The sequence below is a fragment of the Ammodytes marinus genome, assembly GCF_949987685.1.
Source record: "Ammodytes marinus genome assembly, chromosome: 12".
In the NCBI taxonomy this organism is placed as follows: Eukaryota; Metazoa; Chordata; class Actinopteri; order Uranoscopiformes; family Ammodytidae; genus Ammodytes; species Ammodytes marinus.
The window spans coordinates 24,650,285-24,794,463 of NC_137216.1; the positions used below are offsets into that span (position 1 = coordinate 24,650,285).

Here is a 144,179-nt window from a genome sequence, read left to right on the forward strand (position 1 = left end):
CTTATGTTCAAGTATTATTCTACATTTTATCTGAAAGGGTTACTTTAAATATCAAAATCACTGACTATCATGATCAGGTCTGCACATCTTCACAGCCTTGTGGCCTCTTTAAGATAATCATTTCACAAAGCATTCATGCTGCGATGGGAAATTCTTCACTAGGCTACTTTAAAATATGGCAGTGATAATTATTTGTGCAGATAAGGTAATCACAGTGATTTCTGCAATACTTATGCATATAACAAGAAATCTGTGAAATATGTCTTTGAGTTTTTGTAACACAGGCACCTGATATAAACTTTCATATTTTTTTTACTTGTCATGCCCCAAAAGCAGCAGGTAAAACGAAACAAATAAAAAGGAAAGGTAAGGGTGCTGCTGACCGTTTTGAAATGGAGACACGATCAGAAGGGTCGATAGACCAATCGATAGTAATCGAGGGCTTCATCCCAACACACGGTACAAACACCAGGCACCGCATGCTGAAACTGGAGCCTAAACATGCAAAAAAAGCAAACAAAACAATTTTATCTTATTCTATAAAACTAAATATAAGGTTAAAGGTGCGCCCCCCACACCAAACGCGTTACGTGCGCACAAGTTTTTCAAAACAGCCCAACAAACAGCAGATGTATGTTATCAATGTAAAACAGCATTGTTTCTGCAAACATGTTTGTTTTTCGACACAATGTAAATATCTTTCTGAACAAAGCCTTGAATCAGTTTCAATAATACATTTCAACTGGAGCACAACATATTTCTTAGGGACTCACCTATCTCTTTCTTGATTATTTCATTTGCTGGTTCACGCACTTGTGGAGCCAAACAGTACTTCTCTGAAAAGACAGACTAAATTAAATACAGTAACAGAGGTTCAGGTTGTCTAATCATGCACATATACTGTCCATAAACAGTAGCTCTCTTTGCAGTTTCTCTGTTGTTAAGGGTCATGGGAATGATTTCCACCTCTTGTCAGCCTGCTGTAACCTTTGTTGTAGCTTTTGTGTTTCTCACTAGTTATGGCTTGTAATGTGGGTGATTTTAGAAATCATTGTGAAGTGTATTCAACTGTTGGACACACATTTGTGGACAAACAGCAGAAAGCCTCTCAAAAGCACACTCAAGTTCTTATCGTTGTTCTCACCTATGACCTGTGCATCGATGGTTTCTGAAACAGATCCTGTAATACCACCGAGAGTGAAGGTCAAAGTACAGGTGTATGAGCTGTTATCTTGAGGTTCCACCCCGTCAATATGCAGTTTGGTTTCATCCTTGTAGGTATACCTTTCTGTCCCATCCACTATGGGGTCACAGCCCTTTATGAGGAAAGAAAACATCAGTCAGCCTTTTTGAAAAAATATACCAATTGATATCTCGACTTTGCCTGGGAAAGAAATAAGACTTTCTCTACTATCAGGAACAACTCATACTATACTTGCAATGTTATATTTCACTAAGTTAGATGAACAAACAAAAAAATAAAAAGTTGTTAACAAAAGTAAATTGTATTCCTTTGTATTCAACAGAATAGCTAGGTAGTAAGAATGAGTAGGGATGACCACCATGCTGAAACGAGAAAAGAAAAGACAACCAACTGTAGAAAGTCAAACTTGAGTTAATTTTTCAACAAAAATAGAGCTCGTTGAAGCAGTGCCACTATGCCTTAGAAAAATTCACAAGTATTAATTACGTATAATAGTAAAATGGCTTTTTCATAGTTGTTTAACAATGTTGTATCTCATTTTTAATGAATAAAGTGAAACGTTTTGCTTAATTCAAGATTCTTTAAAACTGTCTTCTCTGAAATAAATGATGGTTCTGTGAATTGTCTATGGGCACTAACTAACCCAATTTCAGGCAAACCGACAGACCCCAGATTGTTTTGTCTGTATAGTTCTGGCCCAGCAGAACTACTCAACAACACCTTGAGTAAACGTAATAGGTGAATTAATGTTTGATATCATTGCTCAGCAAGACCTAAAACTCACTTTGTACCACTTAATGGAGAAGTTGATGATGTAACTATCCAGTTTTTTGATATAGTCGGTCAGAGGGCAGGACAGGATGTCAGATATTCCTTTTGAAAGTTGTTGAGAAGCCTTCCTTGGTTTCCCACACTCTCCGGCAACGGGTGAGTCCACTGTCAGTTTGGTGGACTGCATGTAGCACCGAAGGGGAGTCCTGTAAGCGAGAAAATAAGTTTGAATTTTGAATTTTCTGTTCCTGTTTGACGTACCTACCTCAAATATTCATTGTATTGTGTATACATTTTCAATTTTCTACTGAAGCCACCAAACACTGTACCTCACGATGCTCACATATTCCCCATCGTCATCCTGTGTTACGTTGAGAAACCACAGAGTCTCCGCATGAAGCAGTATTTGTCCAGTCTGGTTGCTCATCTCGTGTCCCATCTTTGAGTCGTACCAGGTGATGTTGTAAGGGACACTTGTGTAGTTGAAGACGTCTGGAGACACCAGGGTGCTATTCAGCATAGCAATATCCCCGGGAACAGAGAAAACAAACTGGACCTTGCTGTGTGTACAGTTCTCTGCAACAAATACATAAATGACAACAGATTTATAATTTATTCAGCCAATCAATGTTGATTGAGCTCCAAACAAACCTGTCAACATCAAATGTGGGATTTTGCTGCAATATAATTTATAGCATATTTAATCACAAACTCAATGTGCTTTACCTAACTTTAAAGTGATGCGGGAGAAATAACCTCTTCAAGATTATGGTCTATACTTTTAAACATACTATCTTTATTTGGTCTCAGACATATTTTTACTTTCATGGATTAGGGCAATAATATTAATCCTTAGAATACTGTAAATGTTAGTAAGCAAAAAATGTTTGCTTCTTCTTTGGACTTTCTTTTCTGGCCTGCGACCAGCAGCTCAGGCATTTGGAGCTAGCCAGAGGACATCAACTGATTTCCAGTAGATTTCCATGCTGATAGTTTTTTTTTTCAAGACAGAAGAAGCTAAAAGTATCAGTCAGTCTAGTTTTGTTCTGTCATACACCTCTTAGAAAACTTCTGATTTATTTTTTTACACCATAATAAAGTATATGATCTAAATCTTTAGACATTTTAGTAATGATGCCATAGTTAAATATATCTGAAAGTCTGAACAGTAACTTTGAAAAGTTCAGTGTCTTGCTCTGTAAGAATCGGGGCGGGTAACCTCAAATGACCACTGTGATCTTATCAAAATCTGTTTGAGATATATGGTGACTGAAATAAACGTTGATGGTTGGTCAAGTTCTAGTCACAGCGGAACAGTCTGGCAGTCTTTGATCCTCCCCCAAGAATTGTCAGACATCAGTGTGAGACTGGCCATGAGGGGGCAGCACAATGCTTTTGTACTGAAGGTAGGCTATATCTTAGACTCAGACCTAGCACAAATATATGGAATTTAAAGAGAGACCAGAGCTCTAGTAGAAGATAATTATTTGAGAAAGCAGTGCAACTCACCCTTTTCGAATCCTGTACAGATCCCATATAATCCAAGGAAAAACAGAAGGCTTCCGAGAGTTGAACACAGGCCCATTGCTGAAAAAAAACATGTAAAAACAAGAGTTAGATGACAAATCAGGTTGAAAACGCTAATGTCAAAAAGTTACAATAATAGCCAAAAATCAAACAATTTACTGAAAAACTGAAAAAAATATTATTTATCTTCGTCTCTCTGCTTGTCCCCTCCCCTCTCTCCCCCTTCCTCTATCTCTTTCCCTGACACATACTGTTTACTGCAGTTGCTGTTGTTGTTGTTGAGTAAATTATTTGGAAACCTCTGACCTTCGTGACATCCTTTGGTACTGGAATGAGGCCTAGCATTCCTTGACACAATATCAAAATATTTTTTAGAAATGTATTTATATGAAGATGGTCTCTTGGGGCAAACATTAAAAACCAGATGCTTGGGGGGAAATAGACCAGAAAACGCTTTGTAGAGTCTGTGCTGTCTGTGCAGAAAACCACCTTTACAAGAAAACGGTAGCGGCAAAATACATGGAACTGATGCGGTGAAAAGACGTGTGTGTAAACCGCAGAATCTTTATCTCTCCATCTTGCTACAGGAAAACGAACTGCTGCATTCACATAGATGGAAATAAAGATGTTTATATGGAGGTGCACTGGCGGTTTAGAAGGGTTTGTTGAATGTGATGTTCTGCAAGTGCTGTGGTTTGACTCTCACCACCAGCTTTTGCAGCTCACAACTTTTAGATCCCTGTCTTCTTTTTACTGTCAAGACAGATTTGCCCCAAAAGTTGTAATCTAAGGGCACAGGGTTTTTGGTTGGAAGTTTTTCTTCATTCAAATTGACTTGCCTTGAGAAAACGGTTGAATACAATGTTGCCTTGTGAACAGCGAAAAATTACCAGCCGATGGAATTAGTAGTTTAGCTTTTGAATTAATGCTGAAATCACAAGTAATTTTTTAGGTGTCACGATTATACTTTTGATTTGGTCAACCAATGCCCTGTGTTGTCAAGTCAGAATTATGTTAAAGAGGCTAAATGTAGCTGGAACCAGCCAATTCTTGCCTATTAAACAACTTTTCACTGTTTATGCAGGGCAACACTTCAACATTTTAAGTGCTATTTTTTTTGTTGACTGTGTATTATTATTTTATTTTTTTACCATTGTAAGTATTTATAACCTCCATTACATTACATTGTCTTTACTAATGCCTGCATTGTTAGAGGTATGTTGTTTAAGATACTGATAATAACACATTAATAGATTCAAGAGACTAAAGGCCTATCAGACTCCAAAACACTACAGCGATATTACTAAGACATTTTGGCAGCAATCATTGTAATCAATATAACAAGCTGCTGTTGGATAGTCCTATCAAAATGATGCCAGTGACATAGGCTAATAAAAAGTAATGAGTGCATGCACATTTTTTATGGGCCAATGCAGTGTGTTACTTGATGACATTGGATGTCTGCCCCTCAGTGAGGACACCCCAGATATAATGTTGGAAATATGATTTAAATAGTAGTTTGTATCATCAGTTTTCTCTTGGACTAAGTAGGTTGAAGCAAATTTGGACAACGAGTTAAACGAGTTACCCTTCCTACAGCAGAAAACGAGAAAACGACTAGTGTGATGAGTGATGACTGTTTTGTTTTGTTTTTAGTTTGAGTAGGGGGGTGTGCGATATGCATCGTCTAAGATAATATATTATTTGTTGTGTGTAGTTACAATATCGAATAGGCTACATCGCTCATTGTTGAAAAAACAAACAAAACACTGCGAGTGAAGGGACGACCGGGCAGGCAATACATTTTTAGTATAAGCTGACATTATCTGAGGGAGTTTGCAGTGAAGACAGAGGAGATGGACAGAAAGAAAAAGAGAGCGAGAGAGGTAGAGAAAGCTTTATTTTAGAGTTTTGTTTTTAACTCACCGATCTCTACATCTGTCGGCACGAGTCCGTGAGCTCACAGGCGTTCAGCGAAAGTGAAACTAGGCTACTAGCCGGACCGGATCGGGCTGTTTTTTAAGGAGGGTAAGCATTCATATACAGTAGCCTCAGCTCTGTCGATATAAAAATAATAACTGTTACTGAACACAATTAATGTGTTGCGTGACTTGATCAGTTGAGTATTGTTGTCAATATCGCACACCCCAGTTTGAAGTGAAACAATTAAACATGTCTGTCCATTGTGGTTTTGTGGTGAGATGCTACCTACTGACATTTATATATAGGCCTAGGCCCTATGCATTTACTACCATTTTTTTTCCTGTTGTTAATGGTGCTGATCCCGTATGACCAGTAGTCCTATCACTGACAGATGTAGGCTACTGTAAAGACAGTATACAATATGAAGCAATTTTTAATGATGTGAAACACTTTTGTCAACAATAAGTTTAGTTCACTGACCTGTCAAAACTAATTCAACTATTTAACAAACTGCTTAATAATAAGTAAAGTGTAGGCTACTAAGTTTAGAGTAGGCCTAGTGGTTAACAGTATGTCCTCCTTCTAATGCTTGTGATAGCTAATCCAACTTTAGCTTTGAATTAGGTCATCGATGAAACCCATTGGTATCAAAATACAGCGTGGCAAACCTTTATTTTCCGTTCACACTCTCTCAGAAAATGTGGTCACTTCTGAGAGCATGAGCCACATGAATTCGATGTAGGCTTCACTACCTGTCCTGCGGCTTAGCATGTAGGATGTGAAAAAATAAATGTAGTGTAGTGAACCATGGGCTGTGATCAGAGAGTGAGCCACAGAGTGGTTGTTAATTAGGTAATTAGGATGATGCGATGCAGCTGAAGGGAGTGGGTTTGGGAAGAAGGAGGTTAGAAAAAGGCCAGACAGATGACAATCAGTGTTGTTGGGGAGCGGACTGGATGTTACAGGGCTTGTGCCCAACCAAGACCAATTCTAAGCCGAATGCACTCGGGCCTGGGGGGTGGTGCCGTTCGCATGCCGCTAGGGTTGCCGGCGGTGAAGATAGCAATAGAGTTAGGGAGAGGTTCCAGTATTGAGGGCGAGTTACTGATAGGGTGGGGATCATTTAGGAGTGCTCAAGCCGCTCTCCAATTTGTGTAGAGGCTCTCCTCCTGCTGTTTGTGGAGCTGCCTCGCTGCGTTGGACCGGAGCCGTGCACGTCAGCCAATCCGGGCCAGCGCCAAAGCCCAGACCCCGAGGGGGGGAGGGGGAGGTCTCAACTCCTGGGAGAGTTAAGTAGCTTTTAGATATAGATATATATTTTTGTATTGTGTGTTTATAGCTTTGTTAATTAATTGTATTTTAATTAGACGCGGCAGTACAGGGGACCTAGTGGGGGAAATAGTAGGGGTAACGACTCGTCCAGTGCGCACAGGGGGGCTCTGACGCCACGGGTTGCCGTGTAGTGGGTTGCAGTGCAGGTTTGATGTGCAGTGCCCTAAGGGGTTTGGTGTGGCTGCATAGCAGCATTTGTGTGCCGTGCCCTGTTGCTGGGGGTTTGTGTGGGTGGCTGCATAGCAGCATTTGTGTGCCGTGCCCTGTTGCTGGGGGTTTGTGTGGGTGGCTAATGCCCTTAATGCCCGAGAAGTGTCACCAGAAAAGAGGGTCTAACCTAAAGGCTCTTCCACATGTGTTCCCGTCCCGTGTCTCCTACATGTTGTTCAATAAAGATAATTGATTGGTATTCTTCAGTGTCCTCCTCGTTTTGTTTCCTTTCATAACTGTTGAGGTGCTCTCTATCTCCTCTAACCCAGAGGCAAGGTTTATTACAGTAGCTTATAAAGTGCTCTTAACACTTTTGTAGAAAACATTTGCATAGCTTTAACAGTCAAAACAATTGCAGAAAGGGAATCTGCATGTTTTGTTTAACATATTTGACTTGAAGAGCGCACACAGAGCAACTGCCCAAAATGTTTTGGATTTGTGTTTTCTTCTTTTTGAAATTTCAATTCAAGGCCAACGATTTTAGGTAAATTTGTGAGAAAATGTGTCTCCTTTTGTGGTTAAAACACTTCTGTGTGTTCTTTGAAGCTTGAGTTGCCTTCATATTTCTAATAAGGTAAGTAAGGTAGCTAGCTTTATTTGGGACAGATGGTTGTATTTGCCTTCCGTAGCTCAGTTTGCAAAAATAAGAAATTGTGAAGAAGCTAAAGTGTGTCTTCAGCAAAAGTAATTACAATATATTGACTTACCTTGGAGAAGGTCAAACTAAGAAACCGAAGTGATGGAGGAAGGATGAAATTGATTAAATATTATAGCAGAGGAAACCTCACCGACCAAACAGCTCAGCAAATGACTGAACAGTTCAGTCCACCCCCTGTATGGGACGAAAGAAGAGGATGAAGAATGGGTGGGGATTGCACCTTTTTCAACCTGTGTTCACCTTCCTTTGCTATTCACCACAATGCTTAACCATCAGCAAAACCTTCCCCTATACCTTATCAAAATAATCAACAGTAACAACATGATTGAAAAAAAAGTTGATTCATTACAACAATTTCATTTAAATAAAGATCATAACCACGTTTGTAAAAACAAAAAAAGACAAGTATTTTTATAGGATATGACTGCCTGTGTGTTTTTCATTTTCTTTCTCAACCACTAAAAGAAAATATTGCTATGGAATTCAAAGTAACAAAGATTTCGATGACCTTTTGTGAAAGTTGTATGAAAATGTTGCTTTTATTTCAGAAAATTCTATAATAATGCAAATTACCTACACGTTATCTGACCGACCATTTGATATGACTGCACTCTCAACATTTCAACAACTTATGGAACCAAAACACTAAACTGGAGCATTACATTTACAGGGACCCATTTTAGGTTCCGATCATTTAAAATGTATACTGACCCAATGGTAATTCTTCCTAAAGATCAATCACACCTTGGATTTCCCCCTGGAAGGTGGAATCCCCAAGAGAAATACACATAAATTCAACTATCCAGTCAACTGATTAAATGACATTTTTAAACAGGATGCACTGAATAATATGTGAACTACATTCACAACCACAACTCGGCAGTTATACCACACATCCTGGGGAGAAGGTACTGCTTTTATTCCCCACAGCCCATGGAAACTCCTTTGTGGTTAAACAGTGGTGACAGGCTTGTAAGCATGTTGGGTGTAAGTTAGCCCATAAAATGTTCAGAAATCCCAGTTTAACCTTGGGGAGTTTCTGAAGGCTTGTGTTGTATGTTTTTCTACCACAGAGCAAAAATAAATATTGAAATCGTGTCGAACGTGTGTGCTTGTCCACAAATTTGTACATGCGACTCAATATAACTTGTGAACTAGTGTTCAAAAAGTTAAAACATTGTCGTGCTGAGACCTCTTGTGGCTGCACACAGAAGCAACTTGAGATATACAGTAAATACATGCAATTATGTATTAATTATTACTACAGTCATTTCTGTCTATCTCTATTCTGTATTTCTGAGATTGATTATTGGATTGCATTCAATTCTATTAAGTAGTACAGTGGTTGTATATTTTTTCACTCTTCCACGGAGTGTTTGAATGACAATTTCTGCCATTGTATGACCATTAACTGAATTCGACCATGTTGTAGAATTTCTGGTGTAACTTTGTTTGGCATCATTCAGTGAATCGTTTTAACATTTTAGCAGGATATTTCTGCCACATTTACTCGGATAAATGCATGAAAGAAAAGTTTTGCAACTGTATAAATAAACAAAATGCATGTCATTTACACATTAGCCTATACAATATCATCAAAAAGTGACCAAAAAGTCCTGTAATTCTCAGTTGAGGATTAAAAAATGGAGAGTGGGCAACAGCATGTAAAAAACCCTGAATCCTTGTAAAATAAGTGTATAACACCAAATTGTGTCATGGTGCAACATAACATCCATACAGGTGGATCTAAAACAAAATTGGAATATCATCAAAAAGTCCATTCAATAAGTGAAACGTTCATATATTCTATTTTCATTACACAAGTAAAAAAAAAATCCTTTTAAAAATGTTGAGAATTATAGTTTGCAGCTCATGGAATAAAAAATGGAGTATCTCAAACTATAAGAATATAACATAAAACCATTTAAAAAAAATTATAATACAGAAATGTCATTCCAGATTAATTTCACTTTATGTGTAATGAATCTAGAATATATGAAAGTGTCACTCTTTGAATTATTCCAGAAACAAAACAATTTTCATTGATTGATGCTTTTTTTTATGCACCTGTACAGTGCCTTGAAATACACATTTTTTGTAACAGCAAACACTTTGAATAATGTCTGTTTCTAGAGGGAGTATGTACACTAGCAGAGTTAGAAGGTGCTGTTCTGCCGAGCCAGAAAGTAATCCATTTTCTTTTTCCTGTACGGTTTGAGGAGGACATAGAGGAAGACCGAAACCACAGTCAAGAAGCAGGAGACGGCCACCACAGCTACCACCAGCCATGTGAACGTGGAGTCTGTGAAGAGAGAGACAGGTAAATGCATGTTTCTCCACATCTATCTCCAGGATAATTCCAGTATTTTAAAATGTGGGTTGACTATATTTGATATATCATTTCAAAAAGGCAGAATTGTCATATATAATCAGATTGGGTAAGAAACACAAGCAAGACAATCAGACGGGTTTCAAACAAACTTATTTGTTAAAGAAAAAATAAAGTTGCTTACCCTCAAGTTTAAGCTGTGTGACAACTTCCTGTCCCCCTCCTTGGTTCTGAGTGACACACTTCAGCTCCGTCATCACGTCTTCTTCTGTCATCGCTATAACAACTAGCCTCAACTCAATCTGGCAGCCTTCAGACACCCTGGTGACCCTAAAACATTGAGACGGACATATCCATTTGTTTACGTTGTGACTGAATTGTCTCACAAGTCTAGTTCAACATTTTCAGAATGCATTTTAAAATGACTAAGTTTAATGTAGTTATCAAAGTAATTTAAAGTTAAGTAGTTATCTTTTTCTGGTCAGTAAGTACAGGAGCTTGTTCCCACTTTTCCTAACCAGCACTTAAACTAGCAGATTTGTTTTGACAACCAGTTTAAATTCTGAGAAGAAATACCGATCAAAAAACAAATGAACAAGTACCTCCTTCCTCCCTGAAGAGCCCGCTCATCAAGGTATGATAACTCCACAGATTGGCCATTGACCAACCATGTGACCACAGTGGAATTTGCCATTTGACATCCAGTGAACACCTTGCAAAACATCTCCAGTCCTGAACCTAAGCAAAACCATAGATGCATTGGCATTAGACTTTTGTTGAATCTAAAGATCCCATCTATCTATTAAAGCCTTATGCACTTACGATAATATTTGATATTATAGAACTTTATAATTTTTGTTCACTCACCGTGCAGACTTTCGTATATAGTTCCATTCAGTGGCGAGACAATGACAGGTGGTTGAATTACTGGAGCTAAGACATAAGACATTAATAAACATGTTTAATCAGTAACCTCAGTTATATTTTCCCTATTAGGGTATTTGGTTTCTACACAGTAAAACAAGAAACAAAAACTCACTGTGAACAGTGCTGTAGCTGCTCTTGTTGATAAGCCCTGGGTTAGAGGTAGTGGAGGGGTCAGGCACTGTAGTAGAAGTCGGGATTGCAAGGTCTAAAAGATCACACATACAAACAAATTGAGTCTTCAAATGCCAGCAACAATGAATATTTTACACTAATATTTAATGCCAGGTAATATGGACCAGAACTGCAAAAACTCCACAGAAACACGGCTAAGCGAAGTCAGTGTGTTACACCTATTAGACCAGTAGGGGGCGGGGCATGCTAATGATTTTTAGTGGTGTTGTGAGGAAGTAAAACCAAGGACCATATTATCTCAATATTTGGTGATGTATAATAATTTTTCCTATTATTTTTTGTATTAGGTTTGTAGTTCAATTTGTGTCTTTACTTCATATAAATTAAAGTATATTTGTTTAACGATTACAAATACATGAATGACATTAACATGATTGCGCAAAAACAAGTACCTTCTCATCAGTTATGTGCTTAATCAAGCATGCATTTATACCTGACACTAATGATAGATAGTATTCAATACAGGTCAGTTTCTTTTTAGTATTAATAATTAGGTTTTAAAATAAAACTTTTGCTAAAAACTTTTTGGATAACAACTCGGATGTAGCCTACTCAGAGGTTGTTAAAAAAAATTATGTTCACCCACCTCGCACACGGAGAAGGAAGACTCTGCTGACTTTGTACTCCTGGTCATTGATAGGCACTTTGAGCTGACAGGTGTAGAGTCCTGCATGGGATTCCTTCACAGCAGGTATCACTAGGTTACCTTTGTCCTGGCTGAAGGAGCCCTCCAAACCTAGCTGTATGGTAGTGAGGCTGGAGCCCTGTAAGGAAGCAACATAATGTGTCACTCACAGGAAAGGAGCAAGGCATTAACACTGAAAGGGTTGAGGGTTCGATCCAGCCTAGGCCTCCCATGCTCCAAATGGTTACACAACTGGTGCTGTACACACTTTAAAAGTCTTTGTTAAATTGGAGTTTTTTAGTGTACCACATTAAGTCAGGTTTTCAGTGTAAGAAAAAAATAATGGTTTTACAAAAGTTATATACAATTTAAACAAAACATGTTTCAAATATCAGTAAATGAACAAACTAGTATTTAACTGTTGGTGTTGATCAACAGCCAGTATACAAATTATTTTCCTCTCACCTTATACCATTCTATCAGACTGTCTGTCTTGTTGAAGTCACTCAGGTATGGACATTTAAATGTCAGCCTCTCTCCCACTATAGCTGGGATTGGATAGGACAGTTTCTTCATGTCGACAGAACTGGACTCGTACACATGTAGCGACATTCTTCCAGTCACACAGTAGGTTTCATTTCTGGAGACAAAAATGAGTACAGACTTATTACATCTCAGGTAAGAAGACGGTGTAGTTAATAACTCATTCTTAGCTAGACAGTTCTAATCACTTGAATTGTATTTCTTTGTCTATTTATTAGGACAATGCACATGAAAAACATTTATGTAAATGGGACAGTGTTAGCCAGCTAATTTTTACTGCAGTATTTTGGTAATATGTTGAAATTTCATAATGACAATCTCTGAACACTCTGGCCTCAACCTCTCTATTGAGGCAAGAGAAAGGACGAACTTTGGAAAAAAAGAGGTTCACCAAAGAGAGATGTTCTGCATTTTCAGAATAAGTCTGAACATCAAGTAATTTACTTTTACATTTCCATATAATATTTTATAAAACACAAGCACATATAAGAAGTGGCATAGAAAAACTTTTAGTAACATACAAATTACAAATAGTTGGAAAAATCTATTTTTTATAGTTTTGATTTTAGTTACATGGTCCTTTGTCTGATTGCATTTCTTAGGGAGTGGGTTCAACTGTTCAACATTACAACTTAACTAACATAAGAATGTATCAACTGTGTGCCTTGGAAAACAAATCTAGAAAATAAATGTCTTGTCACTGATTGGTTGCAAGATTGTCAAATTTAAGTATCTGCCTTCCTCCGTTTAGTATTAAGTTAAATTTCTTTATATGTCCATGATATTAAGTAGTCTTAATTCCTACCTGTAAGTGCAGACATATTCCCCTGAGTCTGACGGCTGAGCTGGGAGAAACCACAACTGCTTGTTATGATGCTGGACACGCCCCTCTCCATCATAGGCCACATCCCCTACCCCGTCGTCCTTGGTGATAAAGTACTTTGAGTCAGGGGTTCCGATGTTGCGTACTGCCAGCACTCTGATGAACTTTGGGAAGGAGAGGATTATGGCCTCGCCCTCCACTCTGAATAACTTCAACTCTGGAGACACCATGTAGCAGCCATCTACAATGGAAACAATACTTTAAAACTTCATCTTTAGGTTAACGGCAACATATTGTACAGCTAAAAGTGTGAGGTAAGCCTGCCTGATCCCTTTCATGTTGCCTTCACCAAATCACACTGCATGCTCACCTTTCATAGGCAGAGGATGTAGTGGAGGTCTTCCATAAACGTGTTCGATGAGGATCACAGCAAGCGTCAATGCCAAGCAGCAGACCATGATGGCAGTCTGCAGTGACACAAATATCTGGATTTGAATAACCACTGACAAAACGTGCAGTAATGTCTTACTATTGTCAATTTGGATTTGTAGTTGCAGTATTTGGTTTAATACATGTAAGTTAAAGGAGTGTAAGAGAAGATCAAACCAGAGGAATGTCTTTCACAGTAAGAATAACAAATTGCCACTTTTCTCAACAAAAAAAATATTATTGAAGTTGCTAAATGTTGTTACCTAAAGGAGCTTATAGTGTTAATGACATCTAGATTTTGTTTGAGCTCTTTTATAGATTGTAAAACTTGTGACATCACAAGAATCGTCATTGAAACGCCGGCACTGCTTTTCATCCCACCCCCACGCACAACAGCCAAATTTAACCACAGCAGTTAACCAATAGCTATAGGGGTGAGTCACATAAACTGGTTTGAGGCCACTGATATCATAGGTCAGATAAATTAATACTAAGCATAATGGTAGAAAGCATTGTAGGTTTTCAACTAATTATTTAAAACAATGACAAATATAGACCTGTTTTTCTTATCAAACCTTTAGCATTTAAAAAACAAACATGAAAAACTTGTTTTATATAGAATAGTTGTCTGGAATTTATTAAGATAGTATATGCATAAAATGTTTTAAATAATGTTCATTAGGTGTAAGCGTTATCTCTAACCGTATCAGTGTAGTAAAGTATTTCGTACCATATTTTATTTACGTATATTCTACTACTAGATGTAGACTCTGAAAATTCTATAATGATTCATTATTCTGTGATGTTATTCTTTAACAGGCTTTGCCAGATAGGAGGGAGTTCGTGCAGCAAAATTATTCCGCAAAGTTAAATCATAATTTCCTTGGAAACAAGATGATTTTCACTTCTGCTTCCATTTTCTCTCCATAATCTCGTCATAATCTGAAAGCGTGCAGGAGGTTTCTAACAAAAACCTTTCCCCTATAAAAACTTAGAATCAATGTGTCATCAAAAGGCAATCCCATTCATACTATCTCTGGGTGTGTCATTGTTGTAAATTTAATGTAAACACACGTGTCACAATGCCCAAAGCGTGACATGTTTATGGGATGGAATGGAAAATTTACACATTGGATATTGTCGTAAGCAAATAATATCCTATTGGAGCTGTTTTCTTTTCTTTTTTAAAAAACTTTTGTTTTCTAATTGTGAATTCACACACAGTATACTGGTGTTTGGATGATAACAGATAATTAAAGAGACAATTTCAGCACTTTATATTTCAATACTATCTCTGCCTTTCCATTTACTGTAAATATTACATTTTAGTTGTTATGCTAAAAGTGTTTGACCTACACAAACAACTTAATATATACATATGTATTTATTCACTATTGACCGATTCCATTTAGAATAAACACAAGTACTTTAGTATGTTCTATAATGTACAAATACTGTCAAATAATTTCCGGGCAAATCTCAAACTGTTGAATATCAGATTTCAAACTACAGAAATATCAGTGGTGCAAAAATAGAGGCTATACCGCAATGTTAAAAGAATGCATTAAAATATATACACATTCAAAATGTTATGATAGATAGATAGATAGATAGATAGATAGATAGATAGATAGATAGATAGATAGATAGATAGATAGATAGATTAAATCAGCCAATACAAATACATTCAGTATGTATTCAAGAGAGGCTATAACTCAATGTTAAAAGAATGCATTCAAATATACATATTTAAAAATTGTATTATTGTAGATAGAAGGCAAGCAGGCCAATGTACTCACGGTGTGCAAGTGAGCGTGGCAGCCCCGGCAGTGTGACAGTGCTAACAGACAGATGTGGGGACCAGGTCGACTGTAGCAGCATGTGGTCAGTTAGCTGTCGGCTCAGGGGGAACCTGCGCTCTCTTTTCAAGGTTCCCACCCCTCTGTGATTGGAAAATTCTCAGGTTTCCCAATGTAACGCAGTGTACTGTACAGCTCACCACTCATGTCTGCTGACTCTTAAAATACACACATACACAGTATATACACACACTTACTCCCATTTACACATACTGTCCATCCTGGGAGAAATGGTACGGTTATTGCCTCTCTCTCTCAAAAATAAAAAAAGAGAGGGCAGAGGTCTAGTTTTACAAATGTTCATGACAGTCGTATATCTTTTCTTATGACATCATCTGCCTGTTGCGTCAGTGGCTGACTATGTCCTTTGTTTGAGTTCAAGAATAAACACATACATGTCCTCTCTGATATTTCTTCATAATTGACAGACATATATAATTGAAAGAAAAACATGATGCTTAGCTAACCTTCCCTTTGTAAATAAATGTTTAAAAGCCGCTTTTAAACAGTAGTGTGACTCACTGTTCAGTCATCTCCCAAGGTAGAAACTATAGAGTCCACCATTGTGCATTCTTGTGCACTACTCAGTTTGGCTGACATATTGATCATGACTGGGCATATTCCAATATTGGCATACGCATGCAGACATTTTGAGCTCTCTTCAATGATGCTTTGGAAACAATCCCTTGACTAGGAAAGTGGTTACTAAGGACTCACTATACTTGCAACTCTTAAAGAACATAATCATATAGACAAAAGGCTACAAAAAAAGCAATGGTAAAACCCTGCATGAAGAACTACATCCCTTGCTTTCTGCTGCTGATAATTTTACAATTGCACCTAAAACAACTTGCTTTGCAGTTATCTTAGATGATGAGACGTGTATTCAGGCCTGAAACATACTTGAGGAGAATGGCGGTCTGTTAAGCCCACGCCATTCTAAAACTAACCCTTATTTCCTAATCTGAACCACTCACGTTTTATTTAAGATGATAATGATGATGGATTCTCATCATGACATTTACTCAAAACAAAGTAGGCAACGTGAACTTTTACCTCGTCAAATTCAGCTTATGTCTAAGTCTCTGCGGTGAAGAGTTGTATCATTACCTGAAATTGAATTGTTTATTATTGTCTTTTGGCAAAACTGAATAGCACTTAATAGAACATGAGCAATAAGCAAGCAAAAACAGGCCTTTCAAAACAAGTTCATTGCCGAGAAAGCGGGAGGTGTTGCATGTTTTGGGAATTCTCCAAATCGCCCCATTATCCGTGATATCCTGATACTCCATGTCACTGGACCGATGATGACTAAACAGTTTGACAGACCTGCTTTGTTTTTCAAAATCTTAGGAATTCACCTTCCCAGCCAGTCAACGTATCAGTATATTACACTGTAAGCCCGACTGGACGCATATCTGTCCATAAACTATCGACGGTGGGTTCTCTACTGTGGGGGCATCTTTGTATGAAATACTCTTGTGATGCAATCGTTAATATGAGCATAGTTTAAAAAGATGTCTTACGAAGGAGATTTGAAGACCTGTTTCTTTCAATAAATGATACAGAAAATAAATGCCAGTTTCATCACCAATGTATGACAAACTCCACGCTGCGTTTTTAAAATAGTAAGGGAGATCCTGACCAAAAACCTCAACCAAAACTATGACTAAAGTGATGTAACTGTACTTTAACCAAATGATCCTACCCTGCTTGGAAATAGTGAAGAAAATGTCCAGAAATACTGTATGTGTAAGCCGTATCAATCTCTGTTGAGAACAATATCAACTTTTGTACAACATGAGCCACAGATGTGTGTTTTTTTGTTGGTCAAGTGCAATATAGAGATGATGGCTTGCAATAATAAGTTATCTAATACATCAAATATAATTGACAGTGGATTTTTATCAGAGCTTTCCTTCATAATGTTCTATCTAAAGAAGACCATGTTTTAAGTGTCACAGTGTTGTAATCTTGTCACATTTCCACATTGCCACACAAACTGAGATGAAATTCATCAGAATAACATCAAGATGTATTCACTTTCTGCCACTTGCACCAAATTTGGCTTTAGGGCTAAAAATGAATAAATAATCACCCCTACCAGACAAAACTGTTGATGCCATAAAGGAGACCTTACATAAGACACCATCAGAAAATAACATTTGTATTAACTTCTCCTTTCATCTCAATATAGACACCTAGTCATACCGAGTTCAGACATATTAACACCACAGGATGGACTCAACAAGAAGTCAAAATTTTCAACACATTGATATTCCCCCTTTCATGTTAATGGCTAATTCAACATTGTGAATAGCTGGCTCGTTTACATGTCATTTGAGCAGAATATCATTTGCCGCAAATTGAGGGTTCAATGTATATGTGGTTTCCATAGATTTGTGAAGTGGCAGATATTTTTTTTTTTAATCAACCAAAACGTGCAACTGACGTGTTAAGTGACTGTTTCAGTTAGCCAACCCGGTTACAACATGGTTCTTTTCAACATATTAGCATGTGCTTGGGTAACAAACCGCAGCAGACGTATTTCAGAGATAAAGACACCATTTTCTTTTAAAATTACTTTTAAAGTTTATTCAAAGAAAAAAACCTTCAGGAAAATACATGACTTCCTGTCACACACACAGAGAGGACATAAGTTAGAGTAGCATGGCAGACACAGCAGAGGAAAAAAACACGTCGCCTCTCGTCCAAGCCTGCAGGGAAAGTTACTGCAATGTTTCCATGTTGAAGCAGCGCTATTTCAATACCTGAAATGAACAACTCGCTTCTTCTTTATTGTTTTGTAAGTAGGTTATTAAGTGGGGCTGGGGGAGATGACAGACGAATGGAAATATCCAACAAAGACCGGGCTCAAAAAGAAAAAACAAAGAATTAAAGAACCAATACGCATATGCATTAAATAAATACCATGATGCGCATAAGTGTAACAAAACATTGCCTCTGTAAACATTTTATCCACCTAAGGTGAGCGTAACAATATTAAACCACTGCAGTCGAATAGTTACGTTTACAAAGACTTACAGAAACAACAGAAACTATTGTTACGTTTCTCAACTAGCTCTAAAACTTAAGAATACACAATGCTTCAAGTGATTTTTTTTAAAGGATTTCCAAGAAGTGGTTTTAATAACAATAGGTTTACACATTTTAAATGCTGCCATATTGGCACTTTTTCCAATGTGAGTCGGCAAGCGACTGCTTTTTTTCTTATCAGATATAGACTTACAGCTCTTCTATTTTAGCCCCTTAATAATATCAATATTAACCACAATTGTTTCAAGAAGTCAATACAGCCACTCGTCAAGGCATTGATGTAATAGGAGAGACACACACTGGGTTCTACTGCACACACAGACAGGTCCAAACGGCTTGTCTGTATGAGTGGGGGGGTTTGTGACAGTCGGGCAGTAACCTTTTACGAGCCAAGATACTGCTTATTTGTGTAGTTGTTATCGTCAGGGGAAAAACTAGGAAATGTTTCGACATTAAGTGAGAGCACGAATTGGTCTCCTTTGCACCTTTTTTCAAGAGTTGCTGTGGAAATGGAGGAAAATCCATCTTGGCCGATCTTAATGCTGCAGATTGCTGCTCAGTCTTTCGCATATACAGACAATTTAAATAGTAGCTATAGTAGGAAGTGTGGGGGGGGGCAGAAAATAGAGAAAGCAACTCCTTCTGGGAAAAAGTGGGTTTCCTTCTTCAGTTTCTTCACAAACAGCCGAGGGGGGAAAAGTTCTGCTCAGTGTTGCATGTTTTGTGACACTTCATCACAGTAACACTGACATTCAGAGTCTGTGTGTTGACTTGAGTAGGTTCATGTCCTCATTTGATATAAGAGTGCTTGACCTACACATGCAGTACTCCTCAGCCCTCCTCAGCTCTGACACACTGTAGGCATTTGCTCCTGACAGATTCTCACATTTGTGGAAAATGTTGCAAAACAAATACAGAATGGCCCCCCGGGAAAATATCTACACCTGACGTAGAGGCTCTGGTTCTGCAGCTTTTCATTCGGCTAAACTAAACTCCAAATTGTTGAACATCTAGTATTGATCACTTGTGACAAGATACAAAGCAAAAACATCTCATGCCTTGGACCACCACACAGTAATACGTCTTTCTACATTCTTGACACTTAGTGCATTGCATTCATACAAATGGAAAAATGGAGTGATTTGAAATGACGAAAATGGAATATAGAAAACCGCCTTCCACAAAAAAAAAAACTCCTCTGCAGAAACAAACCAACTGACCATGCTTTAACCTGTCTGCCACGAAAAATCCAATTTGTCGATGAGACTGAACTCTCCGACTGCGCGCGCATAACACATACATCCTGAACTTTCTACACAACTTTATCACTCCATTATAATCTTTTTTTTCTTCATATTATATCCGACTATTCACAGCAGTTAAAGTTTCTCGAGGTTGAGTGACACTGGCCGACCGCCCGGCCCTACCCGAGATGTGTTTAAGGACGTCATGTTTGACCTGTGAGGGGGAGAAACATGACCACTGACACTATCTGGAAGATTTGATGACATTTTATTGTACATAGACACCTTTTAACTTTTTTACTTTATGGACCGGCGCACCCACTTTTACTTTCCTCTTAGACAAACACACCTTGCACTACTGTGGGGTTCAGAGTTAAAGCAAGCAAACTGTGGACTGTGGGTGAATGTGCGTAAATCTTTAAAAAAAAAAACAAGGTAAAAGACATGTTTTTACTCCACATAGTTACACTTATCTTCAAGGAATAATAATAATAATTATAGTAATAGTAATAATTCAAAAAATACTATTCTGAAATCCACCTCCTTCAACGTCTCTTTCTCTCTCTATCATCCCCCTTTTTTAAAGCACCTGTCTGTACAACACAATACTTTCAACAACACACATACACACCCCTCCTGTCGACTCCCATCAGAACAGACTTACAGTAGAAACTCAACTACTAGACCCCTATCACCTGCTTGTAACCATGACGGCTGGCTCCAGAGTTTTTTTTTAAGTTAATCCCCAGGCTGACAGTCTCAACTTCAAACCAGCATGTCAGCAGTAATTGGACCAAACAGAAGTACATTAACACACACTACTGTAGCATTAATATAACAGACTTCCGACTCCACCAGCCTTCTGAAACGCTAATAAGAAAGGGCGGTGGGGCAGGAACATGGGGCATTCTTACAAGATGCAGACCTGCAGAAGGTAGTAGTAGTAACAACAGAAATGATAGTGGTAGCTGTACTCGACCTCAAGCTTGCTTAACCAGCCCAGGCAGGGGCACAGAAATTATGTGGAGGTACAAAGTCTATTCCATCGCAATCTGACGAGCACCAAAAAAAAAAAACGGTGAGGGAAACAAAAAAGTTGTTTGCTCCCTTTTCTTAAATTCACATTTACTTTGTTTCTACTTCCTTTCATATATTCATTAATCATTGATTCCATTTTGTAGCCGTCACTTCAGGTACTTCAGTGGGTAACCACTCCTGGACTTGACCGGTTGAAAGTGTGTTGCAGGCGGGGCCCAGAGGAAAAGTTGAAGTCATTGTTTGTCCACTGCTCCAAAAGGGGCTGGTCATTGTGGTTTTTATCGTTCTTCTTTTTGGTTGTCCGATAGCTGACAAGACATCGACGGTGGGTTTCTGAGATCCAGTGTTAGCGAAGGTGGAGGACAATGAGGAAGATGAGGAGAAGGAGGAGAGAGAGAGCAAGGTGCATGGACCTCTACCAGCTGAGCAGGTTGCTTCGGCCCAGAGTCATGAAGTAGACCTGGCTGGAGCCTCCGGACCGAACAGAGGCAAAGAAAACCTAAAAGACAGAGAGACACAGACAGATGGGAGAATTAACTACTAGGAACTATCACAGTCTCCATTTACCTGCAGGTTGAATTTGAACACAAGAAATCCTGAATGGAACACCATCATTCCTCAAAAGCACAAGTTTCAGGATGGATATAATACCTTCTGTAAGGGCTACGATCGCAACAAAGACAGCATCGGAATGGCACTGGTGTTAGCTTTCCCGAGCAAAACACTTTATGTTTTTGTTATTAAATAATCCATTCAAACTATGCAGTTGTGGTTTACGACAAGCTCTGGGTTAGAGGGTTAATACCACTGATATCCTGATCAAGCTCTGTGGTAACTGATTTTTTACCTATTCAAAATTAGTTTTTAACATGAACTTGAGTTTGATATATAAAGAATTATAATTAATTGCAACTTTCAGACCAGGACAGATTTGATCTCTCCATTTTACAGTTGTGTTTTTTTCTCACTTCATTTCCCAATAATGACTCACAGCTTATTTCCTTTTTTTTTTTTTTTTATCTCAGCTGAACAAACCAAATAAATACATATTTTTTAATGACTAAGAATGAGCATCCTAACAAATATTCTCCAAAAATGTAATTTACATATGCTAGAAAGCTCATCATTTCCCATACAAGACACACAGCCAGGGACCGCAGACAGGGGAAAAAATATCCCCTCTATTCCTTTACTTCTGGTTAGTCAAAACGTGCCAGCAAAATGGAGGGAAGAGGAACTAAATAGCCACTTGAAGTTACTTCCACAGTAGAACGGCTGAACCAGCAGAGGAACCAGAAAGCATCTTTGGAAGACCTCAGGGACTTTAGGTGATCGTTGCATCCGACATTTCTGTTGTTGTGTAATAAAAAATAAGTTTCCTCACCCCTGCATGTTGATTGTTGTCCTAACAATTCAGGAGCTGGCTGGAATATCTCTAATTTAAAAGAATCATGATCCTATTTAAAGTAATTGATGCCAGTACTGATGAGTAACTTATTCCAGCGTACACACAATGACGTATTAGTTAAGAATGTCTCAATTGAGGTTCCCACCTTGTCATTTCGTTCACAGAGGAACTTGAGTCTCTGGGCTCTCTTGTGCATGAAGACGCCGTCCAGGTGGCCCGTCTCCACCGAGCGGATCTCTATGGCCTTCTCCCCCCAACCCATGATCTGGTTGGAACGAATGTAGGCTGCAAGAGAGGTATTTAAGTTAACCCATAAACTGACATTTAAAAAAAATAAAAAAGACACATTTAAAAAGGTATTAAAATGTAATTGATGCTGATTCTAATGATAAAGAACATGCACTCCACTCCTGCAGATTGCTCCCCAACCTTTCTACTGTGTGTGTGTGTGTGCGTGCGTGTGTTTTGCAGCTAGACGATGAATGATCGACGCAAAGTGGCTTGTGTTAGCAGGTGTTCAACGATTAATCTATTATCAACAAATCATTGAGGAAATTGATTGAACATTACATAATGAAATTTTAATGCATTTCTCCTCTTCTTATGTTTGCATTTTGTCTGCTGAAATGCTGGATAAGTTTAACTTCTCAGGCCATGTAAATACATAATAAATCAAATGTAACCACTTCAATTCTTAGCTAATTGATACAGTGTATAAAAGATGTAAAGAAGGGTTGAAAGTTGGACATCACATCAATAAAGGAAAGAGTCAAGGAGCACTGATCTACAAAAAATGTATAAAGAAAAAGTGTAAGGTGTGTGTATGTGTTTTTTTTTTAGAGATTATTATTATTATTATTTATTAGAGAGTTAGGAGAGACAGAGATTAAATGGGGCAGAGAGAGGAATGAGTTGCAGAGAACGACCACGGGCCGTATTCGAACCCTTGGTCTGCTTCTTCTGAGGACTGAGCCTCTATTAGGGGGTGCTCTAACTGTGTCTTTTAGTGCTATGACTGACTCACCCACTGAGGTGGGCATCTCCCCCCACTGCAGCACCACGTCCTTGGTGATGCGCCCGTAGGTGTTGACGTAAACGCCCTCGTCCTCGTAGCACACCAGCAGCTCGATGCCGTCCGTGTTGGGCAGGATGATGATGGCATGAGACTGGATACTGCTAGTGATCTGTAGGGGGAAAAATAAAACAATATGGTGATAGTGTGATATTCTTCTTAAATGTGTTCAATGAATAAACTTCAAAACATGGTACAGACAGTATAGTTGTAGGGGGTCAAACCTATGGACAACCCTATGCCGCCACCATGCGGCCAAAACAATGCAGTACACCCTAACCTTTCAGGTGGGTGTGCCCAAACGCTAGCCTGAAGCCCCACCCCAGATGACCCCGGATGACGCCGGGACTTCAAAAGCACCCCCGCGGCATTATTCTGTCTTTCTGGTGGCGGCGTTAGCTGACCCATATAGAAACAACAAGTCTGTACAGACCCATAAGGGCCCTCTTCAGCCCACAACTAACCACCACGTGTTTTACGAAGACTATCTCCTGCGGCCGCGGTGATACCTAAAACAACAGTGTGAGTTAAAACTGTTCCGTTGGAACGACCAGAAGAACACTAGGAAACAGGCGGGTTTACCGAGAAACTGAACAGAAACCTGCCTTTGGACCAAGGACGTAAGCCGGTCGAGTTGTCCCCGACCGCAACCACTACACCCGGGAAGCAGGCGAGTTTACCTAGAAACTCAGCCTCTCGGACCGCGGATTGGACCCGACCGAGTTGTCTACGATCGGAAACCCCCCCGCACAAAATCAGCGAGCCCTTTGCCTTTTTCCTGCGATCTGAAGACCGCAGAGATCACCTCACCCGCTCCCCGAATGCCACAGGCGCGGAGCCTCCGTCTCGTGAGCCCCAGTCCGGAAAGGATTGGCTGCCCGCCATAACGACGACGAGCTACTGGAAACTAGCTGTCCCACAAGTGAGATTTTGGCATAATAATTACCTGGGCAGATGTTTAGTTTAGCATTACTTTTTAAAGTGTGAACAATACTGTTTATTTTCGATTCTGTGTTTGCTATTTTTGAACAAGCTGTGATCTATCTCTGTTTGTCCTCTCACCAACGGAGAGTCAGGACGTTCAGCTGGTCACTTCATTCAACGCTGCAGTGTGGTTTTTAAGTCTGCTGTATCTTTCTTTCTCCCCCCTTCGCGCTCAAGCGTGTTCTTTCCTCCTCTTCCTCTCCTGCACGCACGTACACACACGTTAGATAACCCTTATGGTGGTCTTTATTGGACATAATTGGTGTTAAGATCTTTGATAGAATCCCGTTTAAAGGAGCGAGTGATTTCGAAATCCCCCGCCCCAGTCTTCTTCTTGGCCCTTTGTTCTGAAATAGACGCCATGTTGAGTAACCGTGGTAGCTACTTCCCCCTACCGGGTGGAATTAGAATAGCCTAGCCGGCAGCCATTTTGTGGCATTAATAACCTGTTTTCGATCGCCATCTGGTGCCTGTCGTCCTAAGTCACGTGGGAGTTTCCCCCCCGTCCCTTTCCTTGCTTCGCGTCACACACTCACTCACACACACACACACACACACACACACACACACCCCCCTCACACACTCACTCACATACACATATACACACTCACTCACTCACACACACACACACACACACACACACACACATTGGTTCATGGCTGTATAAATAACAATGTTCTAGACGTTTTCTTTGATTAAGTGTATTTGCTTTATGCGTATAAAACGGATGTTTCCTTAAGTTTCATTGTGTTTAAAATAAATGTTCTTATATTGTAACTAGAAGTGTTTGTGATTTATTTGTGTGGATATTATTGGAGTGTCAACAATCAACAAGTAGAAGGATTCTGTAGCCTTCAGAGTTTAAGATCATATTACCAAATTTATAATAGTAATTATTTGATTACATTATTATATGGAAATGATCATTGAGACTAGGATTTATTAATGTTGATTCCTTTAACTGAACATTAAAGTAATCAATATTTAAGAATAAACCATTGATTAAACGAGACAATTTGCTATTATTTTTCCATTCTTAACTGAATGGTGGTGCCCCTTTTGAACTTTAATAAACTATTAAAGTATTATTAATCATCAGATTAATTTCTAATAGCAGAATTAATCTGAACCACCTGTACCCGCTACATAATTGGCGCCCCCGTGTGAGGCTTGTTGAATTGTTGATTCTCCTACTAGTATTCCTACAAATGATTGTGAAACTTGTGGTTACAATTTTGGAAAAAATAGAATAGAGCTTAACTCTGTTTTGTCTGAAATTGGAACTGCCAAGGCTGAAGTCTAGTTGTGTTGTTTTTGTTACACTGTGTGCTAAGTTGTGTCTAAGATAGTGTTAGTTGTTGAGTTATATGGTCTGATAAATCTGCCTCAGATTGATTGAGATTTTTCATAATGGTTTTGTTTAACCCCTATAACGCTTAAATAACAGTAGTTTTAAAACACAGTTGTCCAGTAAGCTGAATTAGCATATCGAATCAAAATAAATAAAAAGTATAATACTACAAGCTGATTGTTAGTCACAGGCGGTTAAATTCCTCTGTGCGTTTGATATATACAATTTTCCATTGAGAAAATTGGTTGTAAGTCACAGATGGTTGATTCCTCTGTGCGTCTTAATATATGTTTACAGTGTTTCTTTGAAAAGCTGTTGGTGAGTCACAGACTGGTTTGATTCCTCTGTGCGTTGGATATATACAATTTTCTTTGGGAAATTGGTAGTAAGTCACAGACGTGTGCGTTTTGATATATATTTACAGCTTGTCTTTGGAAAGCTGTTGGTGAGTCACAGGTGGTGGTAATTCCTCTGTGCGTGTTGGTATATACATTTTTCCGTTGAGAAAATTGGTTCTAAGTCACAAATGGTATAATTCCTCTGTGCGTCTTGATATACGTTACAGTTTTTCGTTGAAAAACTGTTGGTGAGTCACAGAGTGGAGTGTCCCTCTGTGCGTGTTGGTATATACATTTTTCCGTTGAGAAAATTGGTTCTAAGTCACAAATGGTATAATTCCTCTGTGCGTCTTGATATACGTTACAGTTTTCGTTGAAAAACTGTTGGTGAGTCACAGAGTGGAGTGTCCCTCTGTGCGTGTTGGTATATACATTTTTCCGTTGAGAAAATTGGTTCTAAGTCACAAATGGTATAATTCCTCTGTGCGTCTTGATATACGTTACAGTTTTTCGTTGAAAAACTGTTGGTGAGTCACAGAGTGGAGTGTCCCTCTGTGCGTGTTGGTATATACATTTTTCCGTTGAGAAAATTGGTTCTAAGTCACAAATGGTATAATTCCTCTGTGCGTCTTGATATACGGATATTTTCTTTGGAAAATAACTGGAGTCTTGGAACTCCAAAAAGGGTGTTAAAACTAACACTTTGTGAAGTGACTTCAGTCCCTAACCGGGGACGTTGTTGTTGTCTTTTCTGCAAACTCATATGTCCTAACAGGGAGATATGGGTGAGCCCATCTCCTCCAGGGAGCGTGACCCCCGTTCACCTGATCGTAAACCCAGGTCAAAGCAGCGTTCCTCTTCTTCTTCTTTGTCCTCCTCTCGTGCTTCTTCACCAGAGAGGGAGTGGTCCACCTATTCACACCGTCGTAAACGGAGGTCCAAACACCACTCTTCTTCCCGGTCACCTGATCATAGACCCAGGGCAAAGCAGCGTTCCTCTTCTTCTTCTTTGTCTTCCTCTTGTGCTTCTTCACCAGAGAGGGAGTGGTACACCTATTCACACCGTCGTAAACGGAGGTCCAAACACCACTCTTCTTCCCGGTCACCTGATCATAGACCCAGGGCAAAGCAGCGTTTTTCTTCTTCTTCTTCTTCTTCTTCTTCTTCCCGTTCACCTGATCGTGAACGAGGGTCCCAGCATCGCTCCAACCGCTCTGGTACCCGGTCCCACCGCCACCATAGACACAGGGCCCCAGGCCTGCGTTGGAAACAACTGGATGCTCTGGCGAAGGATCTAGAGCGATTTGACCCAAAGGGGAGAGATGCTGATGTTAGAGTTTATCTGCGTGAGATTGCGCAATGTGTGTCTGACTTGCCGCACGCAACCCAAAAAGAGAAGGTAAAACTCCTTTGGAAGACCACCTCTCGAAGTGTTCATGCTTTTCTGACGGCACAGCGGTCAAGGGTTAGAGAGAGCTATAGGAGGTCCTGTGAGGTGCTGTTGGAGGAGTACTCGCCATATACTGATCGATACTCAGCCCGTACGACAGCTAACAATATGCGCCAAGGCAAGTTTAAGTCCCAGGACAATAAGCAATATGCTGCTAACAAGCGTTTTAGAAAAAACCACCAGCATGATAAAGGGGGGAAAGGTGACCGCTCAAAGTCATCTGGAGAGGAGGAGGTGAAAACTGAACTCCGCCTTATTAGGAAAGTCCTTGCAGAGTTGATGGAACAGTTGAATCGTCCCCCTCCAAGAGACCCAGACAGAGGCCCTAAGCCTGCTGGAGAGGGTCCAGCTAGTGCAGGACTAGACTTCACACCTTCTCCCTCTACAGCTACAGTGTACCTCATAGAAGGAGGGAACCGAGCCCCCAGTCCATCCGAGTCGGTCACAACCGACATACCGATGGACCAACAGGCCCCCTTTTCACCATTAAAGGGGGGGTGTAAGCAGGTTCACAGTTTACTGGAGTCAGACTCAGTAATCAGGCCGGTGGCCCGGGGAGTGCCATACCCTGGGACACCAGTGCAGGCCGTGAGCTGTGATAAGAGCCTGGTCAGCCACTCACACTCAGAGGCAGCCTTCACAAAACAGGCTTTACTGAAAACCAATGTCCAGGAAAGGGCACTCTTTCAGTACTTTCCTCTCTTGGTATTGTGGCCAGATGAGTCTGGACTCACTCAGCCCTGCAGTCAGCTTGTCCAGAACTCACAGCTTTTAGCCTCTGGGCTCAAAAGCTGTTCTCTTCTTCCTGTGAAATCATCACAGAGCCCACTACAGGCCATCGGAACGGGCATTCTTCCCTGGCCAAGTGGAGAGAACCGGTTCACGCCCCTCAGAAGCGTGCTACCAGCATTTGTCCCCTCACTTCCCTTGAGGGAAGACGCTCTTACTTCAGGCCCGACTCTTCTCCAGGAAACACCTGACTCACAGGCTTTGTCTCAACCATTGCCATGTTTCGTCGGATTAGACCTGACAGTCTTTTCTTTTCCCCCGGTTGAGCTCAGCAACCGCTCAGCAATCTTGCTGGTCCAGAACCAGACTACTGCCAAGTCAGCAGGGACTGCAGGCCGACCCCTCGGTGGGCCAACCCACAGCTCCGGTCCTGTTTTCACGCCAGCAGCATGGCTCTTGGGAGAGCCGCCTCCCCTAACAGGGAGGATGAGCCTTAGCTCCATCTCTATCACCCTCCAGGGTGAATTGTTTGTTGAGGTTTTACTGGAAGTGCTATCAGACATGGTCTTATGTGCCCTCGCTTTGTCTCAGGTGTTGCAGTCTCAGGTAGTTTCTTTAAGTACTCACAGGACTGTAGAGCTACTAAAACCCTTTTAAAGTGGCGTTGGACGCCCGACCACTGTCCACCCTCATTAAAAGGGGGGTAGGACACACCTCAGCATGTCCACCACTGGTTAGGTAGCAGGGTCTCCACGTTAGAATCCATAACCCTGCCTACAGATACACTAACCTCTCCATACTGATTTCAGATGACATCATGATACCATCACTAAGTTATCAAACTATGTTCTTGAGCTGTCCCACCAAGGGCCACTGTACGCCTAGTGTCCTCCACCATCTCAATCCAGACACACTCTAAGATCGAGATGATGGATGCATTAAGAGGTTAAAACCTCCTTATTGATGACATCCTTTGCCAGAATCCCTTGGCTGAAGGAACCAAATTAGTATTATTACAAATTAATCTAAATTAGTCCCTGTCAATGTACCAAGATAGTTTTGAGACAGCCTTCGGGTTCACGTTTAGTGATTGTATTATCATGACATTATTTGCATTTTCCATGCAACCAATACAGGTACTACACAATACATTGAACGATATTACACAGATCAAACCACTTTTTAAGCAAGACACAAACACCATCACCATACTGATTCCAGCTACCCAAGCTATCAGTTCTTTTCTTTTCCTGTCCCTTTTTCTCCCTACTCAGGAGCGAACACCCCAGGAAAGAGCTGTGATGTGACTGTTGTGTTATTGGTTTTTCTTGTTTTATTTTTCTTTTATTTGTGTGGTATTATGAATTGTTTTGATAGTCAGTTAACATCTGCCCAGATGTGCCAAAATCTTTAGAACTGCCCAGGTTTATGCCAAAATCTCTAAGAACTGTGAAAGTACCTTCAGGAAATAACAGGAGGACACCACTCCAAGTTGCCTTCATCGTGGACCATGGATTATAACAGACGAGTTGTCATCAGGAACTATGAACTGTTTAACCCTTTTGTTTTGATCCCAACGCAGGTCCCCCTAACCCACATTGAGACCAAAATGGGGGGATGTAGGGGGTCAAACCTATGGACAACCCTATGCCGCCACCATGCGGCCAAAACAATGCAGTACACCCTAACCTTTCAGGTGGGTGTGCCCAAACGCTAGCCTGAAGCCCCACCCCAGATGACCCCGGATGACGCCGGGACTTCAAAAGCACCCCCGCGGCATTATTCTGTCTTTCTGGTGGCGGCGTTAGCTGACCCATATAGAAACAACAAGTCTGTACAGACCCATAAGGGCCCTCTTCAGCCCACAACTAACCACCACGTGTTTTACGAAGACTATCTCCTGCGGCCGCGGTGATACCTAAAACAACAGTGTGAGTTAAAACTGTTCCGTTGGAACGACCAGAAGAACACTAGGAAACAGGCGGGTTTACCGAGAAACTGAACAGAAACCTGCCTTTGGACCAAGGACGTAAGCCGGTCGAGTTGTCCCCGACCGCAACCACTACACCCGGGAAGCAGGCGAGTTTACCTAGAAACTCAGCCTCTCGGACCGCGGATTGGACCCGACCGAGTTGTCTACGATCGGAAACCCCCCCGCACAAAATCAGCGAGCCCTTTGCCTTTTTCCTGCGATCTGAAGACCGCAGAGATCACCTCACCCGCTCCCCGAATGCCACAGGCGCGGAGCCTCCGTCTCGTGAGCCCCAGTCCGGAAAGGATTGGCTGCCCGCCATAACGACGACGAGCTACTGGAAACTAGCTGTCCCACAAGTGAGATTTTGGCATAATAATTACCTGGGCAGATGTTTAGTTTAGCATTACTTTTTAAAGTGTGAACAATACTGTTTATTTTCGATTCTGTGTTTGCTATTTTTGAACAAGCTGTGATCTATCTCTGTTTGTCCTCTCACCAACGGAGAGTCAGGACGTTCAGCTGGTCACTTCATTCAACGCTGCAGTGTGGTTTTTAAGTCTGCTGTATCTTTCTTTCTCCCCCCTTCGCGCTCAAGCGTGTTCTTTCCTCCTCTTCCTCTCCTGCACGCACGTACACACACGTTAGATAACCCTTATGGTGGTCTTTATTGGACATAATTGGTGTTAAGATCTTTGATAGAATCCCGTTTAAAGGAGCGAGTGATTTCGAAATCCCCCGCCCCAGTCTTCTTCTTGGCCCTTTGTTCTGAAATAGACGCCATGTTGAGTAACCGTGGTAGCTACTTCCCCCTACCGGGTGGAATTAGAATAGCCTAGCCGGCAGCCATTTTGTGGCATTAATAACCTGTTTTCGATCGCCATCTGGTGCCTGTCGTCCTAAGTCACGTGGGAGTTTCCCCCCCGTCCCTTTCCTTGCTTCGCGTCACACACTCACTCACACACACACACACACACACACACACACACACCCCCCTCACACACTCACTCACATACACATATACACACTCACTCACTCACACACACACACACACACACACACACACACATTGGTTCATGGCTGTATAAATAACAATGTTCTAGACGTTTTCTTTGATTAAGTGTATTTGCTTTATGCGTATAAAACGGATGTTTCCTTAAGTTTCATTGTGTTTAAAATAAATGTTCTTATATTGTAACTAGAAGTGTTTGTGATTTATTTGTGTGGATATTATTGGAGTGTCAACAATCAACAAGTAGAAGGATTCTGTAGCCTTCAGAGTTTAAGATCATATTACCAAATTTATAATAGTAATTATTTGATTACATTATTATATGGAAATGATCATTGAGACTAGGATTTATTAATGTTGATTCCTTTAACTGAACATTAAAGTAATCAATATTTAAGAATAAACCATTGATTAAACGAGACAATTTGCTATTATTTTTCCATTCTTAACTGAATGGTGGTGCCCCTTTTGAACTTTAATAAACTATTAAAGTATTATTAATCATCAGATTAATTTCTAATAGCAGAATTAATCTGAACCACCTGTACCCGCTACATAGTAAACATTATAAAAGGAGAATTTTGATTTTTTTTTTAAATAAATAATTTAACTGAAACAAATACCGAATGGTTATGACCTGGACCAGTGAATCTCTGTTTTGTTTAGTTATTTATTGTGGATTGGTTGACGTTTTTTGGTATATCTGTTCCATTATTTTGTGATTATTTATTGTTTAAGGCCGTCAAGTAGCCGATAAAGGACACTGCTATATACTGTATGGGTAGGACCACAAAATAAGAACAATATATCTGAGTCGCTTTAAATGTTGCAGAGGATCCCATTTGTTTTACTTTTATTGCATTTAACTTTTTTATGTTTCTATTATTTTAACATGTTCCAAAAATTTAATAAAATATTTAAAAAAAAGTGTGACCAAAAAGTTTAATTCGTTATTATTGTTAACTCAAATCAAAGCGTAGTGAGTTCATTAATCAGGCCCAGAAAAGTAGCAACAGTAGTGTAAACTACATTTTCAGTCAGAGCCACATAAAGACTTGCCATAACTGCAAAACTGGTAGAGAACTTTTTGGGACACCAGCAAACATGAACGTGAGATAAAATGTGTAATGTGTCCTCACGTGTGTAGGCAGGTAGATGTCATAAACAGCCCCAGAGTCCACATCCACGGCGTGGAAGCCTGAAAATGAGCCGTAGATGACCTTTAACCTCTGTCCCTCCTCCACGGTCAGGTCCACCAGCAGGGGCTTGTGCACCAGGTCACCGAATGACTGAAACAAACACATCAGAAATCAGCTTTTAACCCTTATTGTTCAATCAGCAGCAGCCTGGGCATCAGATCAGTAAATATTTGCCATGGCAGAGATTCAGTGATAGCAATTGTACAAACAGTTTTCAATTAATCTAAAGTGAATCCGACACATTAATGATATAACTCTCTACGAAACCCTTCTGGATAATAATACAGTCACAAAATAAATAATTAATTCACATTTCAATACAGACATAAATACAACATAGGCATTGGAAATACCCAGGTCACCGAACTAACTTTAGAAATGTCATACTGTTCCTGAAACATGTGCTAAATTAAATCAATACATACTTCAGCTAACAAGCTAAGTAGCTACTGTTCTGAAACTGACTCACTTTGAAGGCCATGAACTTGTGGTAGGGCTTGGGCGCCCAGGCGTAGACCTCCACCGAGTTCTTCAGAGCCAGGACCAAGAATTTGATCCTCTCATATTTCACTGAGAAACAAATTTCAAAACCAAACATTAGTACAACAGCAATCATTTTAAACTACATAGCACCTGATTGGTAAAATCACGAGAGGGGCAGAGAAGTTATGTGATTTCTCAAGACACAGTAGCCGTTGGACAATAGATGTTTTTGGTCCAACACTATACAGATAGTATGTCATGTTATTAAGAAGGTTAGAATTGGGGGGGTTAAAGCTAGTTTATAACATTTTCCTCCAATCGATCTCATTTGTCAGATAAACTTAAGCAACATCTTTTCCCCACAAATGCTGATTTTATCTTCAAATTTGGAAAGCCCTGTAAACTCCACACGTGTTGGTTCAGCCTGAACATTTTTATCAGGCAAGGATTTAATGGACACACGTGAATAAAACTTTAACAGGAAATTGATTTAGTGACAGACAGCTCTGGTCAGTGGAGAGGGGTTTCCAACAGGAATTTCTGCTCTTTGCCTAGTAGCACTATACCAACACCAAGGACATTCTGAAGTTTAGACACGGCGTAACATGCCCACTCCGATGTCCTTATCGACTTATTACTTAATCAAGGGCTTTCCTTGCATCGTGTGTCATTGGGATGCTTGTCACGTAAACATACACCCCTGCTATGTTAAACCGAGTTAGTGACGTTCGTAAAACTTAAGAGTCGCCCGTTTGAATGCAGATAAGTCTTGGTTTATTGTTGATGGGTAAAATGCAAACATAACAAAGCAAATGTGGCCAGCTGACCAGACACCATCATTACATAACTAAAGGGTTGACATTAATGAATGAATAAGTGATGAACGTTAATGCTTTTTGTACACACGCTGTGTTTACTGTAGATCCCAAACTTAACCCTCTCAAGGCTTATAGCTTAACACAACTTAAATTGTTTTGCCTTCATTTGATATGTTACAGCAGAGGAAAAGAGAAAGAAAAAAATGGTTCAAAGTCAGAATTTAACCAGAATGTTGCAATTACATGGTATGCATCCTAGACCAAACAGGGAAGCCCAAACATGGACATCTGGTCACATTTGCTGTATGTTTGCCGAAACTATTTGGGGGAAATCCCTGATAGTGCAGTTTTTGAAAAACAAAGGCTGTGAGAATTTGACCTACCAACTTTGTAGTGGACGCAGCCCTCCAGGTCTCCTACGGTGGTCCAGCCCTGTTTCTTCTCCACCTCGGGGTCGTTGTGCAGAATCTTGTTCCTCAGCCAGGACAGGTAGTACACACGGAGCTTGTTCTTCTTACCTGGCGGTGATAGAAAAAGGTTAAATTAAAAGATATAAAGTTCTCCTAAATTTTTAATTTGCTATGGTCATTGCTAACTTTGCATTTGCGAATTTGCATATCGTCACCCTTTGCAGGCCCTGATGAAGGCTGGTCTTACAGTTAAGTTATTCTTCATGCCATACAAATGTTGCCGGAGTTTTGAACTCTTCAAACTTTGTTGATAGTCGTTTTAAAGTAACCCCAAAAGCCACTTATAATGTCCTAATTGGCTGCAGAGTGCTTGCTGAGACTTCAATCTACCCTGCAATGATTCTCATGTCTTTATTTGACATTAGTCTGAACGATTTCAGTCTCATGTTTGCTGTTGCGATGGTAAGTCCAGAATTAATACATCTATTATTTAGAAGACCCTATGGTGGGGTTTTCTCTTCCGCCATGTGTGTCTGCAGTGTTTTGCAACATTTTGGGAAGTTGGTGATTATGAATGAATGTGGGTCAAGTTTGGACAAAACAACATGTGAAAGAACACCGTGTGTCAGTGTGCAAATACATGCAGACAGAACCACAATAAATGGCCTCCAACCCGTCTTTTTTACTGTACTGTTGCAAACCATAATAATTATAAAATTTGTTTCTCTTTTGGTAGTTTTATGTTCTTATGATATAAAAAGAAAATAATGACCTCCTTGCCTAGGTGAAATCCATATCTGTTTGTGAACAACGTAAACAAAAGTGTACATTATATGGTATGAATGGTATATGGTCAGAAGCATTCCGGATGGACAAGACTCTGAATAGTGCACTCTCTTCAGGCATTCTTACGTTGGCATTTCCATGACGGGTTCCATGGAAGGAAACTGACGTGTGTATCTTTGTGTTGGTTCCTTCCATCATGGAACGCTCAATTGTGCCAACATTGCATGTCGTACACACACATGACGTGGTCTTGCCAAGCTGAGATTTACTCAACGTCCGTTTAGCTCAAAATATTTATTGTGACACTGTGTGTGTGTGTGTGTGTGTGTGTTTTAGTGCAAAATTGAAAAAGAAGAAGTAAGAACATTGATGAACTTTCAATATGAGAAATCTAGGAACTAAAGTGTGTGTGAATTAAAATAATTATGCAATACAATACAGACACAACAACTTGCATAAAGATATATATATTTTGTAGCAGCTTTTGTTGTGTATTTGCAAGAGTGTGTGTGTGTGTGTGTGTGCATGACCCAGGAAGTGAAGTAAATCAGGCAAAACACACACAACCACATGCACATGCCCGCACACACACACACACACACGGCTGATGAGCTGTTGCAGCAGGATAAACAGAAGTGAAACTGTTTGTCAGTCTTATGATCCAGACTATATTATTTAGATGTTACTTTGTGGCTGTGAATGCAAGTGTGTGTACTAGTATGCCTATGCAAATTTGCATGCATGGTTCTATTAGTATTTTTAGTAGTATTAGTATTTTCTTTGTATTTTTTGTTTTTACAACATCTTAGTGATCAATTCCTTATCCGAGTGGTACTTATTTGGCGGCACAATGTTTTCTTTAATATGAGTGTGCATGTTCTTGTGCCTGACTGTCTGTGTGATTGTACCTGATATAGTGACCAGGACGTTGAGTCCCTCCAGGACGTCCATCTGCTGGAAGCGACGTCGGCTGATCAGAGGGTAAACTTTCCCCTGGCCGCTGCGGTCCAACAGCATCAGACCACTCTCTGTTCCCACCAACAGGTTCACTCCTACACACACACACACACACACACATACACATTTAGGAGAACAACAACATCACCACCGACCACAGCTGTAAAAGCAGAATGCGGTCTGGTCAAACAGATGTAGAATACAGGTCCATTGGGGCTTTGCTGCCACCATGTGGCAATGATTTTCATCGCTATGACTTATATTAAAACAGACAGAAAAGTAAAAATATAAAATCCTTAAATAAATAAAATAGTAGTTAAGTAACTGACTAGCCAATATAATGGTTAAGTCAACAGATTACCTCATTTCAACAGTTGTGGTTTGTTAAATGTCGCTAGTGTGTTTCTTAAAATTCAAACCATCTTTCCCACTAGCCCCCTTGCTGCCTGTTGCCCCTTTTCTTCAACATACCACCAATTCTGACCCAAAGCCCCTCATAGCATCACACAGCCTTGACAGCCATCTTGTTACATTGTTTTCTCAGCAGTGTATTTACCCCAGAGGGCAGCACAGAGGATCTCAGAGTTGAACCTCTTCTTGTATTTGCGGATCTCCGGTGTGTCGCTCTGGGGGCGGGTGTTGACTGGGTTAACGTTGACCACCGAGCCTTTCCGAGACGGGTCCAGCCTCAGCGCCTCTGCCAGCCGGGCAGCGTCGTTCGCGTAGGCTAAAAGGTCAAAGGGAAGGGCTTAAGGTAGGACAGTGGAATAGGATGCAGAATTTTACCGGGCAGAGGGTTGGGGGGTCAGCAAATGGTCAGCATTAAAAAAGGATGAATGCATCTCCTTTGTTTGCTCTTGAGAACAGAGTCTGGAGGAAAACAAGCATAAGTGGGCCATTATCCAAGGAAATGAGTCCAGCAACTGATATACTCAAAACTACAAAAATCGGAAACAATTGTCTGTCAACATTTCCTTCATATTGAAACCAGTGGTTTTAGGTCACTAAGTTCAGAGCAATAGAGAGACCGATTAAGAAAAGTTTTTGATTTCTTATTATAAGATCAATTATGATACATAAGCTAAGCAACCTCAGAATTGTTCTAAAGCAGTGGCATCATATTACCATTCCTCTCAAATTGCCATCAGCAGGATACATCTTAACTCATCAAATCAGCGATTAAATGCAGACTGAACAATCTAGTGTTCTTAAGGGGTCAACGGCTGGCCGGCAGCTGCATCAGGTGAGGTAATGGCTCAGCATACCAGAGACATTAAGGGTGGAGAGATCTGGCCTTGAAGATGAACAATCCTCTGAGGGATCATGGGAACTCCAGGACTTCCTTGATAAGACAGCGTTGTTTATAAACCGTGGCAGCTAACAAGCTCTGCAGCCTTGGTGGGCAGAGCGTTGTCACACTGATTTTGGTTTGGTGTTGAACTTTTAAAAAATTTTCACATAATCTTATTCTGGTCTTGTTCCAGAAGAGACCTAAAACTACTGTGGATTTTGCAACAATGAACACTGCTGAATGGTCAGATGCAAGATTAATGAGAATCTTACACTTTTTGCATTTTATGGGATACACTAAATATTTTATTTTAGCTAAATAAAATCGAATAGCCGATAAATAAAGTTAAAGCTGTTATTATTGTCTAACCTGACTGTCCTGGTTTTATCCACTTCTGATTTCCCAAAACTTAGATTTTCCAGAATATGTGCAAGAATAAGGGGAATAAGAAGAAGAAGAAGTGCAAATGGGAAGCAGCTCACAAGAACTCAAAGAACTTCCTTCGTTTCTGAAACCATTGGCCCCCTACATTTTAAGATCGTCCAGTTTGTCGAATGTAAGTTATAAAAAAAATACTTTAAGTTCGAAATGGCGTGACAGCACTTACCAATATTGTTTAGGGCGCTGCCTTGGGACGTAGAGACTTGGAGGAGGCGTGGGTCGATGAACGGAGTGAAGGAGGAAGAAGACTTGTGTTTCTGCATGTTGTTACTAGACTGGCTCTACAGTGAGATAGAGTACGAGTTAGTGCTGGTGACAGAATAGCACAACGCTAAATGCGTTATCAAAAAAAACATATTTACAGCATTAAATGCCTATTTAAAATGGTAAGAAAAATTATGTTAAATGATAAAAATCAATGTAAACAATTCAAACAACAATGCAGTCAAACAAGCAGGCAAACTGAGGTATTTCTGTATGTGTTGCATGCAAATACAATGGGCATACATTTGGAGGGTAAAATTATAAATACTGAGGACAAGCGCAAAAACAATGGAGGAGAGTAAAACATAAGGAGTGCTGCTGACGAAAAAGACCAAAGGGGGAAGAACAAAAACGCATAATAAAAAAGTATTTCCATGGGAGACTTACTTACTCGTAACTGCCATTTTTGCTATGATCTACTGTCTGGGGAACGTGAGAATACGAATTGTTGCTAGGAAATAGGCAACATCAAGAAATAAAAATGAGATTTAGATATTTAGAAAAAACGCTTGTAAAACCACAACTACACTCAGAGGACCAACTAATCTGTTGGAATCGTAAACACAAAACTCACTGATGCGGGATAGGACTAAAGCTGTAAATCCTTCCTAAAGTACTTTTTTTAATTTTAAACCAAAGTACTTAAAAATAAATAGAAGTAATACTGGGGGAAATTATGCTGTGCGTTTACCATATGGAGTACAACTAACATCTATGCTATTCTTTCAAAAATGATCCCTAAAATGCCGTTCTCTTCCAACACGACCACCATTTCTCTGCAGAAAGCCTATGTCAATAGATAAAAACAAAACAAGGAATAGTCCGTAGGCCATGTAGAGCTAGAGAATGATCACCAATGCCAGTAGTGACCAGAAGAGGGTGCCCTACCAAATCCAAGGCAGACCTACAGTCCATACTTCCCTGCTATTTATTATGGTAGAAAAACATTTAGGATGTATCCATTCTTGTGGTCAGATTAGGTATGCCGAAACCGAACCGTTAACCAAGAACAGAGGTAGGTATTGAACCGTAGGCCATCTGTATTGCTGTAGAAAATGGCACCCCTAAGTACGTTGTCTGTTTTTAGGGCTTAGTGGACATACCTCCATGAGGATGCCAAGCTTGTCCAGGGGACTCTGGGGGGACATGGTGGGACTGGCCAGGCTGGAGGTGGAGGGGGAGTTGGATGCAGAGGAGGAGGGGGAGGATGAATGGTGGCTCTGCTGGATGAGGTCTGGGAGGTGGTGTATGCGGCCAGCAAAGCCGTTCCTGTCCGCGTGCTGCTGCTGCTGCTGCTGTGTGGGGTGATGGTGGTGGTGGTGATGATGGTGGTGGCTGGGGGGGAGGTGACCGAGGCCTAGGCCAGAAACAGAGCCTGGACTCGGGGCAAAGCCCGCGAGCAGGCCGGGGATCTGGGCTTGTCCCGGGCCAGGGCAAGGGCCAGGACGCTTTCTGTTGTCACCTGCACTCTGGAAGTAGAAAGACGGGTGGTAGACGACTTTGGGTCTAGATAAGTTCCTGATGAGTTCAGGGGAAGGGAAGGTGTTAGCTAGAGCAAAGGGCAAGCTACAGTGGCTAGTCTACAGGCGGAAAGAGAACTGTTTGTTAGTAGTCAATGATATTCGTTATGTTTGCAGAATTCAAAGCTATGATGTTTTATACCTAACCAACGCTAAGCCCCTACACTTTGTAAAACTAGGCTGATCTCCAACGGCCACAAGTTAGAGAAGAACAGAACATGATCAACACAGACACAAACAAAATGGAAAAAAACACTTGGGATATGAATAAACAAAATACACAACAGAACAACTAAAATAATGAGGTAAATGATTGGCGTGTTGGATTTTTTCTTTTGTCCCAATACCTGTCGGACGACCAGCGTGCTGGCTTTGCAGGGCGTCGAACCCGCGTCACTCTCGCCTTCATCGTGAACTATCATGGTCTTCACCGACTCGGTTTCTCCATTACTCAACCTGGAAGAACTGGAAGACAGAAAAAGGACTACTCACAAACACAAACATAATTGTATTTTGGAGTCAATCTGGAAAATAGCTTTGTCGTGTTTTTCACTGGTTAGAACATAAGGAAAAACGATCTCTATATTTCCTATTTCCGGGATTCATGTAAACCAACAGATAGTTCTGTTTGAGAGGAATTTGACCATTTCCTTCACATTCTAGTAATGACTGGTCCTTGTTGTTGCAACATCAATGAAAATAATATGAGATCAGATGTTAATGTTGTGTACTTACACAGCTCTGGAGTCCTCTGGTCCAGAGGTGGACTCTTCTCCTGCCTCCTGGTCAACCTCTTCGTCATCATCTTCATCGGTGGTGTCAGAGTCATCACTAGAGGATGAATAATCTGTCACCTTATTCGGGGGACGGACGTCATCCACCGCGCGCAGCTCCTTGGCCAGAGCCGTCAGGTCCTAGAGTTCGAGAGGTTAAAATTTAAAAACCTGGGTTTAAAAAAAAATAATTTTATCCTACTGATTCCTATTTTTTTTCCATTCTTCATCCGGGCATTTTGTTTAAAAAGAGTTAAGCTAATATTTCATTAAAGATTTGCAGGATGAAAATCCATTTGAAAAAAGGAAAGCAGGAAACAGGAAGCTGCTAGAGAAAGGAAGAGTGGCTATGACAGCCAATGAGAAGCGAGGAAAGAGATGACTGTCGAAACAGCTGATGCTCTTCAAGATGCTGCAGATAAGGTTAGTGGATTAATTCTAATAAGCAGACAGTTATTAGAGCTGCAAAGATGAAAAAATTATAAACAGTATAGAAGAAGAAAATGTAAGATCTTGATCAAGGTTAGAAAAGACATGAGTTAAGATGGCCACCGCCCAGGCCAGTGAAGAGAAAGCAAAGCGATAAAGTGCATAAAACCCTTCAGCCAGTGAGTTCAATCCCAAAATGCAACAACCATTTTCGTAGTCATGTCATTCCATTGGATGGTGAGCAGATCACATGACATAATCCAAAAGGAGTCAGTTTATTATCATTTGGCCACGCCAAATCATCAAACACACACACACACCATCTTTCAACCAAACCCAAAGCAGCATCTCATCATGTACTTTGTCTACACGCACACACACAAGTTCTAGATCTAGATCTATCCCAGCTAGCGAGCTACTGGCTAGTCGGCTAGCGTTGAGTCAACTCTCACCGCTGGTTTGCTCGGCCTGACCAAGTCCTTCCTCTCCTCTGTTTTTTTCCCAGCATTCTCTGGCCGTTGGAGGGGTGAGCCCTCCGATTTGGAGGACGCTGAAGGAGGTGGAGGTGAAAAGGTGAATGTTTGTGTAGCTCCATTACTAAACTGTATGTTTAAAAAGTGGTATTCAGTTCAGTCATGTTGTCCACCTCTAGCATGTTGTTAAAGCCTCTGGAAACCTGGTCTTAAATAGTAAAAATCAATATATGAAATCAAAGTTGGGTGTCTCACTAAGCTTTAACAAAAATCTGATTGAAAATAAATGTTCATAAATATTCTCAAAGTTGTTGTTTTTTTAAGTAAAACTAATTTTTTTTTAATGTCCAGACCGTTTGACAGGACTGTGTGGCCGTATTAAACGTTCTCCATGGCAACAGTCATTGTTTTTATAGAACTTTGGGAGCAGAGAACTGCTGCGATTGGTTCAAATGACTTACTGTGTCATAAGAACCAGAGCCCAGCCTGGTCATCTAAACCGAATTTCTGTAAAGTTTATCAAACTTAATGACAATATCTTTCATTTGGATTGATAATATGCCTAACTTTTTTCAGAGGCTTACTGTAATGCAATTACATAGTTAGAAGGATTTTGTAGATGTTGGTGTCCAGTGGCTTTAAAGTGCAGATTAAAGTTAAAGTGTGTGTGGTGGACTCACAGCGGGCCCTGAACCTCTCTCCAGAGCCACAGTGTGACCCGGGCTGAGAGCTGGAGTTACTGGAGCTGCTGGAGGAGCTGGTGCCTCCACTGCCACTGTTACTGGTCGCCCTGGGGACCAGCTTCTCCACTCGCTCCCACAGCAGCCGGGGCTCCGCTGCACTGTAGGGGCCAACAGACACCCGGTCAAGACCATCGGAGAGATTAAGTGACTTTTAACTGCTACGATAGCCGCACAACGTAGACTCAGACTGTACTATGTGATTGGATTTGAAAACATTCTAATTTTGCACATAGGCCTACATGTATTTTAGTTATTTATACTGCTGTTACTTTCATCATCAGGGATTGTGTAAAAATCAATCATTTGAATAAACAGTTTTTTTTTTCTTATAGAAAAATGTGTGCAATTGTTTTGGTCTCTTTTACAACAACAAAAAAATGCTGCAATGCCCTTCACATGCTTGTTAATACAGATGAAGTGACATAATGGGCACACATACTACTCATAAACCGTGCTGTAAGATTTTAATTTTAATTTTAATAGGTGGTCAAATAATTAATGTATAATTTAAAAAAATAATAGACAATAAAATATTCTGTTTAACGTATAAAACACTTCTTTGTCCTTCACATTACATTTAAAGTCCATAATGAGGATTACAATTATGCTAAATAAGTAATAGTAGTCAGTTGTTGTTCTAGAGAGATATAAGCCTGCAGGGTTAGAGGAAGGGAGAGATAATAAATCTCATGAGAAGACTTAGTGGTTTGGAGATAGAAAACTATGTATCACAAGGTTAGAGGACTAACACAACTCCATAGACAAACACTATAGCAGTGAGTGCAATGAGTGCAATCCTCTATGTACACAACTTTCCCCATCATCTTCTTTCCCATTGTAATTGATAGAGCTAATTTTATGTAACAGTCTGTTCTTTATTGTATCGTAAATGTATTTATTATAACTTTAATATTCTTTTTTAAATATAGGCCTAATCTTTTGCAAAAATACAGATTTTTTTTAAGCATTTGAATTTGTATCTCCTAAAGTTTTATTTTACCGCGATGACTCAATCCACAGTCATACATCATACATGTTACACCAAACAAATCCCACTGTCATTTCCATAGAAACTCATTCTCCTCCTAATCAGCGGGGTGATGACAGTTTACCTGGCAGCGTTCCGTTGCACAGCCTGGTTGCCGTGTGAGGGGTTGCCGAGGTGATGAGGCGAGTCTCGCCTTGACAACACGGGGGACCTTGATGTAGTCCTGACAGGAACCTTTTGTGATAAAGACAGTGACCGGCTCACACACACACACTCGCAGTGTGCATGAGTGTGCTTGGTAATAGTGCAGCGAAGACATGGAATTCACACAACACACCAGAACCTTCCATAAAGCTCCCTGTAAAGGCTTTGCAGTAGCATCACAACAGCAACCCTGGTAATATGTAGCTCCACTGGAGAACTTCTCAAGGAATGGCTTACTACTTACACTAATTGAGCAAACAATCTAATCAAGATTAAAGGTGGATTCAGAAATTCTGAAGATTGCTTGTTATAAAAATCAGTGAATATCTCTTCACGATCCGCTATCTGTCCGCACTATGCGTGTGCTGAAAAGAAAAATATTGTTAGTACACAGCCTATGCTCTGTAAACGGGCATGTTGCAAGCTATGGTGGCACCCCTTTATTTACACAACCTTTGTTTACAGTGTTTTCCCTTTGTTTACCAGTTTACAGAGTCTAGGCTGTGCATTAACACTGGATTTGTTGTCAGGGCACACACTGTAGGGACAGGAGGCTGATCATGAGGAGAATTTCACTGATTTTTATTATAAAATATTTTTGTCAACAAGCTTTCACCAGAATCACTGACTTCACCTTTAAATGAAAAAAACATTAAGTCAACAAGCCAGATGAAATGAAAAGCCTGATAAGACAGACTTGTATCCAAATGTTTCGAACAAACTATACCCTCTTCATGTTACCAAGCATGATTATTCAATTTGTTTAATACAAGGCACTCTGCTGTCACCTTTCACCAGCTAACAATGTCCACGCCCCAGGGCACCACTATCAAACAAAACTATCATATCCTGTAGTCACTAGTCACACACAAACTCATAGGTTTCCCCACTTCCTGAGTCACATATAAACTCAGTAAAGCCCATGCAGACCATTTGGTAGCTCAACATAACCCAGCACAGCGTTAGCACACAGCAGCCAAAATAGTTAAGAATAAAATAAACAGCCATGATTTTGCTTTGTTTAGGAGTTGAAGAAGTGAGGGACAAATGGAAAAGATGTGGACTGATGTTAATGAAAGGTCGATCTTTCCTTTAGTAAGAGTTTTCTCCTATTTCAAGACTTGAAAGATGTTTACCACTTTTCAGGTTGTCTTGGCAAGGTTGTGGTTGGGTTTAGGGTTACTTTGTTTTGGTGGGTGGGCAGCTCACTTTGGCTCTGTGGCCTGAATTAGATCTTTCTTACATTTCTGAATTCTGAAATACCCACATTTTGAGTTGTACCACACCGCCTTCCTATACTTAACATACTATGCATTTTTCTAAATGCAGCATCCTCCTCCCAACTTTTGCTTATTTTTCTCTCCTGCTGTAGTTATTTTTATGAGCATTTGTGGTTGTAGTAGAAGGCTAAATTGGACTGGTGAGGGTAGAAAAAGCAACGTGAGACATAGAGAAAGATGCCTCAACTTTAACTAGGAGTAGGCAATGTCACAGTAACCCACTGGCTGGGTTATGAAGAGGTCAGAATAATTTTTTGGTTAGTGTTAATAAAAATAGGCCTCACTTTATGTCAACACTGATTCACAGAGTAGATTAACTTCCTCTTGCTCATGATAGTCTGTGACCGTGTATCAGGGGGGAATAGATTCAGAACAATATAACAACTTAAGGCCCCTGAATCTTGTGGGGAGAAGTGATTTAACACTGCCAGCTGAAAAGGAACCTTTTTTTTTTATATAATTTAATGTGGATTTATTAAAACATCTATAATTCCCCTTAAAAGCTTTTTCCTCCCTGCACTACAAGGAAGGAAAATCCAATAAAAATAAAAGTGAGTTATTGTTAGCTTAAAGAATCAGGCAGAGGGTGGGAAGCTATTAAAGTAATTAATTGAACAGTTCAAGATAATAGTTGGATCTCTTCAGGACAATCAGATCCTGTTTGGTAAGTTAACAATTTTTTGTCAAAATCAGTGAATATCTCCTCACAATCCACTACCTGTCCGTATTGTGTTTGCTCTGACAAAAATACCTAAAAGGTAGCGGGGTTGTGAGGAGTTATTCACTGATTTTGACAAAAAAAAAAAAAAAAAAAAAAAAAAAAGCTTTCTTCAGAGTGCACTGACTCAATCAACCACTGCTGCCAAAACTACATCTAGGTCTTTTTTAATTTTCTGTCCTTACCCTGGGCGGGACCTCGTCTGAAGGGGCCCGTTCATTGGGTGAGGGCCTAGGCTTGGGCTGGGGCTGGGAGTGGGGCTGTGGGTCAGTGCGTGCAGGCGTTGATGAGGAGGAGGAGGAGGATGGTGATGAAGATGGAGGGTGATGGTTGTGTTGTTTGCGGAGGGCTTCCTGGATGTTGTTGTGAAGCTGCAGGTTTTCAAAGCTAGGGGCGAGCGGCTCGGTGAAGGACTGCGACCGCAACACAACGGGCAGAGTGGCCGTGTTGGAGTTTGACAAGGCCACGCTGCCGCTGCTCTTTAAGGCAGCCACGTGGGAACGCACCTTTTTCACAGACAAACAGAAACAAAACGGAGGGAAGGAAGGGTCAGTCTGCATGCAGTGCACTCTAACAAGGACCTCAGGATTTCTTTAGGGGTTTTGATTGGAGCCATACAGGAACCGTAAATATATTCTCACTTTTAAAGCTTCAAGAAGACTGACATGCAGCTTCTACGGTCACGTGATTCAGACATGAATATGTAATACTAATGTTAATGGTTTTACTATTGAATGCTGCCCTCTTTTTATGAATTTTCAATGTAAGTCTATTTTATTTTATTTGTCTATTATGTCTGTTCACACGTCAACTACAATAGTATCTTCATTACAGGGCCCAGGACGGGCACCCGCAAGTGGCACCAAGGGGGTAAACATTTCAGTCCCCAATGTGTTGAAGCACTGGGCCCCAAACGGCGAGGAATCTGTGCGAGTTGCCGGACAGCTTATTATGTCTGTTTTAATGTGTAACATACCACGATTTATGGAGAACGATATCTCGCTTCCATGTATGCCGAGGGTGTATTATGGTGCATCAGTGATTTTAAAATGTATTTTTAACATTGAAGCCTTAATTAATGACCACTGCATGCCCCTACTCTCAGTAGTGAATTAAGTTCCCTTAAAATATGTATGTGCACAAACATAGAATGACAAGGCTTTACGTTGGGGCTCTTAATAAATTCCTTCTTAGAGGAGTGCTGTGCATTGCCAGTGCTTTGCTGGATATTCATATCAGCCCTTCAGTTGGCATGGATTAAAAAAATGTAGAGATTATAATATTGTGATACACCCATTATGGAGCTCTTAAGAAGCTTGGTGTATGTATTTAACCTTGTGCTGCTGCAGCCTTAAATCTGACAGCATGCAATTCACACTTTTTCCCTGTTGAAAATGACAAAGGTTGGAAATGTTACAGGTCAGACTGAGCAAGGTCGCTGCCGTGACTTTTACATTACAGTGACCCTGGAGCTTATTCAGACATGATTCTGATAGAAAATTGCCTTTGCATTTATGTAACGAGGTGCATGTCTGAAAGGGGCTAGAAGGGTTCTCAAGGATTTTTCTGTGAAGCAACTCTATTCCAGAGACTTTGAATCTTGGTCATCTTTGCTCAGAGCTCCTCTGATAATCAGGAGGTAGGATGCATTTCAAACTATTATTATTACTGCTGTAGCAGCTGATCTAAATGATATTATTGTTTGTTTCAACTCGGAGGGACTTAATGGTGAAACTGGCCACTCTAGTGTTTTCTTGGAGGGAAACCCAGAGGACCGTTTTGCCTCAGTGGTATGTAGTTGAAGGTATGACTTTAAATCATCAGCAGAACCCCTAAAGAACCCATGTTTTTAGAGTGCAATAGGAGAAGATAAGGAACACTCACATAATATAAGTATGTACACGTTGTAACTGTTGTTACTCAGGCTGCAACTTAAGTGAAGAACACAATGTGGTAATAGCTATTATTCCCATATTCAAATAACTTTTTTTGGTGGGAAAAGGTGCAGCCAGTGCAACAAAAGGCATCATGTCATACTTTTAATATTTGAGTGTCACAGCACAGGGGGAATAAAAAAATAAATAACATATATACATTTAAGGCAGTTACAGCAACAAAAAGCAAAGACAGTGGAATGGTGAGATGAAGCTGAGTGGATCCCGAGACGAACATGGGTTGAACTCTTATTGTGACTAATTTTAAAATGTTTGCATATTTATGATCATCTTTGATTACATTTAGGAAATAATTTGGTTTTGTTATACAGTCTGTATAGCCTATATATATTTTTTATTTAAATTTTTAATGTGAGTCTCACCAATGTTAAGCCTCAGGAGGACTCAGCTTCATCATCAGTAAACAAGCATGACGATGAATTGTTTTAACAAGGCATGGACACGGGCTGCCATGCAAACTTTCATGTAGGCAGAAACACATATAGGTGCATGCAACCATTCATGGATGGGGCCAAAACGCTTGCGACTGCGGTCCACATCACCTTAACCTTGATCTTCCCCTAACCTAAACCAAGAAGCTCAACCAAAGAGTAATGGGTAAATATGAGAGTTTCATTAAGGAAGCCTCTAACGAACAACTGAGTTTGTCATTCAGGTGCGAATACATATTCAACATTTAATTGTAAATAAAATGTCTTTTAAAATACACAACTTATTCCAACGGCTGAAAACTGGGTCCAGCACCTTAACTCCAGCCTGTTTCATAACCGTTTTCCATGGTGAATGTACAATGACTGCAAATTCTTGCCACTCGGAAATCAAATTAGTTCAGACTTCAGTTTTCAGTGAAGTATTTAACGATGTTAAAACACAACGCCAAAATGACGAGTTAATGAGAGAAAACTGATGAATCCATTTGAAACATTATGGCGAATGATTAATAACGCATGTAAATGACATCATCAAACCCTTTTGACCAAGTTACACCACCGCTTTTTTGTGTCATTTAATCTTTGTGACATATTCAAAACAGATTGACTTCAATGAACTGTGATTATTAATACTTAGAGGGTTGAATCCTTCGCCAAGAAGATGACTAATACTGCCTGAGTCATCTGGGTGCCCATGAATTATGGATATTTTTAATCACCAGCACACAATGAGGATGTACCGCATGTAGAGCAGAGCATGTACCAAACCTCCTGACATACCACCAATTCATTCAGTCATTATCATTTTCACGCAAACACACACAAATGCACACTTGCGGGAAAAAGTGAAATAATTACACATTCGGATATGTTATCTTTTGTTTGCGTTGACGAGTGGGAGGGCAACCTGTCAATCAAAGAGTTAATCACAGGAGAGGAGTATAGAATCAGGGCTGTGATCATTTCATTTTCATTGCCGCAAAAAGATTAGAAAAAAATGGGAGAGTTCTTTCAGATTAAAAAAATATATATTTTTCAAAACATTCACAAACAACCGCTTTGTGGTGTCATAGAAAAGCTCTTCTGTCTGAACATGAGCGTTCTGGGACTTTTTATAATTGAATGCAGCAATTGAAATGACTTGACGACAACCCTGAAGTCAAAAAAGAGCTTAGAGAAGTTCAACAACAGCAGAGTCTGATCCATTATCTAGAAGAAGAAAAAACATTGAAGGGTTGAACCTCAGATGGAGTTAAAGGAGGAAGAAATCCCAGAAAAGAAGCACAACTAATGCACACATCTCACACATAAAAAAAACACTAATACAAGTTTCAAACCAAAGCGCAAGAGTTAAACACTCAAGTATTTTGAGATCACCTGAAAGAGAGAGAACCATAAACCCAAAATGGTCAAAACCCAGGCAACATCTAGAGTCAGTTGAGATGTGAGGTTCTGCCACATGATACTGAAGCTAGAAACCAGGCTGATTTTCTTGTTTACTAAATAAAGTGGCATTCTGCAGATACAAGGTTTTCAGTTAACTTGATACCAAGCAGTGACTGCTGCAAAGTGAATGACAGCCTCATAAATCCATTCACTGTTTGCGGGAAGTGGCACTCTGGCAGTGTAGATGGGTAGCATCCGCAGAACAAAATCTAATCAAGTCCGTTCACATAGGAAAATGGTCTAAGTTTACAACCTAAAAGAAAAGCTTTAAGGGTTGAAAAAGTCAATTGCCACAGAGTACGCAGCCGACGAAAAACTGCAAGTTCACCCACAATGACAAGAACCATTGCAGTTCCATATGTATGGAAGAATGTATAGTGAAATAAACAGTGAGGCCTTAATGCCTTGATCTGTCTATAAAGCTACCACACAGATAACCCCTGCAAGAGCAAAAGCAGATCGCACATCCCACCGACTCAAAATACTGCCTGTGTGAAACAGCTTTGAAATTAAATTAAAGGGGAATCATTCAGATAACTGGGGGAGAGAGTGGCGTGAAGACATCATTGTTACCTGTGGTTCCACAGGCCGGTGCATGGCGGCGGCGGCGGCGGGCACGGCCTCAGTCGCAGCGTTGCCGTTGGGGTAGGACGACTCAGAGCGCACTGGGGGCACCGGAGGCTGCTGGGGTTTGGTCTGAGCCGCCTGGGGCGAACCCTGGATGTTCTTGCGGTATCGCTCGTCAGCCTAAAGTGTACACATATACACACACACACACACTAGCATTAGCATTAGCATTGGTTAGGGAGTACAGGTTAATGTGTGTAAGGACATAGAGGGGAGAGTAAGTGGACAGGAGCCATTAGACGCTACGGTTTGTTAGTTTCCCCCCTTCAGAGCAGAGCTGTTTTGGACTAGCAGCGGTTGTAGAAGCACATCAGAGAGTCATCTGCTGATACAGGCACAACACCAGCAGGAACAACAAAAGCACTTCCTCAAAAGGCTGGCAGTGTTATTATTGTTGCCACACTATCCCCACATCCCTGCTATTAGGACAACGGCACCATGACCACAAAGACTTTGTCATGCATTTTTCATGTGGAGTAAAAAGCCATCAAGGTGAAAACATACAAGGTAAGGACACACACACACTCTGAGGTCCAGGACAGTGATCCACCAGAAGAACAGAGAGTTTGTTTGTGCCTGTGTCTGGGTTTTTTCAATTTCATTAGGCAAGATCAGATTTGTTCCCAAAGACAAAATAATCCACCAAGCTACTCTTGAAATAAAAATATATCCGCTTCTGTTTATTTTTTAAACATTTCCAAAAACGACGTCAATTGGTGCTCTTGCGTTAATGAGTATCCCACCCAGTCTGAATATAAAACAGCTGCCCCCCACCCCCCACCAAGTGCTAAATGACAAGAGCAAGGTGCCAAACTGAGAGAGGTAGGGAGTCGTCATACTTATGTTGCTTATTATTACAGCAACTTAATTAATAAGATAGCAAAGAAGATAGTGATGTGATTAAAGGAGGAGCGGAAACTGAGCATCTCAAAGAAAACTCTTTTTCCAAAGTGGTTCATTCAGGAGGAATATACTAGTGAACGATGTCAGCTAGTGCTTTCTAGGGACTTTTCTGAGCTTTGTCGAGTTGAAAGGTTTAACCAACTTTGTGTCAACTTGCATGGCAATGGCTTGAATGTAACCGTCATTCATTTATATGAAATAGTTACACACTATAGCTTTAAGGGATCAAGGGGGTCTTCTACTCACTGTCATTCATAAATTGAGAATTAATTAATTAGTCACTCAATTATCTCGTCTACAAAGCGTCCACACAACCCACACCAGCAGCTAGCCATCACCATGTAGCCTGCACACACACCCTGAGCAGAGGGACTTGCAGTGAGTAGTACACACAAGCAAAGGAAGCATTCTACAGCAAGTCAGTGTGACGGCAACTAACGAGCTGCGAGCGATCACCTCTCTGATTGGCTCAGAGTTGAGGGCGGGGGCGGGGCCTTGGAGGACAGCAGCGACAGGTAGCCTGGGCTCTGTAGTTTTCTCCAGACTGTCATTTGGACTGGACCTTGTCTTTTCAGTGTCAGTGCTGCTGTGTGGTTGCTTTGCTGCTGTGTCCGGTACAAGGCTCTGTGGGGGTTTGGTGATGGGTTGCTGGGCGGTTTTGCTACTGTCCAGCTTTGGGTTTTGCTGTAGGGCCAGCAGGTAGGCCTGCTCCTGCTGCAGCTGTCTCTGGAGCTTCTCAGCTTGGCGCTTCTCCTCAAGTTCCCGCCATTTAAACTCCTGAGTGCAGGAGGAAGGGTCAACCTCAACCAAACACCTCATCACTACCTACTCCTTCTGAAATCCCGAACATTCAGAACTACGGACAATTTAGAGTCCAAAGTGACATTTTAATGATGGCATACAAGGTCATCCCCCCCATTAAAGGTGCACTATGTAACTTTAGGTGTGTCAGAGAAGTGAACCTTTTATAAGGTATATTCTCAAGCTTTTCTCACAGGAAAATTTGATCCCTGGAACACTGTTTGAAGTTAGAAAGCTTTCTGAAAAGTTACTGTTTCAATGTTTACAACAGCAGGGCCCAGAATGGTTTACAAACTTATTCTAATGTTACGTTTGGTTCCACGTACCTCAAAATATTTTAGTTTTGATTTGTAATGATATAATTATTAAATACTAAGAATTACATGCAAAGAAAATATGTTTTGTAAACTAACTGCAGGCTCTGCAAATGTTAACAAATCACCTTCCTCTAAAATTACATAGTGCTCCTTTAAACAAACAAACTAAAGAAACTCTAGGCTTGTGAGGCAAATGTCTAAAGTGTCAGAGCAGTTCCCTTTGGTCAAGAGTTATTATTCCCCTGAGCTATTAAAACAGTAATGACTTTTTATGAGTTCTTATAGCCTACTTGTGCCCATTGGCAGAAGCAGCATCTACAATAGGGAATAGGTTGTTAAATTAAACGGAACCTGTTTTTCACACTAAAGTTTACAAATGGTGACTGTGCAGGAACTTGGGGAGTGCCACCCATGATAAGAGTGATAGTGTGTAGAGCAAGGATATGGGGATATGAGTGGTCATATCCTTTCATTATCTGAGTATCCTCTGTTTCCTCTAGAAGATTTCAAGACTTTAAAAATAAAAAATAAAAAATAAAAACATCATACATGTCATACAGACCCCTCAAAATAACCTTTATTCTCTCCTAGCATATAGTAAGCACCGGAACATCTGGAAAATAAGAAAACTAGGGAAACCCTCTCTTTCCGTTGGATGACTAGTTTCCTGGTGATGACATCACCATCGCTAAGGGCCCTTTAAACATCCCAACTTCCCCCAGCAAAAAAAATCTGAAGATACTTATTTCTTTTTGGACCTTAACTGTTAATGGCTCCCTTGGGATCTACAAAAAGCATTACTGGAGTTTAGACCAAAAAGTAAAACTGAATCGGGGAAAGTTCATGTAACGGAAAAAATAATAATTACCTGCATAATGAAACTTAACAACCTGGGAAATATATATATATATTTTTAAAAAATCACTTGGGTCAAATAAATGGAAATACCATTTGGGAAAACTGTATTGTGGTTGATTTAGACAGGCAAGGGGAATAGAGTGGTGGTAGGATGGCCTAGAGGAACAGGAGGGTGTTACCCCTAAAACTAGTGGTGGCTGGTATTACTTCTACGGTGCCCACCATCTCTACCATTGTGAGCAAGGCACTAAACCCCAAACTGTTCCAGGGGCACTGTTCTATGGCTGACCCTGCACTCTGATCCACTCCGTAAAGTGTTAACATGAGAGGGGATATGCTAAAAGACCAATTTCAAATTTGCCTCTTGTAGATTTACTAATAAAGATAACTTGGAGAGAGAGAGGGAACTATTTGAAGAGAAATGGATTTAACATGAAGCCCTGGGTTGATAGAGGGTAGCCGAACACTCACCAGTAGCATGGCCTGTTCGTGGAGCAGCTGCTGTTGAAGTAACTCAAGGTGCCTCTGCTCCTCCTCCAGCTGACGGCGGATGTACTCCTGTCAATCAAACAAACAACCCCCATTACTTCACTGTCAGAATGGAATAGGTTTGATGTGTGTGAATACAACATCCTTATTATGAGGATGATGGTCTGCAGAATGCACAACTGTGGAAACAATACACAGCGAGCCCCGTTTGGGATTTCAGGATCATGTTGTGGCAAGAATTTATGTTTCGTTTTTTCTGCTAAACATTTGAAAAAAAAATGTATTAAGCAAAATGTTCAAACAGAGAATTTTACTCATTACTGCAATGATCTCAATAGAAATGATCAGATTCAGAACGAATGTATGATCCAAATGTAAATAAAAAATAAACCTCAATCTCAACAACTACATGGTAATAAAGGTCAAACATACTTTGTTTATATATATAACTGAATTTCTAAATATTAGCACAGCAAATTGACACAAGTGACATAAAAAGGGGTAAGGAAAAAAATTAAAGTTTGCACAATTTGTAAAAAATAAAATAGCCATTGTAAAGTCATTATCGTGGGAACCAACCCTCAGTGGTTGCACAAGTACGTTATGTGTTCACAAAAAAACAGACGTTGCTGCGAGCATCCCTACCTCCTTTCCCTTAAGTGTTTTTTTCCCTCCTCGCTCCTGGGCTGATACCTGTTCTCGGTCAGCCCTCCTCTTCTCCTCCTCTGCCCTCCTTCGTTCCTCCTCCTCTTTACGGCGTCGCTCCATCTCTTCAACGCGTCTCTTCTCTTCCTGTTCGCGTCTACGCTGCTCGCGCTCCTGCTGCCTCCGCATCTCACGCTCACGCCGTTGTTGCTATGGGCGGACACACACGGGCAGTTTAGATTTAGTTCAGTTTATTAAGATCCTAATTAGCTTCTGTCTGTCTTAAACAGTAACTACACTCTTCAATTCAGTTAAAGGTGCACTATGTAACTTTTGGTGTGTCAGAAGAATGAGCATGTTCTCAGGTATATTCTTTCTTATACCTGAAAAAACAATTGCTCTCAGGGAAATTGGATCACTGGAGCACTGTTTGAAGTTAGAAAGCTGGCTGAAAAAGTTACTGTTTCTCTGTTGTTGTTTGCATCAGCAGCAGGGCCCACAGTTTTATTCTATTCTTACGTTTGGTTCCAGGTCACTAAAACTAATTGTATTTTGATCGATGAGAATTATTCAATACTTAGATTACATGTAGAGAATTTTGTTAACAAACTGCAGGCTCTGCAAATATAAACAAATCCCCTCCCCTGAAACTGCATAGTGCGCCTTTAACAGAGAAACCTGGACATGTCCCCACTGACAGTGTCCTGGTTTGAATATTTGTCCCGTCATTTGTGAACCAGAGCTAATGCTTCGTAATCAGTGTGAAACCAAAAGCAGAATGAGTTTTTAGTTGTATTATCACTATGACCAGGATGTGAGGGTTGTGTGACCTTAACAGAGCTGGGATTTGCAGATGTTGTGTAAATCTATGTCAGTAAAATCTAACATCATTCACCCAATACTTATCTTTGGTCCTGCTGCAGCTCGGTTGACAGGGATTAGTACAAACAAGGAGACAGAGCACGCAAACAAAGTCCTACAGCAAAATATGAGATGACCCATTTTTGTGCATGTGATATTGTTTAGATAGAGTAACCCTAGACCATGTCGATTATGGTTTTCCATTTAAAGGGCACACAGTCTAGTGCAAAAAGAGGAACTGAATAGACAGATAATAAGTAGCTATTATGACTTGTAGTCACCAAATTATTCAACTTCTTATGCCAATTCTAGTACCGGTACACAAAACAAGTATTACTGACAGCTGGCAAAAACAAATCAGAGCCAAAAACAAGCTTTAAAATGATAAGTTTGCAAAAGTGTAATAAAATACATCGAAATCAGAACACGGAGAAGAATAACTGATGAAAAACGGATCCCAAAAGCTCAATTTATGTTTTTTAAAGCTTAAATGATGAGTTGAAATAGTCTGTTCATCTACAGTATAATCTGATCAACAGCCAGTAGTATGAACATTTGTTAATTTTATGGTTCCAATTTGCATTTGCTTATCTATGGATTTTGAGCAAATTGCAGACGACACCTTGGCTTCATTGCAAAACTGTCTTTCCATTTTATGAAAAAAATGATCTTGAAAATACTTTGCAGATTAAGAGATGAAAAATGTTTGGCTCTAAACCCACCATTATTTAAAAAACTGCTGCTAGGTTTAAAGCATAGGGGCATATAGAGTTTGAGGTGCTAAATTCTACAGATATAACATTCAAGCCAAGGCTGCTGTCTGCTCAAGGGCGTGTGCTTTTTTTCTTCAAATCCTGGCTGTCAAGGATCCTCAGTGCTATACTAATGTGGTTTAAATTAAACGGTGCCCTCTGTAAACTCACTTTACATGCGCTATTTTTGGATGCCCCGAACAGCAGTTTAGTCTAGTGCTCGAAATGCCTGTATTTATGTGTTTTACCGGAGAAAAAATATAAATAAATACAGACTGTGGATGAACCGAAGTGACGTGGATAAAGTTAGAATGTCAACCTTTCAAGCCCTGGACTTAAGACTTAATCATTTAATCAGAGTAACATCTTAATGCTGACAGGCAGTTATCTAACACTTGGCTTACTAAGCAGACAGATGAGGGAATTACACAGAGTATGTCAGAAAAAAGGTGCAGTTAAAAAGCCGCAGGACATGGTTTTGGTTGCAGGATAGTGAGTGACACATCTTGTTTGTATAAATTAGGTGTTAAGTATTCTGGATTTCTAAAGGAGGTGATCTATTAAAACAGGAGAGCACATGTACTGTGGTATTTTTCTGACAGAGCTTGGATAAGTCTGTGGCTTCTACCGTCTGATTTATCCTCACGCATCCGAAAACACAGCCTGCAGCTGAGGCTTCTGTCGAAGTGTATGAGTAAAATTAGAGTTTTTTGTGCTCCATTGCCATAGAAGGCTTTGCTCATTCGTGTGTCAAACCATCTCAAAGTATTTAGGTCTTCCTCTCTTTCATTCCTTCTAGAGATCTTAGTGTAGTCCACTCCTGTCCCAAATTATCATCATCACCATCTCCCTTATAAATGGTCTTCCGGCCCTCAACTTCCCACTCTCTCTCTAACCACGATACATACAGGGAAGAGGAAATGTAGCCTAAGCTCATGTAGACACTGATAGAGAAGGACCAAAGCTCAGAGAGATAAAATATAATTACAAAAAGCGGTTTTCAAACTTGTCCTCTAGGGAGAGAATTAAAAGTGTTTTCACTGAAGCCATAAATTGATTTTGGAGTCAATTATATCTATCTATCTAATCATATTACACACTGAGATAATGTCAAGGCATATTCATTTCACCCGGGAAAACTTGTGAAATCCCCCAGGAATCTCACGCAGTCTGCTGCTGCACAGAAAAACGTGTGACCAAAGTCTGTCCACAAATAAAATATATTCTAGTCTTAAGGTTGCTTTCAGTGAAAAATAAATAATTCCTATGAAAAAATACAGTGGATTGCATCCGTGTCGCAAAACGGTGACCTCATTCACTCTCAAAGGAGAGGCTCTCCTGCTTTCTGAGGATCCATGTAGGAAGCTTCATAAATAACAAAAGGCCTTCTCTGAAACAAGTGTATTTTTAGTCTTATAACTCTTCTTACTTTCAGTGAAACTCCTGGGAGGGATCATGTGATGCTTGATAAATAATAGATACACTTCAGGGTGTTTTTCAATTGAAATGGTCTGACATCATGAAAAAAAAAATAAGAAATTGGGATTAGAGACGCAAACAAAGTTATACAAAGAGTTGATAAAAAAAAGATGTTCTATTAAATGTTCTCTGAAATTATGAGAAATAACTCGCACATTTTCAAGGAAAAACGTAATATTCTCTATATCTTTATGACTATATATTATAAAGTCATACTTATCATGGCCTGCCCCTTATATGCCAAGTATTAAAGAAAAGTATTATATATTACAACCTGGTTTTATTGCAGCAGTTTGGGGCATCACTGCTGTATAGATTTTGCAGATATTTCTCCGACCATTTTATTTGCCGAGCACTGACAAAGCAACCCTGACTGGACGACTTCACGACACTTGGGACATAAGAAGAAAAGTAATGAGATTTTAGATTTTGAAAACGTGTGGTTTGACTTTTATTACCTAAAACCAAATTATTTGGAAAGTCAAAGAAGACTAAAGAAGAGTAAACACATCCAAAATGTCCACTATAATTATACACCACAGCGTGCATACTCAATTATCCTGGGAAGACTTTCATAATTACAATGTTTGGGTTATTATAGTATTAATACTCAACTCTGTTTGCTTTCTCCAATCGTTTTATAAGATATTAGAGGTTTTTGTGGACAGATTCGATTCCGGTGATGTCACCACATCCCCAGATCTCAGCAGTAAAGATCTGAGGCGTGTAAAAGGTTAAGCCATGAAAATAATAACACAGGTCACCGGCAGTTTGTAGCCACAGAAGACTGTGGAAACTCAATATTTCCACTCCCATTACAATGATATTAACAGAACACATATGTGGATCCATTCAGGCTGAGTGATGTCAAGTAATGCATGAGGCCTGCACATCGCAAAATGAGAAGAGTTATAGTTTTGGAGATTTTACTTTTAAATCCAAATGTAAATGTGACACTTAAGGTATAAAAGTGTCTCTCCTCAATACCAACACTAAAACAGTGTTAAAGGTGGAGTCAGCAATTCTAGAGAACGCTTGTTGTCAAAGTAACTTTGTCAAAATCATTGAATATCTCCTCACGATGCACTACCTGTGCGTACTCTGTGTGTGTTGGAGTTATACACAGCCTAGGCTCTGTAAACTGGTATGTAGCCAAAGGTAATGTAAAAAAATTTAACTTTTTTTTAACCGTAACTAGCAAGATCGTAGGCTGTGTATTATAAACACTGGATTTCTTTTCAGCACACACACAGGATGTACAGGTAGCAGAACGTGAGGTGATATTCACTGATATTTGACAAGAAGTTACTTTGACAACAAGCATTTTCCGGAATTGCTGACTCCAACTTTAAAAGGTACCAACATTCCAGAAAGAGTTAACCCATGACCCATATAGACACATCAAAATTGTTGAAATCAAAATCTGACAGTGTTCATTCGGGTATTCTGATTTTGCTGTTTGCCTGCTCACCTCCTCCAGCCGCCTCCTCTGCTCCTTCTGTTGCTCTATGCGTTTCTGCCTCTCGGCCAGTAGTTGGCGCTTGTACTCCTCTTGCTCGCGGAGCTGCTGCTCCTGCAGGAGCTGCTGGCGACGCAGCGCCTCCGAGCGCTCCTTGTTCTCCTGCTGCAGGCGGATGAAGTCGCGGCGCAAAGTCGACTCGCCCGGAACGTTGATTATGGAGCTACGCAAGGAGGATGACAGATGTTAGCTGGTACTAGCGAGCTAATTGAAATCATTTACTGTTGGGGCTGCGCCATTTTGAGAGAAAAAAATTATCTAAATTTGATTATTGTGACTGATATTCCAATTGTGATATGATTTGGGATAATAGAGGGAATTTTTATACACTTTTATATAATTATTTTCATTTTCAGTGAAAAAAATATATTAAAACGATTATGATACTATGATATAAACCGCACATTTGCAATCAAAAAAAGAAAGAAAAATACCCATACTAGAATATAGTATTGTTTAGCTACTCCTATTGAGATAACACATCATGTATAGCTTGTTTGAAGCATAGCCTAACCATACAAATGCGCGGGAAGTTCAAATGTACACAAACAATGCACCAAAGCTCCTATATGCTGAACTTTTTCAAGTACATTTACCTTGGCTCTCCTTCCTGCTCAGATGCTTCTTCCTCTTCTTCTTCGCTGCCACTGTATTCATACTCCGTCTCATCTGAGGACAAAATGCCAAAATATTATAGCAGCAGCCAAGTAAAAGTTATTGAAATTATACATTTAAAGCCATAGTGCGACAGGAGTTACACACTACAGCTTTAAATCGTGTAAGTATCTCAGCAGCAGTGACACCATCAGATCTTCTCCTGTACTCACCCTTCTCGCCCCTCTTCTTCTTGGTGCGGTCGATGTGGTCTTTGAGCTGGATGCGGACCTGCCTCTCGTTGGGCTGGTCCCGGATGTAGGGGTGTTTGAGCAGCTGCTCGGTGGGCGGGCGCTGGGTGTAGTTCTTCACCAGGCAGCCCTCGATGAAGCTGAAGAACTTCTTAGACCTAGTGGGGTTCAAAGGTCAATTGTGATGTTTATATATTTTTTATCATTAAATATGCAGCCATTAATTTTCTTCTTTTTTTTGACACTCCGTTTTTATTTTATCTTTCTGCAAAGTTTAACTTGACTTGGGGTGTGTGTGTGTGTGTGTGTGTGTGTGTGTGTGTGTTTCCTGCTCTTGGATGTTTTACTTAAAGATTAAAGAACCTCGCCTACCATTTTTTGGACTTGAGCCGAGGTGGAGGGTTTCTAGGAATGAGGAAGAGGGCTCTCATTGGATGCATGTCACACAGAGCTGGAGGAGACAGAGACACATGTCAAAGTCACACATTTTAGATTGAAAACTTTTTCTCTGTTCATGATACTGTGAGAAAAAAGGGAGTTAACAGGTTAGATAGAAGGCTAACATCTACAGTTAGTAGGTTTTTGTTAAGTGTAGGACTGAAGCTGGAATGCTATGTTAGGGTTAATAAATAGGAAACTGTGTGTCGGTAAGAAATCAACTGCGGTACTAGCAAAGATCTTTACGACAGCAGGCGCTGGTGTCGTAAAAACACTACCGTTTTTGTCCGAAGAGGACGCTGGAATCAACCAAAACCAAATGTTCCTCGTAGCCACTTAAATTGATTGAGTGTTTTGCCAAACAAGCCAGCGTGAGGTCAATGTGATCGTGTACTTACGGGGAGCTCCCTCAGCCATCTCTATGGCCGTGATTCCAGTGGACCACAGGTCACTCTGAAGGACAGAGGATAAGATTAGTTTGTCTGCATGTCTCTCTCATATAAACATGTATTTTAAACTATCCTTGCAGGAACACAATTGGATAATGTCCAACTCTCCAAAGACCAAACTGTGATTCCTGACAATTTTCACAGCATTTTTTGATTCCAGAGATATGTTCCTTGTTACTACTGTCTTCCACATAAGTAGAATATGTCATTTTACTGAAGTATCAATTACATGGAGATCTTGAAAAACCTGATTTCCTGAAATACAGCTGACCAGATCCAGGTGCGGGTCCTTACCCTGTAGTCGTAAGTTGCGTCTGGGTTTTCATCACAAGCGATGACCTCTGGAGCCATCCAATATGGCGTCCCGATGAAAGTGTTCCTCCGACCCACCGTCCGGTCCAGCTGAGCGCTCACACCAAAGTCCACTGGGAAGTTAAAAAAGTTGACATCAGTTATTATGGCCTGATCAAAGCGTATTATTCTTTTCTCTCAAGTATTTGAGATGCTGAGGGAGTGTCATAAGTTGGAGATGGACACAGCTGTGTACAGAGATTGTTAAGATGAACATTTTCAATAATACACAGAATGCAATGTGGTTCCATAATGCCTTGAATTATAGATGATATAAAAAAAAAATAGTTTCAAAAGGATTATCATTACTGGCTGAGACTTTTAAACAGGCCTATGACTGTGCAATCATGCAAAACATTACAAAACAACACTGGTAATGAAAGAGCTCTAGTTGGCAACATAGACTGTATATAAAAGGTTGGCACACAAAACTGGTGCTGCCGCAGTATTTTTTTTTAAGAGCAGCTATCCAAAACTCCTAGTCTGCAGGGCCAGTATGGACCATGGGGAATTGAACCCACATAAAATCGACACATACCCAGTTTGACTTCAGCGTTTTCAGTCAGCAGCACGTTTTGTCCCTTGATGTCACGGTGGATGACATGGTGAGCGTGCAGGTGAGCTAATCCCTGCAGAGAAAAAAGTACAAAAATTAAATCATTAAAAGCAGCACATTCAAATCCAATGCAATCAGGTTGATTCATATAGCCCAATATCACACATAGCAATCTGTACAGCGATACAACACCCTCTGTCCTTAGAACCCTCGACTCGGCCCCAAAAAAAAATGTAATAAATGGACAAAAGCTCATTCCCCATCAAAGACTATACTAAAGTTTTAGTTTCCCGCAACAGTGTATTTGACAGTGAATAGTAAATTGTCATGAAAATTCAATGAAAGGTGAGACTGACCCTGAGGATCTCTCTGGAGATGTAGGCGATCCAGTCCTCCTTCAGTGTGTTTCCTTTAGTGTTCTTCACCAGGTCTGTGATGGAACCGGCGCCGCAGAACTCCATCACCAACTGGAGGAGAGAGAATTTTTTTTACCATCAATAAAGCAATACTACATAAAAAAAATGTGTACCTTCAACAAACAAGACACTGCCCGAGGAATCAGTCATTGCCAGTATAACATAAAACTGTTTTAACAGTCTAGCAACATTTTGCAAAGGTTTGATAACAGAATTTTTTTATTTTGTGTCATTTTAAGGCCGCCATTGTACATATAAAATTGCCAGTTGAAACAGATGTGAAATAAAACAAATATAAATTGTGTTTTGTTTAATTTCATTTTTTTCTTTTTGTGGTCAGAGCAGGCTGGAAATGTCAGAGTATGTTGTGACAGCATATCATAGGAAGAGTAAAGGCTGATCCCTGCATTGTGTCCCTGTGTGTAGGAATTACGATGGGAACTGGGAGCAATGGGCTGATGGGAAATGTGGTTTTAACAAGAAGAAACATGAGCATTAACTAGACTTATGATGTAAGATAAGACTTACATAAAGCACCTATACCAGCTGGTGCAACATGGACTATTATATAATCATCATCACAATGACTGTATATCTATTTTCATCACAGCCTGGCAAATGGCAAAGTCAATAAAAAGTAATACTAGTAAAATATTGCCCAGTGCTGTAAACCATGGCCAATGTGGGTCGTTATACAAGTACTTAAATGGGACAAAACAAATGAACAAATAATTAAGATATATCATAATCATGATACAAACAGAACAATCTGCAGTGATTTGTACAGTTGTGGGGACAATAACCTTCTCCACAGAGGCCAAACTCTTTTCTAATAGGCCTCTGGATTGTGCATTCAAATTCTCATTACCAAAAAAAAAGTGGGAAGTGTTTTAAAAGTTAACCCAAAAATACCTCCTTTACAAACACACATCCTGGCCTTTAGTGATGTTCAATTCAAAATATGATGATCATAAAAACGACACATGCTCTATCTCTCTCACACACACACACACACACACACACACACACACACACACACACACACACACACACACACACACACACACACACACACACACACACACACACACACACACACACACACACACACACACACACACACACACACACACACACACACACACACACACACACACACACACACACACACACACACACACACACACACACACACACACACACACACACACACACACACACACACACACAGCAGACACCGTGAAGCACAGCAGTGGGGGGATGTTAAAGGGTCGTGGAGACAGCTGTAAAAGCAAATACAGGGCTGTGTTGTGGCCTGAAAGTGAGATATTTTCCTCTCGAGGAAGAGCAGAGCTGCAGGGCCATAAAACCAGGTAATCCTGCCTACAACAAAACCAGCAGCTATAAATCTCTCCCCCTCCTCCTCGTCCTTTGTGTGTTTTTGTATCGCTCTCTTCTCGCCTTCCCTTATTCCCCCATTCTCTTTGAATATGAGGGCAAGTGTGGGCTGTAATGTCGGGACAAAAACATTTATGCTCTATTGACTTTTATTGTGTTGCAGGCAATATAATGTATGAAGTCATACGGGTTTGTGTAAGCATATGAACTCCCTATATTAAGACCCGAAAATACAGTAGTCTCTCAACCCTCCTATCTGTCCCCACTGCTGGAGAGTTTGTTGAGTGTGTGGATCTGTAATATCTCTTCAGTCAGCCATCTACTATTGACAGACGTAAGTGACTTACTAAAAAGAATGGCTGTTATGTCTACAATTCACACAGCAAACCTTTTTCATGCTAATAATGCAAAGATCCCGACATTTGTTTTAACATAAATCAAGAGTCGTGAAATTTCGAAGTGAATTTGAAGCTACTTAAGGCAAAAAATCAATAAAAACGGAACTGGTAAAACAGGATCTGAAGAAATGCTATTATAGAAAACCATGAAGAATTAATGATTGAAATACTTTATTCATAAAACCTTGCTGTGTGAAGACATTACATCACTAATAACGGTATAGATAGACTCACCCATAGCTGGTCGTCGTGGCCCGGAGGACTTTTCTTGATGAAGGCTCCGTAGTAGGTGGCTATGTTTCTGTGGTGGGAGTATTTCTTCAGCATGTTGATTTCAAGCTTAATTTCTTCCTCTTCATCCTATGAGAGAGAGAGGGAGGGAGGGAGAGAGAGAGAGAGAGAGACATATCAGTGTGGAGTTCTCTTTACTTGTGAGATAGCAAGGAAGAAATGATATGAACTATTGGCGTAGATCCAAACGAACAATAGTCTTATTCTTTTCCAGTCAGGTGGTCAAAGTTGGAGACACCAAGGAAATATAAAAACAATAGCACCAAATCCCTCTGACAGGCAAATAAAATTCACTATTGAGTTTATCATTATCAGGTATTTTATTTATTTTATAATTTCTTCTATTTATTTATCACATTTCTGAGAAGATATGTAGCTCCTACCTCTCTGCAAGTCTTTTGAAATCTACATCTTTATTGCTTTTATTTTACGCACTTGGCTTCCTCGAGTAAGCTTTAAATCAAAAGCACAAACTTTCCTACAATGACTTCTTTTAGTTGGAAATGGGTTTTCTGTCCGGCTTGTAAACTGCTAGCAATTTCATATTAGACCCTTGAGAATGCAGAAGCAAGCTGGCAATGTGAACCATCCTGTTATACTGTAGTGGTATATGCATTTCAAGTGACTCTTAAAATACTAAATCACAAACAGGGATACACACAAGCCAGCAAAACAACTAATTAGCTAATCTGAGATGGCACCCATACATGCATAAATATGAAATTACATTTTGCCAGTATCTTATGACATCATCCGTTTGAGAGAACTTCATAAACACACACTTCCTGTAGTTTGAATGTCTGAAAATGATTGGCTGCTGCAGCTTCAAATCTATAAACAAGTTTGAAATGTCTTCCTTCAACCCCAGGAACACACAACTTCCTCCATGTGCTGTAGGACTATGGGTGAATTTATGGGGCGGATTAAGTAAGGGATGGGGCCGATCTGATCCAGTATCGGTATCGGGTCCGATATGGCCGAAATTTGCGTATCGGATATCGGACAGCTCCGATATTACATTTTTTTTTTTTTTTTTTTACTATAAAAGAGCGAACGAGCCGTGCAAGCATGCACCGACGTTCGGTGGAGGGAGAGAGGACACCACTTTCTAATTTGACATACAGTACATATCAGTTTGTTAGCCAGTGAGCTAACCAAGTCAAGGAAGTGGAGAGGCTTCTGCACTGTGACAAATTCTACTATGTAAAATACAACCAGAGAGAGGAAGACACCACATATTCTAGTGGGGCAGAAGCGATCATTGAGAAGGATTATTTTTGTGGGACTCTATAATTGATATTTTCATTAAAATATTGCATAGTCTGCCTTTAAGATAAACCTATATGCATTTGTGTATATGTCTTGCTCTTTTAAATTAGAATTGCTTAAGCCTTCCTAGCCTTACACATAACATCACCACCAACAAAAAAATGTATAACAATTATGATATCGTATCGGACAGTATCGGTATCGGCCGATATCCAAAACCAATATATCGGAATCGGATTGGAACTAAAAATAGTGGATCAGTGCATCCCTAGATTAAGTCCAGAATACACAAAACCTAAGTTCTTCTACACACTCTCAGCTGAGCAGTAAAGATGCCAAATATCTTTCAGTTCCACTTCCAATTTCCCATGGCAGGGCATCATTGTTATATAAACTGTACATTTGAAATCCTGCGTTCCTTCAATATGTTATGATTTGGAACTTTCAGTCAGACAAAACAAGCAATTTGTCACCTCAGGTTCCATCAACATTTTGATGGGCCTTTTTATTGATTTCTGACATAACGAAGCAATGACTACATCATCATTTAAAAATCAACATATTCTGAGAAAGGAATTAACATTGGTTGCAGCCGTAAATATTTCCTTTGGTCTGTGTTAACTCTGAAGGTTGGCAGGTTTGTGCTGTTTGCGTTAACAGTATCACCTTTTCCTGCAGTGCTGCCAGCGCAGTCTTTACTGCTGGATGTAAAACAGCTCAATAACAAATTGTGAGAGTGGAATTTCCCCTGCTAGCATTAAAACAGGTAACCCTTTTAGAAAACACATTTGCACCTAAAAACCAGTCAATATTTTTAAAATGTTTAAACAGGTTATACCATTCACAGTGAAAATATAACTTAAAAGGTAGAAGCAGTAACTCTGGAGAAAGCTTGTTATCATAATCACTTTGTCAAAATCAGAAAATATTTCTTAACGATCCGCTACCTGTACGTACTGCATGTGTGCGCTGAAATAAATCAGGCTCTGTAAACCTAGCTAGCAAAAGGCCCATTTACAGACCTTAGGCTGTATATTAACACTGAATTATTTTTTCATGTGCACACAGTTCAGACAGGTAGCGGAGCGTGAGGAGATTTTGACTGATTTTGACAGCAAGCACCTTCCAGAATTTCTGACTTTACCTTTAAAGTCTCTGCAAACAAACTTTTCTCCGTTGCTGTTTTCAGCCGGTCAGCCTGTCTATGACGTGCTGAGGAGCCGAGCAAGAAATACAAACAATCTCCAAACCAGTCTAATAAACGGAAATCATTCCAAACAAACATGCAGATAGAGCCTGGACTCCAAATGAGAACAGCGCCGAACAAAGCACCATCTCGCCCTTTCACACACTCAGGATATTACAGGACGGCCTCAGACACACGAACAGACGCAGAACAAGATCTACAGATTATTTCCCCAATCACTGTGACATCCGGCAGGCCGACCGGGGCTGACATACAGAACTTGACATTTTCACTGTTATTAACGCCGGTCGATAAGCAGGAGCAAACTGAGCGCTACGGCAAGCTCCTATGTCCATAAAGGAAAAAGCTCTGAGGCACTGAGAGGGAACAGTTTGGCTTTCAATACTGAATAAATGTGGCATTTGGCATTTCGTAGTTGGACCTACAGATGTAGCAGCTGTGTCTTTTACACTTGCTTCACTGTGGCTGCACCTTGGCTCCTTTTGAGAACATTTTGATTAGCTTTTGCTTGGTTTTTATTGGAAATGACGGTGACTTTTTCCTGTGTAATGTGAGTGTGTTAGCATTTGGCTTTCAGAACCACTGTGCTTAAGTTCTTGTGGGAATGTCCAGCAGTACTTTGAACTTAATGCTAATATACACACAAAGACAATGCTTACATGCCCACACTAAGCACATGCTTTGTTTACTATGACCGCTGTCTTAGTTTAGCGGGTTAGCATGCTAATATTTGCTATTTAGCTCTAAACACAAAGTAGGCCTACATGTGTGGCTGATGGGAACAAAAAGTACTGGACAAATTATGCCAGATGAAAAGTCAGATCATCAAAGTGATTACAAGTCATCCTGAGGGGGCATGAATGTCAGTGCCAAAGCCCATGGCGATTCCTCCAACAAATGTTTTACATTTCACTCAAAGTCACAAAAGTTGGGCTCACACAGCGCCCGGGGAAAATTGAGGGGAACTCCGAAAGCAATAGGACCCATCTGGAGACCAAGAATGTTTGTACCAAATCTCATAACAGTCCATCCTATTGTTGTTGAGATATATCTGTCTTTAAGTGGTGGACAAACCAACCAACCAACCAACAGGCATCAATGTAGTTTTTCGGGCTCTAACAGAAGATAAAAGGGTGGTCAAGTAGAATGAAAATCAATATATATAAAAATAAACTTCTAAATGTGTCTGAGTTGATAATCTAAAACTTGCAGGCCTGGCCTAGCAGCAGAAACATGCAATTCAGGAGAAAACACAAAGCAGCTGAACAAAAGAAGCTCCTGCCGTGTACAAAGCAAATGTTTGAACCAATCAGAAGCAGAGCTCTGTGCTGAGGAAAATCACAACCCACTTTTTTCCACCGTTGGTTTTGTTCTGAAAAAGAAAATACTGACTCATGAAATGGGACTAAAAACAGTTACGTAAGATTGTTAACAACACACAACAACAAACTGTTGTAATGGAATGCTCTCTTGACTTTAAGGGGCACATTAACGACTTCTCTTAATGCTATAATACTATAATAAACATTTCTACACGCTTATGAGTTACTGCTATTTGACGAATGCCAAGATGTTGTCCAAGCTTTTATATTTATTACTGCAGGTAGCTACCGCTTTATGTTGACTGTCAAATCCCGCATGAATTGTTGCTTTTTACAGGAAATCATTGGTGTTAAATGTTATTGCTAGCAGAAGAAGGAGGAAAAGAAAAGGCATGAATCTTATCGAGCGCTGCAGCCGCAAATGCAACAGATGACAGGCAGCTATAGTGACTACGCTGACATTTCCCAGTCTGGTCCACAGCTTAAAGGGCAATTCTGCCACATCGCAGCATTAAAAGATGAAAGAAGAAAAGTTTATATAAAAATTTTAATAAAATGGAACTGCAGCTCAGTTTCACTATCTCTAAAATACAGAACAGCCAGTCAACCTGAAGCTTGGTCAACTAAACGTGTCTATGATGATGATCTTGAAAGCACATTTTCCTGTGAGGAAAGTTTTGTTTATTCAGTTATGAGAATATACCTTACGAAATTTTAACTCCTCTGACACACCCAAAGTTACATAGTGCACCTTTAATATGCTACAGCTGATCAAAGAGTGTTTGCCTGTTCATAAATAATGATGATGGGATGGGGTCAGCCGGTCAGCCAGCCAATCCCGTGAGTCACAGCTTTAGTCAGTGGGCCAGTTGGTTATTGCTTCAGCCAGGCAGACAGTCATTCATTTCACCAGGCAGCTAGCCAACCAGTGACTGAATAAGCCAACACACAGGATCGCTAGCCAACCAGAGCCTCCTGTTAATCCACTCATCAGCAGCAGACCATCACCCACTGAGCCATCAGGTGAGCCAGCCGACCCGCCATTCAACCGGCCCCTCGGTCAGTTAAGGTATTCTTATCATATTTTAGCAGGACCACTAAACTCTTTACAGGATATTAAAAGATATACAGACAAGACAAACAGCACCTTCTATGGTAAAACACAACATCCCCAATCGTCCACAAACTGTCAGTCATGTGAGAGTCTTTGGAACAAAGTCAGCGTAATTACAGATTGCAAAGGAGAAAACACAGCACGTCCTCTCACAAAAACATTCTCATACATCACTCACAATTTGACATGAATGAAGGTTGAAAGTAACATTAACTGATTATGTAAAATATGCCAGACTTCTGAGATATATCAGTGCTGAGGTATGGTCAAAGCACAAAGCCTTTGGCTGGATATAATACGGATAATATGCAACCATCAAAACTATCATTTAGATGTGGTGATATCTGTTCGAAGTTCAACAAAAATACTAAGAATCTGATAGGCTTGCAGGCAGCTGATGATTGGTCTGCATTTATTTATTTAAGTTGCTCATCGCAATTTTTTCAGAGCTCAAAGTGGCGTGTCTTGTTTTGTACAGCCAACAGTCTCAAAGAGATTGAAATTGATAACGTTGATAAAAAAAAAACTCATGTTTGAGAAGCTGGAACGAGCAGCGAATATAAAAAAATTACTTATTATGACAATGCTGTCAGTGGGCAAATCAAATTGTTTCAACACTATGTAGAATGTGCGTGACAGTTTACCATGCTGAGCTGAACCGAAAGACGCAGCCATCTTAAAGTTCAGTTTGTCAGAAAGTCTCATTAAAATTCAACAGAGACGAAACAGAAACATGCACTGAAAACACACAGACAACTGTGTGTGTGTGTGTGTGTGTGTGTGTGTGTGTGTGTGTGTGTGTGTGTGTGTGTGTGTGTGTGTGTGTGTGTGTGTGTGTGTGTGTGTGTGTGTGTGTGTGTGTGTGTGTGTGTGTGTGTGTGTGTGTGTGTGTGTGTGTGTGTGTGTGATGGATGGAGGACAGAAGGGCAGAAAATGACCTGGCTGTCAGGATTCAGCTGCTTCGTCAATGAGACAGTGACATCATCTCTCTCTCTCGCTCTCTGTCCTTTCTTCACTATAGTCTCTCATTCTCCATCTTGTTTGTACACTGCCCATTAATATTGGCCACTTGCTGTCATCACTGCTGCATCACTTTCCATTACTGCCTCCCATTATATGACTATAGTCCGTGTTATGCTCATGTATCCTAACACCTCCCCTCTCTCTTTCCTTCACTGTGTGCGTGTCCGTGTGTGTGTGAGTGTGTGTGTGTGTGTGTGTGTGTGTGTGTGTGTGTGTGTGTGTGTGTGTGTGTGTGTGTGTGTGTGTGTGTGTGTGTGTGTGTGTGTCCACCCGTATACCTATCATTACGACACCCGGCCTCTCTCTGTCCTTCACCTATGAATGTGTCACTTTCCCTGGACAACACATCCGCAAATATCAGCCGTTCCAAACAACAAGGCATCCTGAAGCTACTCATTATCATTCCTTGGCATGAAACGGTGGCGGCCATATTGCTTCTGAAGTATTTCAGCACACAAAGTGAGTAGAGATTACAAAGCCGTGACCCCCCTCGAGGGGAAGTGGACAGCCACAAGATGGAAGCATAATGGAAAATGGAAGCTGAGTAGGAGGATGAATTCGACAAGAAGCCAAGAGAGGTTGATGTGTCTTTAAAAAGGCATGTTTCAGTATACGTTTCACCGCAAATTCATCACAGTTAAAGTTTGTTATACTCTTGGAAAAGTTGATTGTATTGATGCAAATCTAAATCTCTTAACCAAATCTTACACCAAGAATTTTACATTTATTTTCTTGGAATGAATGAATGGCAGTAACCTTAGTATTGAGATAAAGACTGAATTAAAAAGACAATTGGGGGTCGCTGGCTGTATTCAGACTGGCGATGCATTTAACCACTTGGCTATGAAGGTGCTCAAAAGACAAACAGCTTATAAATAGAATAATTATTTCCTGTGTGGAAAACTCAGAATTCAATAGACGTGACATTATTGAGGGAAAGCTCTCAAGAAAAATAAATTGCACCAAAAGTGATTCTTTTGATCATTGACAAACTTCCTATCCACACAAGCAGATCATTAGTGGTCTATGATTGATTCAAATAAAATTAACTGGGGGGATGCAGAGGTCATGCTTGCTGTATATTCAAAAAATCTATCAGCACTTGTAGCCAAGAAATCACATGGGAATCGAGAGTCTTCATGTTCAGGAAGCTTCCAATTACTGCCAACATTAGCCTACTGCCAGCCACGCCCATCCGTACGTACATTTCATACATACATTTCCCATTACTGCAGGTGTTACTCCTATCCATACTGGCCACAAAGAAATCTATCTTTAAAGCAGAATCCACAGCCATATTGAGAATGTATTCTAAATTTAGCCAAAATAACTAAATTAAAAGAGTATCTTCCTTAAGTAACAGTCTACAGAACAGGTAAAAATACAGCCATACCGACTGGTCTAGACTGTTACATCATACATTATTTTTCGTTCCCCCAAGACAAACACACTATCGCATGCCTTCAGCACCTTCCAACTTTTAGTTTTCACACTCCCTGAACGGCCAGGGAACGGTGGGAGGTGAGAGAGAGAGTTGCCTTGACTTTATAATCTATCTGATTTGTTCCACGTGTAAGATATTCACAGAAAGACAAACAGCCAGCGAGAAAAACTTGAAAGCGTTAAAAGCGATTCATTCCCCTGTGTGAACAGAAGAGTGAGAGATAAAGACGCTTGCTGCTGCTGCCGAGTTTTTTCACTAATCCAGATCGATTTTTGTCCTATTGAATCCTCACTGGATTTACATCCAAGTCAACAAAAGCAGTCAGGGACTCTGTCTGCTGCAGCTACCTTTCTCTCTCTCTCTTTTTCTCTCCTTTCCCTGCCAGTTTTCTATCAGATGAAGGAGGATGACTTCACTCTCTCTGTCTACCCTCTTTACTCGCTCTCTCGTTTCCTGCAGAGAGAACTGCGGTGGCGACTGAAAGAAAGATGGCGCGGGGATAAAAAAAGGATAAAAAAGACGAAAAAAATCACAAATATCTGGATGATTGTAACAGACAAAAATCATAGAATGGATGGATGGATGGATGGATGGATGGATGGATGGATGGATGGATGGATGAAGGGGAAAGAGTGGTGGTGAATGGTTGTGAGCGATAGAGGTGAAGAGAGAAGCAGGCGAGCAGTGGTAGAGCGGTAGCCCCTCCCAGAATCCCACTGCACTTTAGCTGAACCTTCTCCAAGGAGGAGAGAGAGAGAGAAGAAAACCTCTCACGCTGATTACTTTTCCTTATCTAAGCTCTTTGCTTTCTGTCTCTCTGTCTAAGGTTTCCCCTCCCTTGGTTCATGCCCTTCAATTTTCGTCTCTTACCACCCTGACGGAGACTATACGCACTCAAGCAACATGCACACACACATACGCGCGCACACACGCACATGCACAAGCACACACACACACCTACCAAATGAAGTCTTTCCCAGTTAGGAACATGGGAAACTTTGACCCAGAGAACCCTGCTTGACAGCCATTAGCACCACATAAAAACGGCTGTTTCTAAACCATATGGGAGTGATGAACAAACTGTAAGTGTTGGCTCTAAGAATAACACTTCCAGTCGTAAAACATTAATTGTAAAGAGCTGTTGAGGTAGAAAATAACCCTACATATTATCAAATATAATTGTTTTGGGGCTACATAAGGACTGACACAAAACAGATCGCTTTTGTACAATATATGGTACGGAAGCAATCGACAAAGACAACTGTAGTGTATTCACCTGTAACAAACACAGAGAGAGGGGGCGCGTATAGTCACAAACACCAGCATAAGACCACACCTCTCTTGGAAATTGGAATGCGCAGCAAATTATTCAGAAAAACACCTATAGCTGCAAACCATAACCTTAAAAGTCTTTGCAAACAGAGGACTGTGTGAGGGGCCACAATCCTAAGAGCGCCTTGAGCTCTGCGTGTAAAGACATAGCCCTCTCAATCATTTCAATGGACCCAGATCATTTGCACAGCCAGGGGGGCCAAAGCATATGGGGGGCTGGGAGGAAAAAAGCTGAACAAGGCTCAACTTTTGCTGCATTGACCAATCACAGGCATGGTATACCTGTCTTGAAAACCGTTTAACCTTCATGTTGACTCAAACTGGACTCATTAGATTGTAATTCTATTCTTATCTAATAACGCTGCAAATATTTCCACACAAAAAAAATTACGATTTTAATATTTTACTTTTCGATAAAGTCCAGCCCTAGAAACTGTATTTAATCCGTCACTCTCTCTCTCTATCTCTTCTCCCAAGTGTTTGTCTCTCTCTCTTCCACTCCAATATGGGACAGGATGTGGTATGTGGGTCAGAGCGCATATGCCGAGAAGTGAACTGGGAGTAGAGTGGACATGCGCATGCACAAACACAAACTAATGGACGGTAAAAGAGAACTGTATAGCTGACTTGTTTTGCATATGTGACACTTGAGTTTACAAAAGGCTCCTGTGATTTCCTTCAGGTCTAATGTACGCGCGCACACACACACACACACACACACACACACACACACACACACACACACACACACACACACACACACACACACACAAACAACTGTTACATTGGATTGGTGTGCACGTGAAAAATCTCAAGCTTTTTCCAACGCAAACAAACTTCCTTTTGCTCAACTGTCAACTGTTTGGCGGGCATCCAGACAAACCCCAGACTTGTTTATTTTAGAAAACGGCTAAACTGGGAGGAAAAGGACACACTCTAAACATTTTGGAAGGGCTACGAAGAAGAAATAACCGCCATGTCCTGAATATTCCCCCACATGTGTGTTTCTCTTCAGTCGTTCAGCTCGTATGAATACATAAACATGTATCCATCAAATGGGCCTGATCCGTCTTCATGTCCACTCTTTAATCTCTACCGTTAGAAATGGAGATTCGTGCCTCGGGCCAATGATAAGAGGAGGTCCACTTTTCCATATTTCATACCGGGAACTAGACTTTGCAACAGGACTTCTGAGATGTGTCTCAGTGTCAGCCAAAGTTTATCAATTGATCACCATAGAAGATACAGCAATATGCAATACTACGTTATGTCTTCAAATTCAACACCAAACTTTTCTCTTTAAGATATTCAGTGAAGGTGTTATAAGACCTGTAAAAGGCTGTAATCAATAGTTTTACATTAACAATGGATCACGTTACCTATAGTGTATGATAGGGGTCACTTATCTTGACAGACCAATGAAGAATTATAACCAGACTTTGCCGTTGGCCTCTGATCTACAGAGCTGTTTAAAGATCAGCTAATTTGATTTGATCTCATCTTTTTCTGCTGCAGTGGAAATTAACAAAAAATGTATTTAAAAATCTTGCTTTACACTCCAAATAGTAGACATGGGGAACTTGGGGGTGAGTTCACTCAGGACTTTGAGGTTTAGTAAAAACAGAGCTAAAGGAGGGTAAATACTGTATATCTGTGTATACATGCACCAGGTGGCCAGAAACACTCCACATGATAGCCAACACGTGCTGTGCATCTGCCGGATGTTCATATAAGCAACTGCTTCCTAAGAAGTTCATCACATCAACTTAAAATGTTGTGATAAGTCATGGTTTGTTTTTGCAACTTATATCTATAGCCCCCCAGGTGGCCAAAAAGGTCCTTATTAACCAGGTTAAAGAGGTTGACATCTTTAACTGTTACAAGACACTAAAACCTCAAGAATAAAATTCCAAATCATGACATTAAATATAAACTCTAAATTAAAAACTCCTCAAATAAGATAAGTCCATTTATGCTTTTCTTTAATAGGCCCTATAGCTGTCAAAATCATTGTTTTAATGATGGGGTGTGTTTCTGTCCATTGTTCTACAAACCAATACAAAGCACTAATAGTTCATAATAGGACAGACTCTAAACTGCTGTGGTCATTGTTTCCTTTAGGGGTGTGTCAGACTGCAGCCACAGGGAAACCAACAGGGATGTGAAAAAGAATGCAGAGGCAGCAAATATTCCATAGTCTATAAATAAAATGCTGGAAGAGAAATACAAAACACTAACAGGGAATGGGCTGCAAAATGTTAAGGCAAGCTTTTAAAAAAGGATGGAGGTTTTTCCTTAACTGTAGAAAATAAAGTTACTTAAGGCAGTTTAAGCTTAAGGAATAACAACGATAAGCACTGGACCATCATATTCTGCTGTACTGTACTGTACTGGGTGAAAAGTTAAATAAATATTATATAAACATTTAATAAATGGTCCATGATGACATACTAATGTTATGTGATTGTAGGTAAACATGGACATTTAACATGTTTTATTCAATAAAGTTCCAATTGTTAACTGTTAGCTAAAGCTAGCTATAGTGATAACTGAAGTGCAGAAGTCATTAATTTTCTGTGGATTTTGGCAGTTACCAAACAGCTTCAGATGCATTACTGCTTCCCTACTACAGTAGTGCCCACATTGATGTGCATGTAGCAAGGGGAAACCCAGACTGATTTCAAATCAAATTTGTGATCTGGCAAACACATGTATTGCTTTGTTTGTTTTTTTAAATACAACTTAAACCAGCGGGGCCCTATAATACAGACAGAACAATCCTCTTCTGTATAAGGGTTGACCCAGATTAAAGGATTTTAAGTGGCAGCCTTGATGATACACTCATTCCTCTTTAAGGCGTCTGGGCAGGAAATGGTCAAGTGCCCTCAAATATGTGTTGTGAACATTTTTCCCCATTGTCTAACGATGAGTAACACGGAAGGCAGGCAAAATGCACTCACTACCCCCTCAACATCAATGTAGTGTGATGTAGTTTTATAAGACTACCAGGGACATTGCTGCATGTTTGCACACACAAATAAACACAGGCTCTAAATTTCACAGGCCAAAAACAGCCCTCTGGCTCCATAGTCAACTCTCTAGAAGCTGGCAAACATGCACCCCTGGGCTTGTAAACACACACATGCACGCACACACAAAAATCTTGAGTCTTAAAGACTATTGGCTAAACTACCCTCAGGAAATTCAAAATTTTGTTGAGCTTCAAAAACATACACTTGGCTTCATCCACAGAAGAAAAACAAATACTAAGAGGGTTGGAAGCCATGTGATTTTAAGGCTAAAAACTATGACTATTTTAGAAGAGAAAACATTAACAGAGCAAAGAAATTGCTCTGTCAATGTAATAAAAAAGGAATTAGTATAGAAAGAATAATTCTAGAAATATCTCAAAGGTTTTCTTACGCTTGGCTATGGTCATAAAAAGTTGGTTCATCGATAAAAGCAAAATACCACAAATTGCAAATGGAACAGAGTTGTCACCTTCCTTAAATTACTACCTGAAACACACAGAAAAGCCATGTCCCACATTTTCAACATTATTTCCCATCATCAAAGTTTGACTACTGCACATATTGCATGAGCTAGTTCTTAGCCTTTTATCCTGATACACTCAACTTCTATTAAAATGTGCTACAATTCCTAACTCATGACAACAAAGCATTAAAGGTACACATATCAAGTGGTGTTTACTGACCTCGGTGACGTCCATGACCTTGATGGCCGCCAGTTGTCCCGTCTTGACATGTCGACCCTGAAGAGAGAAGAAGAGATAAGGGAAAGGTAAGCTTGGGATGTTTATGAATAAAACATAAATACGTAATTTACAGGACAATTAAGAGCACAATATAACATCAATAATGGCATTTTCTTTTCTTTTTTGGTTTTGGTGAAAGACGCCAAAAAGTGTTTAATTTACAGCACAGACAAGCATATTGAAACGCAAATTGTTGGTGGTAGTAATCGAAAAAATACCCAGACAGTAGTTTCATATGCCAGGGTTCGGCTGCACATAGGAACAAAGTGTCACAAAGTCTTTTCTAGAATAAGCATGGACAATCAGAGGCCGCATTGTCCAAACTTTTAGCATTTACTTAACAGAGCAAACACAGCAAGTCAGCAATTCAACCAACACTCTCTTATTAACTAGATTTATTTAGGCTAGACTAAACATTCAAACCCCTAAGTTAATCAAAACTCTATGGTCTCGACAAAACGGCACAACAACCATGAACATAATCTCAGTAAAAAATTGAGGAAAATGTGTTACAAATGACCGTAACTGTGGCAAATGACAACTTGCATTTTAAAAAGCCAGACTGGTGAAATGTCACATTAGCTTCGGCTGAACTCTATACTGCATTCATGTGCAGAAAAGGAGGGGAGCATTGGTGCCATTGGTCAGTGTGGAAGGAAGAATTACTGCAAACATGGAACCCTTCAAAGTCTTGTTAGCGTTTAGCCATTTGCCTCTAGAGTAACTGCAGAAGATCTCGTATGCTAACAAGTTAACACATACAGTAAGTCAATGAGAAGCCATAGCAACCACTGACACAGCCATACTGTTGTCATAAAAGTCCACTCTGGATTCATTTCAGTGAACACCAATCAGCGAAAACAGCAACAAGGAATACAGTCCACCTCATTGAAACACACACAACAATGGACAGAGACCGTGTTGTTAAAAAGGTCCAATTTTCCCTCTACAACTTTACAATGATGGTTCGGTTATGTGTGTGGGTTCAAAACGTTAGCTCAAATGTTTTCACAGATGGTAAGCGGGAGAGGATAGACAGAGATAGACAGAGAGAGACAGAGAGAGAGAGAGAAAGTGAGTGTTGATATGTGTGCAATCTTTTAACGTCTGCATCATGTTTGTAGCCCATGGGTTTGCATGTGTGTGTCTGAACTGCCACATGATCGGGTTTCCTTTGTGTGAATCGGGACCGCGACACCCGAGCTACTGGCCCCCCGGTTCCCGAATGAGTTGGAGCGGGACCACAGTTTTTGAGTGATGAGGGATTAACCCATTTTGAGCCAGAGGGTGTGTGTGTGTGTGTGTGTGTGTGTGTGTGTGTGTGTGTGTGTGTGTGTGTGTGTGTGTGTGTGTGTGTGTGTGTGTGTGTGTGTGTGTGTGTGTGTGTGTGTGTGTGTGTGTGTGTGTGTGTGTGTGTGTGTGTGTGTGTGTGTGTGTGTGTGTGTGTGTGTGTGTGTATGTGTATGTGTGTGTGTGTGTGTATATAAAGATATTCCTCATCCTCTGTCAAATGACGAGGAAGCAAATCTCTGCTGTGCAAACTGTGAGAACCAAAGTATGGGAATGGAGCGGTGAAGGATGAAACTCTGGAGTCAAAGCTCATGATGTAACTAGCAGACCGAGAATAAAATAAAGAAAAAAAGATAGTGGGAGATGACACGTGAGGTTTTTCATATAGTGATATTGAAATCTGAATCTGACTGGCGGTAGTGTGCAAGGGCCGAAATAGAGAAAAGACAAAACTAAGTGGGCTGACAATATGTTGAACACTATCAGCTATGAGAAAACAAAGGGAGTGACATTTGAGGGAGGGGGCCAAGTGGAGCAAATGGAAAGAGGAAGGGAAAGGTAAACACACCAGTTTCAGTGCAGACAGATATTAACAGAGTGGGGATTTTTAAATCCTGTGTTGAATTTATGACCATTTACCTTTGAGACAAAAGCTCTAAATAGCAAAGCCTTTAAGACTCATCAAGAGGCATCACTGAACAGTTCTTACAGTAACACTTAATCATATGACTATTTGTTATGTGAACAGGGTCGTTGGCAATGACGACCACTGCATTATCACCACCATATATATCACCTGCACATTTTTAGCCGTTTTTAGCTCGCTTTTTGGGTTTAATCAAGACACATTTCATGATCTCATCTATCTCATTTGGAAACAGCAGACAGACTGAGTTAGCTACCGACCAGCTGTTGGACATAGTGGAAAATCTTGCAGCCACATGATTTCCCAGGAGATGGTGGAGAAAAAAAAATCTAAACTAAAATTCATCATGTAGCCAGACACACAACTCCAAATGATTGACTGACTTTCTTCTTGTCTACTAGATGTAGACTTAGGTAATAGTTGGCCATTATGCCTCTATAAGGTGATAATATGTCGGGACTCAGGACAATAGGCCTGTTTTTCAGATTTTCTAATGGTCCCCCCAAACAAATGAAGTTACTATTTCGCTAAAGGGTCACCTGTCACGTTCATTTGTTGCTGCAAGATATAATAAATAAATGGACATATCTTTTACCTTAACCAACTCGGTCCAAATCCAAAAGGAAACAAAAAAAAAACTGGCCAAAGTCCTTCAAAGTCAGTTGGTTATCCATAAACTGTGGAGTGTTAATGGGAATGTACTCGACTCAAGTGTGTGTGTCTGTTACCGACCTCCACCACAGCGTCCATTAAACTCCAGCATCCATCTTACTGAAGCACTGCTGAGTCTTCTCTTTCTTACTCATGACACACACACACAAACACACATTATTTTTGACGATCCACACAGAACAGAATATGACCTCTGACCCTTCTCCTGGCTTACTGCCTATTCAGTCTGTCCACACTATCTGTTAAACAACATGCTCCGTTTGTGTTTCAGTGTGTGTGTGTGTGTGTGTGTGTGTGTGGGGGGGGGGGGGGGTTTGCGAGGACGTAGGTACCCAGCATATTTCAGCTGTCATGCTGTCGTGTGTGCGCACGCACGCACGCACGCACGCACGCACGTGTGCGTGTAAGTAAAATGACATAGGAATGCGATTGTCTGACAGAAGGAAACAATTGACAACATTACAATGATGAAAAGATTTTAGTGTGTTTCTGTGTGTGTGTGTTCTGCTCTTTGCGTGTGAAAAACGTGACCTCAGAACGCAGGCTGCAATAATTACAGAATCCCCCCAACCACCGCAGACACACACATACACACACTCATGTGCACACACACACACACACACAGTCACACAACGGCTAATAGATGACATCATCTTCTCCTCTGGTTCCTTTGTTCAGGAACTAGACACACACTCACACACACCTGACCAAAACGGACTCATACAAAAAAGAAAAAGCATACAGGGACAGACAGTCCATTAGTTTGTCAGAAGAGGAGAAACCATTCAGCTGCCGGAGCTTTCTGTCGCTTCAAGGAAATTCAGGGATATTTTCTTCAACCATCATTTTTAATTTCACAGTTATTTCCCACCATTTCTATCCCTCATGATATCCATTTGGCAATAACTGATAAGGAATACAACAGAAAGTACAGGAGCTCAAGCTGAACAAGGATGCCAGTTTGTAAAAAAATATGTTTTACCATTTCAAATAAACTAAATCACATCATTTCAGTATATGATACATTTTATATTGTTAAATGGAGAATCAGAGATCCAAACAGAGTTTCCAACTGTCCTGTAAACAGCAGTGACTGAGTGCTTTTAGCCCACAGACAACTAGACTCATTAGTAATGACTGAACCTCTTCACCTTTCCCTCCTCAACCAGACATTAACCAGGGAGAATTACAAGTTCTTCACTGACACTAAGGCTGAGGCCACGTTACATTTTTTTCTAGGAATTAGAACAAAAGCCAAAACTGGAAATCAAAGCAGCTCTGGTTCTTTTTTAACAGCACATCTGCATGGCTGCTGTTTCCTAAAACAAAAGATCAAATAGATTGAAAACTGAAAGAGTCATAACCGTGAATGTTATAAGCATGAATAATGCAGTTATTGAAACTGTCTGTTAACACCTCCCAGCTGACTCCACGCTCCATTCAAACATGATGTAAGCCTCCTGTCATCCGACTCTCCCATGACTAGCAGCACCATGATCTATCTATCAGCACCCTGGCAAGCCAAGTCCCTGTGTGGGAACTCTGGACCACAGTTTCCCTTGATAACGGAAAAACTCCGGAGGGCTCAGGAGGTGAGAGGCCTTGGCAGTGGTGGTTTCAGTACTGACTGTCTATTAGGTTCACGTGGTCTCAACAAATCTTTCAGACGCTCTTTAGGGCACGCTTTTATTGGTGGGCGAAACTTTGCTTTAGGTCATGTCTGAGATAAGCATAAATACCTTGGTTTAAGCTCCTGTTGAGCAATGGACGTGAAGCTACAAATGAATTTAAAAGGTGGAGTCAGCGATTCGCGGGGAATGCTTGTTGTCAAAATCACGTTGTCAAAATCAGTGAATATCTCCTCACGATATATAACCTGTACGTAATGTGTGTGTGTGCTGAAAAAAACAATTCTGGTGTTAATACACTGCCTAGGCTATGTAAAACAGTATGTACATTTTTTTTTTATGTATTTAAAATGTTTTATATATTTTTTCAGCAAACACACAGTACCAACAGGTAGTGGATCGTGGGGATATTCACTGATTTTGACAAAAAGTGATTTTGACAACAATCTCTCCAGAATCGCTGACTCTACCTTTAACCAAGTATTTAGAGTGAACGCAAAACACAAATACAATGCCCAGTCAGCAATGCCGAGAGCTTTTGGGCTTTAAAAGGTCACATGTGTACGTGCTGATGAATTCAGAGGCTCTGCTTTGGTTTCAGTGCATCACTGACTCACTGGTCTCCTCCCCCCTAAAGCCAGAAGTCACTTTTATCAGACGTTGTTTGCTAACACTGCCCAGCCCCCACAGATCATTAGCTCCACTTGTGTGAATGGGTTTTTACACTCACACAAGCTTCAACACATAACAGCTAAAGTTGACCAGACAAAGATTTAGACTTTATTCTTATGAACGTGATTTAATTAATATCATTAGTCTAATTTAACAGTGACCATGTGGGCCATCAAACAGCAGACAGACATTATCAGTGACTAGCTGATGAATACAGTGGAGCATTCAGCAGAAGCTTTAGTCCAAACGTTTATGTCAACCTCTAACATGCTGCCCATTTGGAGGTGTTTGTTTATGTGCTGACAGTTTCACAGACATCTTAAAGTACATTAGCAGCAGCTTTTTGAAAAGATGAAACAAGGTGATAGAAAGAGCAATTGTCAAGCCCAAATGAGCCCCAAAGTGGACATTCAGTGGACAGGCTCAATCATGTGTTAACCTTCAAAGTTTTCATCAATCTGATCACTCACTCCTCTCTCCAATTAGAACTGATCAAGGCAACAGACAACAACTTTAATGAGGTCCCTAATTCCTGACCCCGGAGTTCATAAGCTATGGCCCCCCCATGATCCTTCAGCTGGTGTGACCTTTGAACTATAGCTTCAACCTATAAGGGGGGAAGGAAGGAAGCCAGTGATCTGGGTTTCTCATTAAAAGAGACCAAAGCTGAACCTACTAGATACTGATCTGTGGTCAGTTTCCTTGCTACGTGTCGAAAAAGGGGGATACGAGAATAGTATGGAGTTGTTGTAAGTCAAGTGTTTTGCCAGTTTGGATTTGCTGGTTTATGTTTAAATAATTAACGTTCAAATACAACTGTTCTAAATGACACAAAGATACAAGCTGTAAAAAACACCAGAATGCTCCTTTATGAACTGCAGATGATGAAAACACCAGCTGTTTGTCTTTAAAGCGTCCGTAACCAATAGTTTTTGTAATAACGATGTATCAAATGACCTTGTTTTGGCCGCAGCTGTGTCCAGAGACAAAGCCTTTAAAAAAAACTTAAGTGTTAAAAAGCAACTGCTTGATGATGTCATTGTTGTGTTCACACAAGCTGTCCCCAGTATATTATCACATAAAAAAAATGTATGCTGTTTTTTGGCCTTAGGAAATCTGTTCTCCGTGCTTTATCAAGCTACTGAAAGAAAACAAGGAGTCTGGGGAAAGAAGGAAAGTGTGATCGGTGAAGATGAGCAGGAGGAGGAGGAGGAAGGAGAGGAAGGAGGTTGAGTGCCAGTGTGCGTGTGTGTGTGTGTGTTTTGTGTGTTGTTGTGTGTATGTGTGTGGAGATGGAAGCCCGTTAGAATTAAGACGGGGAAAAAGGGAGCTGCGCGACTTCCCCCCCAAGGAAATGCCAGCAGAGTGGAGTCATCCCAGACTAACACACACACACACAAACGAGAAGAGTCTCACACGCATGTATCCTCACCAACTTTATATACTTTCACATAATGATCTGTCAACACAACTATATATTTTGTCTTTAGCTTACATTTGGACATACACCTCGGCTGGGCATTAGGAGTGTGTGTGTGTGTGTGTGTGTGTATTCATCATGTTTTTTTGGGACAAGGCGTTCTTTATTGCACCCCTCTGGGCTTTGAGGCACAGACGAAGAGCCAGGTGCAAGCTTTGACACACACACACACACAGTAAAATGGATGAATGCAAAAAGAAGGACAAACACTAACACACACACACACAACAACAACAAACTGACACAGGCACATGGAGAGACACAAACACAGACAAACACACTCTCTATTTCTGCAGCTCAGCAACTGTGAAAACCATCTTGATAACAACTCTTCATTGATCGAAACCAGTGAGGCGTCTAGTTATGAAAATGCTGTTAATTATCGTTATAATGATTGGTTTCCATGCTTGAGGCTGTTTTTCACATACTCAACACCATTATATTACAAGCTTTACTACACAACTCAAAGAAACACATGCGCACACACACACACACACACACACACACACTCTCTCTCTCTATGACAAAAACGTTTTTAAAAAAAACATGATGGGGTCCAGAGGAGTTATTCAAATATTTCTGAATGGTTCCAGATGAATTAACTGACGGCAGCTGAATTCTGTCCATCCCGTCACATGTCATCATCAGCAACAGAGTTTCATGGTTACCACAGGTTCTGTAGTGCTTCTTTTTGCATTTACAATCCGGTGTAAAAGCTTTGTTTACTTTATGGGGGATATATAATACAATGCTCATTTGGTTATTTCATAATTGATTCAAGCACACTAAATCACCTCCAGAGGCCATAGCTTAGGAATTTAAGTTATCACACAGTTATTATGCACAGAGTGAGCAGACACAACAGCCTGTTCCAAGAATTCTACTTTCCAGACAGGAAGTAGCAATTTATACTGGTATCATTCCTGGCATGAATCTATATCTGGAAGCGTTGCTGCAATTAATCATTAATTAACCATTTATCTGGACCCGTGTCTAATTTTTTGGAAATAGATCAGTATTCCAATCAAACAACCCAAGGTAGCAACTTCAAATTGTCCAAGCTAGAACCAGCAAATGAGATTGAGAGAAATCAGCAAATCCTCATCATTACGAGTCAAGCAACCAATCGGTTTGATATTTTTTCAGAAAAATCTTGCTCTTGGGAAGAATATTCTATTCATGGCTGCCCAGCCTGCAAAAATTTATATTTTTATTTTTCGAATGTCAAATAAACCTTACGTGGAAAACCATTAGTGAGGAGGGAAGAGATGTTGCTTTTAAGCTCAGTGTCTGTGCCTCAGGGTTTAAACAGGACACTCTGTGTATGTAGGCCAAGAAAACAGCCTCACTCCAGGGACGGACACACAGACAGACTTAGTAGAAACAGAGAGGCTGGTCAATTATAAATCTCTATTGATCGCTGTGGTGCAACAAAAACACTAGCCGAGTGTCCGCCTCTTTGCTAGCCTGATAAGAACCACACACACATAAGGAAGGAATCAATATGGAACTTCCGGTTTTGACATCAATAACAAGTGTTCCAAATGAAACAATTCTGATAGAAGATATGAAGTGAATACCAATATATTTGGTTCCCTCCTTATAAGGATTTAAAAAAATATATATAGCAAGAAGTAAGGCAGTTAAAGAGTTAAAGACAGATACATAGACGGTTACATAGTGACCTAGAGAAGTGAGACAGGTAGAGAGACAGGCACTGTTACATAGCCGTTGTAATTAGATCTAGTAGTAGTAAAGGGGTAACATTCTCGGCCCTGGTGCAACTTTCCATAACGTAACATGCTATCACCTCCATTTTTAGACACATGGAGGAATGACCATCAGGGAAATGGATATTGCTTAGGACCAAGCCGACAAACCACAACAACTCATGCAGAGGCAGCTGGTTAAAAAACAAATGCTGAGTCTCTCAAAGGATCAACTCCCAAGTAGGCCTCAAGACCATGTTCTTTACAAATACAGCTACTGTCTTAAAGTGTTACTTTGAGATGGACCCCAAATCGTACTAAGCCTGACTAAAAAATATTTTTGTATTCAAATTCCTGACCAAAATGTATTAAATTCCTAGGGTGTTTAACCCTCAAGCGATAACAGCACAGTGGGGTTAAGACCTGATCTGGACTACGTCAGGGCCACATAGCCTTCAAAGTGCCTGAAGAAAAACATAACCAAAAAACCCTATTAAGTCTACTTTTAACCAGAAGTATAAATATAACAAAGCAAAAAATCTTATTAAACTTCTCAAAAAGAAAAAGAACAAAAACAGCTTCAGAAGATTATTCTGTTTTCATGCCTCAAGTAAAAACACAAAGTCATTTAAACAAGAGGAGGTGCTGCTGAATTCCACGGGCGTAAAGTCCGAGAACGTCCAGACACGAAACGACCAGACGTCCTCTCAGTTCTCCCTTTATCATGACATTCCTCCGTTAGCCCTCTGAGTCGGGGGGATCAGCAGGGAAAACACAACACGACAGGGGAGACAAAAGGCCCAGGGAAAGGCAGAAAGAACAGAAAAGACATGGAGGAACAATTGGAAAAGAAAGACGAAGGCAGATTTCTGGTTCACTTGGTTCAAATCAGAAGATGAGCTCTTGTTGTGGTTACATCTGCCCTCTGTTTACTGAACGCAAGACATATTGTATCAACCAAAGGAGAAGGCTATCCTTTAATTGCTTCGAAATGTTGGGTTGAAAAGGTTTCTCTACCGAGTTGAACTTCAAGATCTGACCCAGCCAAGCCAGTGTTGTTGGGTTAAATGTCTCATGTTTTCTCACCAAAGGAAAAGACAAAGAGACAAAAGAAAAAAAGTAAATTTCAGTCTATAAATCTATACATGTTTGGCCTGAACCCTAGAATGATTAGTTTGGATAAAGTTCAGGATTTTGTCAGACAACTCCAAGACGAAGCACTTGAGTTCAGTATTAGTTGGACATGTACTAGTAAAAAGACAACCTTTTCCACAGAGTTGTGAATTTTTTGGTCAACATTTAAGTCTGTGTCCACCTATATCAGACCACACTTTGAAAGGTCATCCCACTTCTTTGTGTAAACAGCAGATTTTTGACAACATAAATCCAGCAGCGACTGTTTGGGTTTTTTTCAAGTTACATGAACACACATTTTTAAGCCTGCCACGATTTAAAAAAAAAAATTCCTGGGGTTGAGTGTTCACAAATTTAAACAAAAAAGTTCAGCATTTTTTATTCAAATGCCTAAAGACACTAGAAAAAAAAGAAAAAAAAGCATGGAATCACCAACCAACCCCTTGCTTATTCAAACTTTGCCTCCAGGTCTGAAGTTTTCTGGACGATGCCCAGATGAAGCGGCTGAGTACACCGGTGGAATTAGCTCGCTGTCGGACGCCATTACCCCTGTTGTTACGGAGACTCCACACTGACTCCGCCCCCCCACACGCTGTCCTCCTTCGTCCAGAGAGAAGACACAGGCGAGCCACTGCTGGAGACTCATTATTCTCTCTCTAAGGCTCATTAGTGTTGATCTTGGCTGACTGCGTTTTTTTTTTTGCAGAGATATGAATCAGGGAGTTGTGCGCTATTAAACAAATCCTGTTAGAGAGGGCCTAGTCAGAGGCTTGGGGATGAGGCTAGATCAAGTGATAGGACATTGTTTTGTAGCGAAGAAGCTAATCCTTAATTAGCTTAATTCAATTCTGTGAAAAGATAGAAGCAAACAGAGATGTTGGAGAACATTTCTTAACGGTTTACAGTTTGAGTTCAGGGTAAGGAGGTTTAGCAAGGCACTAACAAGGCCAGGGAGTGATGGTCAATGTTCCTCAAAAGCATTAGTGGACATGTTTGTGCTCAAAGGGTCTTCTAACACTTGACAGACACTTGTCTTTAATCCCTGGTTAGTTGTTTTTAATACAATGGGGTTGCTTTATGATTGGCAATGTCAGTTGGTCCAACAATTTACCAATTTGTGTCTCATCAACTGATGAATGGATTGCCAAGAACTTTGGTGGAGACATTCATGATCCTAAGAGGATGTACTCTACTGACGGTAAGCCTGTGCCATCATCAGGTCCAAATTTTATTTGGCTGAACAAATAAAAATGTTGTTCATAAACAAATACCTGTAAAGCTAATTCTCATAAACCTCAGCTTAACTTTTTGTTTAGTTCTTTTCAATAAATATTGGGTACAACTTCACACATTGCATGTTAACTGTAGCAGTTGTTCCTGATATGGCAATTATTCATCTTTTGGCAAAGTGAATTCATCAAGCTTTTTTCCTATTGTTAGTTATGAACTGCTTTCTATTGTTTAGTATTAGCTATTCCCTATTTTATAATACTATTAATATATTTATTATTACATATACTATATTATAGGATATCAGTCATATTTTGTTGTCTTAAACCTGAAATATATATAGTAAGACAGATGAATCATAATCAATTACTCTTAATCTCAAATGATAGTCTATATTCTTTGCAGTTTTACAGCTGTTAAGAGCCACTGTCAGGATGCTCTGAGGAAAATGTCTGTTCATCTCTTTAAGGATCATTTTAAGTATATCTACTATTAAGGCTTCCTGTGGTTTACATTGAGAGAAAGAGATGTGGTCCTATACTGTATATAGTCCAAACACAGTGGGACACACTTGGTCGGACATAGGTAAGTTCAACTACACAGCATCTGTTTTATCCCTTTGTTGGCGAACTGCCCTCTACGGCTCATTTAGTGACCCACAACTCCCACACAATCCACCTTAATTCCTGCCTGGCTTAACAAAACCTCCACCCACCGCCTCAACATCAGACGATTGACTGGGACTGTTGATGTCCTGTTTAAACAAGAGTTCATGGAAGGGACACTAAGTATTGCCACTTATAGCTTCTGTCTTACAGTGAATGAGTCCAAATTAAGTATGGATACTCTGATGACAATCTGATTCTATAACATTATTAACTCACATAAATCTCCACAGATCCGGTATCTGGGGGGTTGCTGAATATAAAACAGCCCACCCGCCTTCTATTGCAGGGACTTTGTGTAGGCATCAGCAGCTTAAAACTATTCATTTCTTTAGCATAGTTTGGGGATTTAAATCCTCTCGCTACTGCTGCTGTGGGATCCAAGCCTAATTCCCGAAATACAAGTCTTTCACAGCAGAGAAACAAGAGGACGTAAACTAAGTCGGACTATTGTTGAAGCAACTAATCCACAGGGGCCAGAAGATGCTTACACATTCAACCTGAACCAAACCAATTCTGGGCTTAATTAGAGCATGGCCGTGTCCGGCTAAAGTGCTAAATGAATTAGCTTGCTAGACCGGGTTGACTCTGATTTGTTAACTTTTTAGCCTCCCTGTTTGCTGAAGTGAATGGGGAGTGCTAAGAGCTAAGCAAACACCCAATAAACAACAGGCAGCTATATGATGAGCGGACGGCCAAAAAGTCCAGTGAAAGTAGGGATGCTCCAGCCCAGTCTAGGAAACAAACTACCAGCATAATGTTACACCCAAACAATCTGAGAGATCCCATTTTACTGCTAAATCTGTGTTGTTTTCAGTTCAATAGCAATAAACAGATCTGTATAACAAATCAATGGATAACAAAGTGTCTGCACTGTAGTAGCCCAAACACAGACTGCCGCTTGTCGCACAGTGTCTGCCTGCTCAACTCCGATCAATCTGAGGAAGGGAACAGGTTGGAAATGTAGCATGTGTGTGCGGTCGGCCATGTCACAAACGTCTCATTTTGATGACACGCGTGTGCTGTGGAGATCGGCTGCGTGTCCAAAAGGCGCTGGTTTGTCTGTGCTGTGTGAAAGCAGCCAGTGGCCTACTTTCCCTAGCCACTGATGCAAGATGGCCATTCTGCAATTTCTCAAAATCATGGTATGGTTGGTTTGTATTGATGGAAATCTATCTGCAATAATGTTAAGTAATGGTAAAAGCTTTGTGTGTGTCAGTGTGTGTTTTATTCCATCTTGCAGCACATAACTCTGCCTTTGCATTTACCAATATGGAAAGAGCTGCAGGGCAATTGCTAAAGTATCTCTGAGTTTCTGTGTGTGTGTGTGTGTGTGTGTGTGTGTGTGTGTGTGTGTGTGTGTCATGTTAGTTAATGTGCTCATAATGCATCAACCCCTCCAGCGCCAGCCGTTACAGCACCATACAGTGCATCACCATGGAAACAGAGCAATCTCTGACTCTATAAGCAAAGATATGATTTAACAAGGGTTGACTTAGAGGTAGGGCTGGGCGATATGGGCTAAAATCAATATCTCAATATTTTTTTACTATATCTCGATACACGATATATATCTCGATGTATTTAAAATCTCCTCTAGAGCACATCCTAGATGCTCAATTTAATTTATTTTTTGCATAACATCACACCAGTAATATGATTTAAATAGTCCCTGCAAAATGTGTCTGCACTAACGTTGCATTAGGCTACATGAAACAACATCTTGTTTATATTCTTTAGTGCTTTCTATTGGAACAATTTAAAACTTGCACATGGCAAAGAGTTTGCACATTGTATCTATTGATTATTCCACATCCTTCCACTCCCATACAATGGATCCAGCATTATTTTATTTGGAAACAGTTTTTTCCATCTTCTGTTAATCTGTAAACTGAAAACACTAATTATGACTCATTAAAACCACTTACTAATTGTTTATCACCACTAACCCCCTGAAGATAGCAGCCACACTTTAAATGCACAGCAGGTTTTGCTCCATAATAGTAGTCTATGTTTTATTTTATAAAAAATACTCGCAAATGTAGCCTAATTTACATAGACCTTTAGTTAATAAACGGTGTGCACCTCCCTTGGTGCTGACATGGACCTATCATAAGAGGCTGCCCGTAATAAATGTGATGCCGTGGTTGTGTGACGTTGGACCAAAAACTCTCTGTGAAGTCGGAGTAATCCGCCCCCCGGCGCTCGTTCGCCTTCCTCTCATAAGGACCAGGCTCTGTACAGCGGCCACTTATGCTGTCAAGCGCCCGCCTCCCCCGTTCTTTCGCATGTGTAGCCACTAGCCTTCCTCTCATAAGGACCAGGGCAGGCTGTGCTGTGTACAGCGGCCTCTAATGCTGTCATGTGCGCCCGCCTCCCCCGGTCGTTCGCCTGTGTAGCCTTCTTCTCATAAGCATGGACCTACAAAAAAGGTCCATGCTATGAACGACGGCCACCATCGCCGTCTTTCGTGCCCCCCTCCACCCGCTCGTTCGGCTGTCATAAGAGCACAAGAGCCCGGCCTCGTCTTTTTTTCTCCCCCTCTCGTTGTTTTCACATGGCGATAAAAGTAAACACACACAGGGCGCACTGCAGACTACGTCACAGGTGCGCGCCCCCAGGAGACTCTGGTTGGGAGGGGGGAGTGAGTGAGTTGCCAATGCATGTGAGTCTGTGAGGCTGAGAGCCACAGGAAAGAGAGAGAGAAGCGAACACCAGCGAGTGTGCCGGTGGCGGCGGCGGCAAAAAAAAACACATTACGTGCCAATTTGTATTCGATGGTCGCGATAGGGTCATTTTATACATCCCGTGGAGAAAATCTCGCGATACATCGCATATATTCGATATATCGCCCAGCCCTACTTAGAGGGTTAAAGAGGATTGACTGTTAAAGGTCAATAACAGTCTTTTGAACCTACTCTGAAACATGGCAGATTATCACAAATATTAGCTTGATCATACCTACAGTATATACTGTATGGTATAAGTTTTCTGTATTGCAATTTCATCACTCCATTAGATCTGCTTCAATGTATTATCTACAAATTCCCTGCATGGATTTTCTAAAACTCATGAATAAGGGATTGGATTCTAAAAGAAAAAATACCCTTTTTATTGAAATAGCCTTGAAATGCAGTCTGACTAATTGGGAGATTAAACAATATTTTCTATGGATGCATGAGGTCACCATGAATGATGTAATCTATTGCCATATGAACCATACCAAACTGCTAACCATTCCCTCTGCTTTAGGCTTTCAATTTAGCCACATGTGCAGGATTGGATGCAGTCCACAGTAGCCACAGAAGGGGAGTTGTACCCTGCCTCATGCTATTTGTCCTACTCCACAGTCATAGTTGCATGAACTGAGTCTTAATATACCCAAACCTATCAAAGCAGCCCATGAGGATGGAAATAAATGATGAGAAAAAAAGAGCAAAAATACACAAAGACAGACCCAGTAGAGGACAGGAAGGGAGATAGATTCCCCTGCAGTGTGGGTAATATATAGATGTGTCTTGCTGAGCCAAAGAGCTAGGCCCAGTTCCAGACCAAACCCCGGCTTCTACTGATGATTCGGCCCTTTGATAGATGCTGCATAAGGTACTGCAGTGTTCTGTTCAGTGGGCTGGAAGAGCTGGCAGATAACGTACAGGCGGAAGGAAGGCAGAGAGAAGGGAGGAGATCTTCAAAGAACACAACACTGTGCCAAGTGTTTCAGACAAGGGCCAAGGAAAACTATCTCCCTTCTCCGTGGATCCTCGTCTCTCCCCTCCTCCTGCTGTGTCATTTAAAGCAGGAGTCTGAACCGCTCTCACCCTATGCCAAGTTGCTGCCAGACCAACGGACAAAGTCATAGGAAGTCAGTAGATTGGGTTATGACTTTGCCATGTTACACTTTATGTCATTTTGGAATCAAATATATACTGGAAGGACACCAGGAAGTGCCCTTAAGGTCTCCCTAATCAGACACTATGGTGAAGTTAGTTTTAAGATGGATATGTGTTTTTCTTCAAAAACGCACGCACAGTTAAAATGAATGGTTTCTGTTGCCTTGATTTGAACCCAAGATTGAGGCAACAAGCTAATAATAAAAGATGTCTAACTTTTCCTCTTACATTACTCTGCAAGGATTCCTACAAGGTTGTAGCCAGGGATGCTTACTAACTACACCCTCGGTTTCCAGACACAAGGGCAGGGCGATATCCAAACCACTGGAACTCTCTACATGGCATTTTTATCACCTCTTCAAAAGCCTTCCGAGGGTAATAACTCCGGTAAATATAGGGCCTTGCGATGGCGAGGAGTGAGGTCTGGTGGAGGTTTCACATTCACAGTGGGCCGTAATAAAAGAGAGAGGTTCTATTTTTCTGAGCGCAGGGAAGGGTGAGGCGCACTTAATTAAGACTGAGATGTTTTAACCGCCAGTGAAAACACAGCTGAAAAAAAAGCAAAGCAGGGCGGGTGGGTGGGCACGCAGAGAGAGGGGAAATTTTAGACCAAGTATTTGATAACACTGGCTCTCTGTTGTATGCGGGATCCTGTTGCTCTGTTCAGCACTTTCCACTTCTGTTCCATTTGGACAATTGATACAAAAGCTAAAAATAGACACAATGACAATTACAAGAGATATGAAAATCCTCAAAACGGGTGACAAACATCTCGCCTCAAAAAGGGAAAGAGAGAAATACAATTTAAAATGAGTACCGTTGACATCAGGATCTCAGCACGGAATAAATAACCTAAATCCTTCCAGATATTCAAGTGCTGACACTGAAGCACCTCTGAGGTTACCTGTGAATATATGTTTCCTTCAAAACTTACTAGAGAGACACACCGCTCCAACTTCTTCTTCCAAAAGGGTATCTGCTTGTACCGGATAATGATTCAATAACCAATGCTCTTTTCTTTTCTTAATTCAAAATCTGTAGGAATTTGCAGTGTTTCCAATACTACATCTCTAAAGTTCCCTATAATCTGCTATAAAATTTGATCAATCGAATAAAGTGGTCTTCCAATCTGTGATCTTAAAATGTCTCAGGCCTGGTAAGAAGGATAAAACTAAACAAAAAAAACATCTGAAAACAGTATAGTTTTGGTATTACTCGAGCAAAACTCAAGAAATACACACCAACCCTAAAACTGGTCATTTATCAGAGAGACAAGGATAGTACATTGAGATCATCAACTGCACACAAGCCATGGCCTCTTTTCCTCCAGCAACACAAGATCAATAAAGTTAAATTAAAGGTTAGAAGAACCAGTAGTCTGTTTTGGACAAGCCTGAGTGGGTCTACCGCTGCTTCATAGAGCAGTTTCTTTATTTAATGTTTAAGTGCAGAAGAGCACAGGGCCTGCTCTGTTGGAGCTTTGAGCAAACCAACACAAAGAGGGTCTTCTGCATGGCGGCCCTTGTGACAGCCATTACCAAGGGGTCGCCATATAGACGCCGGAGGTCGCAGTAAAACTGGTGTGTAATTTCCCTCTTCAAAGTGGGCCCACATACCCGACATGTCAACAAAAATGGATTTAAATAAATAACATCGTAACTGGCGCCCAACCCCTCATGATTAGTAAGTTAGTGTCAGTCACACAACGGACACTTTTTCGTCTGCAGCTGGGTTTTTTTTTAAATGCTGACACACAACTTTAATGCCCTCCCTTCATGATCCTCTAACAAATAAGCAAAATTAAAACATTATTTCTTGTTTTCCAATGGCTTTGGAGCTGTCAAAAGACCTTTGTGGCAATTCAAAATAAAGAATTACAACCACATATTGAACAGCGCACAGTGAAAACAGTGAGAGCCGATGCACGAGGCAACAAAAAAAAACAGGCCAGATTTCAATTCTTGTGGATGAAAATTCTCCTTTAAAAGCTGCTATGCACTGAGCTGTGGGATTACAGGGTATAAAGAGTAATTGAGTAAAAGCCTTAAGTCAACATTGAGTGCACACACGCTAGCTGACTTCTGAGTGAGCTGCGCTACTGAAGGAGGGAGGCTGATTTGGCTCAGATTAGCTTCTAGCATAACACTCCCAGTGGATAAAGAACCACATGTTGTAAACACCCAAAGTGCTACTGAAACCAGGCTACTCACTAATATAGCCTATTTTACCATGTTCTATGTATAAAAGGAACACATTGTGGGGTTGTAAATGGTTGAATGCTGCCATTTAAGTGTTTATAAAAGCTACTTGAAAGCAAAGAAACATGTAAATACTTAAGTGCTTATAAATAGAACTCTTTTGTAAAACCGTTTTCTGATCAACCAAAATTTGGCAGCTGTATTTTCACTGTCCTGGAATTTAAAACAGTATCCAAAACCCTGCTGCCTGCCATCCCTTTTTTATTTAAAACAGTGCAAAATGAAAATAATTTTCCCATAAATCAATTTGCAGTACAAATATTCAGACATTCTCAAAATGTATTTCCAAAACTGTGTACTGTCCAGCCTTTGTTTTCTTTAAGGTGACTATAACTGTACTCATAATAGTCCATCACCTGCTGATCTGGAGTCAGCTCCACCCAACCATTTCCCTCTGTCCACATCTACACACCACAACAGGCTGTTTGACACGCATAGGGTGCAGCTGTTGATTACAGCACGAGAATGACTACATATAAAAAAGAGGAACAATTTCATAGTTCATTGGTCCCCTTCATAGCCTTGTACTTCAATTTGTACTGTAATTTTTCCACTCTCTAGACATAAAGCTATGAAAATTGTGATGCACCACATGGCAGCAATAGCCCCTCCTCCCTCTCAACATACTGACCCACAATTCAGCTCTGCTTCTGCCTCATGCTATAAATAGACAGAGATTTAACCTACAGCGAGGTAGGGAGGGAGGGAGGAAAGGAGGGAGGGAGGGAGGGAGGGAGAGAATGAAAGGGCAGCATAGTGGAGATAAAGAGGGATGAGGGCAGAGACAAACATGAGCATAGATGTCTTCCAAGCTCCACTCTGACCATATTGATGGGCACATTTGTCATTTGTCTAAGGTGATATTGTTCCTGAGGATGTAACTGCTATCTGACAACAATGCAAAGTGCCAGTCATTTTGAAAAGACCTGCGAGTAATCAGTAGCCGAAGAAGGAAGTCACATCCATCTGTTATAGAGAGGTTTTTTTCTTGTGGCCTTTCTGCTTCACTAGATGGGTGACTGAAGACAGACAAGAGTTATGGGGAGAAAGAGGATGTTCAAAAGATCAGGATACGTCCTCACCGCACAGTAAAAACCGGAATGATCCTGTGCAAGGTTGATTGACGCATAGACACTAAAAAGGGGTTTGACATGGTTTACTTCAAATAATGAAATGATTGTTTTATTAATTGATCAATAAAATGATTGTTTTCGATGTCAAAATAACTGTGCCTGAATAAAAGCGTACAATTGGCAAATGTGGGGATTATATCTGGAGATGTCTGAGCAAAGACTGAGCAGCTACTCAAAGCAAAATTGTATTAAAATTCATTACAGTTTTGCACTATCGTGATGAGACTTGACCAAAATCACATCACCTTCCTCTTTGGCCAGATTACAGCTCAGCAGGACTCAGTCACTGCAATACAATTTTGACCAAAAAATATGAACCCCCTACTATCACATGATGCAATCCAACACAACCCAATGCAACCTCAGAGCTAAGAGTAAAAAAGAAAGAGAGAAAAGCGTGTTTTACTGTCTCATACCAAATCAACACTAAACTAAAAAACCAATGTCACTCATGTGTAGATAGAAAATCAACAGATATGGAAGCTGCAGTGTAAACACAGCCAGAGAAAAAAAAAAAACGTTAAATCCTCCGTTGTGCTCTGGCTTATAATCCCTATACAGCCTTAGCTCTTCTTATCTGACAACACAAACCCACTCTGGGAATCCGCGTATGATTTATTTAGCCAGCAAGAGGAGAGTTGGGATTACAACAGAGGAGGGAGGGAGAGAGGGAGAGAGAGAGAGAGAGAGAGAGAGAGAGAGGGACAGAGAGAGGGAGCCTTAATCGTCTGCCAGTGAATCCCTTTCGGTCGCCAGGTTTACACTCAGGTGGGCTTGCCTTGCACCATGCTTTCATCATCCACCTTCCATCTACAGTAGGTCTGGTTCATTTTTAACCTCAGGAACGACGACGTCACTCATTTGCTCTAGCTGCTGCCAACTTGACCCTGTGTGGCGTGGCAGCAGGGCGGCCTGGCAGGCAGCGAGGTCACCAACATGTCCCACAACAGACACAGCAAAAGACCCTTCATCCAGACAGTGAACCCAAAACCCACTGAGACATTAGTAATTAGGGAGTCAAATCCAAAATGGTTGAATATGATTAATAATATGATTTCGGAAGGCCTAAGGCGTTTTTTTTCACACAAACAGAGTCAATGCTGGCGATGCTGTAGGTCTTTATTCACTTTTAATTTGTAGTTGTGAATTAGATTTACATGGTGTTAATTTTTTGCTGAAGATATTTATAGTTTCAGAGCAAGAGCAGACCACCAAGGGGGAGTGGAACTGTTACAACACAGCTGGTGTTTGGTACAGATACAGGACAGCTGGCTTAGAACCTTAAGGAGTTTTGCAAAGCCGCCCACGCAGCAGGCATGGCCAGATACTTCATAACACAAATCACATGGGACCTCACAGCTGCACCGACATGGAAAGCGTAATTTAAGGGTCAGAGTGAATCTCACAAAAACCACGAACCCGGGCAACCTTTACTATCTGGTCCAGGCCAAAAGAAGTGACGCCATAACCCCAAATATTACACAGTACACATACTGTACTGTAGGGTCAAACCATTAAAATCAGTAAAAAGAGAGAGAAAGAAGCAGCACTTTGCCATTAACACCCTAACCTTTTACCACCAGAGGCTTTGCAGCCGAGTAGCTGTAGATAAAAAATCCCAGCATGTCTCACATGTTACCATAGGAACAAACAACAGTGTAGAAGGGTGGACACCAAGGGTTTGTTTTAATCACATGGTGGAGGAGAATGAAAAGGGGGAACAGATGGAAAAGAGGGAGCAGGGACTATGGTGGAGTGATTTCACTGCAGAGCAATGCCATGAAGATAAAACAGAAGCCCTTTAGCTTGACTGACAAATTTAAAGCGTGTGTGTATGTGTATGTGTGTGTGTGTGTGTGTGTGTGTGTGTGTGTGTGTGTGTGTGTGTGTGTCCTCCATATTTTTTGAAACAGTTCCAGACTTCCGTAGATGCTTTCACTGCTTGTAAATATGTGCACACACATATCACAAACACACAATATTTCCCTTGTAGACAAGTCAAGTCAAGTTTATTTACTGAGCCAAAAGATTACAAGTTTGTCTCAGGGCATTACAATTTGTACAAAACACAAGCCTCTATTATAAGACTCCATTCACAAACAAAACAACAATTTTGCCATTCTTTATGGATACTTTATGGATACAAAAACTTTGGAAATAGGAGTCGCGCATCAGTAAGGTGCTGGATTGCATAAGAGAAGCTCTCAGGTTGTCAGTGGGTTGTGTCTGTGTGCGATAATTTGTCTTTTTAATGACTTGTCTGAGTGTGAAAGAGCCCTGAGCTCTGTGCAGTGGCCAGCCAGAAGTAAGACAAGTTACAGTATGTGGGGCAAAGTGCACACACACACACACACACACACACACACACACACACACACACACACACACACACACACACACACACACACACACACACACACACACACACACACACACACACACACACACACACACACACACACACACACACACACACACACACACACACACACACACACACACACACACACAGCGACACACCAGAGCCCTCAACACCTCTCAGCAACCAACAACAAAGCCGCTCTCCAAGGAGTGACGGAGATTTTACAGAGGGCAGAGAGGGGGGCACGAGGTTTTCTCTGCAAACACCAAAGGAAATTGGTTTTGAATATAACATTGCCGTAAATAGGCAATCCATCAAGACAGATGTGTGGGGTGGGGGGGGTCAAAGCTATTTCCAAACGGTACAGACACAGACACACAGACACACTTTCTTTCAAGTTTAATTTAAAATAAGCTTTTTATTGTACTTTTCTAAGCTGTTTTCGCGTACATACAAGGTTGACTTAAGGATAATTAAAAATAAGTATTAACAGAAAATATATCAAAAGACGTTGCATGGGAACGCGAACGCCAGAAAAAACAGTGCCCCCAAAAAACAACCACACACACACACACACACACACACACACACACACACACACATACAGGTGTAGCAGTTGATGCTATCTGCAGACATGTCTAGGCTTGTTCTTGAGTTTGGCAGTCTGTCAGGGAGGTTTACAGAGACAGAAAAAGAGTTATTTACGGATCATGTGTTTCTAAGAGGCTGAAGCAGACCTCTTTTTGTATGGTTCACTGAACAACGCAAAGCCTCTCGCAGCCTCTTTCTCTTCTTTTAGAACTGCAAACTCACCTGCGGCTACACAGGTCACCTACTGATGCAGAAAAACAACAAACACAGTCATGGTTTGTAGTTAGATCCCTATGTCCTATTTGTCCAGGACAAATGTGACATAATTCTCAAAACACACTATAAATAGTAACAGGAACATACAAGTAAAAAAAAATTGAATTTCAGTGGCTCATTCTACAGAAAAACATGATCAGTAAACACAGTGGAAACAGAGGTTCCTTGAGAATTGATAAAATTCCCAAACACGTAAGACACTGCAGCTCGTTCCTCCAGATACCCTCATGTTTTCGAGGGGAGTGTCGGACTGCTTGACAACACTTTTAAAAAGAACAGTCTCCAAGGCAACTTGGTGAACAGAAGCTGTTCATAAAAGGCTGGTAGGGAAACGGCAGTAGGAGGGCGTCACTGCCAGTTCTGACCTTAAACTAACCCGTGTACCGGCTGCTGTCAACATGCTGGAGGCAGAGCAATACGCATCCAACAAGCCAAACGCCCACAAGAACAAAAACCAACACAGGCTCCCCTTCACAGACTGTGTGCTGCTGCCATGATCGCAGATACACTAGACGAGAAGGGAGTGAGTGTGTGATTGGAAACAACTGTGAGCGAGCGATGAGGTATGTGTTTGTGTCCAATGGTGAGATAACAAAAAGAGACAAAAAAAAAATAGATAGAGAAAAAGATGGTGACAGAGGAGATTGAACAAATACTTCGTTGTATCTGCCAATGAGTTCTCAGTAAAGTGATGCCAGAGACAGATGAAAAAAGAAAAAATACTGGTATTGGAACCCACGATTCTTGTACTTTTTACCTTTGACTTTGATATGGTTATGTAGGTTTTCATTCCTCTAATTTCCCCTAAGGATCAGTCAGTATGTTTATTATCAACATGGGAACAAGCATTACTAAAATGTAAAGAGATCCGTTTAAATTTTTGGGAAAAAGCTTGTTTGCGGTCAGAAGTTATTGAGTTTTTTTTAAGTTAGCAGTTCCCCTCTGCTTCCAGTCAATGTGCAAAGAAGCTAAGCTGCATCTTTGAGCTCATCTTTGGAATGGATGCACTGAAGTTAAACTGATATTGATCCACTGATGATGTGATTCGGGGGTTCAAGAACAAAACAAGGACATTTCCAATTAATGTCAGACTGTTCCTTTAATGACTCAGACTTGCTTCCAGCAGCTTCTTCTCTCCCCTGCATGAGCGACTTCTGAAATGCGTTAGATTTGTCTGTATCTGCCTGGTAACATGGTGTATGAGTCACAACAACATCGCCGGCATATGTTTGGTTTTTCCACATGACTGAGACGACAACCTTGAATCTTCAGTTTAGATTATTTTCAGATGTTCACCTTGGGCAGCTCAGATTACCTCATCTGCTAATTAAAGACTTCTAAATCCCTTATGTAAATAGGTAAAGCGCTGTCACATAGATAAAGCCGACACATAAAACAACTGCTATTTGTAGCTGCTGATGCACTGATATGAATCATCTGACAAGAAGAACATGGCTGTCTTAAATACTGCAAAGGATTCGTGCACCACATGGTTCTCCTAGCTGTAACTGTCTTTATCTCCACCGAGGCCTATATGTGTTTTCAAACCCATAGCTACTCATGGGAGTTTGGGTTTGCACGGAGTCTGCCCGGCTACAGGAGGAAGTGCTTTGAGAAACTCTGGGCCAATCAGAAGCCTGGATTGTGGTCAGCTGACGGAGGCTCATCACCGCGGGCCCAATCGCTCTGCAGGGTTTGCGGTCAGGTGACGGCTCAGACCGGCTCACAGTGTTTCAAAGCAGATGAAAACAAAAGCTAATGAGGCCGTCAGGCGTCCCTGCCAGCTGCCTCGCTGTGTGTGCAGGGGATGAAAGAAGCTACACAGCTCCACCAAAGAAAAGCAGGATTTATTATCGCTACGGCAACAAGTGTGTGTCTTTGTGTGTGTGTGTGTGTGTGTGTATGTGGGTGTGCATCTGTGTGTAGTGAAAAGAGAGAGGTACACAATGAAGGAAAGATAGGATAGCAAGAAGAGAAATTATGAAAAGAAAGATGTCTATGAACATCTCTTAGAGAGGAATAAATTATTTCATATGAGTCATAAAAAAGTAAGTAAAAGGCGGGTCAAAAATTTAAAAGATCCATAAAGTTTAAATTAATTGTAAACTCAATTGTGTAAACATGGCATATAAACAGAACACATCCTCCATTATCGTTTGGGTGGGATATGTATTTCTCTGTCACTCAGGTGCAACTTTCCCATTACAACTGAAACAAGTTAACCGATTAATGTGGTCTCCATATCATTGACTTGGCAAGACAAGGAATTTGAAGACGTCACTGGAATTGCATTGGGCATTTTCTGTATTTTATAAACTAAATCATTAATCATCACAGCCCTATTGAAAATAAAATATAAGTCTGGAGTCTCACTGGACCAATCATGTTCCAGACATACAGTAGCTGGCTGCCCTTCATCCAGAATCCCAAACCGTGACAAGGACCGCTTTAACTTGGCATGATTAGGCATAAAATAATGAACCATGACACTGCAACTGAATGGCCTTTTTCTGACCTCAAATCCCCCCACATACACTTTGGCAAACACTTTGAGAACAGCTGCCATGTGTGTTTTTCAGTTTGAGGAGAGATGAAATGACTGCCGCAGGTGTATCACTCATTTTATACTGCAGCTTTGAAACTAAAAAGGCAAACCTGCCCTTAAATTCGACAATCTGCTCTCCAACAAGTCTTCTCTATAAGCTTGTACCGGGACAAAACAGCCCCCACCCAATGGCGGCTTTGTTTTTTACCCTCTCCAGATGGCCACCCATACAGTAACACACCCCGAACACACACACACACACCGAATTCATGTCCACCCGTTTTAACCACAGAGGCTCAGACTGTCATTAAGAGCCTTGACCAGACGCTGAGAGTTAGCTGGTGTGTGTGTGTGTGTGTGTGTGTGTGTGTGTGTGTGTGTGTGTGTGTGTGTGTGTGTGTGTGTGTGTGTGTGTGTGTGTGTGTGTAGGGGGGGGGGGGTAATAAGCCAACAGGAGGGACACTGGCTTGTGCCTTTATCTGCCGGACCATTAAGTCTACTTCTTACTCAGTTGTACAAGTACAGCATTTAGATGGAACTAGATTCATGGGAGGATGGCCCGGCTAAAAGAGTATTTCTCAAACATGGAAAACAAATAATTTCTTCTCCAGACAAGATTATAAAAAATTATCAGGGTCATTATTCTCCTTTAGCATATACCGTGTTGGATTAAACAGACATTTTGAACTGTACAATCCCAAGAAACAGTTTACTATTAGGTGTGAGAAATGTCACTGCTTTTTATACAACTAGTTTGCACTTTGTATCAGGCACACTTTTTTAAAATAAGGCTCAAGCCTGCAGTGGTGTTGTACCATATGCGTGCTACCACAAATTACAGTTAAACATAGGAGATGCATGCAAACATCACTTAAATTCAATTGCCCTTCTTAACTTATTCCTAGAATCATTCATTTGGACAGGTACATTTAATCAGGTCTAATTCAACTAAAATAACTGTCTGCCTTCCTGATGGGAAAAGAGTAGGCCTCTCTCTGCAATTAACATTTGCAGAGACAACGATTTTCCACACAACACACTAGATATCCAGCTCCTGATTTCTTTATTGATTTAGCTGCAGGTATGGGTTCAAAGCAAAGGATGTCACTAACAGGTCTATTATAAAGTCACAGATCACAAATCAACACATGTAGTTATAGTTTTATGTGGCAACATGTGGGCAGGACACATATCAGCTACCAACACAAAATATTTCATCATCAGAAGTCTATAGCATAATAAACGGCTACTATTCAACCTACAATCATTTTAGATTTGGAAACGCATCACTGTTGAACACATGTTTGGGTAAAAATGCACTGCACACATGACCGTTTAATGCCCACCCCCATTCCTAACACTTTGCGTTTGGCGCCCAGGAGGCGGCCATTACGGCTCTTAACAGAAAAAGCTTTCACTGTGTTGTAGGTCACAGATAACAGAATGAAGGGGCTGTTGTACAAGATGCTAGCAACTAGTGCTGTGGGAAATCAATAAGGGTGGGGTCCTGGGAAGAAAGAGAGGGAGAGGGGAGAGGCATGAAAGCTACGCTAAAACACTGGACACGCATGACTGATGCTCTAATCTTGGGAATATGACTGAGTTACTGACTGACTGACTCCATATGTTTAAAATTACTAAAAACTGATTCTACACTGTTGTACTATGTGTTGATTGTGCCTTAAATGCAGCAATTGCAGCAGGTACAAAGTTGCGATATACCTACACTCTTGTTGTGCCTTTATTTACCTAATTCAGATAGTTCCGGGTCATTGGGAGACCGGATTTACTGACTGGTTGAAAGCATAAGTATTGGATGCATTGCTGTGAAATTGGTTAACTCTAGAAGTACCTCTATCAAGTCAATATTCCCACAGGTCAAATATTTAGGGTTTATGACCAAATACCAGCAGCACACCGAAACTCTTAAGGCCAGGACACACCAGTCCGACACGTTCCGACTACCCAAAAACTGGAGTCGCCGTTTCAGGAAGCTCCAGTCTTTCCGTCGCGGCCATTTAACACACCGAGACGACTGCTTATTTTCCGTACGCTCTGCGCTTGCGCGGGACGTAATGTCTCCACAACAGCAGGCGGCGCTAATCTGTATTGTGGCCCGAAAAAATACGAAAGCCGGAAATGATGGGACAGCTCTCTAGAGCATAAACATAGATAGAAATACGTATTTATATTTATGGACCATAAGAGCACAATTTTTAGCAGAGAGTGTTGAGCATGGTGTCGAGCAGTCAACAAGGGTTGATGCATGTGAGTACTCGCAAAACGAAACGAACAAACACATTAAAACGATGGCTAGCTGTTGTTAGCTGTTTGTGCTACCCGCCTCACTTCCGGGCTTCACTGATTCGCTAGCCCTCCACCAATCAAATTGCTCCAAATGAAAGACGGTCATCGGCGGCCGACAGGCTCAAAACAAGCCCGACGACCTCTACGTCGGCCGACGTCACGGCACACACCAAACAGATTCGTCTTTTTTTTTGACGACGGCGATTATCGGGCTGGTGTGTCCTGGCCTTTAACAAACATGCCGTCTAAAAGCTCAAGCATTGAAGAACCTACATGTCTGTCTTTCTGTCTCTGTCTGTCTGTCTGTCTGTCTGTCTGTCTGTCTGTCTGTCTGTCTGTCTGTCTGTCTGTCTGTCTCTGTCTGTCTGTCTGTCTGTCTGTCTGTCTGTCTGTCTGTCTGTGTGACTGCAGCCGAGAGCAGAGGAGCAAACACAATGGGATGTCTGTCCATAACCACAAACATAATCAACCTGATAAACTACAAACCGCTGCCTTTCTCAGTCCCAACAACAGCTCCTTCACACAGAGAAGCATCCACCACAACCTTTTGCTCCCCAATTACATTTCAGCCATTAAGCATTTACACACTCTCATCCGTAGAAATGTACAAGGAGAACCACTGAAGCTAAATTGTTTAACTCCAGACAATACCACGGCTGACATAGCACAGTGCAGGGTAGGCCAAGAGAAGTAGTTGTAAATTTCACTGGATGTTTTTCAAGCACAGCAGTAATCATCAAACCTAAAAGCCTGGCAAAGTCAACGCTCTTGGTCTACTCTACATGACACGAGTCAAGTTTGACTGAAATTAAAAGGGCAAAAACATGTACCATATAATCGAAACATTTACAAATGAATAATAGTATGGAGTTTTGTTTTTATATAAATAAGAGGAACATGAAGAGGACACCAGACATAAGACTAGGAAACAGGAAGAGGAAATGAGGAAGGAAAAAGAAGAAGGACAAGAAATTACATGACTGGACAGACAGACAGACAGACAGACAGACAGACAGACAGACAGACAGACAGACAGACAGACAGGACTTTACCGGGACAGAGGAACTTGTACCTTTAAAGCAATGCTAATTTAACTTTAATAACTTAATAACCCGGCTGAGTTCCACTTCCACCTGCTCTCTCTACCTGCTGTTAAGATGATTAGTTCCACTAATCTTTAATATTGTGGCCTGATTGGTCTGTGTGTCGGCCTTTAACAATACGATAACAAAATAATAGTTATAATATATATGTCACCTTACTTTGAGAAATAAATATTTTTTAAATGATACAAAAGAAATTAGAGCATTAACTTGGAATGATCATATTACCAATAATTACAGTACTTGATAGGGTTTGATACTGCTAAAAACTATAAGCTATAATATAAACTCAATTTGTTACTTTATCCTTTGACAAAATGAACCACCACCTATATATTGACACAACAGACAGCGAGATACACAGTTAATACCCTCTGTGTCTGTTCAGCATCACTGCCTCGCTGCTACAACAACAAGCCATCTGTTTGCACTGTCTGAGTGCATCCTTTGCTCCACCCAACACCACCACATACTGTAGTCGCATTATATAACAGTGATTACAGGACCCAGCAGACACAAAAACCCAAAAATATAAAAGGGGTAATTTACTCAATTACGATGATGAGAGGCACAAAACACAGCTGATGCTCCCGTCTGGAATATAATTTCAATTTTATTTTAGGCATTAAGCTTTAGTCTGAGAGACCGTCAGAGAGTAGAAAAGTCAAGATAAGCCTCAACATAATTAACATTATATTTTCAAGCTCTAAGTTATTCAGTATATGCAACAATAAACGCATCATCTCAGATCGCATCATCTCAAAATCGCACTGGATAAAGTAACAAAATAAAAGGCGAAGAAGTCTTTCTTTTTCTTCTTTATTTTCTAGTGATGATATACAGTAAATATTATACGTAGGGCTGTAACTAAATTATTTCATTCTCAATACATGTTTTTTTTTCTTTCCCACGTCTGGAAAAAATATCCCAAACCAGGATATCGGAATCGGATCTGAACTGGAAAAAATAGTGGATTGGTGCGTCTCTAAATGTATCCATATGTACATTGTCACAGTCTAGTCGTATCCTAATGGTCAGATACAACAGAAGTGTATGACATAAGTATCTGAGCAGTCACAAATATAGTGGGAAAACTAAAGAGAGCAGCTAGTAACTGATTCTCAACATAATTTGCTCTTTATCCCCATCTGCCCCTCCTCTTCCTCTCAGCGTGTGCCGTGTCATGCTGAGGGATTACAGCCACCGTAGTGCCTTCCATCAACCCCCCACCACACACACACACACACACACACACAAACACACGTGACCAGGGGGAGGGGGGTTCACTCACAAGCCATAGACCTTCCTATGCTGCTCCTTTTCTCATGCCTTACCCTGGCATTCCACATTGAGGATGGGCTCTAAGTATGTGGAGAGATGAGGTAGAATAGCTTTTTCCAGCTTTATCTCCAAGTTAACGACTGGACTTTGAGTGGCTGGGTGGGCCGGGGTGAGGTGGGGTGATGCACAAGGGAAGAACCTCTTCTACTGTCCACTGTTCACACCCTTTAAAAGTGTTGACTAATAACACATACTGTATATCGAGGAAGTTATGTTGTCAAAAATAAAATTCATAAAGGGTGGAATTAGGTGACAGTAGTACTTGTGTGTTGCACCCAGGGTGTCAAATCATATGATGGGTGACAAGATAATGAAGACAAGGTGTGATAGTTGATGGTGTGTTACTTTTCACAGACCTCACATGGAACAAATCTCGGTATATCCTTTAAGTCATTTAGGTAAAAAAAAAAATCTGATATTCTCTACATGATTGGGATTTTCTTTTTTAATATATTTATTTACATTTTGAAGACCACTCTTTTTTCATGTAACCTTTATTTATACTCGAGAGATCAGATTGAGGGGTTCAGCAATGATTTCTGACATCAAACACCCTGCCAAGGCTCCACCCAAACTAAAAGGTGTCTCTCTTTCTTTTATCATATAGCAATCATGTATAAAAATGGCAGAAATGTGTCAGGCGGCCATCAAGTAAGAGCAAACAGAAAAGTCTTAATGCTGAAGTACTATCGTATCCACATGAGAATCACCAGCAGCAGCATCAGTGCATCAGTGCACACAGTGAGCATCAAAGAACGTGACCCAGATTCTGGTCTGAGGCTCTCTGCCTTTATTTTTAGCCACACCGTAGCTAGCAGGCAGAGCTGCTCACTGCTAACAGACTCATTAACAAGGGTACGGAGAATGTCACCTCTGTGTAGAATAGAAAATAGATTTATAATTGACTATTTATCATTATATAATTGCAGTGTTTACACTTTGCCATAAGCCATAAGTGTAATGATAGTGCAAGTAATATCTACAATATATTTTTAATCACGTCTCTGTCAAGCAGACAAAACTGCAGATACACTTAAAAATAACAGTGATACCTTTCCTACTTAGTATATCAAGACTAATGAATGGGTTTAATAATGATCCAATCAGAATAAACACTGTATCATAACTACAGCCATAAATAGCAGCCAGCACTGTAAAGACGTGTCCTCCTGGTAAACACTTCGAATCATCAGACCGATTTGAAACTCAACCGAACCGTGATCATTTTCAATCTAGCACCAAAAGGAATCCCTTTAGGTTGGTGTGTTTTGGATATTTGTACAGAACCTTTTTAAATGATTCAGCAGCATTTGTTCCTCCACACTGAAAACAAATATTATGTTCAGCCCAGCCCTGGTCGGGAACCCAAAGCGGCAACAACTTCTGCATCACAGACCGTGACAGAGTCAAGTTCCTGTGGCTGCTATCAGTGCCACAGCTTCCCCCTTCTTCTTGTTTGGGAAGGTCACGGTAGATAACAGTAGTTTGTGAATGTAAGGTTCCCGGTGCAGACACAATTTTACTGTTGTTGCTGTTGTTGGTCGCGACCGTACTTCACTTCCTGCCTTGTTAAAAAGGTCAGATGCAGACAGGACTAACATTCCAGTTTGAATAGCCGGAAGGCCACAGAGCCAGCTTTTGCTATGCATGAGTCTATGCCTTCTGACAGCTTTGTAGTTCTACCACCATACAGAGCAAAGGGGGCCGGCCTATTTATAGCTCCCCATAGAACTGGGATAAGCGGAAAACAATAGAGATTTAAGAAGTGTGAAATATGATACCTGTGACGACTGATGAATTCATAATAATTGACAGTTATTTGAGTTTGTATCTTTAGAAATGCATATATAATATAATATAATATAATATAATATAATATAATATAATATAATATAATATAATATAATATAATATAATATAATATAATATAATATAATATAATATAATATAATATAATATAATATAATATAATATAATATAATATAATATAATATAATATCCAGCATTCCCCAAGAAAATTGCTCCCCTAAAATATAAAGAGCTCTCATTTTATATAATTGTAATTTGAATATTTTAGGGTTTGAGACTGTTGGTTGGACTGAACACTAAAACAGGCAACCCAGGAAACATTACACATCATTTATTGATTTATTAGTAAAATAATCAAATAAAAACAAATGTCATTGCAAGCTTGTTTTTTTTTTTAGCCATAGCTGCCAGTACTAACTACTCAATATCCAGTATTTAATACAACGTCAGTGTTGTTTGTATTGAAACCTGATTTGTGGACTAATGACCTTTACAAACAAATCAATAAAATGACTGGAACATCCCTGGCTATGTGTATGTTTCTTCAGCTCCAGATGTCGACATACAGAAAGACTCATAGAGACAGCCACTTAGACAGACAGGCATCTGACAGATCTGCAGAGTATTCACTGAAAAGCTTCAGTGCATTTCCTCTGAGGGACGAGCAGTGATGCTGATAGACAGGCTGCTGGTGGAGAGACACACCCAGATTCACTTGAAGAAATAGTTCAACATTTTTTATTTCAAGTTTTTTGCCTCAAGAAAAGGTGACAAAAACCGTTCCTGTAACTGCGTGTGCATTTTTTTTATATAGAAATTGGCAAAGGTTGCTCATCGCTAGTTAGCTTAGCTCAAACACTGCTAGTCAAGGGGAAACAGGTAAAAAGATGAACTTAACAACATCACCAAACGGTCCTGTGTGCTAGTTGGGAGTTGTTATTCACCATGTTACGTAACGCTCTATATTTGTATACTTTATGACAAAAATAAAGAAATAGCACAAGCATCTTTCCTGTTATGAAGCCACAATGAATACAAGTTGAGGAAGTGAAACTGCTTTGAACCGCACTTTTTCTGTTTTATCTGTACACCAATTTAAAAAAATGATTTGTTATTTCCTGTTGCTCTAATGATTATGAAATATATTTGTACATAATGACTGCCTTTGGTGCAAGAATGCTATTTGAAGCATTTTGGAAATGCCTCGCTCTGAGCTGTAGATTGATTTATTAATCAATAATGTGAATTAACATTAGTGTTTGCTGCCTGCAGTTGTCTAACATCGTTGTTACATCACATCTACTGTTCTATTCACTGGCTAACAACACAGTCCAAAAATCCACCTGTATGTTTTGGATCAGCACAGCAGCCTTAAATAGATCAACAAAACCAATTATAAAAAAAAACTATCTCAGCGGACAAGATGCAGCCTTCACCTACAGTAAACGATATCTGACACTGGAGTTTCCCTGGTGAAAATAAAACAACAACAAAAGAAAAAAACTGGAAGTCTGCAGAGAAAAGTCTCACATACCTCTGAAATGACAGGTTAGGGAGGTGAGTTTACAATACAGACAACGCTGCATATTTCACTGGAAACTTCTTCTTCATTGGTTATAATGGAAAATAGCTTGTAGGCATGAACATACACACAATTACTTACACAGTTTAAAGTAGTGTTGTTGTTACATAAATTTGGCTACATATATATTTTAGCCAATGTAAGTACTTCAAGAGTTTGAACGGATCAACAGACGATGCATTTTCAACAGCTTTCATTACCATACATTATTTAATCCTTATTTTCAAATAAATTGCCAAATATTTTCTATTGTTTAAGCCTTTTTTTGGTTTAAATGGTTGCAATTCAAATATTTTTTAGTGTTTTGGACGATTTGTAGGAGTCAACAATGTCAGGCTGAACCGTGGATTGTGGAAAAGAAGGTGAGGGTATTTTTCACTATTATTTTCTATCGCTATTCTATTACTTCACTATTACATTTTAAATGTAAATTAACCAGATTAAACTCATAACATTAAATGCTAATGGAAATAATCATTAGTTGAAGCCCTAGATTGGTTTACACTGATAGTTTATAGACATTGGATTAATTAAAGTGGCAACAAAATCTACACAGATCATTCGCATCTGATTAATGTGATCCGCTTTGCATTTCTAGATCTCATATCATCCAGTCAGTCAGCAGGATCTACTATATAAACTTTATGATTTCCGGGACCACACCATATTGTATGTTTGTTACTTTGTGTAATGTCTACCATTAGCCTCAGTGTCTCATGTAGTCTTGTTCCAAACTGCTGAGACATGTCATGAGAGAGCAACAGGCAGGGCTGTGTGTTTTTTCTTATCTCTACAAAGCCACCAACTTCTCCCCACTGCACTGATAACTTCCTGCCATTTCACTACTTCCTCACCAACATCCACCCGCTATGCTGTGCTGACACACACACCAAAACTTTTCTCATATTAAAAGGGAAGAAAACAAAGAAGAATTGCAGATTTGATTTGATCATGTTGGACATTTTATAAACCTTAAAAGACAGCCCATGTCAGTGGGGCTAAAACAATTAAGGCTACACAGCTGTGGTTCGAAGAAGAGTGGAAGACTCAGCAAGTCATAAATGGGTTAAACCATTTCCTCAGAGAGTGAGGGGGGGATTCCCAGGCCCACATGCTGAGTGTGGTCTTACCCCAGAGTTTTAAAAAATTCCTTCAGCTCTTACTTAATTTCCCCCTCTTACCTCCCACACTGCTTAATGGAAACAGAACCACTGGGAACTTTTTACTCTTGTCTAAGGTTATTCTACATTATCTGCATGGGTTTTTAGGATCGGCGATGTTATTCTTGGTGAATGTCCTCGATTAACCGCCTTGTTTTGTTTTATGTCATGCTTTGTTATAAAACCAAAGACAATTGTCCACATTTCCTACAATACATTTCCTACAATACATTGCTTACATAAATACTTTTTAAATTCAGCCAATGACTTGAATGCATACATGCAGATGCATTTTCTAGGAAAAGAAAAGACATACTGACTGACGATTTAGCTTTAAAGTTACAAATTACGCAACTCAACCAAAGGCTATAGGATTTTTTTTAAAGATGGATCACTTCGGTGATTAAAGGGTGAGTACTTCTCTCTCTCTCTCCTTCCTCTGTCTCTCTACTCCCCCACTTCCTCTCTCCCTCCTCCTCCTCCCTCTATTTTATTTTTCCATCCCAACAGCTGTTGTCGGCGCACACAGCTGCAAACGAGCCTCAGTCAGTCACACTCGGCAGCTATTCGCTATAGCCTGGGAAGCCCGACCAATCGCCAAGTGTTCGGCAGGATCAAGTGCACATGTGCAGGAGACCAAAACACACTCAAACGCACACACAGAGACACACACTTTTGGGGCGGATATTCATATATGCGAGGCAGGCAGTGCAGACAAAAACAAGAGCTCACTTAAACGCGCATGGCACACTGACACGTGGTTATGATTCACCAAAATCCTGAGGAACTAAACTCAAAATGTCAAGGTTAATTTGTGTTCGGGTGCATCTGAGCGTTTCCACCACCACTTGTCCCTCTGCTTTAGAAAAAAAAAAAACGTTTACAGACGCCGCCGTTGCCATCCTCCCCAAGACACAAAACAAATAATGCCAACCTCAAAGCAAATCAAGATGTTATTTCTGTGGTATAGTTTTCTCCCAGCAAAACAAAAACATTCAAATGCAACAACAAACCCATACGGCCATCCATCCCCACGCTGAATTATGAGGAGACACTTACATTACATACACATTTTCTGCCCTGTGAGGTAATAGAAGAGCTAAGGCTAGCCTCAGGGCCGTTCTCATTATCTAAGACCATGCAATATGATTCAAAGTGACACTCGTACCCAATGGTTGAACGCTATAGTGCTGGTCCCTTGTGAAATACTCAAAGACAGAACTGGAGATAGATACAGTTAAAACCTTGAGATGGTTGTGTGGACACTGACGCTACATTGTGCAAAACGAGATGGTTTTTACATTGAAACCTGAGAGAGCCAACGCCAACCGTTTAGGCTCAGACACTTTGGATGTGGATTTGATTACACGGAGCAAATCTGATCATCATGGCTCTGATATGGGCACGAGCTTATATAGCCGAGTGACGGCCAAACAAATAAAAAATATATATAAATGTTTCTAAATTTTTAAGGCCAGACACTGCACGTAAAAAACAATGTTTTTTCAAGCAACGGTAGATTTTTGAGATTCTTGGCTATTTTGCTTCCATAACAACATGTCTCCTTTCATTATCTCACATTAGTTTTTTTTCCATGGTCTGAATCAAAAAATCTCAACTTCTTAAGCATCAGCTAAACTTTCCATAATCATTCTTCTTAGCACTATTCTGAAGTCTTTTTACACAAGGATATGTTCATACGTTGTTAATTATATGATTTATGATGCATTTTGATCTTGAAAACATGCAAAAGAAATCCAATTTTAAGACCTGTACAAAGTGTTTTTGATTTATAACAAGTGAAAAAATAACAATATCGACCTGTCTCTCAAGGTGTGTATTCTCGTCATGTAAGTGACAGAATCACCTTCTGGCTGTGCTACACTAATGCTGCCTTCAATGTCATGGGGAAGTAGTCAGAATATTTAGCATCGCATTCGGCTAACCTCAACATCCAATCGGTGGTTGGTGACTACAGCTGGTAATCTCATTTTAGAGCAAGCTTGGACATATTTCAGGGTGCTTATTTAAACCATGATTTAACCCTGACAGTCACATGACCAACTCTATCATAACAAAAGCACTGGAAAGCCGAAATATTCACTGTTTGTATTAAACCTACTAATAACTAAGGCCCTTCTCAGGAGGATGTTGAATTACCCTATACATTTGCACCCCGAAACCTCAAGTCAAGGTGTTTAACGTTAACGGAATTTCACTTGGATTTATTCCAAAGGGGACAGGAATGCTCTGACCTCATTGGTGCAGTGCAACACAGAAAAAAACAAAAGAAGAAAAAAAAACAGAGCACATGGGTTAATTTTCCATCCACAAGCAAATGAGAGTCAATCACAGTTGGACACAGAGCTTTGACTGTTGGCATATTGTGGTTACGCACATGTCTGCGAATAGGGTTACCGGATGGTGTGAATGTCTATATGTAATACACATGGGGATTACAACCAACAGCAGCCTTCTGTAGCACGTGACATTGTCATGACATCATTCCAAACAAACCGTTTCCCTGCAGCATAGGGCAAAGTTTTGGAAAAGCCAACGCTTTGGTTATAGATACAGAAACACAGTGGCGTGGTGGTTTCAACTGAATACTAAATGCACCTTTACCTCGCAAGAGAGCACGCTGCATGTGATTACTTTCAAATTAAACGGCTCAGTAGGAGCCTGAGATGATCCAGCAGCTCTGACCCAGTCCTATTCTCTCCTATTTCTACCAGGCAACAGCAGAGTGATGCCTATGCTCCTCTATTTACAGGTAGAGTCAGGGGTTCTGGAGACGGCTTATGTTGACATTGACAAAATCTATTTTTGCCAAAATCAGTGAATATCTCCTTACGATTCGTTACCTGTCCGTACTGTGTGTATGAAAAAAAAAAGATCAGGTGTTAATACACAGCCTATGCGCTGTAAACTGGCATGCTGTTAGCCTGGGTTGGCCCCTTTGTTTACATACCAGTCTACAGAGCCCTAGTCTGTATATTAACACTGGATTTCTCGGCACACACACAATACGTAGCCTACAAGCAGCGGATCGTGGGGAGGTATTTACCGATTTTTATAAAAAGTGATTTTGACAACAAGCATTCTCCAGAATCACTGACTCCACCTTTAGGGATATGACATCGGAGGTGAAAACCTCCATCCAGTCTCCATCAAATACCTTTTTCCACAATCTCGATTTGTGTGTGTTTGTGTGTGAGAGAGATATGAAATGGGATGTACAGGCGTATCCCCATGAATACAGCACAGAGCCATTTCAGCAAAAGGCCTACTGGCTGGGCAATGGTGTATGTGCACAAATGCGCAATGAAAAACACCGCCCACCCAATGGCGCACAAGTCGGCCAGCGTGGTAAAGAAGATGTCATGTACGGATGGGGTTTGGCCCGATGAGTGCAATGCAAAGCGTGCAGTAAAGGCCTAAATGCAAGGGATATTTTACTGGGGTGTGGATGAGAGGAGGAGCAGGGAGGGACAATCTTTGGGACCAAAATAGGTGTAGCCTTCTGTCTGTCTGGGATGGTGTTTGCATCGCTAAAATAAAATATAATGAATGGATGTGAAGCTGTGCGAGCTAGGACCGAGACGCTATCAGAGAGATAATCCAGTCCAGACCGCACCGGTCCCGTGTGAAGAAGGGAGGGAGGGGAAGGAGGGAGGGGATGTGTTATAACAAACGTTGTTCCTGAGACCGTGAGAGAGGAAAAAATACATAAATGCATGTTTGTGCTCCAGTTTCCGCCCGTTTGTTCTCTCTGGTAGGGGCTTTAAAGACGCGCACACACATAGACACGCGCGCACATATACACACACAGACACACGCGCACGCACACACACACACACACACACACACACACACACACACGGAGGCTAAACACCAACCTTATAGACTTGTCCATAGGTTCCATTTCCGACCACTTCCACCAACTCGAAAATCCCAGCAGGATCCTATGTTTAAAGAGCACAGAAAAAAATACATATTAGAGGGCATAAGGATGAATTGACTCCCTGTAGTAACCTAGCCTATATAGGCTATTTACAATCGGGTTCGTTCGATGTGGGAGCCGACTGCGCCCGTTTTTTTGTTGCTGGCCTCCCCATGCATGCCAGCGGATATATGGACAAAGAAAAAAGCCACCGCAGGGCTGTGTCAAAAACAATATTACTTGTGTTTTTATACAAACAGACCAAATAAATATGCCCCTCTGACTGTGACAAACAAACACACACACTCACCCTCAGGGATGCAAGGTCTATATCCACCAGAGCTTTGGCCGGTGATTCGTTCGCCATTTTCGTTCAAAAACGGGGATAAATCAGCGAAAAATGGCTTGTTCTAAGTCTCCTTCAGGCGCACGGTGCGCGTCTCATTCTCGGGTCGGTTCTAGTTTTATTCCCGCTGGCGATATTTTCTATCCAAGGCGCGTGTTTCCCTCTTTGTAATCCCTCTGCTGCTGCAACATAGCCTTCCGACCGAGTGCCGGTGGAGCTCTGCCTGCCTGCCTGCCTGCTCTCTCGCTCGCTCGCTCGCTCTCTCTCTCTCTCTCTCTCTCTCTCTCTCTCTCTCTCTCTCTCTCTCTCTCTCTCTCTCTCTCTCTCTCTCTCTCTCTCTCTCTCTCTCTCTCTCTTTCTCTCTCTCTCTCTCTCTCCCTCTCTCTCTCTCCCTTGCACTCTGTCCGTATGGCTCTCATTCATTCCCTCTTCCTCCTCATTCTCCGCCCCTTAACTCGCTACCAGGGACAGCCCAAGACTTTTTGGGCATTGAGGGGGCCCCTTGAAAAGGTTTTCATCCTCCCCTTACACCCACAAGAAGGAGCAGTAGGCTACAATTGACCAATCCCCAGCCATTAAAGTGGCTACAAGGAGCTTTCAGTTTCTGTGGATTCTAGCGTCCCAATTGGACAGAAGCAGTAGTGTTTTTAGGAACCCATCAAACCCAAGCATGTTCTGGCTTGCATGCATTTGTTTTGGAAGCGAGTGAAAGAGAGAGACCACAGGATACACAGCGATGATGTGTTTATATTTGACAATGCAAGATTAATAATGGTAATATGATGATGGTGAAGCAATGGAAACTTTGATTTGAAATGTTGAATAAATGCATGCTTTACTGGTCTGCCTGCTGTAAATCATTTTGTCTTGAGTTGGCAGGGATTCAGACCCGAGCAAAGGCATTAATAATAACTATATAAAAATAGCATTATTTTCGCTGATGGTCATTTATGATCCTCAGAGAAAAAAATGAGTGATGCCAAGTGAGCCAGTATACACATAAAACCAAGACAAAACAGAGACTGTGTGACGTAAAAGTTAACAAATAATAAGTATTTCTGATGTAATGTAATCTTTAAAAACATACACTGGTGGATCATTGTATGTAAATATTTATCTGATAGGAACTTTTACTTGTAATAATAATAATAATGTATTTATATTAACGGTGTTGCCTTTCTTCTATTTCTCTCCCTCTCTTCCATTCTTGTTTGTGTCTCCCCCTGCTTCTCTCCATCACATATAATAGATTCGGGGCAATTAGAGCATGTGAAATGGAAACAGTGATTAATATTTCAGGACTGCTGTCTGTCACTGCTCTGCTGTCCTGTTCAGATTGTATTGTGTCCTGCTGCTACCATCGCTTGTTCTGTACCTGTAGCTGATGTAACTAAATACATTTAACTTTAAGTACTGTCCTTAAGAGCAAAACCAAAGTATGTGAGTATTTCCATTATTTTCAGCTACACACCTCTGAGTGAAATATTGTAAGTTTCTTTGCCACAATATTTGTCTGAGAGCTTTAGTTCTTAGTTACTTTTCAGGTTACAATTTTTACACCCAACTCTACAGAGAAAAACTATGCATCTCCTAAAATATGGGGATTTTTGAACATGGATTTTTCACATAAACTAAAGGATAAAGTGTTTGTTTATATTGTTTCCTACTTAAATAAACTATTCAAGCTGCTTTTTCTAGACTTTTTGTTTAGAGCTACTTGGTTATCACAGGACAGCCACGCTACAAATTTATGACGATCTCACATAGATTGATCTTCTTATAGACCATGATGCATTGCTGTAGATTAAACTTGTGATGTCTCCTGTACATCCCCTCCCTGTAAACTTTGCTCCCAACTTCTGCTGTAACTGTTTTTACTATTGCCTGTTAATGATGTTGGTTATCCAGATGTTAAAGCTTATTCCTTCACTAGCTCACTTTAATTTTGTCGTCCACAAAATGCCAAAATATGCACATCTGCTGGCACACATGGAACACAAACCACAGGACTTCAGAGTCACTGCATTGGGACAGAGCAGGACGTGCAACTCGCTGATTATCAGTATTGCTTTACATCCAGTTAAGGCGAACCGACATGTGTTTAGTGAAGGCTGTTATTATTGTATTTGTATATGCAAAGGAATGGGAAAACTTCCAACGTGGAAGCCTTTTTATTGTAACATTATCCTCTTTAAAAGTTTGTGTCGTAGTGGTTAGAGCACCCCCCCTATCCCACACCCCTCCCCCCCAATAGAGGCTCAGTCCTAAGAAGCAGCAGACCACAGGTTTGAATCCGGCTCATAGTCGTTCTATGCATGCCATTCCCATCTCTGCCCCGTTTCATCTCTGTATCTCCAAATGCTGTCTAATATAGCACTAAAAAGATAGCCACAAAATAGCAAATTACATTATAAAATAGCAAACGCATTAAATATGAATGAATTATGAAGATATCAGATGAAGGGAATTGATTAATATTACTTTGTCTAATGTAGCTTATCTAAAAGAAAAATGTATGTGACTTAAGATAAAGGTTACAGACATGAACTTACCGTGTCATGTCATGTTAGGGATTTTTTTTAAATGGTGCACACTGCCCTAAAAACTAGTGCTTTGGTCTGTAAACTGAAAGGAGTGTTTGCTTTGAAGGTGATGGAGGCGGACGACCCATGTATATCAAAGTCTGGCCCGGGTGTGTCCTGCTGCTTTCATGTGTTATCTACAGTAAAGCAGTAGATGTTTCAAGGATTTCAGGCTGTTTTGGACATATAAATTAGTGAGGTAATTTCAGACCTGGAGAGTGCACTACTATTGGCTCTGTGCAGCTCACAAGTGCTAGACTGATTTGGTTGAAGTAGCTATGAAGAACTTTTAAATATTTCTGAAACTGCCAAATTTTTCCTCTGATCATCATCATTAATTACATGTAAAAGCGAACGAGACCATCAGTTCAAAGAATGCTTTTTTATATGATTTTCTTCATGCCTTTGTCATGGGTACACTCACCCAGGAACAACAGCTGGCGTAGTAAAAACACTACTGATTTTGTCAAAAGGGGGTGCAAGAATCAACACAAACGGAAAGTTCCTGGGTGTGAGTTAAAACAATTCTCAACATATTTATTGCAAATTGTGGTCAAAATCTAAGATCCATTGACTGTAAACAGTTACGAAGATAGTATCAAACGTATTGTCAATATATTTGAGAACTGACCAAAGTTTTTGTTTTGTTAAAAGCTGCTGCTGGGTACTGATTAACCCACATATAATTATATTGAATAGGGCTCCCCACCAGTGAAATGTTGGGCTGCAGCTGTTTTAAGTGACAAAGCAATAAAAAAAACTCATATAACAAAACATTATGCTACTCTCTCAGCACCAAAAAACTGTAATAAAGTAATAAACTGGTGAACATAGATAAAAATAGCAGTGTCTTATATGTGTGGGCGGTTAGTATAGAGAGACTTAACAGCAATGCAAGCGACCTGGCTGAACCTGAAATTAGCAACAATGCTGATTAGTCGTTATAAAACACTCCCAGTTTCACGCATCCACACCTCGAGAGTGGACAAAGTCTGCCGGAAACAGAAGCTTGTAGGAGGCTGCCAGCTGCCCATAGATAGATGTGTGTGTGTGTGTGTGTGTGTGTGTGTGTGTGTGTGTGTGTGTGTGTGTGTGTGTGTGTGTGTGTGTGTGTGTGTGTGTGTGTGTGCGTGTGTGCGTGCGTGCGTGCGTGTGTGTGCGCGCATTTGCTTGAACTTGTGTCAACTTGCATGTCTGTAAATGCTATGAATTTATAGTTATATATTATATATATATTTATATATCAGCAAAAACACACACAACCCCTTGACTCAAAAACAACGGTTGTCAATCAGGTCACACATAAGGATCAAATAAAAGTAAATCAGAGGGGCATTTTCCCACTAAACCTCCAGCCATACGTTTGTTGGGATTATGGAATATTTCTATCTAACATTTTTGCCATAATCCTAATGCAAACTTTCACTGGAACCTCTTTTTTTTAACCAAATACATTTTTCTGATAAAAACGGTTGAGAGGAATTATATGGATCACATAAGCTACTGTGTCCTTACAGTCGTCAGAGTCAACCGATAAAAAACACTTTTTCTCTTCTCTGTATTATTCTAAGTTTTGGGAAAAGAATCAAATACAGTATCCTTTCTACTCTCTCTTTTCAGACGTCATCGTGTGTGTGTGTGTGTGTGTGTGTGTGTGTGTGTGTGTGTGTGTGTGTGTGTGTGTGTGTGTGTGTGTGTTCGTCTAGGGTTCTGTTTTTGGACGGGACAAACACTGTCTGTTTGAGCTCGATATATGCAACTGCTTCCTCTTTTATTCCGTGCTCTGCAACCATCAAAGGAAGCTGTGAATGTGTGTTGTGTGTGTGAGTGTGTCTCAGAAAAAAGGATCCATGTTAGGAAGGATACTGAGGTATTTTTGTGAAGCTAACCACATAACAGTGGATATTAAAAAAAATGAAAGATTAAGATGAACCACTTCTGCCTTAATGGCCTCTGCCTGCTCTTATATCCTTGAGCCAATGGCCTAATTATTTTAATCAGTCCCTTTAATGAAAGTCTGCTCATTTGATGGCATGCTGGTATGTTTTAGTGGCTAGAGATGTTGATAGTAGAGGGGGAAGGTATCGGCGAAAGACATATGGCAGCAAATTCCACAGTCCTTCTTCTAAGAACCGTGACTATCCACAAAAAAATTTCATTGTAATCTGGCCTGAAGATGTCGAGACATTTTGCCCTGGATCAAATAGCAGACAGACAGACAGAGCGTGCTTTTTTAAGTCTTTAGTTTGCTTCCAGAGTGAGGGGTGTTTTACAGATGGGCGACGACTTGAGCAAATCACTGCTTTATCCTCACTGCAGCAGCTGCATGCACTGGCCAGATCAGAACAGGGTTAATATCAAAGGTGCTTTTTATTCTCTTAACCAACTCACCTTAATATAAGTCTGATGGGAAATTTAGGCCTGTTCAACTAAATATATGATAGAGGGAACATCTTCTCCATCTCGTAGCCTTTTGTTTTCAATAGCAACCTCCTGGTCAATTTAACATATACCTTTTGATTTAAACATTTTTATTTTATTTTTTTTAAGTTATGCCACTTGAAATGTGGTTCTATTACATTTACATTGACCCTATGCCACTCAGCACCAGACTTTGAGTCCAATTTATAAATCTCAGCTCACTACTCAAGGTAATCTAAATTTAAGCGAAGTCTTTATGTGCATATCTCTCTCTTTACTGCACAATCTAGAGAAGACAGACTGAATGCAACATTACTGGGTTGGTCATGTTGAGAACATTTCATTTGGGGATTACATCGTGTTTGCATTGTTGTAAATAATAATAGAGCAGTTTGATGACGATGTCTCACTTTATATAATGTTCTTTACATAACATCACAGTGGTCACCATATTGTACATAAGTACATGGGTGTGTTCATGGTGTTGTTTTGGGACATTTTTGTCAACCAAGGACATTTAAAATAACCATTTTCAGTATCCAACTTGAACCTTAATTTGCTACATCGGATGTCTGGCTGTCTGTTATGACTGTCTTCCATCTCCTCTCAAGAGAAAACCCTGTATGAACTCAATGCACCCATACACTTCATCTCAGCTGCTATCTCACGAGCAAACACTGCCCCCCTGTGGCCCACAGGCGCTACTGCGTCCTACAGGCAGGCAAAGAGAATAGGAGAAATATTTTTTTTTAAACGAAACATCCCAAATTCACTTTTGCCCAGCAACAGTAACAAATTGTAGACTCTATAGAAGGCATTCAGTGGTTGAGACTGAGGAGAACAACTGGAAGACACTTCTTTTTTTAATTCAAGTTTCTAAGCAGTATGTGCAGCAAGTATGTGGTCCAAATGTGTTACTATCTGAAAAATCAAATACTATAGTGTGTCTGTTGCTAGCGTATGACATAGCTGCCTTATTCCACCATATTCAAAAATGTAACATTAAAAGTAACATTTCTCATCCCCTTTCATAACATTACATCCACTAATGAAATGCCTATCTAGTATAAGTTTATTTTCCTTGTGAGATTAAATTAATTTAACTATTTCTAATTTGGAGAAAGAATGTATACAAACTCCATACAAACTGAAAAAGTTGCACTTTTAGTCGCCAAGATATAGCATCCTTTATTTCCCAAATGTTTTAAACCGTCTTGCCTTGATCTGAATGGTAAATACGTCTTTTGGCATCAAGTCTTCAGCAAATAATCACAAACTCTATTATCGTGTGTGTGTGTGTGTGTGTGTGTGTGTGTGTGTGTGTGTGTGTGTGTGTGTTCTATCTGCTTATGATGTGAAACGGCGGTTTATAAAAACATCAGGTAGAAACAGGAATGATGTGTTTTTCTTTATTTGCGATAAAAAATAGTTACAAGATCTCCCTTATACAAATATAGCAGGGAAAAGCAGCACATCGTGAACCCCATTCCCTGTACAGAGAGCAAATGACTGTAGTGGAGTCACAGACATTTTGAAGGACAGAGAATTGTACAGAGACTAAGTGCATTTACCACGCACACTGAGAATGCAATTACAAATCACCTTGAACAGCAGCTCAAAGTCAACCACAATATGACTGACTGCTCCTCACTCCTTTTAATTTTTATGAATTGAAGAGTTAATTAAATTAAAGCCATCAACAATTCCTTTAACATTCATTCTTCCTATTATAAATGTACGTTGTTGATTTTTATTGAAAGCGAACACAGTTCGCTCCAATGTCAGTGTTTCTCACCAAAACAAATCTTCCTTAATCCTCATAAAAGCAAGTGCAAAACTTAAAATATTTTATAATCTGCATTGTTTACATCGGCTACCAATTTTCGTCTTCCCTGAAATGTTTTGGCATGTGGACACATGGTCCAACTCATAAAAACATTACTCTACCGTCAAAACTCACATGGTGCTTTTAATGTTATATTATTGTGTAAAATTTTGACAATTTTCTTTAAAGTGTCCTGTAGAATTTTTGACCACTAGTAGTGCCATTGAGTAATGAAATATTTCGCTAATGCTAAGAGATGTCGCATTTGGCCAGTAAAGGCAAAGCAGAAGAAAAAAACAATGCCTGTTCAAAAAAGAAAGAAAAAAAAATAAGTATTTTGGTGAGAATCACTGACTATAAACAGCAAGGGCGACTTTAATTGCATTAACATTGCGCATGTAAATGTACTGAGAAACAGAGATAGAGATCTTTCTTAAAATAAAATATTACAAAGGCCTCCGAGTTACATTGATATACATATAAAAATCACCCAATTTAAGATTGCACCATACACATAAGGTCATAGAGAGAGAAACAAAAAAGAAAAGGAAAAAAAGGGACACAATCAACCCCTATAACTAAGTCTGTACTTTGAAGTCCCAGAGATACGCTACAATAGGACATGAATTTCCAGATCAACTGAATCTGGATTGATACACTTTTATCTGCAATTTTCCTATATGGAACTAGGATGTGTGATATAACCCTACTAATGTTTGAAATCTTCCTTGAACAAGTGGAGCATGCTGTTGTTAAGAGTTGCACTTGTTCTTCTTACACATCTGTTGTTGTATGGTGTAAGTAAGCAATGGGCACAATCACATTCCTATCTCAATGCAATGGCTCTCATGGGCGTCCACTACTTTCTACCAGACACAATGAGGTATGTGAGTGCCACCAAGGTGAGGCAGGCAGCAGATAAAAAAAAAGCTCCAGGTTTTTGCACATGAATTTTGGATCAATCAGGAAGATTTAGAGTGAAGAGAGAAAGAGAATATGAAAGGAAATGAAAAAAAAAAGAGAAAAAAAAAAACCCCACAAACTGTATTACAGCCAGTCCGGTACATTCACTTATTTGTGTTGCTGCCATTACCAAGGTCTTTTGCTTCATATTTCAATGAGATAAGTTTTTGTGTATGCCTTGTCCTGTGCAAACTGTCAGGCCACTTTCAGTTTCAGCTGATGTGAAATACTGCTTTTTGTAGCGTTTGTATTGAACCGGATCCTTTTTTCACTCCTCGCAATGCTTTTGTGATAAAGTTTTTTTACTTTGTTCCTTCACATTAAGAGTCGGGCAAATGAACCAGAAGTGATTTGGAAATGGAAGTGGAAACAGCCAACAGCTCGGCTGCTTTTTCACCTGGAGCCTCCACAGAGAACTAGAGGTGTGAGGTTATATTCGTACAGAGGTCTTGTTGTAGATTCAATTGTCCAGTTAAACAATGCAGGTGGTGGTGTTGGGTTGATGGATGGATGGACGGACAGACAAAGAGAGGAGAGCAACCAGGAAATGCCCTCATGTCAGCAACCTGGTCAACCTGACGTGTGTGTGTGTGTGTGTTCAAAAAGGCAGCATGACGCCATAGTTTATGAGCAATCTTCTGAGGCAATGAAGGGATGTCAGAATGGCCAAGTCAAATGAACAGGTAAACGATTAAAAAAAAAAAAATTATTAAAGAAATCAAGTCAATGAGAAAAAAAAAAAAATCAACGAATGAATGAATCGAATGCTGAACTGCTATGGAAGCACGAATGGTTTCCGGTGTGTGTGTGTGTGTGTGTGTGTCCCCGAGCAGTGATCACCGAGGCCTCCTCCTCGTGACGAAGATGAGGACTCTACGGATGCCGATGAGGCGATCCTTTAGTGAGGTCATAGACAGGATGGTGAGCTGGGCGCGGTTCTCCAAAGGCAGGACAGCTAGCAGCCACCAGCACCACGCCGGACCACTGGGACTAGCCTGAAGGCAGAGAGACAAAGAAGAGTGGAGATTTAGAATCAGAAATACTTTATTGAATGGAGAATGAAGAAAGAAGACTCAAATATGTTTGCAAAGTAAACTGTGGGCCCTGCTGCTGTAGTGAAACAGTAGATTTTCAAGTTGCTTTCTAATTTCAAACAGTCTTCAGGGGACCACATTTTCTTGTGTGAGGAAAGTGTGTTTATTCAGTTATGAGAATAATAAAACAGAAAAAAACCTGTAGTAGCTAAGGGAGGCTTTTAAATGGAAACTGCTTGAGGAAAAGTACCTATTGCGGTTTAGGGGTCTGATTGCCAAAGGAACATTGGCTGGACACAGAACAGTCCAGAAAGTTTCTAAAGCACATGGTGTTCATAATCATTCTTTCCTGCGTATGCAAAGCTCTGGCAAGGCGGCAAACACATTAACCTTAACCGAGCTAGAATCAATCTGAATTTTGTAGATTTTTTTAAATTACCCTTGACTTCCTTCAAGCTCTTGTATAACCATAAAACGGTATGGGGCAGCTTTAGTGCAATCAGTGTTGTTTCAAAAAGGGTAACTGGCTTAACTGGCACCTTGTTTCATCGTGTATTTATTTTTTAAATCTGTAGGGAAGCTATGCTACGTAGGTGTTATCGTACCTGTGGGTCTGGGTCTTTGCTGGGCAGGTGTCCAAAGTGACTGAGGATCTGGGTCTTCATGTTGTCTTTCAGGGAGGTGACCCAGTTGCTGGCCTGCTCGTACACAGAGTCATGCAGCTTCAGAAGCTCCACAAGCTCCTCCCCTTCCACCTGATGGGGACAAAGACATTTTCATTATGTTAAACAAAGATGAATCATTTTGATATGACGAAAACCTGACTGAGAAGAGAACAATCTATCTAAGATCCATAAACATTAAAGGACTGTGTGTTTATTGGTGCACAAAGTGGACAGTGTTTCCACATCTGGAACAAGTGTATTTGCCAGTGGAGCAGAGAGAAGGGGAAACCAGTATGGCTTCTTCCCTCCACTACTCAGCTGCCACCGAGTGTGACATTTGATTGACAGCAGCATGAGGGAAAGAGTATCAAATGCCAAGCTCTAACACACACACACACACACACACACACACACACACACACACACACACACACACACACACACACACACACACACACACACACACACACACACACACACACACACACACACACACACACACACACCTTCTTGTCTTCCAGATACTCGATCTTGGCAGTGTTGTAGCCGTCCCTCTGGCCGTGGCTGAGGACCTTGAAGCGCGACACGCCGATGGTGTCCACCACTGACCGACCGTCGGGAAAGAACTTCACATCTCGCACCTGAAATAGAGTTTTGTGTGTTAGTACTAGGGGTGTAACGGTACACGTATTTGTACCGTACCGTGACGGTACAGGCACGTATTTGGTGTTACAGAGGTGGACCGCGGTCCGTATGTGGCGTACATAGCGTTATGGCGAATGTACAGGCTTGTTTTGCGGTGTGGAACTTAAAACTTGTGGTCGGAGTTCCCCCCGGACCATTTAGCCTGCGGCTCAGCTCGCACGTGCGCAGTAGCAGCCAGCGATAATGAGAGTCTAGTATCTCCATGGTGAGCATGAGGGTCAGGCAGTGTTAGCAACTTAGCCGCTATATTCAGCGACTTTTCAGACCGCTCTGGCGACTCTTTTTTTTAAAAAGCCACCAGCGACCAATCTAGCTACTTTTTCTGGTGTTATTGGTGACTTTTGGAGACCCTGTGCTGTCGCTAAAGCATGTATCGCTCTTAACACTTCTAAACGAGCAGCGGCCAGCGGGTGCTCAACGGCCACTCCCCCCGGTCCCACAGCACTGACAGGCGGCCGAGTCCTCACGCAGCAGTCCCTCCCAGCTGCGGTCAGAGCAAGAGATACACACCTCTCCGCTCTAGTGTTCCGTTTGCATCACTATTAGCAGTAGCAGCGTCCCCCCCCCCTCTTTTACAGTCTATCAGTAGTGCAAATAAAGATGTTATACAGTGCTTTCGAACAGAGAGCTAACTGCATGGCGAAAGACAACAGGAAACCGGAGCGCGCAGGCATCCCCCTGTCATTCAAATCCCGTTTGAGGGATAATTTCGGATTCCAGGTGAATTATGAAAACAGTGATAGACGTGTGGAACAATGTCGGCACACAGGTTATTGTTTCACCGCGATCGCTTATGTAGGAGGCAACACGTCGAACATGCATACGCATTTGAAAAGGCACCATCAGGTGTTTGGCTACTCTCACCATTACTGTGAAGAAAGACGAGCTGGGCAAAACCCAGACATTATTTTCTTTTTTATACTGAATACAAACAAGCTGTCATTTAATTAATGCTGCAGTAGCACTTTTATTTGATAATTTTTATATTTATAAGGGCACTTTAGAGTTTAAGAGAGCTGCAGCAATATTTTATTTTTTTCAAAAAGACCCTTAAAGAAGACATACCCTTTGTTTACACCAGCTTACAGAGCCTGCTGAGCATTAACACTATATTCTTTCATTGCAATTTTAGTTTATGCTGCACCTACGCTGGTATTTAATAAGTATTTTATTTATTGGAGAATTGCAGCAGTATTTTTATATTTGTTATGCATTTTATTTATATCAATCAAACTTTATTTATATAGCACTTTTCATAGAATCAAATGTAACACAAAGTGCTTAATACAACTCCCCCCCACCCAGAGATATGCATACATGCAAAAACATTCCCCCTCCCACCCATCCATACCCCAAAATAAGAAATTCATTCAAAACAGGAAGGAAACGCTATCATCAGAGAGAAAACACTAGAGACTGTAAAACTAAAACAATTCAAAATAAATAAATATTACTGTCAGCTAGTTACTGACAGCTAAAAATGTTCATTCTCCGTTAACTATGAACCGTACCGTACTGTACCGTACCGTGACTTCAAAACCGAGGTACGTACCGAACCGTGACTTTAGTGTACCGTTACACCCCTAGTTAGTACTGATAGAATATCTCCGTTATGTGACAGTGGAGTGAGACGAGAATATGAAATACAATGTTATCATCATTAAACACTCACATGAAGCATACAGCCGTGGTCTGCAAAGCCTTTGAGCTCGTCGGCTATACACATGCCGAACTGCTTGGTGCCAGTCTCCATGGAGCGGCGGATCATGAGGCGGTAGCGAGGCTCAAAGACGTGCAGCGGGCAGGGGATGGTGGGGAAGGCCATGGTGCATACAAAGATGGGCACTTCTTGGTTTAGGCTAAAGACACAAGAGAAGAGTTTGTTAAAGAGACTGTGGTGTTTGTGTGTATGTGGCCGTTTTTTGGAAATCTTTCAAGGCCACTTAATTCTATCTGTGACTCAAACTCTTATGGGGCAGGATTAATTGTCAAATGCATTAATAGTGCAATTCTTAATTAATTTAATAATTATTACCAAAAATTCTTCACCATTTTAAATGTTATTCTTTGTAAGCAGAAGTAGAGAAACCAAACTATGACCTGTAACCCAAAGGCTTGTCATGCACACTTAATGTCTAACGTGTTTGTTTGAGACTTACTTGGAAAGCTCTGTCATCTCTTCCTCGTGGATTTTTTTCCTCTCCGCCAGCTCGTCTCCTAGGTAACGCTGAAGCACTTCCTCCATCAGCAGGGTCTTGTTGTAGCCCCTGGTGGCCAGATACTGCAACGACAATACACAAACACCATAAGTATGCTATTTATTACAAAGTAGGGCCACACCACAAATCATTCTTTTAAAATTAGCATTTAATCTGCTATAAACGTATAAAATGTCAGGTATTAATGAAGCATATACATTGCAATTAAAAAAAAAATAGTTGTCTGACCTACAGTCCAAAACACTCAAGATATAAAATGTATAAATCATATAAGATTGGGAATAGCAAAATCTGATGAATTTAACAATTAATAAATATTATTTCTATTTTAAATAAAAAGCTGAAACTGTATTTTGAGGTGGTATGGTGTAATGCTGTAATAATGTGTGTGTGTACCTCAGCCAGATTCTCCTTGCAGAGAGGGCAGTTGGGGTTGTGGTCCAGGCAGCGCTCCAGACATTTGAGGCAGAAGGTGTGTCCACAGGGGGTGGCTACCGGCTCATAGAACAACCTGGAGAAAGAAACACACATGGACGATTTTTAACATGCTGTACGCTAGGGCTGCACGATATTGCCCAAAATGATTATCACGATTATTTTGGTCAATATTGATATCACGATATTTTACCACGATTATTCAGTAATTGTAGTGAGTAAAATATTTTTATTGGATTGTCACGTAAACATAACAGCGCTTTCATATCCATGTGATCGGCTATGCAATATTACTGATAATGTACATATATTTGCATAAATATAATAAATATTTACCTGAAGTCAATGCATTTCCACAAAGAAAATATAAATCAAAATATTGCACCAAAACTTTACTCAAAATCAAATCAACAGAGCACTGCTTTAACTTTTCCTTGTGCTACATTTCTGTTGAATAACACATCTTTGTTTCCTCACCTGACCTCATTGCATCTCCTAAAAGCAAAAATATAAAATATTTTACTCCATTCATTGTACCTGCATGATGGATGTGTATAAAACTTGATTTTGAACTAAATAAAATTGTGCCCACAATGTATAACTAAAATAAGTATATTATGAGCTGCACCCTGTCAAAATAAATCACAACCTATATGGCTCTACTATGTCGGAATTTAATTTGAAAGGACGGAGACGGGAAGTGGCAGGTAACACTCAGCAACACGTTAGTTAAATGTTGCTGCCTCTCATGCCTTTACTCCCAACGCGAGGTTTCATCTTCGCTTCAGGTCGTGTGTACGCTGAGGCACTGACTGTATGGAGTTATTAGCAACCCTGGGAGCTTGTCTAATAACTGGAATAGTCATTGCAAACCCACTAGGTTCTTATGTAATGAAAACGTAGTTCAATACGCCAGCAAATAGGAACGACCAAGGATACGAACTAGCAACGGTGGAATAGTCTACTCGCCCAGCTAGACTGCTTCAGCTGACTGAAGGCTCCGGCTCAGCTGTTAGCCAACATGCTTAACCAGAGCTCCATCTAGCTAACAAAGCATTATTCCCCAAAATCTATAACAATTCACGGAGAAAATGACTGCCGAACATTTACATGGCGGGCTGCAGCCTGAAGCAAAACGTACTCACGTCGTCTTGCTGGAGTCCTGTCGGACATTAACCATGACTCCTGTGTTCCCTGCTCCCCTGATACATGCAAAGACGTGTTGAAAAAGTATTCCATTGTTTTCTGAACGAGTAGCCCTGTTTGTGGACGTCTATCCATCAAAACTATGACGTAGGTCCTTAGGTGACCCGTTTGCTATACATTATACTCTTGACAGCGGTCTGTCTGGCTGGATAACAGACCTGGCAAAGTGTCATGTAATAATGGGTTATAAATCCGGTCCCACACAAAAAAAGAGACTAACAAGGGGATGTATGTGATTTCACAAGCGCAGATGTCTGCTCTCGCTCGCGCGATAAGCAGCAGCAGCTTGCTTCTTCGCGCGGCTCTTGGAGTGCTTTCTGTCTATGCGGGCAGAAAATTGTTCACACTTTGGGGGCGGAGCCACTGGACTTTGATTGACAGCTCTCGGGGAACCTGGGGTTGCCAGGTTGGAGCATGAACAGGCACATGATCAGCGAGTGGTTTGGGGAGGGATTGATTTGCTTCGCAGCTGAGCACACATTTAAAATATCGCACATTCATGTACACGTCATCGTGGGAAGCCAATATCGTCATCGCGATGAAAATTCGATATATTGTGCAGCCCTACTGTACGCTCTACAACTGACTTCGTTTCTTGTCCAAACTGTTACCTAAACGTGTGAATGAGGTGTGTGCATGCAGTTGTTTTGTGTGCGTTTGTGTTTGCGTGTGTGTGTGTGTGTTAACATTTTGGGATGTGTGCACTCACCTCATGCAGAGTGAACACTCCATGTCTCCACTGTCCAACAGCTCGGCAGGAAACGTCCTCCCTCCTGCTATTGTCGCCATTTGAGGGCTGGTCCCTTCATCTGCACAAAACATAACTAAATCAGGACACCCATTTCCCTTGTTCGTTCTGGGTAATTGTTATCTTAGAATTGAGAGAAAAACTTCTAGCTAAGCAATCATTTAGTTTTTTGGGGTGGGATTCTCTTACCAGGTCTGGCTAGTTTGGAGGAAGGGCTAAAGTCTCCGGAGGGTCCGTCTTCACTGCGTTTCCTCTTGAGGCCACGAGGGGGAGCGGGCAGCGCGGCCAGGACCACAGCCAGACTCTTGGTGCTGTCCTCCCCAGCAGCAGGGTCCGATTCACAGGGAGACGACGGAGCAGAAAGAGACAGTCTGGAGGAGGAGGAGGAGGCTTCGGCTGGAGGGCTTTTAGACACACTGAACTCAGATTCCTGGACAACACAGAGAGTATATATATGAGAGGATGATTCGCTCGATAGCTTACGAATACTTCATTGTTAGATCATGCTGCCTTTGCTATATAGTCCATATGCGAAAAAGACAAATTTTTATTATTTCAGTTATGTACTCATTATTATTTCTTGCTTTTTTCATTAGTGTTCTTCCCATCTTTAAAGTATGCTAAAAAACTTAAAAAATGCATCTGGTTCCTCCAATGTAATTGTGAAGTCATTGTCAAATAAAATCTAACTATATAATAAAATGCCTACTTATGGTAATATACAGCAGCGTGTTCTGAATAAAGATGCTGTATTCCTGGACCTAAAAGCAAATGTGGGTATAATTGATTATCTAACTCTACACGGTGAAGTCATTTTCACTTGTAACTGTTAAGCTTGAAAAAAAAGGTCATTCTTATAAAACTGCATTGTTAGATAATGCTGAAAATCAACACTTTTCTCTGTGGCGATTCAGTGTGTCCATGTGTCAAGATCCAATCAAATTGCCTGATATGAAGCTGCTGACATATGGAATTACATTATACATTGTCCAAGGGCCACGTTCACACTAATCCTCATAATTCCTCAGACATGGAAAATGCCTTTCATGTTTTTGAAATGTCTTCCCTCCAAACAAAACTGTTGTTGGATCCAGAGAGCTTAGATAACTATACAAGCTGGTCAGTAAGATGTGCCCAGATAAGGGCAGCACGCTTATCAATTTCCTTAGGACTTGTGTAACTGACATGATTCAAAACCATAAAATAAAATACAACTAGGTCAAACATCTGTAAACGTGGTCTAAAATAGTAAAACATCAATATATGTAAGGTTGGGGGTGTCTCAAGCTTTTACAAAAAAATGATTGCAAATGAACGTTGGACTTCTGTGATTGCGTCAAAATATTTTGTCTAATCTTTGTGTGTGCACTGACCTGTGAGGAGCAGTCTGGTTTGTTTGTGAGCGGCCCCAGGGAGCGGAGCAAGGCGGTGGGCTTGATATGGCGGGTGGACAACCCCCCCAGGAGAGGGTGCAGCGGAGTGGGCCGGTCTTCATTCTCAAACACAGAGGAGAACAGCTCACTAAGGATCTATAAAGAGGATGACATTGAACAAAAGGCGAATTGATTAATGTTCACAATACACAGATACAATCAGTGAGTAGAGAGAAAAAGTAGTATTTTCTTATGACCAAAACTTCTTTATATATATATTTGTAGGTATTTTTTTTATCTAAAAGGATCTTTTTCTTACCTTCTGAGCCTCAAGTTTGACTTTGGTCCAGTCAGGCTTTAGGGCCACACATAGAAAGTATTCCTGCAAGGCCTCATCGTGCCGACTGGCTTTACTCAGCGCCGTGGCTTTAAGAAAGTGAGCCTGAATTGACCAACACAAAAGGGTGAGATGGTGTGTTATCACTATTAATGCAATTCAGTGTTTTATTCTACAAAACAAGCTAAATATTGTTACATGTATGTTACAAACCAAACTTTCAAACCAAAATTCCCCCTTTTCTTAGCAGCATGTTTTAAAATCTGCAGTAGGTCGAACAGGGCATCAATGATTATCTATTTGAATTGCTTTGTCCTGCGATCTACTGTCATTCTCACCTTTGTGCAATTGGGTTTGATCCTACAGAGGCTGCTGGCGTCCTGCACTGCCTGACTGAAGTTCCTCATCTCCAGGTGCAGCTCGGCCCGTTGACACAGCAGTCTGCCTGAAGAAGGCGCTGTAAAACCACAGGGAAACACACACACACAATCAGGTCAGTGGATTCCAGGCTTACAAAGGGGCGTTGGAGGAGGACACGTTGAGGACATGTCTGTTTTTGTTTTGCAGCAACAGTATGGAATGCCACATCATAAAACAGGTTTGCCTGCTTGCCCTATCAAATGATACACCTCTGGAATCGTTATATAATGAGGGACTTTAAGTGTTATGAGGCTGATTTGTCATGTCTCAAATCCTGACTGTCGTCTACGCACTTTCTTTCTGAAGAACCAGGAAGTTCCAGTCAGATGAGAGCATTATTTCCACCAGGTACTTTGGTTACATGGGAATAATAGTTAAAATGTAAATATGGTTTATTCTTCTTTACTTCTTGTGTTACATTAGATATTAGAAAGGTGGTGTCAGTCAGTGCGTTTCCATGGCACAACTAGATTAGATTATCACATATATCGAACTAGACACTCGAACGGACCGTGTCACTTGTCTGAGTATACATGGCCTTTAAGATATCGGATAAATGTCCAATGCATGGCTGTCTCCACTATGCTAGGTGGCGCTGTAGCCCTTTCAACCATGCTTTCAACAAGTGTTGAAAGAGCCACGTCCGGTTCTCTTCCGGCAACAACCCATGGTGTAGCCTATTACGCGCAGGCACACAAGCACAGAACGAGAAGTCCGATATGCGATGTCCGATCCCTGTATACATGCAGAGAGAATGCCGACAACGAACGACTTATCTAGGTGTTCTTATCCGACATCTCTTGTCCGTTATCGTGCCGATTTGTGTGCGAAGTAGATCGGATAAAGGTGTTTACATGCAGTTTAAAAGTCCTGTTGAAGTCTTATTCGTTTAGTTACCCGATTATGAGTCTGCATGTAAACTGAGTGTGGACTGCGGAGAACTCTTGTTGTCAAATTCCCTTTTTTGTCAAAAATCAGTGAATCCGCTCACGATCCGCTAACTCTCTGTTTTTGTGCTGAAAAAAAAATCTGGGGTTAATACACAGCCTAGACTCTGTAAACTGGTATGTGTAAGCAAAGGGGGCCCACCGTAGCTAGCAACATGCCCGTTTACAGAGCCTAGGCTGCATATTAACAGATAATTTATTTTCAGTCCGCACACAGTACATATAGGTAGTGGATCGTGAGGAGATAATATTTACTTATTTTGACAAAAGCATTCACCAGAATCACTGACTCCAACTTTAAGAGCAATCTGACAGTCAACCTAAATAAGAAAAATAAAATATGTAGAATCGCTGCTTCTGTGATTATTTTTCAATAGTGTTTTTAGAGTCTGTTAACTATTTAAAAACTTGTAAGTCAATGTAATTATTTGTATGATTCATTTGACTTCGGAAGAGAGAGAATTTGCATAGACAATGACAATTGAGTTTCAGTAAAGACCAAATCTGCATCAAAAACAGTGTGTCTGCAGTTTCTCTCTAGGTTGGTGCCCCTAACTGATTTACCCACAAAAAAATATGCTATTGGAGCTTCGTCTTTGGCACCTCACGGGTGGAACTTGGATTCTAAAACGGTTTGGCAAATTATTTAAGAAAGCTTTTTTTCCAGAGGCTGAATGACTCATTTTACCAAGAAGTGAACAGAAGGCAGCCTGTGCTGAGTCATCAGAGGCCGCAGCACAAGCACAAACAGAAGTAATAACAGTCAATATTTATATGTGCTGAAGATCCTGCACTATAATCAAACCTAACCCCAACCGGCTTTATGGAGACGGGAGGAATAAACAGGAAGGAGGAGGCAAGGACCATTACGAATGATTTTAAATTAATAAAAAAGGTATTTGAAAAAACTTATTTGATTTGAATGGTGCGACTAAAAATACCCTCATATCCTTTAACAAATTTAGACATATCTTAAATCTGCCAAACTCTACCCGTCACTGTTTTAATTAGGCTACATTGTACTTTCACCCATTTAATTTCAATTGCAGCCATTCTACATCGCTGTCTAAACGTTTCAATTGTTTGTCTCTTTATCAGCTTGTTGTTGTCTATTTGATGTATTTGCATTGTATATTGTGTATGTATTGTTATTTTTGACACAGCCTCATTGTAAATCAGGGTCACCCCTCTAGCTGTCAAACTGTTAAATTAGTCTTGCAACTATTTTTTTTTTTTGACTGATCATAGGACTCGGTTATGTCATAATGTTATAGGTCAATATTGTACTAAAAGAAAATAGGTGTAGTTCAAGTGTAGTTTTTATACAGAGTACACTGATAAATCGGCCGATATCCAAATCCCAGATATAGGAATCAGATCGGAATCAGAACTGAAAAATATTGTATTACTGCATTCTCTACTAATATTGTGCGATACTATATCTCTTTCCCTGGGTAAATGCAGTGCACCGCCGAGAGGAAGTGAATTTGCCTTATATGGGTCAGGTTGGATGACAGGCAGATGTAGTCGCTGCTGACATCATGAGCCAATTATGCTCGTCCTGCATCACAGATACCACAAGGCCTAACGGTAGTTAGGGAATTAAACAGTGACTGGCCATGACAAAGCTGTGAAGGATTCTGCCCTCCTGTCTAAACCGTCATCCTTCTAAAGTCGGAAAGGAATTAATCAATCTGGTTCATGACACTGTTCTGGGATCACAATGACGAAACAGTAGACGCAAGAAGTTGTGTCGTCTTATCTGCTGATTATTGCTGTGAATTTCTTACACTTATTTAAAAAATAATGTCTAATATGCTTGCGACTTTGAATCCCAAGAAATGTTCGACGTGACATGATAGAGAACCCATAGATATGATGCAACATTTCAATACTGAGTGATAAGTCAACCGTTAATAGATAACCACAATTTTTTTATAATTGATTCAAAGCAGGGAAACTGCAAGAAATACGGGTGGAATTAGGGAATTGGAGAGGTTTTGAATTTGTTTTGCGTTGAGGAAAAACCCTGTCGATGGTGATGGGATATTGGAAAAAGGGGCCAAAGCTCATGCGAGAAAACGACAGCGGAGCATATTCCTTTTGCCTGACACTTTCTCTACAAAATGACAACATTTTTTCTTAACCATGATTGTGAACACCTGAAATAGCCAGCGTTGCCGGCGGAGCTATTATTTAAAAAAATTAAATGAATGGGACAGCAGGAAATAGATTTTTATTATGTGTCCATTATGTGGGCCAGAAGTTGAACGAGGTCAGTTCAACTGCCTATGAGGATTCAAAATTGTGCAACACGAGACTGTGGCCCTGGCCTACGATGTAATGAAGCACACTGGCACTCTTTACGCAATGTGCCTTAAAAAACATTCTGGATTCAAGCCGAGCAAGTTCAGGGAAAAAAACAGATGCTCAAAAACGTCGCCACAGCCCCAAATCTGACGCTGACGCATAATATTATCCGGTATATTATATGATAGCGCTTTTGCAGTTGCTGGCCTAAGTCTCTGGATCTTAAAATCTAACCTCAAAACCTATTCGTTTAGAAAGGTTTTAATACAAAGTAGCACTGTGACATTCGACTTTCTTCCTCCTGCTTTTATGTAAGCTTTTCTGATTTAACTGTATATTGTGTTTTATTGTTTCCTTGATGTAAAGCCCTTGCTGGTCGCTGTAAAGGGCTACATAAATAAAAGTGTTTTGATTGATGTAAAAAGAGTAGCTTTATCTGTTAATGCAAGATGTTTTTTGTCACTGACGTTGTATAGCAACAGTAAAAGTGTTTAATGTTTTTAATTCGCTCTGTATGTTTTCCAGTGCGTCACTAACTGCCAGCAAATGAAATACTACCAGTAAGGGGGAGGGGTTATTAAGATAGAGTCCAACTCTGTGTCACAACTAAAGAATGTATTCTTGCAGTATGGAAGCATTATGCTAAATACATATATTGGATAATAGGCACCGAAAAACAAAGTGGGCTATTAAGTCCAAATAGGTGACTATGCATGAAATCCCTATAGCTCATGTATCACAACAAAATTAAAAGGTAGAAATAGAAAAAAAAAAAAAAGTGGTGAATATGGCGAGGTAGATCAAGAAGATCCTTATGTATGCTGCTGATTAAGTAACAGGGAGGGTATGGTCATATAACAGCTGACCTAGGAGCAGCCTTAATAGGAAGGATTGGCACCACCTATCGGTGACACCGGGAAGCTAGACTGAGCAAAGTAGGTCACCTGTACACAACACCACGGTCTCGATAAAAGCATGCCACCTGTAAACAGAGTTATGGGGAACATTAAAAACACATTTAGTTGCATATTTGAAAGCTATTTTCTCTTACCTAAATCCACAGATGCATTGTACTTCTCCAAGGCGTCCGAAAGTTTATTTGTCTTCCACAAAGCCTCTCCTTCGATCCAGAATCTCCTAGCTGTATTCTCACTTGCAAATAGTTTATCCAGCAGGCCGCTGAGAACCACGTTTAGCCTCAGGCCGTTTGGCAAGCCATCTTTTTTGTTCAACGTCTGTTTACAATGTACACAGTCTTGGACAGAGTCGTCGTTCTCTAAACAGTGTTTACAATACGTGTGTCCGCACTCCACGGTGGTGGGCTCGTGAAGCAGACACTTGCATAGGCGACAGGAAAACATGTCCAATACTTCATCTTCTCCGCACTCCCCATCACTTTCAACGCCATCTTCCCCAACAACAGCGCTGCTTTTACCCGGTAACGTCCCGGTGATGCCTAGCTCCTTCTCGCGGAGAGTTTTGGCGATAGTTTCCACTAAGAAAGGCAGCTCCTCCGGGCGTAGTTTGCCGAGGTTTGCCGCTGTGCAGTACGAGTCCAGAGCCTCAGGTAACCGCCCAGCACGAGCTAAGGAGTCGGCCTTACGTAGACACAAGCCCCGGTCCGGTTGCTGGAGGTCTGCTAGCTGGGAGCTGTAGATCTCCGCGGCCAGGTTATAGTCCCCGGCCCGACTGGCTTCCGCCGCTACCTCCAGCATTTCAGGGCAGATCCCCGCAGCTGCAGGGTTGGATAGCGGGTGGACGAATAGCTGCTCGCCCTGCTGAGTTCTTACTCCCGTCTCCATCTTCTTCCAAATAGGAAAATCAGATACTTAAAGACGGCGAAGAGTTTCGCTTCTGAATAGTCCGCTATTAGCAGATATAACTTATAATTTAAATATTAACTTAACTTGATCATTTAAAGTCTTGCTGTCAAACCAAACCTCCGATCGTGCCCCATGTTCACGGATGGCCATTGGAAGCAGATCATGACTCATTCAGAGTCTGTGTACATTCCTGGTTCAAAATGATGTCCCACAATCACCTTTGGTCAAAAACACGGGCTTCTGGAGATAGATGTAGTTATTTACTAAGCTTTCAGCCTGACAACCCTCTTTAACAACAAGCAGGCGGTCTAATACGGTCTCTCAGCTTCCGAATGCAAGTTTCCAGATGTTACCAATTTCAAATGCGACACGAAAATGGTTCTAGAATTTTTTTTATGTAGTCGTGACTAGAGCCGCTGTGTCAAGTCCTCCGTGCGTAGCAAGTAAGAAGCTTAATTTCCATGCGGCTTCTCGCGCAAACTCGTCGTTCAGATACTATATAAACTCAACACAGGTCTAGTTTAGTATGTTTCTGATACTTTACAGAACACGGAAGCTGAGGGTAAATTGGATAAATGCTAACAACAGACCCTACAAGCGGTCGGTGCTCCAGTGGACTGTTTGTATGTAAGCCACCCCGGGAGCGCTAACGTTACACCGGGAAACTTGCAAACACCGAATATCCATTCGCCGTCAATTTCACAACCCAAATTCTTTCAACCCGATGTTCCAAAATCTGTATGTTGTAAAGAATCCGTATGTCACGTCCTCGTCATGAAAAAAAAAACCCAACGAGCCTCTGCTAAAAACAAAGCTCTCAGTCGGCTATCTTCTTCTTGTTTGCTAGCCAGCTAGCTTCTGAAGCTAAAGGTTGATGCTCTTTCGTATCTCATCATTCGCTGAATCGAACGCAGGGCGTCACGTGACGCACGCGGCCACTTCCTATTGGCCCGCTGTATGGCTGCATTATATAACTACAAAGTATTGTATAATCTTTCAGACTGAAGTTGTTTGGGGGTTTGTGATACTCACCAAAACAAGTTCACATACAGTATATTGTTTTAACGAGGTTTCACACGTGATACTCCAATACAATGGCTTCAGGTGAAATAAGAAGGGGTTACTTAAGTTACCGTTTGATATGAATGATGACTTTATCCCTTGTTAAGGAGGAGTTCTGGCTGTGGGATTGATTCATTGTTTTGTAATGCTTTACATGACATTTTTTTTACATGCATATATTTTGAATAAATGAAATCATGGTTCAGTTCATAATAAAACGGCAAATAAAAACTTGGTTCCAGACTTCTGGAATCTGAACCAACCTCAAATTGTGCGGTGCCAGCTGTGACCCAAATTTAGAGAGCAGGGATTTCCACAGGACACAGCCCACATAGTCAGAGTCCAAAACTCAAAGCTAGACTGATCCTGCCTCCAGGAGCATATTCCAGTAACTGCATGGGGCCCCAATTTAAGAGGACATACTTTCATGTTATAACCAAAGACTGTAGGCTATATTAAAGAGGTTATATCAAATAGCCAGCAGAATGTTTACTTTGTACTCTGCACCCCAGTGTTTACAACAGGATCACAGAAAATGCTTGAAAAAACCAAGGTTAATAATTCCACCCTGACATCCTCGATTAGAAAAAGGCTTAAGATAAGAGTGGTATGGTACTAAAAATCCTGACCATCCGCACACACTGCTCCATATTAAAAAATGACAGAATTGGGGGACAATGAACATGTCTGTAAATGTTATAATGTTTTGTAACATCTATGCTGCTGTCCTGTCCAAAACAATGACAAAAATGTACTTAACAAACCTGTTCAGCTAGCTGAACAGGGGTTTGTGAATGACGTGAGACACCTGAGAGACCTGGAGCCAGGTTAAAAAAATTAGTGGTGGATCTCATGAACTTTAGGTAAAATATCATTATGCTTCCAAGTGTATTTTGCTGTGAACAATGTATATGTTTGGAAGTTGGTGGCTTAATATACATATAATATACTGCTTGTAGTATTTGCCCAGGTACCCCCTTAGCTTGATGTATTTTTTTTTTATTATCTTAAATGCAATTTATAGGCTAATATCTAATCGTGATGTATTTTATGCAACTGTAAAGCACTTTGAATGGCCTTGTGTCTGAATTGTTCTATATAAATAAACTTGCCTTGCCATCTTCAGGATTTCTTCACATTATCATTACATAAAAATACAACACCTACTTCCCGACTGACAAGTGGCATCAAGCAATGAAAGCAGTTTTAGATGAATCAGAGATATGTTCTATTAAATGTTTTAAATTTAGATCTATCAGTGGCATCTCTTTCCAGACACAGCTTCCTGAATAATCTAAATATGTCACAGTTTTAGAAGAGACTATGTATCTCGCAGAATATAGTTCTAATGTTACATCTGTGGGTTATCCAGAGGAACTGGTTCACTCTTTCTTAAAATGTGCTGCTACTCCAAGAGATACTTCCGGAAAATATCTTGGAATTTGTGCCAGCCAACCTTTTAAACCGTTTTCTACAAGAAGGTTTTACAGGACACAATGAGAGGAGTTGATATACCGAATGCTCCAGTAAATGTATCACTAGCTTTTATATACTATCTATGATCACTAGTAATGGGATAGATGAATCTGCAGCAATGACGTCTTATGGAGAATGTTCTGAGTATCAAGCATCTTCTAGAAAAAATCCCTCTTGGGATTTTTCATCATAAATTGTTTCAGGAAGACAGGAGCCTCTCTGACTCATTTCCCTGAGGCACCATAACAACCATAAAGACCACTGCTGTCCTTTCTATTCCAACAATCCAACAAGATGAGTCTCTTGATAAGGTATGGTGGTGTAATATAACTTGCGCACTAATACCGAGGCATGTCGTAACACATGTAGGCCACCCCCGCACACACACACTTTTATATGCAAATAAAAACCTTGTGGAGCAACCATCATGTGTCCACTCTGCATGCTTACTCAAAGGCAGTGGCGGACTCAAGAGGGGGGCAGGGGCGACCGCCCCCCCCCTCGTGCCTCAATGGTTGAAAAAGCATGCTAAAGTGCCCTCAAGAGTGGTGAAAACGAGGGGAAATGCCTTATTGACTGCCCTTCATACAATAAGTTATGATGATGTGCCCTCTAGAACAAGAAAATTCGATGACGTGCCTTCATGAGTGCCCTTCTAGTGCCCTTCTGCCCGTCTTGTACTTTCTGGTGCCCTTTTGGTACCCTTCTGGTGCCCTTCTGCCCGTCTGGTGCCCCCATGGTTGAAAAAGTGTTGCTAAAGTGCCCTATATATGGTGGTGAAAACGAGAGAAAGTGCCTTATTGGCTGCCCTTTACACATGAACAAAAGTGATTGAGTGCCCTAGATTGCCCCTCCGTACAATAGGCCTAAATCAGGGGTGGCCAACCCGCGGCTCGCGAGCCGCATGCGGCTCTTTGCCCAGCTTCGTGCGGCTCTTCAGTTCATATCAAATTATGTGATTATAATTTTTTTTTTTTTTTATACTTTTTTTTTTGTGTGGGCCTATGTGTGTGCATGTTCGCAAACGTTTCATGCGGCTTTTACGTTCGTTTTACATGTTGTCTATTATTTCATTTTTTATTTTATTAATGTGTAGGCCCTATGTGTATGCCTGTTCGCAAATGTTTAATTGAGGACGCAACATAACGTTCGCAAACGTTTGGTGCAGACGCAACATAAAACTGCCCGCTCAGCTTGGAGGGAGGTTTTCCGTGAGTAAACTATTTGTGTCAAGTTCGCTCCGAAACAGAGTGGGAGAGTTCATCTTTTTTGTTGAACGCCTTATGCCAGGCGTCATTTGCGCATTTCAAGGCTTCAAATCTTCGGCGCCACTTCAGCTCTCTCCATGCTAAAAGTAAGTCCCTCAAAGCAACATGCATAGTAAGAGAAAAACGCTATTTTAAATTGTTATATTTTTGTTTGTGGACTTGGTTGAACTGAGAGTTTGTGTGTGAGGCAGTGCACACAATGTCCATTGTTGAAAATGACTGCCCTGTCGTCTTTAGTACTGTAGGAGTCCAGTCCTGTCATTATCACAGGGGCGGCCTTAACGATCTGGGGGCCCGTTTCAAGTCCTAGTGTGGGGCCCCCTGTTTTTTTTTTTTTTTTTTTCTTTTTAAATAAATAATGCTTGTGCATGCATGTGCAAGCTCCCCGCGAAAATAAAAACGCCCCCCCCCCCCCTGAAATCTTACTGGCCACCCCAGTGCCCCCCCCCCAGTTCAAATGTTATTTTTTTATTTTATTTTTTTTATTAAATTTTTTTCCTGATATGTATCCCAGTTCAGAGATGATATGTATTTTTTTTTCTTTCTTAACTTTTTTTGATAGGTAGTTGCCAAGTTCATCACACAAACACTCCAATCCACTGATATGAGATCAGTTTGCAATTTTCAATTACTAAATTAATGGTAGGACTGTGGCCACTAGAACTGGTCTCTGGTCAGCAAAGGTCTTGAAAACAGCATAAGTGTGCTTGTGACATGCGTGCCACCCATGCACGTGTATGGGCATGTGCCCCAGCAGATTTTTGAAATCTGAATAAAAAAATTAAAGTTTGTAGTTAGCGAGTGTAACATGTTCTTAGCAAGGGCAGACTTTCATAAATAAAGGTTTATTTTTTTAGCAAGATATTTGGTCAAAAGCTAGTGGTCATCCTTCCCTCTGTGCAGTTGTTAGGCATCTGGCTGCTAGCAAGTTATGTTGTCTTGCTAATTTTACTATTCATCTGAGCTGAAATAAATATTGACTTTTTCCTTTATTATCTTCGCCAGAATGCACCACAATGCTTAGATTACATGTTAAAAACACAAAAAAAATCTGGGGGGGATGCCCCCAGACTCCCCTTCAGGGGTTTAGTTTTCTGACAAACATTACAATCGATACTAACATGATTTGGGCATTTGGGATTATAAATCATCTTTGAATTGGTTGTACAGCACATCACATGCTATTCATTCAGAGGTGCGATGGCCACCCCACTCTAACTCTGTGGCCCACCTTGGCCACCCCCAGTCAAAATTTCCTGGAATCGCCACTATGTGTACCCGTGTGTACGATGTGGCTCTTTGCAGTAACACAGTAAAAAATGTGGCTCTTTGTCTCTGACTGGCTGGCCACCCCTGGCCTAAATGATGATGATGTGCCCTCTGGAGCAAGAATATGGCAAACCGAAAAAACATTTTGTGGTTAGCTAATGAGGTGCAGACGTTCCTCTCTTTGGTAGCTTACGAACGGGGAATGCAAAAGAGGCGTTGCTTTCATGTGGCGTCGCTATGACAAACAGCTACATCGAGTGGTACTTGAATCTCCACTGGATAACGAAGCAAAAAGCGGATTAAGAGTATGTCCGTACCCATAGTGGAAAAGCGCAATTAGATGCCAAGTTAGAAAAATTTAATATTTTCAGTTTGCATAATCCGTTTAAAATGTATATATATTTTTTGAGCGTTCAAGATCCGGTCCTCATTCAAGTGTAGGTTATGTCATGCAAGAGAGACGATAATAGTCAGCTATCACCTCAACATGAAGGAAAACTTCCTTCAATTTTTCCGCACATTGAATTGAATTGAATTGAATTGATTGAATTTTATTAATGTTAATAAGGATGAAAACAGCAAGGCATCCTCCCTTCTTTGGCTAAAATGTGAAAGTGCACAATGATGTGAACAACTCATTTTGGTGTTTATAAAGTCGCTAGAATAAGGGGAAACAGTGTCTTTGAAACTCAATTTTTTCTGGGGGGGGGGGGGGGTTTTAACATCTACAAACACAGTGTTAAGTGTTTTGTTACATTACATTTTATTTAGCTGATGCTTTTATCCAAAGCGACTTCCATTAAGTGCATTCCACAATGAAGGTACAAACTCAGAACAACAAGAATCACGTAAGTACTATAGCTTCAAATAAACCAAACTACAAAGTGACACATGTAAGTGCTACATGGAGATGTAACAAGTGCCCTGAGCGGGGCCTTCACGGCAGCGCTTGCTAAGGTTAGGGGATAGGGCCTTCCAGGCAGCGCTGCCTTTAAGGCTCCGTTGGGGGAACAAAACACCATTGAGTTAGAAAAGCCACTGTGTGCGCTGGCGGGGCCAATGTTGTCCAGAATGTGCCCTTTTTATTTTTTCGCCCCTGCCCTTCAAACAGTCTGAGTCCGCCACTGCTCAAAGGACTTGCATTGCTTTCTACCATAGGTCAATGCCTCATGAAATGGCCAGTTAATCACCTTATGAAACCGCCTATATAACAGCCTGTTTCATAAGACATGTTTTTCTTGTTGTTTTGTAATTTCTCAAAACCAGTCTCGTATTTGAAGAAGAAGATAGCTAGAACTCTCTCTGCAAAAAGCTTGTCATTAAGGTGAGTCAGCACATGAGCTGATAACTAACTAATCATTTTGACACCCACATATGATTTGAAATAGACGTCAGCCTCATCATGTAATGGAAGACGCATTCTCAGTGTACGTAACAAGCGTACAATAGGCCTAAATGATGATGATGTGCCCTCTGGAGCAAGAATATGGCAAACCGAAAAAACATGTTGTGGTTAGCTAATGAGGTGCAGACGTTCCTCTCTTTGGTAGCTTACGAACGGGGAATGCAAAAGAGGCGTTGCTTTCATGTGGCGTCGCTATGACAAACAGCTACATCGAGTGGTACTTGAATCTCCACTGGATAACGAAGCAAAAAGCGGATTAAGAGTATGTCCGTACCCATAGTGGAAAAGCGCAATTAGATGCCAAGTTAGAAAAATTTAATATTTTCAGTTTGCATAATCTGTTTAAAATGTATATATATTTTTTGAGCGTTCAAGATCCGGTCCTCATTCAAGTGTAGGTTATGTCATGCAAGAGAGACGATAATAGTCAGCTATCACCTCAACATGAAGGAAAACTTCCTTCAATTTTTCCGCACATTGAATTTTCTCCAGTCTAATTTTTACTTAATGTTAGTAAGGATGAAAACAGCAAGGCATCCTCCCTTCTTTGGCTAAAATGTGAAAGTGAACAATGATGTGAACAACTCATTTTGGTGTTTATAAAGTCGCTAGAATAAGGGGAAACAGTGTCTTTGAAACTCAATTTTTTCTGGGGGGGGTTTTTAACATCTACAAACACAGTGTTAAGTGTTTCGTTACATTACATTTTATTTAGCTGATGCTTTTATCCAAAGCGACTTCCACAATGAAGGTACAAACTCAGAACAACAAGAATCACGTAAGTACTATAGCTTCAAATAAACCAAACTACAAAGTGACACATGTAAGTGCTACATGGAGATGTAACAAGTGCCCTGAGCGGGGCCTTCACGGCAGCGCTTGCTAAGGTTAGGGGATAGGGCCTTCCGGCAGCGCTGCCTTTAAGGCTCCGTTGGGGGAACAAAACACCATTGAGTTAGAAAAGCCACTGTGTGCGCTGGCGGGGCCCATGTTGTCCAGAATGTGCCCTTTTTATTTTTTCGCCCCTGCCCTTCAAACAGTCTGAGTCCGCCACTGCTCAAAGGACTTGCATTGCTTTCTACCATAGGTCAATGACTCATGAAATGGCCAGTTAATCACCTTATGAAACCGCCTATATAACAGCCTGTTTCATAAGACATGTTTTTCTTGTTGTTTTGTAATTTCTCAAAACCAGTCTCGTATTTGAAGAAGATAGCTAGAACTCTCCCTGCAAAAAGCTTGTCATTAAGGTGAGTCAGCACATGAGCTGATAACTAACTAATCATTTTGACACCCACATATGATTTGAAATAGACGTCAGCCTCATCATGTAATGGAAGACGCATTCTCAGTGTACGTAACAATCTGACAAATGTGGAGGTGTTTACACCCACTAGATCTGAACACCTCTGTACCACCTGCACTATTAATGATTGTTGTCCTCATCCAATTAAATTGATTTCACATGATACAAACGATTCATTATGTACCTTTTGTTTACAAAAAAAAGGCAGATCCCTATTCTGACAACCATAGTAAATAACAAATAATCATATCAGACATACGACACATTCTCATATTCAAATCATATTATGTATGTCATACGTATAAAATTGTATGGAACTGTATGTAAAGTGATATAACCTGACCAATATCATTTTAAATTAGTTCCTTTGTTTTTTTTACTCTGATGAGCAGAGAACTAGACCTTCACATCCCAACATGGGGGAAATAAAACTATTCAATTGAAATCATATTACAAATTAGCATTAAGGGAATGATACAAATAGACTTTAGTCAGTTTGAATTCATTGCAGTTAAAATATCCCGATATATAAAAATAATTAAGCAGTTTTAACACAACAGAAAAAAAGGTTGCCAGACTGACCGTTCAAAAAGTATAAACATCCTTACCCTACCACCATTAATGTGTTTGGCAGCTGACCTAATAAGACAAATGCATTCATTCAAATGTGTACTTTACGCTTGGGCCAAAGTAAGTTAAGTAACGAATTAAAGCAAAAATGTAAAGTTAAACATATGTAGAAATATTTATAATTTCAGATAATATCCACTAGATGGTGTCACTGGGTCATTGGAGGAGCTTTTGGGCTGTATACAGAAGACCTGATTAGAAATGTAGTTACAAATATTTAATCATGGAAAAAATGATATCACAACTTTCACACCTCAATCAATCGATCCACCTTTATTCATCGTTCTATCCCCTTTAAGTATTATCTATATTTTCCCTCATTTGCACTCACGAGTTTAAAAGAACATACAATAAAATATGCAGTATCACAGAAGGGTAAAATGACATGGCTCTGGTTCCTTTAAGTAGGAACCAAGGCCAGATGAATTGATGGGCAAAGAGCACAGCTGTGTGCACTTCACACCCAGAGTCTGACCTAAATAT

General features: G+C 40.6%; 4 protein-coding genes across 12 annotated transcripts in view; all 4 read right to left on the reverse strand.

Moving 5' to 3' along the window:
- Positions 1-7,786, reverse strand: part of LOC307258373 (interleukin-1 receptor type 1-like) — an 11,810-nt gene extending 4,024 nt beyond the window's left edge. For 2 of the 3 annotated variants that reach the window (XM_080037895.1, XM_080037893.1), the window contains exons 1-7: positions 5,429-5,482; positions 3,485-3,562; positions 2,305-2,551; positions 1,989-2,181; positions 1,145-1,316; positions 774-836; positions 384-495 (exon numbers count right to left, since the gene is read on the reverse strand). In XM_080037895.1, the coding sequence (XP_079894021.1) occupies positions 384-495; positions 774-836; positions 1,145-1,316; positions 1,989-2,181; positions 2,305-2,551; positions 3,485-3,560 (863 nt within the window). In that variant the 5' untranslated portion in view covers positions 3,561-3,562; positions 5,429-5,482. Of the gene's footprint in view, positions 1-383; positions 496-773; positions 837-1,144; positions 1,317-1,988; positions 2,182-2,304; positions 2,552-3,484; positions 3,563-5,428; positions 5,483-7,674 lie in introns of those variants that run through there. The other variant, XM_080037894.1, reaches the window with a different exon arrangement.
- A 1,995-nt stretch (positions 7,787-9,781) lies between these two features.
- LOC307258837 (interleukin-1 receptor type 2-like) lies at positions 9,782-15,346 on the reverse strand (the record flags this gene model as incomplete). The annotated part of the gene is made up of 10 exons (XM_080038504.1): positions 15,293-15,346; positions 13,435-13,531; positions 13,047-13,305; positions 12,164-12,338; positions 11,660-11,837; positions 10,994-11,086; positions 10,822-10,887; positions 10,557-10,692; positions 10,139-10,284; positions 9,782-9,927 (listed from the first exon to the last, which is right to left on the reverse strand). The coding sequence occupies exons 2-10, from the start codon at positions 13,520-13,522 to the stop codon at positions 9,782-9,784; spliced, it is 1,287 nt and encodes a 428-aa protein (XP_079894630.1). The 5' UTR covers positions 13,523-13,531; positions 15,293-15,346.
- A 2,648-nt stretch (positions 15,347-17,994) lies between these two features.
- LOC307258564 (mitogen-activated protein kinase kinase kinase kinase 4-like) lies at positions 17,995-113,457 on the reverse strand. 7 transcript variants are annotated; one of them, XM_080038144.1, is made up of 32 exons: positions 113,232-113,457; positions 112,878-112,943; positions 75,436-75,492; positions 62,953-63,078; positions 60,863-60,973; positions 60,489-60,579; positions 59,894-60,024; positions 59,549-59,603; positions 59,085-59,163; positions 58,695-58,870; positions 58,464-58,536; positions 57,820-58,030; positions 53,305-53,466; positions 52,594-52,680; positions 50,603-50,923; positions 49,190-49,363; positions 44,970-45,290; positions 42,707-42,816; positions 41,532-41,692; positions 40,831-40,928; positions 39,912-40,090; positions 39,524-39,641; positions 38,760-39,125; positions 37,559-37,673; positions 36,217-36,387; positions 35,612-35,755; positions 33,891-34,025; positions 32,676-32,776; positions 32,147-32,296; positions 23,124-23,283; positions 22,245-22,384; positions 17,995-21,190 (listed from the first exon to the last, which is right to left on the reverse strand). In XM_080038144.1, exons 1-32 carry the CDS (start codon positions 113,286-113,288, stop codon positions 21,107-21,109), a joined length of 4,530 nt encoding a protein of 1,509 aa, XP_079894270.1. In that variant the 5' UTR covers positions 113,289-113,457; the 3' UTR covers positions 17,995-21,106. The 7 variants fall into 7 exon arrangements, with proteins under 7 accessions (XP_079894270.1, XP_079894269.1, XP_079894273.1 ...); XM_080038143.1 differs by having other exon boundaries at positions 53,257-53,466; XM_080038147.1 differs by lacking the exon at positions 50,603-50,923.
- A 6,208-nt stretch (positions 113,458-119,665) lies between these two features.
- lonrf2 (LON peptidase N-terminal domain and ring finger 2) lies at positions 119,666-136,064 on the reverse strand. Its single transcript, XM_080037853.1, has 12 exons — positions 134,509-136,064; positions 130,119-130,237; positions 129,763-129,885; positions 129,444-129,599; positions 128,260-128,500; positions 128,032-128,131; positions 126,078-126,192; positions 125,622-125,743; positions 125,135-125,321; positions 123,264-123,398; positions 122,698-122,847; positions 119,666-122,053 (listed from the first exon to the last, which is right to left on the reverse strand). Exons 1-12 carry the CDS (start codon positions 135,257-135,259, stop codon positions 121,895-121,897), a joined length of 2,358 nt encoding a protein of 785 aa, XP_079893979.1. The 5' UTR covers positions 135,260-136,064; the 3' UTR covers positions 119,666-121,894.
- Between the last annotated feature and the right edge of the window lie 8,115 nt (positions 136,065-144,179).

Excerpts from the sequence above, each read along its gene's own strand:
- LOC307258564 (XM_080038143.1), bottom strand. The coding sequence starts at position 113,288 with ATGGCGAACGAATCACCGGCCAAAGCTCTGGTGGATATAGACCTTGCA. Across the intron at positions 58,537-58,694 it reads GAAGAAGAGGGGCGAGAAGG|ATGAGACGGAGTATGAATAC; the intron begins GTGAGTACAGGA and ends TTTTGTCCTCAG. Across the intron at positions 37,674-38,759 it reads AGCTTGGCATCCTCATGGAG|AGCCAGTCTAGTAACAACAT; the intron begins GTATGTCCACTA and ends ATCTCACTGTAG.
- lonrf2 (XM_080037853.1), bottom strand. The coding sequence starts at position 135,259 with ATGGAGACGGGAGTAAGAACTCAGCAGGGCGAGCAGCTATTCGTCCAC. Across the intron at positions 129,600-129,762 it reads TCAAACTTGAGGCTCAGAAG|ATCCTTAGTGAGCTGTTCTC; the intron begins GTAAGAAAAAGA and ends TCCTCTTTATAG. Across the intron at positions 125,322-125,621 it reads GAGATGACAGAGCTTTCCAA|CCTAAACCAAGAAGTGCCCA; the intron begins GTAAGTCTCAAA and ends TTGTGTCTTTAG.